This window comes from Dendropsophus ebraccatus, chromosome 11 (assembly GCF_027789765.1).
Source record: "Dendropsophus ebraccatus isolate aDenEbr1 chromosome 11, aDenEbr1.pat, whole genome shotgun sequence".
NCBI classification, from domain to species: domain Eukaryota; kingdom Metazoa; phylum Chordata; class Amphibia; order Anura; family Hylidae; genus Dendropsophus; species Dendropsophus ebraccatus.
Genome location: NC_091464.1, coordinates 51,864,286 through 51,978,638, shown reverse-complemented (window position 1 = coordinate 51,978,638; position 114,353 = coordinate 51,864,286). Strand labels below are relative to the sequence as shown.

The window sequence follows — 114,353 nt, the reverse complement described above, 5'->3', positions numbered from 1 at the left end:
TTGTACAAGCAAACAAGTCATTGTCCTGATGATCTGATTTCTGCACAACAGTAAGTAGTGTACACTTATGCTGGGAAGTTATGCTTTAGACAAGATCATTCCAGTTGGGTATTTCTCTTTACTGTATTCTGTATCAATTCGCTCTCTCGCTCTCTCGCTCTCTCGCTCGACGTTAGTACAGAAGACATGGTACAGCAGTCTGCTGAATATGCAAAGTAAAAAGTTGAAAGAAGTTAAATGGGCACTGTCATTTAAAAACAAAATTTTTGAGACTTGACATTTAGTTTTGAGGGCTGTGGAGTCTAAGCAACAGCTCTGACTTTGATTCTGACTCCTGTATTTTATCAGCATTGACTCTGGCTCCTTCAGAAATGGCCAATTGGACACCAGGGGAGTTATTTAACACAATGGTGTAAAGTAGATCTGGCTCAGCAGCACTTCTTTGCAATGTCCTTCTTGATCCTGTGGTGAGTCAATAAGGCAAAGATATAAAGGAGATTTTCCTCTGGATGTAACCAGTCTCCAGCCTCCATGTCCTGAAAAAATTAAAACTAGACTATATGGAGCAGGTGGTCTTTTCCTGCTGACAATCTTTCATGTTTCTTACTAAATATTCACCATACATAAAGAAACACTGCTAACAATGCCAGATACCTGTGATATAGAGGTCAGAAGTAGTGATATAGAGGTCAGACAAAGACCCACATTTATCAGCTCTCTGTCAGCGCTCCTGAATAATCAAGGCCCCAGAGGAACTATCCGCTCAGCCAGTCCATGCCTCACTTACTGATTGGCTGAGTGGGGCTGTGACATCACAGGACTGGGAGCCCGACTGGGGACCATGAGAGGTGACTCTGTGTTGCAGGATGATGGGGATGGCTACACACATGACATGGGGGCATGGACACACACCTGCAGCCCTCTGCAGCCATATTCATTTGAATAATAACATTTTGGAAAGTTTTTTGTTTTTTTTGTTAAAAGCTTTTTGAGTCTACATTTTCTTTTTCTGACTCTTAACGGTCCTATTACACAGCGATTTTTAACGATAAAGGTTCACAAACAAGATTGTTTATCGTTAACCTTCGTTATCGTTAAGCTTTATCGTTCTATTACACAGAAGGTTAATCGTTAGATACGATCGTAATTGCGTAATTTTTTTGAAGCTCACTACATCATAATGAATTATGATGCAGGAAGCTCCATAAGAGTTGAACAGTTCAGTCCATGATATACTGTCAGTTTACAGACCATGTATCACAGACTTGTAAATGCAGCCGATGTGTGTTCCCTGGCCTTGTGGTAGGAGATGGACTTATAGGCCGACTGTAGAAGCCTATCCTCTGCAGACAGAAGGGTTTGCCTTTGCCCTTCTCCCCTCTGATTTTAGTAAAAGGTTGGAGTTTGAGAACACAAACACCAACCAGTCAGATCTAATGACATGTCCAATGCGAACCAAGGCCAAGTTCTTATTGACTTAGAGTGCATTATACTAAAAGTATGTAGGAGCTGTAAGAGAAACAATTTGAGATCCACAACTCAAAACAGAAAAAACACTAATAGTTGCACCCACAAGTAATCAAAATTTTTTTTATTTTACATAAATTTATCCTTTGCACAAAGCTAGACAAAACAGTTAAACACCTCTGGGGTGAAATGTACAAAGAAGCAGACATAATATGCTGAACTTCCACACCGGAGCGCTACCTGTGATCTATTGTGGGATCAACTATAATAAATACTCAACAAATGTGTAATTTAGGGTATATTCACACGAACTGTCTCGCAGCGAGATTTTCGCTGCGAGACCAGCAGGTACTGGCAGTTCCCACAAACTATATACTCGCTGCAGTCTGAACGACCGCAGCGAGTATGAAATTCTGCTGCCCTTAACCCCTTCTGCTCCCGCCCAGCTCCCCCACTGTAAGCATACATTACCTGTTCTCGCTGCACGGGTCCGGCGTCCTGCTCTTCTGCCCGGCCAATCAGTGTGTTGCCCAGCCGCAGCCACTGATTGGCCGGACGGGAGAGCAGGACGCCGGGCCTGTGCAGTGAGGATAGGTAATGTATGCTTAAAGCGGGGGAGCCGGCCGGGAGCAGTAGGGGTTAAGGGCGGCAGAATTACATACTCGCTGCGGTCGTTCAGACCGCAGCAAGTATATAGTTTGTGGGAACTGCCAGGACCTGCCGGTCTTGCAGTGAGAATCTTGCTGCGAGACCGTTCGTGTGAATATACCCTTACTGCTAAAAAATTGATGCTAGCTCCTACTTCCTCCCTATAGACAATGCAAAATAACCTTAGTTATATGTATACACCAATATCACATACAATAAATCGATATATATATATCCATAAATACTGCAATAAAGTGCTGATGCCTAATGTAAACCTCCCTGTAGTCATCCAAAAACACCTAATAAACAAAAACATTGTCCTTAAAGAATAATTTCCCTCAAGACAATGCAGCGCATATAATATCAAGTATGCATAAGCCAAAAAGACAGAAATGGCTGCACATCGCACCCATGGCTGACACGAAAGCTTATTCAGCTACATTTAAAACCAACATCAGAAGTTAGTATATAATTTGTCCAAACCATATTGCCTCATGTACCACGTGCAGGTCTTCTGATACACATGAGTCCCTAACCAAAAAACATTACTCTGTTGGTCAGTGACCACAATTCCCGCAAAACGTGTGCAAGCAGAGAAGGGGGGCCACGGAATGGCCCTGCAACCCCATTGTCACAGGACCAGACCCTAAAAGGCCCTCCCTGACCCCACAGGCTGAAAAAGTGGACGCCAAGCAACACAAGTGTGAACAAGCTATTACCTCTCTTTCCATTCCTCTGCAGGTAGAATGGGACAATACTAGGAGAACCTCCCCTTATGTTCTCAGCTGCTTCCTGCTAATTTGGATCACATGGGTCTTAAAAAGCACGAGTGCTAGCCACAATGAAAGGTAAGAGAGGTAAGAGCTTGTTCACACTTGTGTTGCTTGGCGTCCACTTTTTCCGCCTGCGGGGTTCGGGGGGGCCCTTTAGGGTCTGGTCCTGTGACAATGGGGTTGCAGGGTCATTCCGTGGCCCCCCTTCTCTGCTTGCGCACGATTTGCGGGGATTGTGGTCGCTGACCGGCACAGTGATGTTTTTTGGTTAGGGACTCGTGTATCAGAAGACCTGCACGTGGTACATGAGGCAATATGGTTTGGCCAAATTATATACTAACTTCTGATGTTGGTTTTAAATGTAGCTAAATAAGCTTTCGTGTCAGCCATGGGTGCGATGTGCAGCCATTTCTGTCTTTTTGGCTTGTGCATATAGTATCAAGTAATGTTAAAGATATCACCCGGGATCCCAGTAGGCTTTTCAGGACAAAACCCAACGTGTATCGTCACTCTGGAATGGTGACTTTGTCAGGGGCCAATTTGAGATTGATGCTAGTTTGCAGTCCCATCAGATGGCAGGATTAATCGCACTGCCAGGCCACCTGAACGATGACTGTATCGTTTGTGCAGCTCTTTAAATATGTTGCCGTCGGCCGCACATGCCCATTTACACATGGAGATGTGCGGCTGGTAGCGATAAATTTTAGTGTGGCACAAATTATGTCATCAGCCTAGGATCAGGCCTTCTCCTGCTCCTCAGCTGATCGCTGTCACTTTTAAAGAGGACCAATCACCTAAAAATCACTATCCCTATTATCAAAGGAAATCTCTCCCTAAGTCTATCTATGAAGATACAGACTGCCTGTGCAGTCTGTATCTTATCCCTTTACCCAATTCTCTTGATTGCTGAACGAAGGCCGGGCGCCGCCATCTTTATGACGTCACTTTGCGTTTCACCGCTGGAACGCAAGTGACGTATTCAAGATGGCGTTGCCCGGCCTTCCAGCACCGAACAAGAGGATCAGGTAAAGTATAAGCTACAGACTGTAAAGGCAGTCTATTTATGAAGATACAGACTGCCTTTGCAGTCTGTATCTTATACTTTACCTGTTCCTCTTGTTTGCTGCAGCAAGGCCGGCGCCGCCATCTTGCTTGCGTTCCACCGCTGGAGCGCAAGCGACGTAATCGAGATGGCGGCGCCCGGCATCGGACTGCAACGGACAAGAGGATCAGGTAAAGTATAAGATACAGACTGCAAAGGCAGTCTGTATCTTCATAAATAGACAAATTGAAGATACAGACTGCTGTTGCAGTCTGTATCTTATACTATACCTGTTCCTCTTCTTTGGCCCGGCCGCCGCCATCTTGATTACGTTACTTGCGTTCCACCACTGGAACGCTAATGACGTAATCAAGATTGCGGTGGACGGCCTTGCTGCTGCTGTGGATGACGGGAGCTTCCTGTCTCGAGCCGGCTCTTTTGAAAAGAGCCGGCGCGAGACAGTGAATTGGAAAGTGAATAAAACAAAAACGCGGCCAAAAAAATAAATAAAAGTATTTACAAATGTTAATTAAATAAATAATTACATTGAATTAGGAAATAAAAATTTTTTACATTTCTTCCGTGATTGGTTCTCTTTAAACAGGCCGGTTATCAACCAAAGGAGCTTTTCTAGCAACACTCCCTGCTGCTGATCAGCCCATGCAGGGGGCCCTTAAAGGGGTAATTCAGCGCTACAAAAACATGACCACTTTCTTCCAGAGACAGCCCCACTCTTGTCTCCAGCTTGGGTGGGTTTTTGCTGCTCAGTTCTATTAAAGTGAATGGAGCTTAATTGCAAACCGCACCTGAACTGGAGACAAGAGTCGTGTTGTCTCTGGAAGAAAGTGGCCATGTTTTTGTAGCACTGGATAACCCCTTTAAAGGGGTACTCCAGTGAAAAGCTTTTTCCCAGTAATTGAAACATATTACGGAGTACCGCTTTTAAGGTTCATTGTAGTATCTGGTATTAAAATATTAGCAGGAGATCTATTTAGGTCTGTTAAGTTTGAGGTGAAATATTCCATATGGCAGCTTGCCTTTTGCCCGGAATGCATCTTGATGCCATTTCTTTCCCAGGTAAGTTATGTGGACAAACAACTATCTCGATGGAAAAGTGAGGAGAAAAATAAAATAGGAAACCAAAAAGGGCTGCGTCATTAAAGGGGTATTTCCAGGTTGCTATATGTAAGAATGTGCCTAAATACATCACATATGACAAGAAATATGGACACTAGAAATCAACTGAATACACGTTTGGTGCAATAGCACAGGATGCTACATGTAGGAACTTACAGCCTACATGGAAAGGGGGAAAAGCAGTGTTTCATATAGGAGTGTCCGCAACAGGGTCATAGGAGTTAGGTTTCTGAATATGGGATGAACAGAAAAAAAACCCTTTGAGACTGGTGTGAGCTGCAGATGAGTAAGGTAGGGGGAAAGGTTTTGTGGGGTCAGAGATCACATGAATGGAGATACCAGATGTATGGACAACCTCGGATGTAACTGCTAATAGTATGAACTGAACTCATTCGGCAATTTTTTCTGCGTTTCAAAGGTGGTGATAGGTGTGCTATCTATTTTTTGTTTTGATCGGATTTGTTGTTTTTAAGAAATTTACGTTTAAAGACCCCTAATTTCCGATAGGAAATAAGGGCCCATTGGAAATAATGGCCACACTGTAAATGCTAACAGCCAATCACAGCACATATGCAAATAGCTAAAATATAGCAGCCAATAGAAATTTTAAGGTCTTGTCAGACAATGCCTCACAACATCCACACAGCCACATGTCCACTATTGGCCAAAACAACATGTAGAAAATAGAAGGTCCTTAATGATTTTGTCTCACTGACATGAGTAAGATTGTCATGGTAACCGAGCAATGATCTTTACCAATATGAGTAGCAGCGTTCAGTCAGTAAAGTAGCAGAACTGAGCCAGCCATGTAGCAGAGCCGATACCCACACTACGTAGCAGAGCTGTGGCAGCCGTGTAGCAGGGCCGATACCCGCACTACATAGCAGAGCTGAGTCAATGATGTAGCAGAGCCAATGCCCGCATGATACAGCACAGCTGAGTCAGTGAAGTAGCAGAGGTACCAAAGTTGCTCTTAAAAGGGAGGTACTAAAGTAGCTCTTGAAGAGACGGTACCCAAGTCGCTCTTAAAGGGGTAGTCCGGCGGGGGGCGGCATTTTTTTCCTGACACCGAGGAGTAGGTGGCTGAGGGAAATGACAACCACTCATCTCCCCGATTCCAGCGGCGGGTCCTGCATCACGGCGCTCCGGTTCCCGGACGCTTCCTGGTGTCTGATGCGGGCCCGAGACGGGACGTCTCAGGTCAGCTCAGCCAGTCAGTGACTGAGGCGGGATCCGTATCGTCTCGGGCCCGGGTCAGACACCAGGAAGCGGCTGGGAACCAGGGACCGGAGCGCCACGATGCAGGACCCGCCACTGGAACCGGGGAGGTGAGTGGACGTCGTTTCCCTCAGCCACCTCCTCCCTGGTGTCAGGAAAAAAATGCCCCCCCCCCGAGTACCCCTTTAAAGGGACGGGACCCAAGCCGCTATTAAAGGGGCATTACATAAGTTGCTCTTAAAGGGACGGTACCCAAGTAGCTCTTAAAGGGGTTGTCCGGCGATAAAAAATTATTCACAGAATAACACACATTACAAAGTTATACAACTTTGTAATGTATGTTATGTCTGTGAATGGCCCCCTTCCCCGTGTCCCACCACCCCCACCAGTGTACCCGGAAGTGTGGTGCGCTATACATTACCTGTCGCATGCCGACCACGGTCTCCGATCGTCAGCAGTGACGTCTTCTTCGGGAGGCCAGCGGATCTTCCCGAGTGCCGGCCGCCCTCTGCAGCGTCATCCGAAGCTCAGCCGCGATTGGCTGAGCATAACTGTGCTCAGCCAATCGCGGCTGAGCAGCTGATGACGTGGCCGCGTCATCAGCCGCTCAGCCGCGATTGGCTGAGCACAGTTATGCTCAGCCAATCGCGGCTGAGCTTCGGATGACGCTGCAGAGGGTGGCCGGCACTCGGGAAGATCCGCCAAGCTCCCGAAGAAGACGTCACTGCTGACGATCGGAGACCGTGGACGACACGATATGCGGTGAGTATAATGCACCACACTTCCGGGTCTAGCGTGGGTGGTGGGAAACACGGGGAAGGGGGCCATTCACAGACATAACATACATTACAAAGTTGTATAACTTTGTAATGTGTGTTATTCTGTGAATAATTTTTTATTGCCGGACAACCCCTTTAAAGGGATGGTACCAAAGTCGCTCTTAAAGGGTCAATACTTAAGCTGGTCTTCAAAGGATGGTACCAATGTCTCTTAAAGGGACAGGATTTAAGCTGGTCTTAAAGGGACAGTATATGTCACTCAAAGTGTTGGCACCAAAGTCGCTCCTTAAGGGACTGTGCCAAAATTGCTCTTAAAGGGATTGTACTAACATTGCTCTTAAAGGGACTGTACCAAAGTCGCTGTTAAAGGGAGGGTATCAAGGGTTAAAGTTTCTCTTAAAGGGAAGTCACTGTTAAAGGGGCGCTCTTTTCAAGCACTTTGGGGGAGATTTATCAAAGGGTGTAAAATTTAGACTGGTGCAAACTGGCCACAGCAACCAATCATCTCTTTCTTTTCACCAGAGCTGGAAGCTGAGCTGTGATTGGTCGCTGTGACCAGTTTGCGCCAGTCTAAATTTTAAACCCTTTGATAAATCTCCCCCTATGTATTTCCCTGCAAATCTAGTTTAAATTTGCTCATCTCTACAAATGACAATTACTAACACCTATATACTACCTGGTATACTGTATGGAATTAGCTTGTTCAGTCACACTCACTAATTATTACCAGTAGTCATGAAAAGGGCTGTTGGGTATGTCTGGAAGCTAATCGCCTACCTAACTATTAAATCTAGGGGCCCTATTCCACCGGACGATTATCTTTCAGATTTATCGTTAAATCGTTCGAATCTAAACGATAATCGTTTGGTTGAAATGCAGTTAACGATTAACGACCGAACGAGAAATCGTTGATCGCTTTATAAGACCTGGACCTATTTTTATCGTTGCTCGTTCGCAAAAATCCAGAAACTGAGCAAAGATTTGCAAAAAGGTCCATAATGTGCATACAAAAGTTTCCAAAGAAAGTACAATGTGTTAGTTCTTAACAGTTTCATAAGTAGATAGATATATGTGAATCTGACAATTTGTTATCTATATGTATTTATTGTAACACTTCTTTTTAGTGATTACATAGTGTGCAGATTAACATTTTTAGAAATGTCTCAGATCTGTTTATCCACCACTAGAGTGCGCTAGAATATTATTTGTTCAGCTGTGTTTCATTCCTTCAATGTAACTACTATATACCTTTATTTAAATGTGCAAGTCAGGTTGTATATTTCCCTTATTGGTATTGCAGAAAATCTTAAAATATTTTTTTTAATTTCTTTTTTTCTTTTACATTGCTGTTTTCTAACAATTTTAACATGTATGAGACCCCAAAATGCCTGAGGTGTCTCATCTTGGTGTTTCAGTTATAGGAAACAGGAACTTTGCTGCAACTTATCAAGTAGCTGAGTCTCTGTCCTCCGAGGCAGGGGACTGATGGTAAGGCCATCAGTTATAAAGGCAAGGTCTAAAACTCTTTTGCTTTTTATTTCGCTTTTGGCTGTTTTTGTTTGTGTTTTAATATATATATATATATATATATATATATATATATATATATATATATGTATGTGAAATGAATAGAAAATAGAGTCAAGACATTGACAAGGTTAGAAATAATGATTTGTATTTGAAATAACATTGTTTTTACATCAAACTTTGCTTTCGTCAAAGAATCCATCTTTTGCAGCAATTACAGCATTGCACACCTTTGGCATTCTAGCTATTAATCTGTTGAGGTAAGCTGGAGAAATTGCACCCCACGCTTCTAGAAGCAGCTCCCACAAGTTGGATTGGTTGGATTGGCACTTCTGGGTACCATACGGTCAAGCTGCTCCCACAACAGCTCAATGGGGTTCAGATCTGGTGACTGCGCTGGCCACTCCATTACCTATGATAGAATACCAGCTTCCTGCTTCTGCTGTAAATAGTTCTTGCACAATTTGGAGGTGTGTTTAGGGTCATTGTCCTGTTGTAGGATGAAATTGGCTCCAACCAAGCGCTGTCCGCTGGGTATGGCATGGCGTTGCAAAATTGAGGAATAGCCTTCCTTATTCAGAATCCCTTTTACCCTGTACAAATCTCCCACCTTACCAGCACCAAAGCAACCCCAGACCATCACATTACCTCCACCATGCTTAACAGATGGCGTCAGGCATTCTTCCAGCATCTTCTCATTTGTTCTGCTAACAAACGTTCTTCTTTGTGATCCAAACACCTCAAACTTGGATTCATCCATCCACAACACTTTTTTCCAGTCTTCCTCTGTCTAATGTCTGTGTTCTTTTGCCCATCTTAATCTTTTTCTTTTATTGGCCAGTCTCAGATATGACTTTTTCTTTGCCACTCTGCCCTGAAGCCCAAAATCCCGCAGCCGCCTCTTCACTGTAGATGTTGACACTGGTGTTTTGCGGGTACTATTTAATGAAGATGCCAATTGGGGACCTGTGAGGCGTCTGTTTCTCAAACTAGATAAACAAAGAAAAAAAGCAGCACTTCAGGTATATAGTATAGGGGTGCCAGCGGTAAACACCCGGGTCCAGGGTGTAGGCAATATAAATTCAAAAATACCGCAGCACGCCTCAATTGCAATAGAAAAAAGTGGTTTTATTCACCCATGTAAGGAAATGCATTTCCTTACATGGGTGAATAAAACCACTTTTTTCTATTGCAATTGAGGCGTGCTGCGGTATTTTTGAATTTATTTTGTTTCTCAAACTAGAGACTCTAATGTGCTTATCTTCTTGCTTAGTTTTGCTACACGGCCTCCCACTTCTTTTTCTACTCTGGTTAGAGCCTGGTTTTGCTGTCCTCTGAAGGGAGTAGTACACACCGTTGTAGGAAATGTTCAATTTCTTAGCAATTTCTCGCATTGAATAGCCTTCATTTCTAAGAACAAGAATAGACTGTCGAGTTTCAGATGAAAGTTCTCTTTTTCTGGCCATTTTGAGCGTTTAATTGACCCCACAAATGTGATGCTCCAGAAACACAATCTGCCCAAAGGAAGGTCAGTTTTGCAGCTTCTGTAACGAGCTAGACTGTTTTCAGATGTGTGAACATGATTGCACAAGGGTTTTCTAATCATCAATTAGCCTTCTGAGCCAATGAGCAAACACATTGTACCATTAGAACACTGGAGTGATAGTTGCTGGAAATGGGCCTGTATACACCTATGTAAATATTGCACCAAAAACCAAACATTTGCAGCTAGAATAGTCATTTACCACATTAGCAATGTATAGAGTGTATTTCTTTAAAGTTAGAACTAGTTTAAAGTTATCTTCATTGAAAAGTACAGTGCTTTTCCTTAAAAAATAAGGACATTTCAATGTGACCCCAAACTTTTAAACGGTAGTGTGTGTATATAGATATATATATATATGCAAATTTTCACATTTTCCACACCTTGGCATCCTACCACACAGTCTCTGCTACTCCAGCACCCGTTTGGTCAGTTTTAGTAGTTAAAGGGGTAGTGCGGCGCTAAAAAAAATTATTCACAGAGTAACACACATTACAAAGTTATACAACTTTGTAATGTATGTTATGTCTGTGAATTGCCCCCTTTCCGTGTCCCACCACCCCCGCCCGTGTACCCGGAAGTGTTGGTGCATTATACATTACCTGATCCGTGTCGCGCATGTCCTCTATCTTGTCCCAAACGTCATCTTCGGCCGGCCGGCCGAATCGCTGCCGCCGTCCCCCCTCCGCCACGTCATAACTGTGCTCAGCCGCGATTGGCTGAGCACAGTTATGCTCAGCCAATCGCGGCTATTTAAATTTTATTTTCACTGTCCAAACAGCAGTTTCCCAAGTCAGGCTCTGCAGCCTCAATGTTACATACTTGTCATAACTCAGCACTTACTTTTGCTTGCTTATAGGTCTGCTGCAGGTTTCTCTCCAACACACAACACATCACTGCGACGTGATCGGTCTGTCACACAGAGGCTAGGAAGGCTGCGTATAAAGTAATTTAAAGCGCCTCTGTACCCACAATCTGCCCACCCCAAACTACTTGTAACTTCAGATAGCTGCTTTCAATCCAAGATTTGTCCTGGGATCCGTTCGGCAGGTGATGCAGTTATTGGCCCAAAAAAAAATTTGCAGCTCTGAGTCATACGGCTATGGCTTGGAGTATCTGTGCCCTAACCTTGCACCACCCCCTCAGTCCCTTCTCCCCACCCTCTTCATCATTAGAAATGCCACTGGAACATTTTCTCTGTCTGAACATTGCACAGGTGCCTTAACGAACCAGCCTATGTGCCGTGCTGACACAGGTGATGAATAGTAGAAAATCTGCCTGGAGCATTCCTAATTATGAGGAGGGTGGGGAGGAGGGACAGAGACGCTGTGCCAGCCTAATGCATACACAATCTAAGCCCCAGCCATTGGGCACGGGGCTGCCAGTTTAAAAGTTGTTTTTTAGGACAATAACTGCATCACCTGCCGAACGGATCCCAGGACAGATCTTGGATTAAAAGCAGCTATCTGAAGTTACAAGTGGTTTGGGGAAATCAGATTGTTGGTACAAAGTCACTTTAATGGAGAGAAAAATGGGCATGGCTACACATCCATATACTTAACACTGATCTATCTGCTTCTCAGCACTATATACTACTAATATCCGCAGTTAGTTACAATTTGATCAAAGTGTATAAGCTCAAACACCACTTCAAAGTTCCTGATTCATATGGGTCTCTAGCTTAAAAATGGCGCAGTCCCATGCAGCGACCACCACCTCAACAACTACAGCGCCAGAGGGAGGAGCGACCCAGCGGTCCCAATGCTGCCAGTCATAGCCCCCAGGACTCTGGGTTCCACCCCCCAAAATATACCACGCTGTCGCAATAATGGCCGCCACATGGAACCACACCACACAGAGCAGCAGCAGATGGGAAAAAAACTCACCCTGCGCTTTCAGCCAAAGGACTGGAGGAAGCTGGCTCTGACCCTATATATAATTATTTATAACCGCTTGAGTGAAGGAGGAGTGCAGAGCTAAGACAAATAAAAAGTTAGTATTAAGTAGTGCTTAGAAATGAACGATCAGTGTGAGCCATGTGGATGTGCGGCCATGTCTATTTTATTATTCCTGATTCCTTGGATTTTCTTTTTGTATTCTATCCATTTCCCATTTGTTTGTTTTTTGTTTTTTTTTTGCCTTGGCCAGCACTCCTCCTACACCCAGGTGTTTTTAATCTTAAAATGTCACTGTCGTTATAACTTTTAAAATTTAAATCAACAGTAGATGGGATATAAAGCAAGTTTGCAATTTACATTCATTATTTATATATATTTTTTTGTTATCTTTGAAAACACGGTACTTCCTGTTTTCTGACTTTTTTTTCTTCAAAAAACAGGAAACCGTCAGAAAACAGGGAGTCCAGTTTTTCCCAGGCCATCTAAGCGCTTACAGAGAAGGCAGCCATGTGACTGATGGACACATTGAGCCGTGACTCTGTACTGGCCGGATTTCCTGTGTTTAGTCTGTTTTTTTTCAACCAGCATAAGTCAGATAATCTGCCTTCAGAAGACTGGACCTGGATGCCGCGTTATCAGCTGCTCAGCCGCGATTGGCTGAGCACAGTTATTCTCAGTCAATCACGTCTGAGCAGCTGATGACGCGGCAGAGGGCGGCCGGCACGAGGGACGGTCGGAGCGGTTTGGCCGGCCGCCCAAAGATTACATCATTGTCACAAGATGGCGGACGGGGGTCGACACGGATCAGGTGAGTATAGAGCACTACACTTCCGGGTCTAGCGTGGGTGGGGGGAAACACTGGGAAGGGGGCCATTCACATACATAACATACATTACAAAGTTGTATAACTTTGTAATGTGTGTTATTTAGTGAATAATTGCTTACCGCCGCACTACCCCTTTAAGAATTATTTTCATATCAAGTATCATGATACTAAATTGGTATTGGCATGAAACTCAAAATTCCAGTATTGTGACACCCCTATTGCCTAGTTAACCAAAGCCAGGACCGAGCATTAAAGGAGAAGATGTACAAGGGGCAAAAAAATCATTTCGGTCTGGACGGATCATAATAAAGAAGGTATATTTATCTGTCCCAATGGCCGTACAGTGCACGGGACGCTCCTGGACCCCCTGCTGGAAAAAGAGCAGGCCACTCCATGTGAGGTCCCCCAGTCTCCAGCAGCCATTCCCTAATGATGAGACCTTGATGAGCTGGAGCATTGTCCTCCATGAAGATGACATTAGGTTGGGTTGTTCATGGAGAGACACAATGACTGGATTACTGATGGTATTTAGGTAGTATGTGCTTGTCACTAAACCATTCACAAAGTGTAGGGCAGTTCTGTATTGACTGGACACATGTGGACACTATCACCACCGCCAAGCACCACCTAACAGGCTTCTTGTTAGAGAACAGCAAGTTGTGCAATAACTACAGAAACATTGAACAGTTGGATACGTGCATTCAAAAGTTTACAGAATGTGACATTAAAGGGAACCAATCAGCATCATTGTGATGATAGGGTTTCCAGCTGCACAATACAGATCTACTGTGCAGCTCTGTGAGGCTACCAGCCATGTCTGCAGTGGCAGCTTTACATGGGGGAAAACCTCGCTGCATGTCAATCATCCTGCAGAGCGCACAGACAGGCAGAGCGCCGTGAATAGTCACGGGTGGCTCTCCACCCAGATGACTAGTTGCCGTCCCTCTTCCAGCCTCGCGTACCAGAATAAAACAACTTTTGCTCCAATGTAAAGCTACCGTGCACAGATGCGTCTGGTAGCCTTGGGGCGCTGCACAGTATAGATCTTGTGTTGTGTGTGTGTTTTAACTTCTCCATGGTATGAACATTATTAATTGTTAACTTGTGTTTATCACTTCTTTTAGCAGTACCAGGTAAAGGCTGGTCAAAAAAATGAGGTTAAAGCTAGTTGCACAATATTCCCTAGGAGGGAAAAGGTGAGGGACCCAGGACAGGTTAAAGTAACACACCAAAATTATTGATGTAGGGGCGGACGGTCAGAGGGTGTTTTTCAGCTGACCAATCCCTGTTTTGTCTATGATTTATACGTGAGCTGTCTCCATTAAGCTGCCCTCTAAGTTATCTGCAAACTATCAGTGGGAGATAAACCAGTGAGCAGTTACAGAACTTTACATAATGGTAAGTACTAACCTATAGGTTTAATGATTTTATTACTTAGCTATAAACTGTTCCTATCACATACAATATGTCTGATGTATATTGCAGAAACTATAAAGATGTACAAGTCATGATGCCTAAAAGGCATTTTTGCAGTATGCTTTTTTGTGTTTGTGCGTGTGAGTTGAGGCATTGTAACATGGAATTACTAGAAATATATATATATATATATATATATATATATATATATATATATATATATATATATAATGAATAATTGGAAATCTCTCAAACTCCACATCAAATAGCTTGTTGTCAGCAAACTGTACAGGATTGAGATTATTCCAACAGCAGATCCTATTATATTATTAAAGCAGAACACAGGCGAAAAGTAAAAATCCAGAGCAGGCTGGGGGGGGGGGAGGACCATGAGCAGTGACACTGTGCAGTGGAGGCATGGAGACAGGTAAGTATAACTTCTTTATTATGTTCCCACCACCCCCTGCCCACTGTGGAATTTTTATTGTTGACTGGAGTTCTCCTTTAATGTAGTATTAATATAGCAGAAATGTATGAGTTAGCGCTTTGGGAACACTAGAAAGGTGGAACAGCAAAACATATGAATGAATTTTTATTGGTTTGTAAAACAAAGTTGTTTTGGATGATAAGGATTGTTTACATACTCCATTGCTTCTTGATCCATTTGTTAAAGTATCATCAGTATTAAAGATGTTTTTCACACAACTGCTTAAAGCATTGTCCACGCTTTATCTATATACAGCACAAAGTCAAAATTGTATTAATAATGACATTTCAGTTACACAAGTATATTAAACATTTGTTCAATATTTCTCCATATTCCTGACATATTCCATGTTCTTTAAGTTACTTAAACTGGCACTGAACATTCTTATATTATTATTAACAAACAAGGTTCCCAGAACTGTATCTGTCTTTTGGGTATGTGCACACTGAAAAAATTTGACGGAAAATCCTTTGCAGAATCCGCTGCTCGCGCCCGCTTGCGGACTGCGGTGGGCACGTGCATCTCCGCTCGTGTCATAGACTCCATTCTATGCACAGGCGGATGCTGTCGTCCATCCAAAAAATGATCACGTTCATTCTTTGGACGGATGAAGGAATCCGCCCGTGCATAGAATGGAGTCTATGACACAGGCAGAGAGGCGCCTACCGCAGTCCGCAAGCGGCGGATTCCTCGCCAAGTTTTCACAGTCCGCAGCCTGATAAGCTGAATTTAGATAGGAACAAAGCGGTTCACTTTGTTCCAGAGGCGGACATATCACTTGTGCAGCCTGTTTAGCTGCACAGGGGCCCAGGCCAATAGAGGGGCCCGCCAGGCTCAGACTCTAAAGTGTCAGCTCAGCATGGCAGGGACAGGTCTGTGAAGAGGAGCAACAGCAGCAGCTCTGACAGTGAGGGATTATTGTTAGTGTGACTGTCAGGCTGCTGGAAGTTGTAAGATAGAGGGCGGATTGTGAAAGAGAAAGCACAGAGCCCCCCGCCCTATGATGATGATGTTTTATTGTAAGTTTATGCCTTTTTTGCCAATAACTGTGCCCCCTCCCCCCTGAAGCATAATTGTTTTTCTCTTTTCATCTCCCTCAAGCAGCCACATACAGTACATGTATCCCACCTGTGCAGCCACATACAGTACATGTATCCCACCTGTGCAGTCATATACAGGACATGTACCCCACCTGTGTCCCAACAGTGATTAAGGGCCCATTGGATCTATCCCCTATTAGTGCTACGCTGAGCTATATACTCTCATCTCCCACAAAGCATCCAGTGTACAAAGCACCCAGGACCGTCCAAGTAAAACAGCTGCAAACACTACAACCCCCAGCATCTACTGCAGCCCTCAGGATATGCTGGGATTTGAAGCACAAATGAGTAGACAATTCAAGGTGTTGTCCCCTCGGAAACTACAACTCCCAGCATTCTCTGAGAGCTTTATAAGTGTAAGGCATTCTGAGAGTTGTAGTTTTTGTTATTAGGGAGTTGTGGTCACAGATACATCAGTGTAAGATGGGCCAGTTCAGCATGTCGCTTCTGATGGGTTTATTATTTGGGTGCCCCCTATGATCAGTTCTATTGGTTGGCCACAGGCAGGGGCGGATTAACTTTCCCATAGGGCCCGGGCTGTTCGCCAAGCCTGGGCCCCCCCCCCCACCCCACTGTAACTATGGCGGCACTAGCCTGACGTTCATAGTACAGGATAGATAATGTCATGATGTCCTGATTTGTGCAAAATTGCCATAAAAAAAACTGTGATTTTTTGCAAATCATGGCGGAAGTGTAGCCAGGAGACTGTACACCACTGAAAGTATAAGTCTTTTTGCGTGGTCATGGGCCCCCCAGGAGCTCAGGGCCCCGGTCTGCCGCCCAAAACGCTCCTATTATAATCCACTACTGGCCACAGGTACCTCAGTCCCACACTGGGGCCTGCACAGACTGCAGTACAGTCCTTTAGTGGGCCCTCCCGAGAAACCAGGACACATGTACCGGATACCCGGACCTACATATGTGTGTGCCTTTATGGCAGAAAGGGGGAAAAACGAATAGGTTATGGGGGCCCAAACACATTTTTTGCACAGGGGCCCTTTGCAGTCCGTGTCCGCCCCTGCTTTGTTCCTACTGTAGATTTGCTCATCTTTAATAGTAACTAAAAGTGCTGGTGATGCACCTATCGACCAATAAGATAACTGACACAGATGCCCTGAGGGCGAGACTGCTGAAATCTGGTTACTATGTTTAACACTGACGTTTTTTTGCCTAAAGGGAAGCGGTCACATAAAAAATTCAGTATGTACTACATGCAAGTATTTCTTATGGAGCCACGGCACTGTCTTCCCATGGTCTCCTAAATAGCAGGATCGGCCTCACCTGGGCACTATCTGAGGATCCACGGTGCTCAGCAGCTCAAAGGATAAAGTCCATGTAAGATCAGCAAACAGATGAAGTAGCGTGGTACTCGTTTCACATCGTACAAAACTTTTATTTAGCCATTCAAAAGTGAGATGATACACAGAAAGGTGACGCGCTTTATCATAGCCCATACGTCATTTCCTTCACCTGGTCCTTTTACATAGACCTCTTAAAGACATATACACCCAAAAATCATGTGAAGACTAAGAACATATAAAATCTCATACATATGACAGAGAGAGAGAGAGCTACAAATATGAGAAGAACTTCAGTTAATCTATATTATCACATTAATATCTGATCGCTCGTTCAAGCCAAGTGGACCCAACACTTCTGGTTTTATAATAAATTCCATTTCTTTCCACAACAGCAATTTATGTTGATACCCCCACATTTCTTGATGGTTCAACTTTATAAAGTCCCATGAATTTCATTTGAGATACCTGAATGCATTGTCCGTAAAATGCATAGTGTGAACTGGCTCAATAGAGAGCCCTTGTCGGGAAACCACGAATCACTGTAATCATCTGCACAATGTAAAATGGGTACGCCTATGCAGCTCAGAGATTAGGGTGAAAGGTTTTATCACCTGTAGAACACCTAATGTAGTATATGCATTAATTTGTGTATGTGGTTCCTTCTACATAGGGAAAAATATAAGACCAATGTGTAGAAGATTTGTTGAACATCAGAGATTGGTCAGAACAGGCAAGGGTTGCCCTCGCCTGATTAACCATATACGGACAATGCATTCAGGTATCTCAAATGAAATTCATGGGACTTTATAAAGTTGAACCATCAAGAAATTGGGGTGGGGGGGGGGTGGATCAACAAAAATTGCTGTTGTGGAAAGAAATGGAATTTATTATAAAAACAAAAGCGTTGGGCCCACTTGGCTTAAATGAGCATGTATCATCTCATTTTTGAATGGCTAAATAAAAGTTTTGTTGAATCAGAAATGAGTGCCGCACTACTTCTTCTGTTTGCTGATAAAAATTCAGATTAATCTGTAGTCAACTATCACTGAAAACATGTAGGTTTAAAACTTCTAACAAATTTTATTGGATATACATTAAAAACGTGGTCCAAAAAATAAATCAACAAACATAGAAAAACTTAGTGAATGATGCCGCACTAAACAAAAATATAATATAGAGGTAGTGTGTCTATTTATTCATCTATTACCACACTAAACCCTAATCGCTGCATATGTATACAGTATAGTGGCATCAATCTACCACCCCGGTCTCAACGCGTTTCTCCCCTCCGGGATCATCAGGAGACCAAACCAGTAAACTCAAATGACAACAAGATATATGTTGCCACTATATCCCGTGTCCCTAAGGACAATAAGGGATAGTAATGCAAAGGCACTGTAAACTTTCACTCAATAAATAATATAAGTTATACTTGGAAAGTGTCACAATCGACCAACCAGTGCCATAATAAAACCGGGCTCAAACGAGCCACTTACGATCCCCACAGACAGATGTCCAGTCTCACATGGTAGTGCCGAGTAGGTAGGAATTTATACCTATATACCTTTGCAGTTTCTTGCATTTATTATAGGTTTAGAAATATTTTACTGCATTGATGTTCATGTCAGGGCTGAATCAGACAGCAAATTATTACTGTTTGCCCTGATGAATTTATAGTCCATAGAGCTGAAATCCTAATTTGAGCATTGAATAAAATAAATTGACTTTAGCTAATAGATAACTTCCCAAAATAGGAACAGTAATGAGGACAAATGTGTGAAGTCATTAGAGTCTGGAAGTAGTCATCCATAAGTGTCTGTCCGCAGGGTGATTATTCAGCAGATGAGAATGAAAAGTGCTTAAAGTTGTGTTCACAAAAGCAAATCTTCAAAGATGTTCAAAGTTTACTGTAATTTGTGGTGAGTAGGAGAAACTTCTACCATGCGCAGCATTACAATAATGAGGAACCGTAAAGGATCGCACATACGGCACAGCAAAGAGCTCAAGGCTCTCGGTGCACCACCGCCAAACCAAGAAAGTCACTGCATGCCACCATATATCATGAGGTGTGTTTGGATGGGATCAAGCTTTTATTTTTATAGTGAGATAATTCAGCCTAGTGTGATTCCAATATTGTGTTCTTACTGTAATAGGCCAGTGCATGCCAACAATGCCCACTTATCTGCAAACAGTACATTGTTAGGAGCTGAGTTTTTCACTGTATTAAAGGAATACTAAATTGTTCCAAAGTATACACAGACTTACACAGATTTTCTTCATTGTAAACAGTAAATTTGTTCTTTTGTCTTTCAGACAACTTACACTGACAAAGGGGAAAAGGTAATACGATTTATGAGAATACAATAAAACTAAACGGTATAAGTGGACACCCCCTCCCAGTGGCGTAGCTGTCATGGAGGCAGACCAAGCAGCTGCTATGGGGCCCATGTGGCGGGGGGCCCAGGCCTCTCTAGCAAAATATAGTTTGCTTACACAGTAGCTACAGCTCACAGCACCCACTGGCCGGGCTCTGTGCGCTGACAGTATCTGTTCTGGCTGGAGGCAGCACTGCACCTCCAGCCACAAGAGGAAACCCCCCATTTTCATACGACCTGGTGCAGTCCCTCAGTGTTCCTTTCTCCCAGACCCCTGGTGCACCAGTGACATCAGTCATGCGCTAGAGAATCTGCCAAAATTGGATGCAGAGGACTGTGCCAGGTCAAGTGCATATGGGGTGGGGGGGTACAGGATTTATGGGGCCCCATACAGTTTCTTGCTATGGTGCCCCATGAGTCCTAGCTACGTCCCTGCCCCCTCCTAATTTTATCCACATTCACTCCCAACAGGTACATGATTTTATTTAAAAAACCAAGCGCTAAAACTTACCATGAGTGAACTGGCCCTTACAGTGGTGATTGTCATTGTTATGGCTGTAGAGCAACATAAAACCAGTGACAGTCTCTTTAAAGCTTGGATGAATATGGGTTCTCCAAATGGATAATGACCCCAGCATTCTTGCCAAATTGTGGCAAAAATGCATTACAGACATCAAAGTGAAGGTGATGGGGTGGCCATTACAAAGTCCTGACCTCAATCCTGTAGAAACTTTATAAGCAGAACCGAAAAGGTGCTAACGAGGTAAGAGGCCCCCAACCTGACCTCATAACTTACACCAGTTCTGTTAAGAGGAGTAAGCCAAAATGGCAGCAACTTGTGAGAGGCTTGTGAAAAGCCCAAAATGTTTGCCCCAATTTGACCAAATACTACATCAAGGGGGACATGTATGAAAAGGCGCAAATGCCTTTTTTAGGTGCAGATAGGGCAAATCGGCGTAAAAATATTCGCAAACGGCATTTTTGCATCTGCCCCATCTGCTTCAGCAGTGGGGTGGAAAGGGGCGTTACGTGGGGTGCAGCCGTGCGCTGCATTTATCATTTTTTTTTGTGGTAAAATGATACTGAAACCTATGCCAACTCTGAGCTGGCGTAGGTTTTAAAATTTTCGCATAGACGGGCTCTGTGCACTCGGGATTTATGTAGAGGCAATGCACCTCTACATAAATTCCCTGAGCTCTGGAGCTGCGGAGACATTTGTAAGCCCGATGTAAAAAACGCCGGACTTCATAAGTCTCCCCCAATGTGTATGTAAACCACTGGGAATGTAATAAGAAATAAAAGCTAAAATAAATCAATTGTCTCTAGTATTAGCCTGACATTTCACAGTCTTGAAATATAATAGTGATCCTGACTGACATAAGGAGGGAACAAATGCTAGGATTAGATGTCGGGAATTGGGAGAGGCTAAGATGTATACAAACTTGGGACTTGGACTGAAGAGCAGTAAGGATCCAGTTATACTGAATTTTCTTCTACAAAATGACATATCAATGTTCCCTCTAAACAGTTAAACAAAGAGCATTTCACAATTGATATTACAACCAAAGTATGGAAACAGGCAGTAAAAAAATAACATATAGATTCAATAAAGTGCAGAATAGTGCCATACACTAGTAATACCCCCCAAAATATTTGTTAGTTTTCAAGTCAAAATGCAAGTGCCACAAAAAAACCTGAGCATGAATAAAGATATTTGTACTGCCCAAACAATAAGCATTTGATGCTGATCATGTTTGTGATGTGAATAGCTTGTCCTATTTATAGTCATTTATACTTCTAAAGTGAAATAACATGTTATTTATTTTTTTCATCAAGCATGAGAAAGGTCGCTTTCTAAGCTTCCATCATCTTACATTTTGGGTTGGAAATGCGAAACAGGTATGTTTAAAGGGGGTGTATAATCAGAAAAAGACCTGTTGTTTAAATCAAGTTTTTATGTAAAAGTGACTCGTAAACGCTTCCTGAACTTTAAGAGGTACTCCGGGTTGGGGTTATTTTTAGGGTATGGCTGGGAACGCCGCTCCGTTCTTCCACCCCGCAGCCGTCTCCTGGTCTGAGCTGCGGCTTGAGATGTGACTTCTCAAGGCAACTGTGTGAATAGTGAGGGCACCACTTAATAACTAGTGTTAGGGTGCCGCTGTGCTAGGAATGCAACATGTACCAAAAAAAAGAAAAAAAGCCAAGCACAAATATGCAGCATACCCACCGATGAATATATATATATACAAAAACTCTTTATTGAAGCACAAAACAAAATACATAAAAACAATTAAAAACAAAATGAATTGTTTTTATGTATTTTGTTCTGTGTTTTAATAAAGTTTTTTTGATATATTCTATTCATTAGTGGGTGTGCTGCATATTTGTGCTTGGCTTTTTTTTTCCGGTACATGTGACTTCTCAAGGCAGCTCAGCTATTCAGTGGCCAAGGCGGGACTCCGCTGCAACCGCTGAATGGCTGAGCTGCCTTGAGATGTCACGTCTCAAGCTTCAGCTCAGACCAGGAAACGGCCGCGGGACGGAAGAACGGGGTGGCGCGATCTGGGACCCGGCGCTGGAACAGGGCAGGTAAGCGACGGGCAGCCTCTATTTCCACCCCTTCCCCGGCCATACCCTAAAAACAACCGCAGCCCGGAGTACCCCTATATCTGCAATTTGTATCTTTCTATGTTCTTGCATTCATTTGCTGTAAGTCTACAAACAAAGGAGTCGAAGTAGTCCTCTCCATTATATTCTTGAGCTATGGCATCCTTATGCCAGGTTTGCAGGCTTACAGCTTGGAAATGCAAAAGAGTAGAAAGCCAAAAACTACAGATAGACCACATTTTAACCACATTTTTAAAGGTTTTTTTTTTCCTTTTTCCAAATTTTCAATTTTTCTATCTCTTAAAATAATCCTGAAATATTCTAACTTTCATCCTGATCCCTAGGCCCCAAACTAGGCTGAAACTTCCTGTTCCTGTAAAATGTATCTATCATTATTCAGGTTGTAATCAATTGGCCATGTCGGCTTGACAGGAAACTATGTTTCCTCTATGCTAAGGCCCACCCACTTGGCAAGTGCATTTGAAAAAATCTAGAGTTAGTGCCAAAATTTGCAACCTTTTGCTGTTCTGCACCAGGCACAAACTTATATAAGTTCCCCTTATTATTATTATTATTATTATTATTATTATTAGTAGTAGTAGTAGTTGGAGTAGTAGTAGTTGGAGTAGTAGTAGTCGGTCATCCAAACTGCCTCTGTTCTTTGTTTAAGATATGTCTATAATGTTTTTAAATGTTAGGATTGCTATGGCTAGCCCCTCCTGTAAAGCATATCACTAAATGCTGTTTTAAACTGCCCAGGCAAGATGACTGCCCCATAATAATCCAAAACAATGTAATGTAAAATAAGTCAGTCTCTGACTCTAAAAAGTCTACACATCCGTTATGCCACAGTTAGGTATTTTACTATTGAGTTTTGAAATGTTTATACCTAAAACACATAACTACATTACACATGATAAGTAACTAAAGTAGAATGAGTAAAATATTTATATAGCAAATAAAATGTAATACAGTAGAATTTAGTTTGCACGTGACTGCACATCTCTTTACAGGCTGCATCATTCTATTGTGATAAAATGGGATTTGAACCTTTCGCCTACAAAGGACTTGAGACCGGCAGTCGAGAAGTTGTATCCCATGTTATCAAGCAGAATAAGGTAAGTAAATAAAATAAAATAAAATACTAATAAGTATTCATTTGCATTTAAAAAAAATGTTTTGTGTTCACATTATACTTAACCCCTTCTTGCCGTAGTGATTTACATTTTTTTTTCTTTTTGCATTTGTTTTTCTGCTCCTTATATTCTACAACACATAACTTTCTATGTATGCATTGACAGCATTGTATGAGGGTTTATTTTTTGCCGGACAAGTTGTAGTTTAATGACACTTTTTATATAAAATAAAGTGTAATTAAAATATATATATATTTTATAGTTATTTTTATTTTAAGTTTACTAATCGGTAATAATGACATGTTAACTCTCATTAGTGGGTCCATATAATTGCAATAATACCATATTTATATAGGTTTTGCCTTTTTTTGTCCTAATTTTCTTAAATAGCTTTGCATTCCGAATTCTGATCCCTATAACCTTTTGTATGTGGTGAGCTGTATTCTTTTATACCATAGGCTATGTTCATACATAGTAAGAGATCAGCCGTTCCGTGACCCGGCTGGGTCACGGAACGGCCGATCTCTGAAAAGATCATCCCAGCCGGTACTGCAGTACCGGCCGGATGATGTTTCTGGCCATAGAGCTCTAATGCTGGCGCATCTGTGCACGCCCGCATCAGAATTCCCCATTGCACACTATGGCACGTGCGGCCGAAGCCGCTCGCTCCATAGTGTGCACTGACAGGGTTTTCTGCGGACGCTATTCAATGAATAGCGGCCGCAGAAAACTGACATGTGAGTTGTTTGTTTGTAGGGATCCCGGCCGGAGCATATACCATGTGTAGACGACAAGGTAACCTTTATATCGTAATAATCATGGCCGTTGTTGCACTTTGCAACAACGGCCGTAGTTTTACGAAAAAATATGTAGTGTGAACATAGCCTTATAGTATATGGATCTTTTTTTATTGCTTTTTGATCTTTGTTTTCTCGGAAGTTAGGAGACCAAAAAAAACTACAATTTTGGCACTGGGTAATATTTATCCGTTTACAGCACTCACGATACATGATAAGTAATAGAGATGAGCACATCTCTAGCATACTTGAGTCCTATAGTTCTACATTTGAATACCGGTGGCTGAAGAAGTTGGATGCAGCCCTAGGGAGTCCTGGAAAACATGGATACATGAAACCAGAGTGCCTGACGCATTTTGAGTGATTAACTCTTATTCATAGAGCCACTAAGAATAAGTTAATTATTCAAAACATCTGTCTCTCGTCATCTGATTTGTTCTGTTAAACAGCTGTGCAGCTGATAACAGAGCATCTAAATGGCCGCACAAACAATAAAGTGATCATTCATTCTGAGTAACTCTCCATTAATCTCACCATGTAAAGGCACTGCAAACTAACACCAATCCCTCTGCCGGCACTCATTTGTGGCCACCATTGGGCCCTTACTGTAGATTTACCAACCACATCTGATGGAAGAATTTACTACTCTTCCAGTAAAGTAATATCTTCTCATATTACTCCTGATCTTTCTCACCTCAGATTGTGTCCCCTTGTTCTTTTGTACCTTCTAAATCATATTCAAGCCTTTAACATATTTAAAGGTTTTAATTATGTCCCCTCTTTCTCTTCTTTCTCTTCGTTCACAATATTTTTTTTACCTCATATCATCCACAATTTTTGACTAGAGTTTAAATGACTGGCATCAGAATGATCATGGATAAAAAAGATTGAGTAGTGTTAATGATTAGAGATGAGCGAACCTGGAGCATGCTCGAGTCCATCCGAACCCGAACTTTCGGCATTTGATTAGCGGTGGCTGCTGAAGTTGGATAAAGCCCTAAGGCTATGTGGAAATCATGGATATAGTCATTGACTATATCCATGTTTTCCAGACAACCTTAGAGCTTTATCCAAGTTCAGCAGCCCCAGCTAATCAAATACCGAACGTTCGGGTTCGGATGGACTCGAACCCGAACCTGGTTCGCTCATCTCTATTAATAATGCAACATAGGGGAAATTCAAGTAGCACATAATACAAAGCATAGGTGATAGGTATCTGAATACTAGGAAACCCACCACTCAACCCCCACAAAGACCTGGGGTTCTGTGTCCTGTTTAAATGGAGGCACGCTTCGGCTACCATTCCATTTATCGCTATGGATTAGACTGTAATAGCTGGGCACTGTATTCTATAGTTATCCTTTTCTGACAGTGCCAGCACATGTGTAGTACAGTGATAAAGTTTGGCATGGCTGAACCATGCATTTTTGGGGAGTACAAGGCAATGCCACATGTGCAAGTTTGAAAATAGCTAGTATAACAGACAATATAAGGGAATGCTTAGAAACTTTTTCACTCCATAGACATAGGATACAAAAATAAACTAGCATGTTCCCTTTATGGTAGCAGAGCCCCCCCTTACCTGGAGGAACCCTTTGAAGCTGTACCGGCTGCATACATGCTATATCTACTGCTGTAAGATTCATTTGTCAATGCTCATACTTTTTGTTCATTTTATGTTTTTAATGTTCCCTTTTTCTACAGATATTTTTCATTTTTCAGTCTCCATTGAATCCAGGAAATCAAGGTAAGTCTATTTTAAAGGTTTTTTTCAGCCTCAGAAACAGTTTGGAAGTTTACTAAAAATAAAAAGAAACAATACTCACCTCTCCATATCCTATGCAGTTGCCGTTTCAACACCTTCTGGTCCCTGCGGCACACCACTACATTCTGCTTTTCCCTTACGTCCCATTGGCATCACAACATATGGGGTAAATTCGCCCCTGCGAGCCCCTGGGACGAAGGAATATTTAATGAAAAAATAACAATTAAATTTTAATCCCCTCCTCCATGAGGTATAAATAGGCTCCACCTCCCCCTAGACCTCAGTCTTTTTTTACTTCGTTGCTGTTAGCCCTAGGGGACTTTGTCCCTCCTCTGTTTTTATGCTTTGTTAACCTGTTGCATTCAGGTTTTCTCTCCAGGTAATGATTGCTGGGATGCCGCTGGAGCCGGTGTCCAGGTAGTATCCTGATATTTGCTTCTGCAGGTCTTAGCTTTTAAGTTTTTCTTACCTAGTGCGTCTTGGAACGCACTCTGCGTGTCACTGGAGCCGCTGGCTTTTCTTCCAGTCGCGTTCGACTGTGGAACGCATCAGCGCTGCGTGCGTCTCAGCACTGCGGCGTCGGCGTCATGTCACTTTAGGGGGCCGGCAGCGGCGAGCGCTCTCTGCATGCCGGATTAGCTGTGTGTTCAAGGCAGAAGGTAAGCTGTTGCTACCTCTAGGTCTGGCTGTCTTCCTCTGGAAGGATTTTCTGTGGCTCATTTGGATCTAATAGAAAACATCTGAGTGCAAAGTGCTGTGATCTCTCTTCTATATACTTAAAAGTAAGTGTTGCTGCCACCTAGTGTCTCTTTCCGGTATCACTCTAGCCAGGCTAGTGGTTTATATGTATTGTAATACATTGATTATTTGCAGATGTCTGAAATGGAGACCAGTCCTGCTGCTGGCAAAAGACCTTCTAAGGAAGCACTTCATGTGCCGAGTGTGAGACTCCACTACCTGACGGCTATGGATACCGTAGGAGGATCATTTTTTCCAGATAAGATTCATCCTTTCTTTCATAAAAATATTTATGAATGCCTAAAAATATTTATAATGCCTAAGTACGCTGTCCTTCATGCAGACCTAAACCTATGAGGAGCCTGATGTTCAGGATGTAGTTGTATGGGTCAAGGACTATGTGCAAAAGACTTTAGCGGCTAATGAGATTCGCCGCCCGTGTCCTAAGTTAAAGACCAAATGGAGCATTTCTCTCTCTACTCCCAGCCTTTGAGTATATTACTTTATGGCTGTAGGATTATGGTCATTTTCAGTTTTACTGTGATTGATGAAGTTAAGTCATCATCTTCTTCTGAAACCTCTTCTACTTCTGAAGATGAGAAAGAATTATTCAGGGAGTATTTCACAGCTGATAGAATTCACAAGCTCCGCTAAGCTGTGCAAGCTGAAATACACCCTGAGGAAATAAAAGAGGATAGGATTGGTCCTGCTCAAAAAAGCCTAGGGCTTTTTCTGTGGTTAAGACTTCAGTGTCTATGTTACAGGCGGAATGGAAGCAACCGGAAAAGGCTCCGGGTTTGAGCAAGAGGTTTAAGACCTTATATGTTCTCAAGGAAGAACAATGTAAGGACTGGATTGAGCCTCCAAAGGTGGACCCGGCCATAGCCAAACTGTCGAAATGTACTGTGCTGCCTGCGGAGGACGGATCCAATCTTAAGGATCCGATGGATAGAAGGGTGGAGGTAGCCCTCAAGAGATCATATACGGCAGCGGCAGCCCAAGGGGCAGTCTCCATTTCTTCTTTGAGGTTTCTAGAAGCCTAAGAAGATGGCTGGCCAAGGTCCAGGAAAATTTGGAAGGTAGAGCTAGCAGGGACAAGGTCCTTCGCTCCTTAAAAAAAGGTCTTTATGGCCATTGACTTCCTCTGCGATGATCATCTCAGGAAACCAGGTTAGCGTAAAAAAACTAGTACGCTCTCGACCGCTGCCGAAGGGCGCTATGGTTAAAACCCTGGGTTGGAGATGCTAACTCTAAAATTCAGCTCTGTAATATGGAGTTCCAGCCAGGTAGGCTGTTTGGCTCTGAGCTGGATAAATTAATGGAGGAATTGTCTGACAAGGAGGGGAAGTCCCTACCATTGTCCTATAAGAGCGGTGATTCCTTTCGCAGAGAAAAATCTCCTCAGCGAGGCAAAGAGAGATACCAGTACAGAGGTTGAGGAAGAAACTATTCCAGAAGAGGTTTCGGGAAGCAGCAGAATAAGGACACCAACTAGAAACCAGACTTCTGACGCAGAAGCTGTCCAGTGGGAACACGTCTGAGTTTGTTTCTCTCTGCCTGGGAAGAATTAAGAAAAGATCACTGGGTGTTAAATATTATTCAAAATGGTTATGTCCTTCATTTATCATCTCTTCCTCCTCCAAGATTTCTTCTGTCAAGAAATCTTAAGCCAGAAAGACACTTAGTCCTGGAGACAGAAATTCTTTACCTCCTTTCCATTGAGGCTCTAGAGGATGTTCCTCTATCTGAGATCGGTCAGGGAGTTTACTCCCCAGTGTTACTAGTGCTGAAGCCATCCGGAAATTGGAGGCTTATTATAGATTTGCGATATCTCAACAGGTGCATCATAAAGAAGACGTTCCACATGGAGAACATAAGATCGGTAAAATCTATCCTCCAGGAGGGAGATTTTATGGTCACCATAGATCTACCGGATGCATATCTTCATGTACTGATTCTGAAGGTTTACAGGAGAGCCTTCGCCATCCAAATCCAGGGGAAGGTAAGACACTTACAATTCAAAGTCCTTCCATCCGGAATACCTCCGCACCCTTTGTTTTCACAAAGTTAGTGTCACCATGATGGTTCGCTTCCGTCTACAGGGGATAAAGTTATCCCTTACCTGGACGATTGGTTGATTATGACTCAGACTCAGGATCTTCTGAGAGTTCAGTTGAACTATGTCCAGGACATACTTCAACAATTAGGTTGGCTTATCAACATAGAGAAATCAGACTTAATTCCTAATTCCTCCTCGTCAGGTATCCATAAGAACATAAATGCGCTTTCTAGGGCTCCTTGCCTCAGCTGCGGACGCGGTGCCATGGGCGTTATGGCACATGAGATTTCTTCAGAGAGAAGCACTAACAGTATGGAACCGAGGACTGAAGGACTTGGATGCGATGCATGTTCTATCGACTCAAACAAGACATTCTCTAATGTGGTGGAGACAAGTCAAACATGGAGTTTTATTTTCAGAACCACACTGGATAACCATCACGACAGATGCTTCAGGAACAGGTTGGGGAGCTCATCTGACAGTCATCACGACTGCAGGATCTTGGAGTCAACAGGAATCCGCTCTGCCCTCCAACGTGAGGAAGCTCAGAGCGATTTACCTAGCTCTTCTTCATTTTTCTCCTCCTATTTTACAGAGAGCAGTCAGAATCCGGATGAACGACAGGACCTGTGTGGTGTACCTAAACAGGGAGGTACCAGATCCCCTTCTCTCCTCAGGGAAGTAGAGAAGATTTTTCTGTTGGGCAGAAACCAGAATAACCAGACTCTCTGCGATTCATATCAGGGGTGTCGACAATATATTGGCGGATTGACTGAGTTGAGGCCTGACATTACCGGGGGAATGGTCTCTCTCAAGGAGAGTGTTCATTCAGTTAACCCAGAGGTGGGGGCTTCCTCAGAGAGACCTCATGGCATCAGCAAGCAATGCCAAACTGAGGAATTTCTGTTCCCTTTACAGGGCAGACAATCCCACGGTAGTGGACTCAATGACAATACCATGGACATACCAGCTGGCGTATATCTTTCCTCCCATAGCCATGATTCCTAGAGTTTCACGAAGATCAGTCTAGATCAGTCGTCAGTAATAATAATAACTCCCTTCTGGCCGAAGGGGTCATGGTTCATCCTGCCCATGAATATGAGCAGAGGGGAATTTTGGAGGTTACCTCTGCATCCGGATCTAATATTCCAGGGTCAACATCTGTGCAGGAATCTTTCCAGCCTCAGCTTGACAGCTTGGAGACTGAGAGGACCGTATTAGACTCTAGTATACCCTTTCTCACGCTCGTAGTAGCACTACAAATAAATCTTATGCACGTATTTGGAAGATTTTCAAGATTGGTGTGCGAGCAGGAGTATTGATGGACTTAAACCTTCTACTCCACAGTCATTGGAGTTTTTACAGGAAGGCTTATATAAAGGATTAAAACCTAGTTCCATCAAGGTGCAGATAGCAGCCCTCTCCGCACACCTAAACTCACGTTTCTTTCAGATCTTGGAGGTAAAGAATTTTGTTAAGGCTAGACTATGCCTAACCTGGTAAAGCAGGTAGACCCATGGGACTTATCCTTTGTGTTGAGACGCCTGTGTCTTCCTCCCTTTAAGCCTTGGGAGGAAGTAGACTTCAAGTTAACATTGAAAGTTTCTCTTTTACTAGCCATTACCTCTGCTAAGAGAGTTGGAGAACTTCAAGCCCTTGACTCCGCACCTCCATACGTGATTTTTTTCCCAAGACAAGGTTATCCTTGGGTTCCTTCCAGGATTCCTGCCTATGGTGGCTTCATTTGCCAACATCAACCAGCCAATAGTATTGCCTGTATTTTCTCCTACTGGATCATCTAAAGAAGACTTGGATCTTTCTTTATTGGACGTATCCAGAGCTATCAAGATCTATCTACATAGAGTAGGTGATTTTCGTAAAGACGAGAATTTCTTTATCCCTTTCGCAGGAAAGAACAAGGGGAGAAAGGCTTCAAAACCTTCAATATTCAGATGGATCTGTGACTCCATTGCCTTATGTTACTCCTCTGCTGATCTGGATCCACCAGAATTTACAAGGGCTCACTCTACTAGAGCTGTGGCCTCCACTTGGGCAGAGCGTGCCGCTGTGCCACTTGAGGACATATGCCAGGCAGCTACCTGGTCGTCTTTGACTACCTTTGTGAGATATTTCAGGCTGGATACTTCTTTCTTGTCAAGAACAACCTTTGCAAGATCTGTTCTTAATGCCGACGTAATAAATAACCCGCCCATTGGGGATAATGCTTGCTAATTCCCCATATGTTGTGATGCCAATGGGACGTAAGGGAAGCTAAAATTATTATGTTAATTTGTTTTCCCTAAGACCCATTGGCATCACAAGACTCCCTCCCTGTGTTTTATGTTTCTTTATAATTAGACTGAGGTCTAGGGGGAGGTGGAGCCTATTTATACCTCATGGAGGAGGGGATTAAAATTTAATTGTTATTTTTTCATTAAATATTCCTTCGTCCCAGGGGCTCGCAGGGGCGAATTTACCCCATATGTTGTGATGCCAATGGGTCTTAGGGAAAACAAATTAACATAATAATTTTAGCTTAGTTTTGTTTCACCCTGATTCAAATTTTTTTAGGGGCTGAAATATATTTAAAGGTTTTCTGGTTGCTTTAGTTTGTACAAAATTTGTATCTCAGAAAAGGAGCAGTTCACCATTATTCCTTAGAGGGAACCAGCGATCACTTTGATAAAGCCTGAACCGTGAGTCCTGAGGGCTGAGCCCTGGTGGCTTCTCCATGCCCTCCGGCCTTGATTGATATATCTCTCCCAATACCCAAACAGGAAGAGATCTATCAATCAAGACAGGTGAGCTGGGGAGAAGCTGCCAGGGACTGTAACAATGACTCATGATTTAGGCAGCATCGGAGTGATTAGAGATGAGCGAAGAAGGAGAAAATTTGTTTTGTGAGGTTTGCAAAATTTAGTTTAAATTCGCGAATTGAACTCTAATGAATTTCGATAAAACAGCCAACCTATAGTAGCTACAATACTGGGACCATACAGAAGGAAGAATTTGTTAACACATGTTATTGTAAAAGTGTAAAAAATTGGAAAATCACAGTCAAAGTCAGTCAGCCAGTCAATCATTCAATTTCTGCCATGGACAGCATGGACCTTGGTGGATCAGCAGCATAAAATATGTAAACTTTCTAATAAATGATTTAATACATTCCAATCCTCCTTTAAGTACCCTTTCACCTCCCCTTGCGTGGTTCCCTTTGTATCCCTATTTAGTTTAAGTGGCAATTTCATTTCAATTTCAATGGGTTTTTTTTTTATGTACACAAAGATTAAATTTAAAATGGACTGTATGAATAACCCTATATACAAGAATGTGCACTCAGTTGAACCGTGGATCTGCAATTATGGACAACTTTGTGGAATGTTAGGTTGGGAATAAGGCCTAAGTTTGTAAGGCGGAGGCTCAATTCACTGATCTCAGTAAATTGGTATAACACACTCGGAGTTGAATGCAACCACAAAGTTTGGAAAGTAGATGCTCAATTCACTAATGAAAACAACTTGGTATATCACATTGGGGGAGATTTATCAAAGGGTGTACAATTTAGACCGGTGTAAACTGCCCACAGCAACCAATCACAGCTCCTCTTTCATTTTATCAGAGCTGAAAGCTGAGCTGTGATTGGTTGCTGTGGGCAGTTTGCGCCAGTCTGAATTTTACACCCTTTGATAAATCTGGGCCATTGAGTTGACTGCATCTGCCTTATTCACATGTTACGTAATTGTTGTCTGTAATTGTGGCATCCCGGTTCAGTTTGGTGCACATAGATTTTCAGTATCTTATTCATAGAGTCCATTGTAATTTTGATCCGGAATCCATGTCCTAGTGTGATTGTGGGACGCTGTCTTCGGTCATGAAAGCCACTTGGTATAACACACTATACTTGGTATAACACACTGACTACGGCCAGTGATCCCAGACGATTTAGACGAACCTGAGAGTGCTTGAGGTTCACTCATCTCTCTTCGAGAACAATCTGAAAGACATGACTGCAGTGTTAATTTTACAAAAAATTGGTGTGTGTGCTGACAACCTCAAGCACAGTGAGGTATTATATCCAAAAGGAGAACTGGGAACTCCATGTTTGCTTTAAAAAAAAAAAAAAAAAAAGAAAAGTAAAAAGGTGTGTGACTATAACAGGTATCGACATGGTAAACCTTCAAAGGCAAACGCTGACAACAATAGCAAATTAAACAATACTGCTACAGTGGAAAAAAATGGTAACAAGCAAAAAAAAAAAAAGATATAATTTTAAGCTCAAAAGTGGATAAAAATATGAAAAAAGTACTACTAGAATAATATGAAAGGGCAAAGTAGCTGATCCTGGAAGTGACAACCAACATAGAGACGATTCCGAACAAAAATCACAATATAGAAATAACAAATGTGGAAAGAGTTTCCCTAAGTTACAGCTGGATGATTTAAAAAAAACTCTGAACTAGGGTACAAGAAGGAATCATCTGGATCAGAGACTTACTAGAAACTGCCCTTGAGAAAGACATTCCAATAGTGGTCACTTAAAGTTTCAGTGAACATTTGAGAAGAATCTGCTGACCTGCATGCTGGAAGAATCCATAGAATCTCCAGACCAAAGTCAATCACACAGACAAACCTAGAAGGTTTTTTTTTTCTCAATAAAAGTCACATGATTCTTTTTTGTGTGATTCCAAGATTTGTATAAAAAATGGAATTAGTAAAGAAAAGGCCACAAAAACGTGGGTAAGGCATTTTCCACTCCATAGTGACTTTCATCTGCCACAGTGTTTTTGAGTTAAAAAAAAAAAAAAGAAAAGTAAATGTTGGTGTTTTTACTGCTTTTTTTTGGTCCCAGAAACAACTAGTGTGATTCTATGCTGCATCTACATTTCTACAATTATAGACAAAGCATTAGCAAAATTACTTTCTTTTCATGTTTTAGCCCTTTCTCTTGCTGTCATGTTGACAATGGTTGCCTAGGATCCTGACCACTGCTCTCTTGAGAGTAGTGGCCAGGCGGTGATGGGTGGTCAGGAGCTGTCATGTATACTATTATTTTTTCTATTGCTCCCTCTGACATCCCATATGTCTCCAGAGCTTGGATTGTCCCCGCAGGCATGTGTAATGTCACAGCAGAGCCGAGCGCACTCGGCTCAGCACCGCTGAATTCTGTCCTTGCTCCCCCATGCAGAGCCAATGTGAAAAGAGGGAGATGGAACAACCCCTTCAAAGGGGTTGGTCACTTTAAAGTAAAATTTTTCAGCGTAGAGTGTTAGTAAGCTAAAATCAGACTCCCCTCCTCCAGGCTGTCCTGCTCTGTGGTAATTCTGTCCATAACATGGCTGAAATAAAGGAGCATGTGACCATGCCCCGTCCCCCAGTGTCCTTCATAGACATATACAGGCTCAGTGGTGAGGGCGGGGCATGGTCACATGCTCCTCCATGCCAGCCATCTTATGGAAAAAGTAATATACATCATTTTAATGTATTGCTCATTCTTTTATAATTCACTTTGACTTTGCTTCAAAAAGTCAATGAAAGACTGCATGAACTGACATATATCAAAATAGCTAAAACTAAGCAAATGTCTGAGCAAGAAGAAGACCAATGTTTTGGCACTGAACAGGTTAAAATGTGAAAAACTGGTGTTTCTTACTATGATCTATTCACTAGATACCTCCCTCCTAAGTAATCTCCCCTTTGGGTAGGCTGTAAACATGTAGTCATGGTCCAGATGACACATCTACTTTGAGAATGATCACTGACCACCACTCTAGGCATGTAAGAAGGACAGGTAGAGACGTGTTCTATGTAGAATCCTGTTCACTTCATATTGAGATGAAACGCTATATAAACAATCCCTTGTAAATCCTATTGTAATTCATACCAAAAGCTGTCAGACGGCTCACTAGATTCTTATCTTTGTTTTCCCTCAGAGATGGGCCAGCATTTAATCAAGCATGGTGATGGCGTTAAGGACGTTGCTTTTCAGGTTGAAGACTGTGAGTTTTTGTTTCAGGTAACTTTTTTTAATGGCTTTTTTTATGGCTTTATATAGTAAATAGTTGTTTTACTACTACAAGACCTTACATTGCGAGATACTAACCCACTGATGCTCTTGCTCAGCCTTTTCATAACATCCAATGATGTCCCATCCCCATTGGAAAGGGCCAGTCAGCATAGACTGTATGCTGAGCACGGTTCTTGGTGGGAGCAGCACCTTATCGGATGTTATCAAAATGCTGACAACAACGAAGAGTGGGAGGTGCGGAAACCAGCAGCAGCGGGGGGAGTGGGACAGGTAATTGTACATTACTGATGTCCCACATAGCCCTGGAAGCATGGCTATATATAAATTTTTCCCAGACAATCCTTAAACCTATAAGACAACAGTAAATTCATATCCCCTAAATTCATAAGCAGTACACAAGCTGCCACTTATCTATGTGTATATTCTGCCAAAGGATTACAAATGTAAAAGCTGTCAGCAGATGCGGGCATGTTTACAACAGTCTGTAATCCGTAGCCTATAGGACACTACCATAAATAGGGACTTGTTGTCACTTGTCTTCATGCTACTTGCCAGCCTCCACTGTCTTTGGTAACAGGGTAGTGCAATCGTAGAGCATCTTATTGATCTGCACATGCCCCAGCGCTGATCCTTCTCTTGGCCCTGCTTCATTGCTATTCTGTGGATCGGTGCTGCACACCTCTTCCCACTAGGGTAGGTGCTCTGTGATCACCCAAGATACTAGTATTGGTAGCAAGACCACAGCACACTTTGAATCATGCGAATGTGAATATTTATTGTACAGTGAATAAAAATTTTTTACTCGAACCGTTTCTTCTCTCTCCTTACTGCTTGACAGAGACCCCACGGCCTGAGGAAGGTCCTGGCTGGACCAAAACATTGCTCACATGGTCTCTTGCTCCTATGTACTTACTACAATAGTTGGAGTAAAATCTTGTATTTATTCACTGTACAATAAATATTCACATTCGCATGATTCAAAGAGTGCTGTGGTCTTACTACCAATACTGCTTCATTGCTATGTCTAAATGTACATCTGTTTTAGTGTTCATACCTGACTCTATCTATTCTCTTTTATTTGCAGTCTAAGGCTATGTTCACACGCTGTGAACACCCGGCCGTTCCGTGACCCCGGCCTGGTCACGGAACGGCCAGTCTAAGCCCGGATCATCAGCCGAGTGATCTTTCCGGCCGCAGAGCTCTGACACGGGCGCATCAGCATGCGCCTGCATCAGAGCTTCCCCTAGCCCACAGTGAAGCAAGCGTCCAGAGCCGCTTGCTTCACTGTGTGAACTGACAGGGCTTTCTGCAGCCGGAATTCACTGAATTCCGGCCGCAGAAAACTGACATGTCAGTTTTTTCTGGAACCGTATGGGATCCCGGCCGGAGCATATACGATGTGTGTACGCTCCGGCCGGGATCCCATTGCAAATAAGGCTATGTTCAACTCCTCAAAACTACGTCCGTAGTTCTGCGGCAAGAACTACGGCCATAGTTTTTCGTAGTGTGAACATAGCCTAAGTTTAATTACAGTATATGTCGGGGTGTCAAACTCAGGCCCTTCAGCAGTTGAAAAATTACAATTCTCATCATTCCCAGGCATTTTGGGAATTATAGTTTATGCAACATAGACGGAGTTCGACTCCTGTGGTCTATGCTATTGAGCCCCTAAAAGTTCCCTCAATGGTACACATCTATTTCTCTCTCCCCCCCCATTTAAAAGATGCCATTTGGGGGGAGAAGAGGTTAAACATGCACTGGATTACAATGGTGAGCAGAAAGGAAAATACAGCAGTATCACAGCAAGGGAGGGTCGACACTAGCACTAAATTGAAAATTTTGGTAATAATAAGTGCTGCACATTAAAGGGAGGATGAATGGGGGATTACATTCAGGAGGCAGCACTGTGCACATACAGCAGGGGAATAACTGGTATTTACACAAAGCACAGCTACACAAAACGTTATGGGTGGTCAGAGAAGCGAGAAAAGCCTCGCTTTACCTTTTATTTACTGTGTGAATCCTTTGGAGGAGGCAGACAGGCTAACAGAGTAAAGGTACGAAGTCAATGCACTCTCTATTATACTAGCTAAGCCCCACCCCACTTCCTGTGTTTCTTCTTGGTCCCCCTATCACTAGAGGCGGACTAAGCCTAGGCGTTGGAGTGCAGATTGTCAGTGACCTTAAAGACTTTAGAGCTTTTTTTTCTAAGGTAAGCATTCATTTTTAGTACATTTTCTTATTTACAAATATGTTAGAAATCACATAGTATATCAAATGGAGGGAAGAAACAAGAGTGACTCGTGGAACCATAAAATCACAATAAATTGATGCTAATATCCATTTCATCTAAATCTGTGGCAGCTGTAATGTGAGACACACGAACTATAGTTAGTTTTTAATGTAAGAACAAACATGACGGCGCTTTGAAAGACTGGCTTGTTTAATCTGAAAGAAAAAAGACTGTTTGCAAAAGAGTGAGCAAAGTGCTGAGATCAGTGACATCACAGGCCAAATCAAATAAGCTAATGGAATGAGGAGGAGGAAGAGGAGGAGGCGACGTGCAGAGAAGAAGAGAAATGAAATGCTTACATGGCAAAGCCCAAGGCAGGAATGCTGTTCATTCTCCTAAATCAGAAATCCATGTACATGCCACTAAGCCTATCATACTTACTCAATTGTCAGAAACTGTTGCGTCAAATCTGCCGCTTGTGAATATACCCTTAAAAGCAACAGCTCCATATAGTGCTAGATAACTAAATACATCATGCCCTACAGAACTACTTATAACCTGCTTGTATCATCATCAGCAGAACTCCATGGAAAATTATGTTACCTGTAATAGAGGGCCAGAGGGGGTACATGAAACAGGGGTTCAAAGCACCATAGAGAGATTCCCTGTACCATGCACACCCCCTGTACACCAGGGATAACTCAATGTACTGTAGATAGGAATCATTCTGTGCAATACTTTGTGGTTGTGATTGTCAGATATGCTCAGTATCACCCCATATCATCTGACGTGCATCCTGCTTAGGCCAAACTATTACACACTGTACAGTTATCTATAGGGAACTACTAATCAAGTGCAAACTATTTAAAGCACCGAGGTCTAAAGTAAATTATAGAGATAAGTATGCACATCTGACGTTTTTGACAGATCCTGCCTACAAGATAACAGGATGTATTTGGGTACAACCTAACTGTGCCTATTCTAGGAGAAAAGAAGAAGAAGAAAAATAAGGTCTAATGTGGACACGCAGGTTTATGGGTCAGTGGCTAATAAATCTAAATAGCCGTCCTTACTCAAGTTGAAAAACATAGTTAACAAGTGACAATGCTATAGATATAATGTCACCCGAACCCAGAGAAGTGCTTCAGTGTAGCCTGCAGCAACCTTCCCAAAGATATCAAATGCTGAGCTGCTCATTCAAGTGAATATTATGTATACTGTGACCATGACAAGCTGTACACGTTGTACTACTGAATAACAGCACTGATAAGGAGGCTCATATATGTCTGCCTTAAAGGGGTTATCCAGCGCTACAAAAACATGGCCACTTTTCTCCCTCTCTTGTCTCCAGATTGGGTGGGGTTTCAAACTCAGTTCCATTAGAGCTTAGTTGCAAACCACACCTGAACTGGAGACAAGAGAGGGGGAAAAGTGGCCATGTTTTTGTAGCGCTGGATAACCCCTTTAAATCAGGGGTTACAATACAGACATTAAGCTTTTCTTTTGTGAAAAATTATTTATTTTTTGTAACTTTACAAAAAAAAAATATTTGTAGTTATTATGGTTTAGGTTTAGGGTTTACACACATTGTGAAATAAAAAAATAAACTTTATTAATCTTTAATCTTTTAATGTGCCCCATTAAAGTCCATGGACAGCTGTCAGTGCAAACATTGACCCAGATTTACTAAAACTGTCCAATTCCGTTTTTTGCCATATAGTCTACTTGTTTTTGATGATGGAGCTATGTCAGGACTAGTTTTTTGTGGGATGAGTTGACATTTTATTAATATCATGTTGGAACACATACTTTTTGATTGTCTTTATACTATTTGTCAGGTGTTATCAAAAAAAATCTGCACTTTTGCCTTTGTTATGTTTCCAGTGACTGTAGTTTATGTATATTTATATAGGTCAGGTCCTTGCAAAGTTGCAAATGCCAAGCCTGTCTACTTATGTTTATTTTTAGCATAATAACACATTTTTAATACTTTTAAACATTTTCTTTTTACTTTTTTTGTTTTACTTTCTTTTTTGCTCCCTCTAGGAGACTTAAACTCCTACAAGCTTGATTGCTCTTATAATACATGGCTTGCAAACTTCATGAGTGGGCATAAGAGGCCGATGTCCTCTAGTGAGAAGTGCTCACAGCCCGGCATTGTGCAGTTCACTAGCTTACCTGGGAACACCAGAATTTGCAGGAGGACCATTGGAGTCCCATCCTTTTTATAGATGAGAGCAAATTCAACTGAGCACGTGAAAAAGGATAGTGGCACAGTGGAGAACTTCATGCTGCCTGTAGCATCATCCAGCATGACACCAACCTCTACATGAAAACTGACCACTCTCAGAACCACTGTCGAACTTTATGCTGGTGCAGTGGGCCCTGGGATCCCACTATAGCAGGACAATGCTAGCTAAGTCAGACCAGAAAGTCTGTAGGTAGTTTCTAGATGCTGAAGGCATTGATGGCATTCAGATTCCCTAGAGGTGAATCCATGTAAAAACCTCTGCAACATGATGTTACACAATTTATAATGGTTAAAGTTTTCACCTTAAATCAATTGTTCATCAAGATCTGATGAGTGATTTACGTGTTCCATTAAACTCGTGGGTTGTTAAGATTGTATTAGAAAGCCTAAGCAGCTTAATAAAGGAGTGCCGATCTTGTTGATCAGTGCTTATTTACTAAGCCTATTACAAAGCTTGGTAATCGTGCAGCCAGGGCTGCATGAATGATCACTAGATTGTTCCTGCAGCCCTTCGCTTTAATCGATCAGTCGAGGAATAAGGTCCTATTACACAGGCTTATATCACCTATATGACCATATATTCTGACGGTCATACAAAGACTTCAGAATGTCTTACTATCTGTCTAGTTCTTTAGGCTTCTTATTGACATTTTAATGCATTATGTAATTGTATCTGTTCATGTGAGATCTTGGGATTGCCAGGGGTGAAGGACTTGTGCCTGTATCACTGTGACAGACAACTATCACAATGCTATGATAAATCAGTCATAGTGTTCAGCACTGAAGGAGCCTCAGGCAACGTCTCCATGCTGGACATCACTTGGATAAAGGAGAATGGCCTAAATGTCAAGTGGCTCCTGCTCCTTGTCTGACATCCTGTGCCTCTACAATGATTTACTAGTACTTCCTCTAGGTTTGCCTTTTTAATCTCTTTTCAGCACATTCCTCTCATTTCCATCAATTCTGTTGGGGTCCTATAAGACAAAGCGATTTTTAATGATTAACGATAAACAATCGCAAGCGAGAGCTTTTGGGAACGACCTGAAATAGTTCACCATATTACACACAAAACGTTAATTTTGATTGTTACTGTGATTGTTTCCTCCTTCTGATCCCGGAAAAAGAAAGGTGTGTACATTTGGCAAACAGTTAGCGAACGATTATCGGTGATTTTATGGTCAGCGTAAAAGATGCGATCAACAACACACAAACGATTTTTCGATCGTTGCCTGCATACACACAAAATGATTATCGTTTAAATTCAAACAATATAACGATTTTTTCACATGATAATTGTCTGTGTAATAGGGCCCTTACTCTCTTGGCCCTCTAACCACTTATCAGTTACAGTACTATGTCCTTGCCACTGTTTCCACACAATATCCTAATAGTATGTCACCATTTAGGTGACCACTTTAGACAAAAGTCTTGCTGATTCAGCTGTCCATGTCTATGGGGGCTTCCCGACTCTTCCCTGACAGATGATGTTGGGAGAGAAAAGGGTAGGGTATGTTTAAAAAAAAAAAATTATAGTGAAGCAAATGAAAAACAATTTTCTTGGTGCATATGTACTAAGGACATACAGTTCCGTGTATATATATATATATATATGGCAAATCGTTCCTTTTGGAGAGATTGTTTGGTTTGGCATAAAATCCCCAGTCAACGGTTTAAGTAGGGATGGTCCGAAATTGCCGAGGTTTGGGTTTGTATGAACCCGAACGCTCGGCATCAGATTCCTGCTGTCTGCCTGCTCCGTGCAGCGGGTGGATACAGCGGGAGGACCGCCTGGAAAACTGGGATACAGCCTATGGCTATGGCTGTATCCCAGTTTTCCAGGCGGTCCTCCCGCTGTGTCCACCCTCTCCACGGAGCGGGCAGACAGCGGGAATCATTGCCGAGAGTTCGGGTTCTTACGAACCCGAACCAAACTCTGTTCGGACCATCCCTAATTTTGAGACTCCTTGAATGAGTGAGACTTGACTTGAAGGGACATCTCTCTGCTCAAGATGTGTGAGAGCTATTTTGCATATCCTTTCTTCTGTGTATATATAATCATTGTTAGACGTACGGTTGCACTAGGTGACGTTCATCAGCGTGACCACCAGATGGCAGGATAATGTAATGCATCAGCCATAATTCGGTTCAGTACGCTTCACTAGACAGCATGCAGAGAGGAGTTCTGCCATGTTTTGCAAAGTTATCAGATGAAGTAAGAGTGTAAAGTAGCTGCAAACAATGTTGTGCAGGGATGTGGATGGATGAACGCCTTGTACTATACTGGAAGATTCAGTATGTGTTGCACAGACAAGAATGATTACTAGTTGTCCCGAAAGCAAACCAACTGAACAATAGTGGTACAGGGAGGATATATAAGGGGTGTCAGCGTTAGAAAGCTAATAAGTAAATAATATTTTTATTTATATAGCGCTGACATATTTCACAGCACTTTACAAATATAAAAAAAACAAATGCCCCTTTTTGGGAATTCTGAATTAATACAGGGCACTCAGTTCTAGATCCCTATATATTAGTCTTAAAAGTTACAAAGAGTGTCTGTCGCTGGCAGGCTTAACAAGTCCATAGTGTGCACTGACAGGGTTTTTTGCAGCCGCTATTCAATGAATAGTGGCCGCAGAAAACTGACATGTCAGTTTCTCACAGTGCCGTTGTATACACTCCGGCCGGGATTCCATAGGCGGCAACGGCATGTATATTTTCGTATTAATCACGGCCGTTGTTGCAATCGTAGTGTGAACATACCCTATGACTGTCTTCATTTTTTCCGTCACTAGTCGAGACCTATAATTATTATGGCGAAAGATCTGTATCTCTGGATGCATGTATAAAATAAGAAGCCAAAGAAGATGATGTTTTTTCATCACTGCTGGAAATTACACCAAATGGACGACCTTTCATTTCAATGGCCGCCATGTAATGCTACATTTTTCATTACTGAAGGGGAAATATGCATTTTCATAGCTAGCGGCCCATTTAGTGCCCCATTGTGCTGCTGAATGTGAGTCTGTGGGCCGGCCTTTTATATAAATTACATTTGCCTTATATTAGGTAGTTAAGTCAGCTGCAGCAGTATACAGGGGCATGTACAGGGACATACACGGCCGCTGGCCAATCAGTGTTCCTCTTCCCTGGGTCAGTCTGAGCAGAACAGAGGAACAACTGACATCACTTCCTGCATTTGGCCTTAGGGACGGAGCCTCAACTGCAGTTTTCTAGTGAGACACCTAGTGGCTGGATGTATAGCATTTTATTTCATAAAGAAAACAGTAGAAAAATAAATAAGGTAAATTGCAAAGATGTAGTATATCACCTTCCTTGCTGATTCACCATTATTTATTGGAAATGACCAGTTAAGCTCCTAGTCAACAGCTTTAAAGTTTCCCTGTCATTTAAGAAAAATGTTTGACATGAACAAAGCTCTGATCAGTCAACCCAACCAATCTGTAGATATAGCCTGAGGAAGAAGCTTGTAGCTCTGCTCTTCTCTCCCCATCTGCCTGCGATCTCTGTCACACTGCATGCTCCACCATAAGTTTATTGGACTTGTCTCCCTCAGCGAGATGTAGATACGGGGGGCGCACAGCTGTGTGTTTGTCCTAGCAATATCTAGATATCAGTGGTGGTCTGAATACTCATAATCCGATTCATCAAAACTTTAAACATGTCTCTACGACATGTTAAAGGCTTTTATAATATTAGACACTTTAAAGGGGTATTCCCATCTCAAATAATATCGTTAAAGGGGTTGTCCAGCGAAAACGTTTTTCTTTCAAATCAACTGGGGTCAGTAAGTGTTAAACATTTGTAATTTACTTCTATTAAAAAATCTCAAGTCTTTCAATACTTATCAGCTGCTGTATGTCATGCAGGAAATGTTGTTTTATTTTCTGTCCGACACAGTGCTCTCTGCTGACATCTCTGGCCGAGAAAGGAACTCGGTTTTCTATGAATCCCCATAAAAAACCTCTCCTACTCTGGGCAGTTCTTGTCTCGGCCAGAGATGTCAGCAGAGAGCACTGTGTCAGCCTGAAAATAAAACAACATTTCCTGCAGGACATACAGGAGCTAATAAGTATGGGAAGGCTTGAGATTTTTTAATAGAAGTAAATTACAAATCTATATAATTTCCTGACACCAGTTAATTTGAAAGAAAAAGTTTTTTTGCTGTACAACCCCTTAAAACTTGTAGGTAGAGATGAGTAAATTTACTGTATTAACAGAGCAAAGCGTTTCATTAGCTCGGCAGTCAGCTTTTCAGCCTTTAAATGCCGCGTGGCTCCTCCCCAGATGCCTGGAAAAGCTGAATCCAGTCCTGGGAAACATCTCCCAGATTCTCAAGACTGGATCCAGCTTTCCCTGGCACCCTGAGCAGGTTGATAAGTTCTGCTAAGCTAACAAAGTATTTTGCTTCATTAATATTGTAAATTCGCTCATCTTTACTTGTAGGACTTTTGAAAATGCATTCATTTAGCAACCATGCCTCCTTCTCCTGATATGCTGCTCTTTTTCTCCCATTATTGACAGCTTGTTGTTTGAGTTACAATTCACTGCTCTGCTCTACTGTATACTTTCTATATATATATATATATATATATATATATATATATATATAAATATGTATGCTATCGTTATGTATATACCAGCCAGACCACTGTTTTTAGGACAGAGTTGTGGTCTGTAACCTAGATAGCGATCTGTCAACAAAGGGAGAAAAAGAGCAGCATATCAGAAAGCAAGTATGTAAAATCAATGTATTTGCAAAAATATTTAACTTGACAAGGCCTACAAGTATAACTAAATTAGTTAAGATGGAAGTATCCCTTTAAGTCAAATATAAACTTGAAACATACTATAAAGTAAGAATAAAGACAGTTTAGGAAAAGACGTGATTATCATCAAAAGTGGTATCGTGTATGTTATCATAGCCATTACACTATCTTTTTTCATGAGCAAGGAATGTGCCCGAAGTTTACTTTATATTCTATGATAACAAGGTATGTTGGAATTTACAGCTCTTAGCAATCCACTGGCAAAACTGCTAGGTATTCTCTTATTCAGTGATGATCATTGGATATTAATATGATACAGTTAATCTCTGCTTTAATGCTCAAATGATGCCTAGAACAACCAATGAGTAATATAGCAAAACCTCTGTAAATAGTGACATACTATTAGAGAAAATGTCTCCTCTAAATATTCTTATATACAGTACATACGTTGCTGGAAAAATGTCATATTCACATGGGGTGGTCAGACGTGGGAGGTGAGTCCTTACAATGACGTAATATTTAAAGACGGACAGTCTTACATAACCCATACATAAGGTTACAGCAATAAATGGCCTCATTCACTACTAGCTTGTTTTGTTCCATATAGGTCCAGCAGATTTATCAACAGAGTATTTGTGTTTCTAACAGATTCCAAGATTTTGGTCAATGATACCTGTGAGTCAGTGGTCCAATTTGTATATAATCCACACTGTATATAAAAAATAGTGAGACAAGCCTCTGGGTACATTCACACTGCTGTGTTTGAGCTCCATTTCAAGTCTGCCTATTTTTTTGCCTAAAATCTGAAATAATTTGAAGGATGTTGGAATATCTTTCCCTAAGGGGTTTACTGGTTTTTCTACAACACATTGAAAGTGTGGCTGAAGTCATTTTTATTTCTTTCTTTGACTGGCTACTATATGCCACAGAATGCTATACCATGCAAGCCACAATATAGTGAGTAATTTAGTTGGGATTATACTTTTTTTAGTGCCCATTTATGTTATTATCATGTGCTTTATACTGTTTAGCTCCGCTCAGAATTATTTTGAATTAATAGTGCAATTTACAACTCCATGCCTGGCCCTGAATTCCATGTGGTCTCCAAGATTAAATATGCAGAAGGCTGTAACATATGTAATTTTATTGCACTGGCCAGACTGGCCAAAGAGCCTGAAGCAGAAGGGACATTTAAAGGGGTTGTCAAGGAAAAAAAATAAATTTCTCCATGGCAGGAATTGGTGTCAAAATAATTAAAAAGCTACACTCCCTATGTGTCTCTGAGCGAGACCTCCTGAGAAGGGGTGTCATGAAGGGCCCAATGGGACCTAAGTCTCTTCTAAAATATGGAATGGAATGCTATGTCTTTTAGAAAGGTGTTTCCCTTCCCACAGAGTCAAGTGACTGGTTGGGTAAAGTCCAAAGGATGGATGCCTTGTCTTCCCTCCCTGATCCGAAGCGAGGTTAACCCCTTAATATAGGTGTGGGAGGGAGGTAAGTAGAGAGTAGAAAGGTTTGATGCGGCAGAGGGGATGCCCAAGAATAGTGCGAGAGAAAGTAGAGGGATGTAAGTTCTCCTGGGGAAAAGTTCCCAAATTGGTTATAGTTAAGTTATGGTCGGGTTTACTCACGGTCGTTCCCTGGGTATATATAATATTTGAACCAATGTTAAGTCCTTGCCTCTTATTGAATCAGTGTACTGCTGAAGACAGAAAGTCTGTCCTAAGAGACAAGGGTTTCAGTTATACGGTAGATGAGTCCATACACTGAGTAGCTGTCCCTTGTGGCTTATGGGATGCAGCCTGAAACTGCTCTCCTATGTGTAATAGCTAGCAGGGGGAAAAGAAGACAGGCTGAGGCCATGTTGACATGGCGTAAGACACCGGCCATTCCGTGACCTGGCCGATGTCAGAGAAGATCCTCCCGGCCGGTACTGCAGTACTGCTGCTGAATTCTGATGTGGCGCATTCAGGCGTGCCCGCATCCGAATTCCCCGTTGCTCACAATGGAGCGTTCCACATGCTCCATTGTGTGCACTAACAGGGGTTTCTGTGGCCGCTATTCAGTGAATAGTGGCCGCAGAAAACTGAAAAGTCAGTTTCTTGCGGCGCCTCTAGGGATCCCGGCCAGAGTGTATACTATGTGTATACACTTCGGCCGGGATTGCCTCAGGTGCAACACTATGTAAGTACCATAGTAATCACGGTCGTGATCACTATGGTACTTACGTAGTGTGAACATAGCCTTAATCTGTATTGCATATATTGTGTGAGTTAGGAGGCAGAAGTTCTATGGCATTGATCTAAAACTTGCTGCACTATGACTTACAGCAGGTGTAGTGGTAAGCCTCCCCCTCACAAAGCTCCAGGCAACATGAGAAACGTAGGCTGCATTAGGAGAACCATATCAGAGGGAAAATGGGAATCAAGAAGGCAGATAGCCCAAGCATACCACATTAAGGGCCCTATTACACCAACAGATATCTGACAGATTGTCTTACAGTTTTTACAGCCAAAGCCAGAAATGGATTTGAAAAGAGGAGAAATTACAGTCTTTCCTTTATGACCTGTTCTCTGTTTACAGTCTGTTCCTGGCTTTGGCTGCAAAAATCTTTCAGATAATCTGTTAGATATCTGTTGGTGTAATAGGGCCCTAACGAAAATAGGTCAAGAGCGGCACCTCCAACAGCCCTGACTGTGCACAGGTAAAAAGAAAAAGAAAAAAAAACTAATATGGGGTTAATTTTTCTAGTCAAATCTAGCTGTAGACTGACTTTAAGGGTACAAACACACACAGCAGATACGCAGCAGATACACAGCAGATTTAATACTGTGTTCAGTTATTTAGATCTAATCTGCTGCGTATCTACTGCGTATCGCAGCAGTAAATACGCAGCGTATATGCCGTGTGTGTTTGTACCCTAAAGGAAAACTGCATTGCCAAATGTTCTATTTTATTTATTCCCGCTGTTGCCTAAATACTTTAACCAAATGACTTTGTTTATTTACAGAAAGCCAAGGAACAAGGAGCTGTGGTTGTAAAAGAGCCTTGGATTGAAGAAGATGAAGGTGGCAAAGTAAAATATGCCATCCTGCAGACGGTAGGTTTTGACTCTCTTTAGGGCTGACTGAATTGTCCGTTTCTTTTCTGACACCAGATATTATTGAGATCTACTATTTGTTTCTCTTCTCCCTCGGGCCCTGCTTTGTCCAGTGATTAAACTCTTTCTCTTTGATCACTGACTTCTCTCTGATGAGCCAGTTTTCCCTTCTGACAGTCACTGGGAGGGGGAACTTCATTTCACTTCCTAGGCTATTTGCCTGGAGCAAATTCTTTCTAGCAGTAATGATAGAACTGGTAGCTGCTGAATACACATGCTACTATTTCACTTTTTTCTTTTGCAGTATGGAGATACTACACATACTCTGGTTGAATACCTGGGGCCATATCAAGGTGTCTTCCTCCCAGGTTTTAGAAAGCCTCTGTTCAACGACCCAATGTTATCCTCATTGTGAGTGAGACTTTTACTAACATGTATAAAGTTACTGACATAGGCTAAACAAAAGGGTTCATACAAAACTATTAAAAAGATGCACCTATATACACAAAACACGGACAATGATGGGTTTCTTGGGTTAGTTATGCACCTATTTGCTATAATTTATTTAGATGTCCATTAGAGGTCTACCAAGACAAACTCTTATATTTATTAATATTACTAATAACTTATAGAAGTCCACACAAATGTTTTGCACTCGCTGCCGCCACTATTACACGCAGCAGCAAGCGGGTAAGAGCCGGGGGCGGTCACGGGGAGGTGTGGGGGGCAGCCCTTGGCATGTAGCAGAGGTCTGTCTTTAAACATGTTGAAAGACAAACAACTACAATGATCAGCCGACAAAGTTCATGTCGGCCGATCGTTGTGTTCTATTACACAACACAATTATCGTCCGTAACGGCCGATAATCGTTCCGTGTAATAGACCTATTATGTGGCCCGATATTCCAGACAAGCGAGCATTGATCTGCTACATACTGAGCCTATTACACAGCTCAATAATCGTGCAACCAGGGCTGTATATATATCATTAGAGATGTCTGTATAGCCCTTGCCTATAGTGTAAAATAATATATTTTATACATACCTGTCCATGATCCTCAGTCTTCTCGTAGCTTCTGCCAGCAACCGCGGCCGCCATTGGAACTTCTTAGCCAGTCTCTGAAGTGACAGGCTGCTCAGCCAATCACTGGCCAAGATAGGACAGCACCACAGCCAGTGATTGGCTGAGCTGGCTGTCAGTTCAGAGATCGTCTTAGAGATTCCACCAGAAGCTGAGGGCAGAAGCGAGAAGAACACCGGGGAGTGTGGACAGGTGTGTATAAAGTTTATTATTTTCTTTGCACATTCATCAGCCGTCAGCCACGAATCACTATTACACGTGGCCGATGATTTTCAACATGATGAAAGACATAGATCAAAGGAAGATGGTTGTTTCGGCTGGTCATTGTCTTCTTTACAGGGTGATAATCTGCCGCATCAGTCTGATTAGGAAGATTATTGCTTTGTGTAATAGGGCCTTTAGATAATGAAAAGTCAATGGGATGAAATTATTGTTGCTTATATATTTTGAAGTAAACTGCCCCATTTTTATGGTTATCTATCTATTATCTATTTTTGGACACATTGATGCTTGCCGGTTTTGCTTTCTGACAGACATTGGTGGCATGACTTAGAGTAGGGTCCTAAAAAAGCCATACATGATATGTACATTCAAAGCCATATCTCTAGACACTGCCTTACAGTGTGTACCATGTTAATAAATATTACTTGTTTTTCTTTTTCACAGACCATCGGGTTGCCTTAACTTCATTGATCACCTTGTAGGAAACCAGCCTGATGATGATATGGAGCCCATTGTGAACTGGTATTCTACAAGAATAGATAAACGACATAGGTTCCTCTGCCACCCACTAAGGGCCCTATTGCATGGGGCGATTATCAGATGAACAATATCACCCTGTGTAATAGGGCTAGCATTTGCTTTATACTGCTGAAAAATCATTGGCCTCTGTTACATGGAGATATGTGCAGCTGACAGCTGATCAACTGAGAATTCCCAGAAAACCCCTTTAAGCGTAACCGATAAATTTTCTCAGCATCATTTCATCAATTCAGAGAACATATTAATAACTGTGTGAAAGCTTGTCAAGTCTTTTCAGATATGTAAACTTGGGACTAGTCTTCTAGAAGAAACTAAAGTTAACTAGTCAATCTCATCTGGACTTTTACCTTAGGTCTATTTAAGCAATGTAAAGAACCTGTCACCGCTTGCTCACCTACCCTTACACATGGGCATAGATCAATAACATCACATTATTCAAAAGCACAAAAGGAAGGTAAAGGAAAATACCAGTTGCAATGTATTCATTAACAAGCCAAAAGTCCAGGCCTTGGAAGGACAATCTGTTCCACCTAGCTCCAGTCCAAAATGATAGGTTGTTGTAATGCAAATACAAAGAACAAATTACTGGGCAGGAGTTTGCCTGTGGCAGAGGTGACCCGCGTTTAGGTATTCTCGGCAGCATTATATATACATCTAACATACAAATTGGAGAATGATTAATGAAACAAGGTGAGGAGAGGTTACAAATGTTATTTTCCTGGCAGATATCTTTCAAAACGCCTAATGGTCGCTGTCCATGCTAACCTAGGCCCACACACATATGCATACAAGTAATAGGGAAATTTTAGTATGTCTCTCTATTTCATGGTAAGATTGTTTGCCACACTGTATTTACTGTTCTCTAGTTTCGTATGTACAATATGTAGCCGTTTTACTTTTACAATGTTTGTTGCCTATCACTATGAAAATGCAGTTTAAAGGAGTTTTCTGGAGACACAATTTTTCCTCATACTAAGGGCACTGGGTGCAGCAAAATAGAAAGTAAGCCATACTCACAATGCAACATCTCCTACCATTGTTGTCCCAGCAGCTTCCAGTCCCCTGTGTTCTCAGCTTCTTCCTGATTTCAAAGACTTTCCAAGTCTGCAGCCAATTACTTGCCACAACGGTCACCAACCTCACACATTGATTGGTTGAGCAGGCAGTTCCTGCAGTAAAAAGCCAGGAACACTGTGGACCTGGAGCCGCTGGGATGGCAGTGGAGAGAGATCAAGGCAGGCAAGGATGCTTTATGCTTTGTAAAAAAATATGTCATTCCTGTACAAACCCTTTAATCTAGTCCAGTAGGCGGTCGGTCCCACTTATGACTGACAGCCTTCCTTGGATGGGCAATCATTCAGAAATAGCTGGTAGGACCATGCACGGGACTCCTCAGCCGTGAATAAGCAGTGAACTAAATAAATAAATGACATGCCTCTATACATGCAGTATGTTCAGTGGGGGAAAAGTTATGGATATGGCAGTCACCTCTGCCTCCATTGCGGTTACTGCAATTATTGATGTGCACCCCCATCTAAACATTACAATTCCAATCCTTGAAATATTAGAAGAATTAGAAAAGATGCTACAGTAGTAAGTGGCATACATTTTTTTTATTTTAGCTGAAAGTAATTTAAAAGAAACTTAAACATACTAGACACATATGGTGACATTTATAGAGACTGGCGTACTCGAGGTATAGATTTTTGGCTAGTTTAGGCATTGGCCTTCAGTCTACACATATGCATTCAATTATTTGTCTGACAAATATACTTGCTAGACCTTGCTATTTTAGACTTCTAATGGAGCTGCCGGGATTGAGTTCACTTTAAGACAGGGAATGAAATGCTCTACTGTGCACTTCTCCTGGCTCATTCTCCTAATCGGTGGATATTTCAGCAGTGAGACCCCCAACAATTAAAAATTTTGGCATGTCCCTGCATTTAAATCCAATAAAATATGCAGTGGGGCCTCTGTAGAAAACACACAAGATCAGAAAATAATACAACTTTCAAGTTTTCAATAAATGTAAATGTCATTTTAGTTATAGTAATGAGTTAAATAACAAAGCTTTCATTATGTCTATGATCCTTTAGGTATCAAAAGTGCCTGCTCTTCCACAGATTCTGGTCGGTAGACGATAAACAGATTCATACAGAGTACAGTGCCCTACGCTCAGTCGTGGTGACCAATTATGAAGAGACTATAAAGATGCCAATAAATGAGCCCGCTCCTGGGAAGAAAAAGTCACAAATACAGGTACGTCTGAGCACATATGAAATGCAGCCGGGCTCCCCTATCACAGTAAATACACACTAAATGGCTCGGCCATTTCACAGGGGCTCCAGGTTCTAAGTCATCAGGCTGGTCCTGAGGAAGGGGAGACATAAAGTTGGGGGAAGTAATAATAAATGTGAAAAACCTAAGATGGGAGGAGAGATTAAGCCTGGGAGAGAAAGCAATACCTGAGAATGGGAGCTAAATGATGAGTCTTTTTCGAGAGTACATATTAGAGACAAGAAAACTGTCATCTAAATTCCATAGATGTAGATGATTACTGGGACACATGGATAAGTTAATATTTTTGACTAGGAAATGATAATTAGGGGGTAAGGGAACAGGTGATCGTGGGGAAAGTACAGAAGGGAGACAACTGGGGGAGGGGGGTGATAATCTTAAAGTGAATGTACCATCTGTACATTTGCTTTAAGTTTTGCACATGGATAGAATGGCGCCAGTGCGGGGAAGCCAATGGCACAAGCCTTTTTTTGAACTGTGGCTTGGTTCCCGAATACGGTGCTGTTCTACTACGGTCGGGGTTGAAGCACTGGAGGCGGGCCCGCCTGCCCCCAGTGGGAGGAAACCTCTGCCCCTCTATTCGAGGCTCCATTAATTCTAATGGAGCCGCGTCATAGAGAGGTAGGGGTTTCCTCTCGACCACGCTGGCGCCGTTCTATCCATGTACAAAATTTTAAGCAAAAGCACTGATGGTACATTTGTTTTAGGTGATAGGTATGCTTTTAAAAAAATTCACCTCGCCTTTTCACATTTTTTTGTATTAAAAATGTAAAAAATAAAAGAATAAACATATTTGGGTGTTAGTGCAAGTGGTTAAAGTATAACCATGGTGAATGGCGTAAATAAATAATACTGACTTTTAGGCTATGTTCACACACAGTATTTCAATCCAAACAAAGGAGTGGGTTGAAAACACAGAAACTGTGCATATCTTTGCATTATAATTTTTTATGTTGGTTCCACTGTTTTAGCTACCAATACTGACAGAAATACTGACCCAAATACTGTGTGTGAACATATAGCCTTGGTCACATCATAGTTCATGTAAAATGTAATAAAAAGTGTACAAAAACTTCCATTTACCCCAAACTGGTACTGATAAAAATGACAGATCACAGTGCAAAAAAAAGTACTATCATTCTGCTCAATAGATATAAAAAAAACAAAAACTAAATTGTATTCTTGAAATTTTTAGAACATAACAACTTGTACATGATAAAATAGTAGGTATTAGATAATTTTCCCTTTCTTTCAGGAATACGTAGACTACTATGGTAGTGCTGGTGTGCAGCACATTGCTCTGAACACTTCCGACATCATCAAAGCAGTGAGTAATTCAGACAGATAGGTACAAAGGAGAAGGCAGCAGAGGGAGAGGCGAGTCCTGTGCTTTGATCTTCTTGCTGTTTGGCTAAGAGGGTGGTGTGTTTATATATGCGAGTCTGAGCATGAATACCTGCATAACTTTTGAAACATGAATGTTATGTGTATATTGTCTCGTTTTGCTATGGAGAATTTAATATTAATGAATGTGCGTGTAATGGCATATGTAGAATTTGTGAAAATGAATTTATAATATCCATAATTCATTGGTACATAAAGGTAAATAAAAATTCTGCATGTGTTATTGCACCCCCTAGCATGCTACTATTGTGTATATCAGGTATGGGGAACCTTTGACCCTCCAGCTGTTGCAAAACTACAATCCCCATCATGTCTGGACAGCCAAAGCTGAATGGGGCACAGTGCAATGGCATGGCCAGTATTGCATTATTTATCTACGGGGCTTATAAACACTTCCTACTAACGTCCTGCGTATCCACATCTCAGAACTGTACCGAAACAGGAGGGTGGGTGTATTTCCCAATCATCACAAGTGGGCAAAACCACGCCTGCACACAACCAATAGCTATACAAGAATAGAGCTCCAGAGAGCAGAAGACAGCTCAACCTTAGGGTGTTGACAAAATTCTGTTGACAGTTATAACTACATCTATTCTTAAAGGTGAAGAATCTGAAGGCTCGTGGAATGGAGTTTCTTTCTACACCAGACACTTATTACGATGAACTGAGAAAGAAATTAAAAAGTGCCAAGATCACTGTGAAGGAAAATTTAAGTGTGCTGCAGGTATATGTTTGTAAATAAGCATGACAATGTGTTGCAAGTTTAGGAACAGAACCATACATGGTGGTCCAGATTCACTATTGTAGTCTTATGGGACATAGGGTTTGCTTGAGCCTGTCTTCCATTCATTTTTAGTGGAATGGAATGTGGATTGTACATGGGATATGGTTACTTTGAGCTTTTGTTTCATAACAGACTGACACACACACTGACATAACACACACACAAAATATACAATGTATATGGCTTTAACCCCTTAACCCCTTAACGACATCGGGCGTAAATTTACGCCCTGATGCCGGTAAGGGAGTTCAGAGCGGGGCCGCGCGGCGGCCCCGCTCTGAACCGCGCCGGTCCCGGGTGCCGCGTGTAGCCCGGGACCGTAGGTATTAGCGGGCACGGTCCGATCGCCGTGCCCGCTAATACAGTAATCGGATGCAGCTGTCAAAGTTGACAGCTGCATCCGATTACCGGACGCAGCTTCATCCCTGGTGTCTAGTGGGGAGATCGCTCCTCCGGGATGTTATCCCGGAGGAGCGATCTCCGCAAATGAAGCCGGCCGGGGACCGCTCCAAGATGGCGCCGTCCCCGGCTCGGCACTCGTTTACTTCCGGCTGCAGCAGCCGGAAGTAAACGAGTGCCTATCTCATGGATCTCTGCAGCATATCTATGCTGCAGAGATCTCAATGAGAGATCAAAGCACTTATACTAGAAGTCCCCTAGGGGGGCTTCTAGTATATGTGTAAAAGTAAAAAAAAAAGTATTGTTAATAGTAAAAAGCCCCCTCCCCTAATAAAAGTCTGAATCACCCCCCTTTTCCCAGGTTATAAATAAAAGTAAATAAATAAATACATAAACAAACATGTTTGCTATCGCCGCGTGCGTAATCGCCCGAACTATTAATTAATCACATTCCTGATCTCGTACGGTAAACGGCGTCAGCGCAAAAAAATCCCAAAGTGCAAAATTGCGCATTTTTGGTCGCATCAAATCCAGAAAAATTGTAATAAAAAGCGATCAAAAAGTCGTATATGCGCAATCAAGGTACCGATAGAAAGAACACATCATGGCGCAAAAAATGACACCTCGCACAGCCCAATAGACCAAAGGATAAAAGCGCTATAAGCCTGGGAATGGAGCGGTTTTAAGTGACGTATATTTGTTGACAATGGTTTAAATTTTTTACAGGCCATCCGATACAATATAAGTTATACATGTTACATATCGTTTTAATCGTAACGACTTGAGGAACATGTATAACAAGTCAGTTTTACCCCAGGGCGAATGGCGTAAAAACACATTTCCCCCAAATAAACAAAATGCGTTTTTTTTTTCAATTTCACCACACTTTGAATTTTTTTCTGGTTTCGCAGTGTACTTTATGGAAAAATTCAGCCTGTAATTGCAAAGTACAATTAGTGACGCAAAAAATAAGGGCTCATGTGGGTTTCTAGGTGGAAAAATGCAAGTGCTATGGCCTTTTATGCACAAGGAGGAAAAACCGAAAACGCAAAAATCGAAATTTGCTCTGTCCTTAAAGGGTTAAGGACCGGGGCAATTTTGATTTTTGCGTTTTCGTTTTTTCCTCCTTGTGCATAAAAGGCCATAGCACTTGCATTTTTTCACCTAGAAACCCACATGAGCCCTTACTTTGACAGCTGCATCCGATTACTGTATTAGTGAGCACGGCGATCGGACCGTGCCCGCTAATACCTGCGGTCCCGGGCTACAAGCGGCACCTGGGACCACGGCGGTTCAGAGCGCGGCCGCCGCGCGGCCCCGCTCTGAACGTCCTTACCGACCGCAGGGCGTAAATATACGCCTGCGGTCGTTAAAGGAGAATGAAAACGGAACAAAAAAAAAGAGTGCATACAGTGCAAGTACATAGCAAAGAATCTATACTTACTAGAGATGAGCGAACCGGGTTCCGGTTCGAGTCGATCCAAACCCGAACGTTCGGTATTTGATTAGCTGGGGCTTCTGAACTTGGATAAAGCTCTAAGGTTGTCTGGAAAACATGGATACAGCCAATGACTATACCCATGATTTCTACATAGCCTTAGGGCTTTATCCAAGTTCAGCAGCCACCGCTAATCAAATGCCGAAAGTTCGGGTTTGGATCGACTCAAGCATGCTCGAGGTTCGCTCATCTCTAATACTTACACGTCCCAGTGCCCCCACAGCATCAGCTCACTAACAGGGAAGTGCCCACTCAGCTCAGTCACTTACTGGCTGAGCGGGCTTTCAGCTGGGTCGTGAAATCGCAGGACCAGAACTAGAGTAGCCTAGGGAGGTCTGTGACCGGTAATGCAGCGATGCGGGGATATAAGACAGGTAAGTATAGATTGTTTAATATGTCCCCACATACCCCGTCCTGCACTTGATCTTTTGTTTTTACCAGAATAGACATTTTCTAAATATCTGATGCTAAAATATTACAGGTTTTGGCTATGTTCACACAACATATTTTAAGCTCTGTTTAAAATGACGTCCGTTATGAGCCTAAAATAACGGATGTCATTTAGCTATCTGGCTTTCCCTTAGTGCAATGACTGGTGTTTGCACATTATTTTAGTTTGGAATTACTAATTGACCTTTGGCTGTGGCTTAATTGAAGAGTCTATTGAATTTAATAGTAAAAATGGAGAACGAGCGGTGGCAAAAGAAAAACTGTGTGTGAACAATTAACAAAAATCGTCCGCTGTTTGCAAAAGACGTCCGAAAATAATATTCATGTTCATTATTTTGACGTCCGTGGCAAAAACATCCATTATTCAATACACTGTGTGCATTGGACATCTGTCTTCCCATTGACGTCAATGCATTGCCATTGCAGTCAGTTAAATCTCGGTAAAAACTAACGTTTTTTTAAATATGAAACCGGCGCCTTTTCTCTATTTTTGATTTTGTGTGAACATAGCCTTTCAGTCTAATTCTCTTCAGTGAGGTCCTGCATCTGATAAATTGCTGTCCAATAGCACTGGGGGCTGGATGCATTATTCAGTCTATATTTCAGTGTAAAAAATGGGAAAATATTAGACATTTAGCCATTTTGCTTAAATGTTTTCAGATTTTTTATTATTTTTTTTAACAGCAAACGTTATTATGCAATTTGTAAATCCACAGTGTTTTGAAAAAATTGAGTAAAACAGGGTTGAGCCTTTACTTTTTGAAGACAACACCCATTTGGCTACTTTATTCTTTGACATATATCTGACAGGCTAGGAGACTAGGATACACACCTGTTTTGTTTATCTTAGTAATCAGAACATTTACAAAACATCCACCACAAAAAAAAAGAGATGGTCCTTGATGCAAAGTGTAAACTTCTGACACATCCAAAAAACTTGAACTGATTTCCATTGTAAAAAAAAAAAACAATCTGCCAGGATCCATGACATAGCATGTAAGGGCCAAATATAAAACACGTGCCAAAAGAAAGCTTAACTAACTAAAGTCGTTCTACTTATTTCAGGAACTCAAGATTTTGGTTGATTACGATGACAATGGATATCTTCTTCAAATCTTCACCAAGCCAATGCAGGACAGACCAACCCTCTTCCTAGAAGTGATACAGAGATATAACCATTATGTAAGTCATTTATATTAGAATATATTCACTATGCAGAAGGATGCAATTCTACACCAATATCACATCTGTGTTTACTGCCTAACCCGCACAAAGTAGATGAAAGCTAAAGGGTAATTGACTACTATGGTTTTAGTGTATAATTGTACCTTTTGAAGAATCTTTGTAATCATTGTAGCAGGGGCTATTTACTAACATTGCTTGAAGGTAGAAATATGACCAAAAAGAACCAGAGAAACCAATTATGGAATAGCTTCAAACCTTAGATTATGTATATAGTTCTGACAGATGATTTGTAGCCTTTAATTGGGTTAGGATGTTTAAAAGATTTATTGCATATATGAACAAACTTTCACATGGACCTGTCATGATCATGCTGGCTTGTCTAAGCAATTTGGCATAGGAAAGAACGATATGTGATATATAAAATAATATGCAGTATAATGGCATGTTGTGCAACTAGTACTGTCTCTGTAACTCCAACTTGTGGCCTAAGTTAGGGTTACAAGGTTCAGCCATTTCTGATCAGCCCTTCCATTGTTTTTTAAAGGGGTTGTCCTGCGAATACCTTTTTTCTTTCAGATCAACTGGTGTCGGGTTATATATATTTATTTGTAATTTACTTCTATTAAAAAAAATCTCAGTTCTTCCCATACTTATTAGCTGCTGTATGTCATGCCGGAAATGTTGTTTTATTTTCAGTCTGACACAGTGCTCTCTGCTGACATCTCTGGCCGAGACAGGAACTCTGTCTCGGTTTTATATGAATCCCCATATAAAACCTCTCTTGCTCTGGACAGTTCCTGTCTCGGCCAGAGATGTCAGCAGAGAGCGCTGTGTCACACTGAAAATAAAACAACACTTCCTGCAGGACATATAGTAGCTAATAAGTATGGGAAGAATTGAGATTTTTTAATAGAAGTAAATTACAAATCTATACAACTTTCTGACACCAGTTGATTAGAAAGAAAAAGATTCTTTCTTTTTTTTTAATCATCTTATTTTTTATTTTATTGATGATCTATCTTGGAGTAGGGCCATAAGTCCTGAAAAAACCCTTTTAACATGCTCCACAGCCTCTTGGGTTTGGGGACTGGTGAAGGTTCAGGGTCAAAGACTCACCAATGTTTTTCTATGACAAGTATATTTGACACATCAGATGGCCACAGGAGGCAATAAAGTTATAATAAGATGAACATCATACACACAGAGGCCAAGCACAGCATGTAAAATATAAATGTAAAAAAATACATCATTTGAATTTATGAACCAAAATGTAGCAATTGTTCTATGTACTTTGCAGGGCTTCGGAGCCGGTAACTTCAAATCTTTGTTTGAAGCAATAGAAGCCGATCAAGATGCCAGGGGGAATCTCACCATCTACACGGAGAATGGAGAACCTCAGGTGTTTTATTGAAAACAACACAAACTGGAATAGATGTCAGTTGTAACAGCCTTAAATTACTTTGTTCATTTTATTACGTCTGAAAAAACAACAAAAAAAAAACAAACTGTATTCTGATTATTTGTTATATTTCCCTATGATAATACTGAGCTCAAAAAGGGAAGGGAAGGGAAACTATGTACTCTGAAAGTTTAAGGATTAAAGTTTATTCAGCTTTAACACAGATATTCTGTTAGATCTCTTTAATCCTGTACAAACCTCAGGAGACTAGCGACAGAAAAGCTAAACATTGTTCTGTTCAGCTGATTTAGAGATATCCTCTTGAATAATGAGGACTCTGAGCACTGCACACTAGTCCTCTCCATTATATACGTGTGCTCAGTAGTCCTCATTATTCATGAGCACCAGCTTCCTCTGCCCTTTGGCTGCTGATTGGCAGTTGTCTATCTATATTGTGAAACACGAACTGGAGAGAATAAAACGGCTGCACATCCCATCTATGGCTGATACTAATGCCGCTAGGCCTATATTAAAAATCAACACCAGAGTGTCTGTATATGAATTGATCAAGCCATATTGCCCCGTGTACCACCGCGCAGGTCCTCTGGTCCACACGGGTCCCTACGCTAACTCCACACCGTGTCGGTCAGCGACCGCCAACCCCGCAAAGCGTGCACATTCAGGGAAGGGAGGCCATGGAACGGCCCTGCAACCCTAATGTCACAGGACCAGACCCAAAAAGCCCCACCAAAACCCGGCCAGCACCACCGGCGGGGAAGGCTGCCCCCAAACGACACAAGTATGGATATGGTATTACACTTACCATTGCTGCTCTCACAGAATGGGCAAGACATAAGGTCCAGACATGTGAGCACAGGCATATCCTGCTAATTTTGGTTATGTGGGTCTTATGAAGGAGTGCTAGCTGTTCAGAGAGGGAGAACTGTGAAACACGAACTGGAGAGAGTGGAACGGCTGCACATCCCATCTATGGCTGATACTAATGCCGCTAGGCCTATATTAAAAATCAACACCAGAGTGTCTGTATATGAACTGATCAAGCCATATTGCCCCATGTACCACCGCGCAGGTCCTCTGGTCCACATGGGTCCCTACGCTAACTCCACACCGTGTCGGTCAGCGACCGCCAACTCTCTGAACAGCTAGCACTCCTTCATAAGACCCACATGACTAAAATTAGCAGGATATGCCTGTGCTCACATGTCTGGACCTTATGTCTTCCCCATTCTGTGAGAGCAGCAATGTTAAGTGTAATACCATATCCATACTTGTGTCGTTTGGGGGCAGCCTTCCCCGCCGGTGGTGCTGGCCAGGTTCTGGTGGGGCTTTTTGGGTCTGGTCCTGTGACATTGGGGTTGTGGGGCCGTTCCATGGCCTCCCTTCCCTGCATGTGCACGCTTTGCGGGGTTGGCGGTCGTTGACCGACACAGTGTGGAGTTAGCGTAGGGACCCGTGTGAACAGAGGACCTGCACGGTGGTACACGGGGCAATATGGCTTGATCAATTCATATACAGACACTCTGGTGTTGATTTTTAATATAGGCCTAGCTGCATTAGTATCAGCCATAGATGGGATGTGCAGCCGTTTTATTCTCTCCAGTTCGTCTATCTATATTGTGTATTTATATTTTGTATGGGCAGGCAGCTGTCAATCAGCAATTTGGACGGCAAAGGGAGTGCTTTGGTATAAAGCCCATTCTCCTGCATATGAGTAGAATGGCTGAACAGACTCATTTTAGTACTCCACCGTTCTGTTTAGCATTTCTGTCACTAGTTAATACTGCTTATACTGCCTTCATTTAAGGCAGCATAAACCTAGTTACAGATTCCTTTTCAAAGAGACTTTGTCAGTAAGTTTATGTTGCCCGATTGAATGGTAGCATAAACTTGTGACAGAGAACCTCAACCGAATGATGTATAATTTTGTTCTGTGCAGCTGATTCGGAGATGTCCTCCTCAGTAACATTGACAGTAAGTATTCTTCTCCATTATGTCCATGAGCTCAATAGTCCTGGATGTACCAACACAACAATGATCCAAAAAACAGGGCCAAATCGACCTGTCATTGGCTACTGCAGAACAAAGTGAAGGTTCTGGAGTGGCCATCTCAGTCTCCTGATCCCAATATCATTGAGGCACTCTGTGGAGATCTGAAGCATGCAGTTCATGTAAGACAGCTCAAGAATTTACAGGAACTGGAGGCTTTTTGCCCCAAAAAATAGGCATATTTACCAACTAAGAAAATAAAGAGCCTCATCCACGACTACCACAAAAGACTTCAAGCTGTCACTGATGTTAGAGGGGGCAATACATTGTATTAAGAACTATGTAAACTTGTAAACTTCTGATCAGGGTCATTTGGATGTTTTTGGTTGACATTATGATTTAAAAAGAGAAAGCACAGTAGTTTGACAATACATGGCTTCCCCTAACCACTAACCATGAGTGGAAAAAAAAGTTTTTTTGTTATCATTCATATTCTCTAAAAAAAAAACAAAAAAAAAAACAGGTAAGCAAAAATTCTGCTGAGGTATGTAAATAATTTGAACTGTAACTGCTAGTCAACTGTCAATCAACAGCTGGATGGTGAAGTGGGTGATGCAGCATTCTTCTGCATATCAGGAGAACGGTTGACAGAATTATGTAAGTAATACACTGCTCTGTTCAGCATTTCTGTCACTAGTTTATGCTACCCTCATTTAAGGCTGCATAAACTTACATTTTTACACTTTTTTTTACACGATTTCTCGTCCAAGGGTGGCCTCAAACAAGCGCCAGAAATCAAGTGGGCGGGCTGCACGAATGATCCATGTATCATAATTTTTGCAGCCATGAAAAGTGACAGCACAGATATACATATGTCTATGCTGTCGGTTTTCAGATCACACAGCAGTACACTCTTACCTAGTGTGCTGCTGCGATCCAACATCCTCTTCTCCGGTTCTCTGGTTGAGCCACTGGGTGTTCAGGCCCCGCCTCCTCCAGTTGTCAATCATTCTGGAGCAGGCTATGTCCTTAAAGCAACTCTGTACCCACAATCTGACCCCGCCAACCCCTTTTACCTTTGGATAGCTGCTTTTAATCCAAGATCTGTTCTGGGGTCCGTTTGGCAGGTGATGCAGTTATTGTCCTAAAAAACAACTTTTAATCTTGCAGCCCCGTGCCCTACGGGCATGGCTTAAAATATTTCTAACCTTGCACCACCCCTCTGTCCCTCCTCCCCACCCTCTTCATCATTAGGAATGCCACTGGAACATTCTCTCCATGCTGAACATTGCACAGGTGCTTAACGATCCAGCCCATGTGCCGGGCTAAACAGGTGAGGAATAGGAGACAATCTGCCTGGAGTTTTCCTAATGATGAGGAGGGCGGGGAGGCGGGACGGAGAGGTTGTGCCAGCCTAATGCATACACAATCTAGGCCACACCCGTAGAGAACAGGGCTGCCAGTTTAAAAGTTGTTTTTTTAGGATAATAACTGCATCACCTGCCGAACGGACCCCAGGACAGATCTTGGATTCAAAGCAGCTATCCGAAGGTACAAGCGGTTTGGGTTGGTCAGATTGTGGGTACAAAGTCGCTTTAAGATACATCGGCTGAATGGGAGAGCTGCTAAGTATGCTTTGCTGTGTGATCTGGAAACTGAAAGCACAGATAGATGCATATTCCTGCTGTCAGTTACCCTTTATTGTTATCAGCCTCACATCCCCTGTTTACACAGGGAAATGTGCATCTGATAACAATACATTTTGAAGCATGTTCTAAAGACATGATCAGCTGAGGATCAGGTGTTTTTCTGGTCCTCAGCTGACTCTTGTCACTTTTTTACGGGCCGATTATCGGCCAAAGGGGCGATTCTTGCAATACTCCTGGCTAATAATTGGCCCGTGTAAAAGGCCCTTTGGTGACAGATTCCCTTCAAATTTCATGTTTCTTATCTTCCATCTGCCACAATGCAATAAGCCAGGTCATGTTCTGTACACATACTTAAAGGTATGCTCCAGCTTTATTAAAAAAAAAAAAAAACAATTGTAAAACAAGAAGTATTTTTAAATACTCCTTATTATCATTAAATATAAAGATTTTTTAATTACTTCCAGTGGAGACAAATCTGTTCCTGGTCATGTGATGGACACATCTCCAAAATAATTGTTTTTACATCAGTACCCTAACCACGCCTCTCTGACACTTTAGAGCAGCAAAAAATATAATTTTTGTAGGAGACCTCAGCCATAGACAACTACAGAAAAGGTATGGATAGTCTCACTGCTTACATAGCTATTTAGCTATGAAACCAATTTGGGATGTCTTTTTTAGCTGGAATGTATGTATGGCAGATGCCACTAAAGTATAGGTCAGATGTACACACTGGAAACTCCCCCTGCGTATCAGTCCCACTTATGATATCATGACCAAGACAGAATGAATGTTCCCTTTTATACTGCAGTAAGCAAAGATCTTGAAAACCTTGAATTGACACGGAGAGTATGTTGAAAAACTGTGTAACTGTGTATTATACAAAAATAACATATTATTTCCTGAAAACAGAATACCCCTTTAATTAACAGAGATATCAAGTCCCAGAATATCCCCATGTAACCCTAGCCCAAAACAAGTACAATTATGAATAGTGCTTTAGATATGTACAAACAAATATATATACATATATATATATATATATATATATATATATATATATATATATATATAGCGCCACACACACAATGTAACCCAAGAAGAGGAGAAGATTAAAACAAAGTATATGAAAAGTTATTCAATATTACATGTATATCAACTAAACCATGTTAGCATGTGAGTAAGTTACCTGTCCGGCAGAACATAATTGGTATAAAAATTCCTAAAATTTGAAGCAGTTCTCCAGAGTTAGAAAAACACAGCTGCTTTCTTCCATAAACATCACTACACCTGTCCTCTATAGCTGTTAGTTATTTATTCGGCCAACCCACTGGACTGGGAGGGCAGAATCTCCTATACTAAAGTTATACTGAATATTGTCACGTAAAGATATATATATAAATCTTCTTAGATCCTACTCACTTTAAAGTGTCACTGTCGATATCACTTTGAAAATCTAAATCAACAGTAGATGTGACATAAAACAAGTTTGAAATTTACATTTTTTTGTTTTGTTATCATGCTGTAAAACAAAGTTATACTTACCAGAAATCCAGGTCCAGTCTCCTGAATGCAGATTTTTAGTCTTGTGCTGATAGAAAAAAACAGACTAAACACAGGAAGTCCCGGCCAGTACAGAGAGTCACGGCTCAATGTGTTCATCAATCACATGACCACCTTCTATGTGAGCGCACAGATGGCCTGGGAAACATGGGACCTCGTGTGTTTAGACTTTTTTTTTTTTTTAATTAGAACACAGTAAGTGCCGTGTTTTCTATCGTAACTAAAAAAAAAAACTTGCTTTATATCACATCTACTGTTTATTTTGATTTTGCAAGTTATAACGACAGTGGCACTCACCGATTGTTTTAAAGTGAATGTACCACGCTAATGAAATTTCCTTTTCATATCCCCTGGTTGCCAACAGAGCGGAGATCCCAATGATGTGGCCATCTGTGCCGATTTCTTCATATGCAAATAGGGCCGCTCTATGCTCTGGAGGCGTCACCCAGTGTACCGATATCCCCTCCCCTCTGTGACATTCCCCCATTTAGAATCAAATCTGGCCATGTCACTGAGGGGAGGGGATAACGGTACACTGGGGGTGCGGGGCCTGCCTCCAGTGCATAGAGCGGCCCTATTTGTGTATGAAGAAACCGGCGCAGATGGCAGAAACGGGGTGGGATTTGAAAAATGGACTGCATTATTGGGCTCTCCCCAGTGGCTCCCACCAGGTGACATAAAATTTCAATAACATAAGTTGTACATTCACTTTAATATATGACAACATGAAAGGTCAGGGCCCATTCCAGAACATTTAAATCATTAAAGGAGAAGTCCGGCAAAAATCTTTATTAAAGTGTTGTATTGCCCCCCCCCAAAAGTTACATACATCCCCAACATACACTTATTACAGGAAATGCTTATAAAGTGTTTTTTCCCTGCACTTACTACTGCATCAAGGCTTCACTTCCTGGATAAAATGGTGATGTCACAACCCGACTCCCAAAGCTGTGCGGGCTGTGGCTGCTGGAGAGGATGGTGGAAGAGGGATGTTCAGTGTCCCTCCAGTGCCCTGTGTCCCTCAGTGTCCCCCTGCCATCATCCTCTCCAGCAGCCACAGCCCGCACAGCTCTGGGAGTCGGGCCGTGACATCACCATGTTATCCAGTGGGTGAAGCCTTGATGCAGTCGTAAGTGCAGGGAAAAAAGTACTTTATGTACATTTCCTGTAATAAGTGTATATTGGTGATTTGTATAATTTTTAGAGGCAATACAATACCTTAATAAAACATTTTGGCTGGACTTCTCCTTTAACAACAACAAGGTATATATTTTCTAACATCCCAATCTCAGGAACACTAGAGAAGTCTAAATGCAATTGCATACAGCTTGTTTGCTTTCTATACAGAATAAAATAAAATCTTTACTATACTATGTCCCTTGTTGTGTTTTCTTTCCATTTGATTTGCAAAAAACACAGATGCATAACTACACACGCACTACCGTTCAAAAGTTTGGGGTCACCCAAACAATTTTGTGTTTTCCATGAAAAGTCACACTTATTCACCACCATACGTTGTGAAATGAATAGAAAATAGAGTCAAGACATTGACAAGGTGAGAAATAATGATTTGTATTTGAAATAACATTGTTTTTACATCAAAATTTGCTTTTGTCAAAGAATCCACCTTTTGCAGCAATTACAGCATTGCACACCTTTGGCATTCTAGCTATTGAATCTGTTGAGGTAAGCTGGAGAAATTGCACCCCACGCTTCTAGAAGCAGCTCCCACAAGTTGGATTGGTTGGATGGGCACTTCTGGTGTACCATATGGTCAAGCTGCTCCCACAACAGCTCAATGGGGTTCAGATCTGGTGACTGCGCTGGCCACTCCATTACCGATAGAATACCAGCTGCCTGCTTCTGCTGTAAAAAGTTTTTGCACAATTTGGAGGTGTGTTTAGGGTCATTGTCCTGTTGTAGGATGAAATTGGCTCCAACCAAGCGCTGTCCACTGGGTATGGCATGGCATTGCAAAATTGAGTGATAGCCTTCCTTATTCAGAATCCCTTTTACCCTGTACACATCTCCCACCTTACCAGCACCAAAGCAACCCCAGACCATCCCATTACCTCCACCATGCTTAACAGATGGCGTCAGGCATTCTTCCAGCATCTTTTCATTTGTTCTGCGTCTCACAAACGTTTTTCTTTGTGATCCAAACACCTCAAACTTGGATTCATCCGTCCACAACACTTTTTTCCAGTCTTCCTCTGTCCAATATCTGTGTTCTTTTGCCCATCTTAATCTTTTTCTTTTATTGGCCAGTCTCAAATATGGCTTTTTCTTTGCCACTCTGCCCTGAAGGACAAAATCCTGCAGCCGCCTCTTCACTGTAGATGTTGACACTGGTGTTTTGCGGGTACTATTTAATGAAGATGCCAGTTGGGGACCTGTGAGGCGTCTGTTTCTCAAACTAGAGACTCTAATGTGCTTATCTTCTTGCTTCGTTTTGCAACGCGGCCTCCCACTTTTTTTTCTACTCTGGTTAGAGCCTGTTTTTGCTGTCCTCTGAAGGGAGTAGTACACACTGTTGTAGGAAATCTTAAATTTCTTAGCAATTTCTCGCATGGAATAGCCTTCATTTCTAAGAACAAGAATAGACTGTCACGTTTCAGATCAAAGTTTTCTTTTTCTGGCCATTTTGAGCGTTTAATTGACCCCACAAATGTGATGCTCCAGAAACACAATCTGCTCAAAGGAAGGAAGGAAACAGTGGCCATACCCAGGGTCATTTATGGTGGTATTCCAGCACTGCCTACCACCGGCTGAGTTAGCTTTCCTGCAAAGGTGTAGACACAGGATGACTGTTTTCTTCTCTTTTTTGTTTATTGTACATTTTTATTTTTATGTATATTTACATGCCAGTGCATGATGCGTTATAGTAGAGCTATTTATACTCTATTTGCCACCATATAGCTCCTCTGTACAGCCCAATATTCAACCCTAAAGGCAGTCTCTATACGGATAAATATCTCTGTAATACAGGATGCAAATGAAAAAGCAATGTATAAAAGCGTGAGAGTAAAGGGGTTCAATATGAGTCCATAGGTTTCTAATGGCCCAGTTAGGATTCACAACTTCACTGTGTTTACTAGATCTAAATGTTTAGTTACACTGTAGTAACCTATAGTTTAGCAGGGTGATCTCTTCAAAGGAAACCTTTCACCTCCTTTCTTCCCCCTAAACAGCTAAGACTATGGGATCGATGGTAAGAACTGACTTGTTTTCCCATTGTGTACATGGAAGTGTGAGTGGTTTGCGGGGAGAGGAGGAGACAATAAGTTCTGTTTCCCAGCTGGACGCATTCCATGTGGCTTGCCTGGGTTTGGTTTGACATAGTATATGACAGACCTGGCAGCCTATATTCTGTGCAGTAAAATAATATATAGGTAATATAAAACCACATTGTCATTGCCCCCTTATTACTGGGCAGACCCCACTAGTGTGCAAGCTTTATTTCTTGCTATAGAGCTGAAGGCACTCACAATAGTTAACATCTTCTCCTACTGTAGCGTATACATTACAAGCCATTAGTGTGCGGTGTTCTGCTGTCTACACAGAACCAGATTATAGAAGCTATACGTTATGGCAGAAGCATGTTTGGAAGCTGAAGACAGTCAACCACAAAGGATAATTGAGAAGTGCTATTTTATTCTGCAACTTATAACACAGAAATAATAGCAGCTGTCTGTAATCGGCATTGTAAATAGCAGGGTGTGGGTTGTGGTCTGGAAAATATGTGTATTGTGTCCTCCCTGCTTTAGACAACAGGAAAAAGTCAGTGAAAGCCGGTGCCAAGGTTTTAAATGCTTTCAAAGGATACTACTATGGAGTAAGTTTCACATACGGTATTATATTACAGTGGAAGCCTCCGAGTGAAGACACAGTGCACGCTAATGCTAGGTTCACACCGCACTTGTTTTTACTGGTGAAAGGGATAAAAATGTATACGCTAACTGGAGAACCTTCAAAATATTTGTTACTGATTCTTATGTGAATATATGGTTGATAGACGCCTGCAATTAATGTGCCCCAGTAAATCCATGACAACACTGGGTTCTGGGCTCTTCAGCCTTATCATAGGGTATAGTACGGATGTGACTACTCTTTGGGATACCGTAATGTGCCCATACACCCTATTCTAAAGTTGGCTAAACCACCACCAACGGCAGTCTTCCGATACTTCCCCGACAGATGCCACCTGACCGTGGCATCCAACTGTTGGCTGGAACCGCTTATTACAGCAGGTCCATAGGTTATATGTGGTATTGCAGGTCAACTGCACTCACTACAATAAGGCTGAGCAGCAATTCCAGATTCAACAAAAGACCAGGTGTGGTGCTGTTTCTGGAACAAAGAAGGCCCTGTATTCAGGGACAAGGAAGTTTAAATCAGTAAACTCCTTTAAGGTTATGTTCACATGGAGCAAAAGTAGCGGAATCCTGCCTGCCTCAGTATCACACATTGTCTCTATGGGAGGGCTCGTGAGCCTCTGCTTCTGTCGCTCTCCGCTCAAAGATTTGATATGTCAATTCTTTAATTGGAGAGCGGCAGGAGCGGAGGTGCGCAAATCCTCCCATAGAGACACTGTGTGACAGTGAGGCAGGTGGGACTGCGCGGCGAAAAGATCAGACACAGAATTCCACTTCTTTTGTTCCGTGTGAACATACCCTAAAGGGGTTATCCAGTGTTAAGATTTTTTTCTGCTGGATAACATAATAAACATGTTATACTTACCTCTCCACGCTCCCCCAATGTCCTGTTGCGGCGGCTCCGGAGTCCCCCCACTAAATAATTGATTGGTTGAGGGGGCTGTCACTCGTGAGACAACTTTGTCTAGGAAGTGGCATGAGGTGCAGTCAGTAGGGGACACCTGAGAAGCCACAAAACACCAGGGGAGCGAGGAGAGGTAAGCATAAACTGTTTATTATGTTCTCCAGCAGGGCAGCATTATATAAAAAAAGTCTCCTAATGCCAGATAACTCCTTAAATTGTCAGTCAGGGCTCATCTTTAAAGTGACTGACAGTCAAGCTGGATTAGGGTCGGGAGGGGAACTGAGGATACATTACAGCTTGCAGCACTTCAGCTTGGGAAAGCCTCTTTGATATTTTACATTGAAGAATAAAAGCATGTCTCTACATTATGAAAGCAATGAAAGTCTTTAGATGGCACTTCTGTGTCTATGGGAGGAAAAAAATTTCAGCAATATTGTGAAAATTCAATCTCGGCACTGAGAAAGGCTAACACCGAAACGTCCTGTTGTGTTTGTGATAGATATACGTTTTTTTTTCTACAATAAACTATGAAGCATTTATGGTGAGTGCCAAGATTGAATTTTCTACATTATGAAAGGACAGACAAATATATTAAAGGTACCATGTGTCTCCTTGCTCTAACAGCTATCTATGCCAGCAGTCTTAAATGTAAAGGGAGGCTCACAGATTCCTTTTAAACTTGTAGGACTCTTCAAGATATATATACATTTACAAATGCATTCATTTATCAATAAATCAATCTATTAACCTGTGTGAAAGTAACACAAATTGTGTAAGGGCCCCATTACACCAACAGATATCTGACCAATTTATCTGACAGATTTTTGAAGCCAAAACCAGGAACAGACTATAAACAGTTAACAGGTCATAAAGGAAAGATGGGGATCCACCCTATTTTTAAGACACACACACACACACACACCAGATTTTTGCAGCCAAAACAAGGAATCCATTTGAAAAGAAGAGAAATCTCAGTCTTTCCTTCATGACCTGTGTTCTGTTTATAGTCTGTTACTGGCTTTGGCTGCAAAAATCTGTCATATAATCAGTGTGTGTGTGAAGGGACCCTTAAGCTTCCCCACCACCTACAGCAGCCAAAAGCAGCCTGGAAGGGTCAGGGGTCCATCCTGATATAGGTGAGGGTCCTTTACGGCATGAAGCATCCAGCATCATTGGCGTCAATTCACAAAGGACAAAAATCAGGCTGGTTAACAGCAAAAAAGATCCACAGCCCAATATATCCCATCCATGTCAATGTCTGCCACATTTTATTCACGTTTGTTGCAAATTTTACCCATTGACATCAATGGGGAAGTCAAAGTCCACAATACAATCTGCGAGCGGAGTATGTCTGTAAACACTGCTATAGCAAAATCTGTAATTCCACATATTGAAAGCATTTATTTTTCTTTTCTAAATAAAGTATCATAGTAATCATAGTATGTATACGCCTGCCATATATCTGCCAGCAGCTGGGACTGTCACACTTCATCTGCTTATAAGCTCTACATTTTCTGGGCACCAGACCTGTTAGGGAGCCGTTTCCCATAACAACCAATCACAATCCAGCTTTCATTCTGCTAAGGCAGAACTGAAAATGAAAGAAGAGCTCTTATTGGTCGCTCACAGGTTACAACTGCTCCACGTTACACGTTCTAACTGAGGACACCTACTGGACAGTTCAAGACAACGAGCTCTGATTGGCTGGGGCCTGCAGTTCCCTCCATTACTGATGACTCTACTGCGGCAGCGGGCAGTCAGATCAAGGTTGGGCAGTGAAACTCGACGTCTGATTGGTTGTAGTGTTGAATTTGTAAGTACACAGTAACAGGAGGTAACAGTAATAACAGATTGATTGAGCGCAGAGAATGGAGGGAAGGCAGAGACTAGCCAAATCCCGACCCTGGTGAAGCTCCATGGCATCAATCTTCTTGGTTACTATACCAATATTAGTCATAAGACAAGGGGGAGGGAATAGATCATATTAAGTAGCATTATGTGACGTCATATAAACCACTCCTAGTTCAGGTTAGAGATCTTGTGGCTCTCCTGATCTCAGATCTACAGTTTAATGTACAGATCCCCTATATTTTAGATGTGCGAGCATCTGTCCACGCTTGAGACCATATTGCGTTTATGTCAGGTGTGGCGTCTTTTTTACCCTGTGAGGTTGTGGATAACATATCTGGACATGCAACCATATAATTTACGCATAATTTCATATAAATCATGTCAGATTGTATAGGTCACGTGAAATTGCTAGGATAATAGAATTGACATGTGAGCTCATTTCTATCCATTACGTATGTTCCCTGCCCCTAATACATAATAAAAATAATTAATTAACATATGTGATTGTAAGGATGTGCACAATTTGATCAAGCTCCCATTGTATTTCACAGTAGGCACCATCCTGCATGTTGCTCCCATCCAATGGAACCAGATATGTCCTTAATGGGGACTCCGATTAATTCCAATAAGTTCCCCGCCAAACTGTGGCGAATTGTGAATAGTCCCTTCTACCAGTCCATCTACTGGGACTCCGATGGATACGCTTTCATCATTGAGCAGCTGCAATTTGAGTATGAGCTGCTTAGCCCTCCGAGAACAAGCAATAATGCTGCTAAATTGTTTAAGACCAAGAACTTCCAGAGTTTTATCCGCCAGCTTAATCTCTATGGCTTTAAGAAAATATTTCCGGTATTTGGCAGTAAGGTTCATTATTTCTGCAATGAGAATTTTCAAAAAGACCGTCCTGATCTTCTGATCCATTTGAAGAGGCTAACCAGCATTAACAAAGCCAAGATGGCGGCCGCCATCGAGGAGAATTCTCGCCCACCAAGCCGCTTCCAGCTATTTCTTACCAGTGTCGACACAGATGGCAGTAAAGAGGATGATACGAATAAGGGTAAGAAGGTGCTGTACTTGGCCAAGGTGTAAGATCTCAGAACTGCAATAAAACTTGTTTCTTTGTTAATTTTTGACCTCCCTTTTCTAGCATCCAACAATAACCATCATCCATCCTAGTTGTCATTTAGGCAAGACCCAAGAAAACGTGGGCTACACCGAACAAACTACTCCTTTATATACACATATTAATGTAAAATATTTCCCCAATTATTAGTGTTGTATAGAGCCCATAACAGTCCCCTAACCTACATGAATAGTATCTACAGTGTCTATTTGATGAAGAATGGTGAGATAGGGCTTAATTTTATTTTCTATTCCTTTTAAATGTAATCCGTCATTGAAATAAAACACATATCTTTATATTCTAGGTCCAGCATGTCAGACTCTTTCCCACAGGCCAAATCTGTCCCACGGTGCCAGGAATTCTGGCCCACCGAGGAAATCAGTTTCTTCAGGACATCGCAGCGGATTAAAATATGGACGTTCTGGACGGCCACCCAGACGGCCTATATTATAATCTTCTAGGCAGCGGGCAATTATTCGGGGGAATTAACTTTGTGGGGCGCTACCATGGAACTATTGTGGGAATTAACCGCTCTTACTTTATGTGCAGTTTTCTGCGCCATCCACAAGTTTAGATGCTGCACATTCGAGATATATATATATATATATATATATATATATATATATATATATATATATATATATAAAACTTGTCTGTGTCTTCTTTCTGCTCTAAAATCATTGCTGAACAGTGACAGCTGCTTTCCAGCAGGGAGATGGGGCCCAACTGATGTGAAGCCCTGCCTGGGTGACTGTGTCCACAGATGAAATGAAGCAAGAGCAAGGGGATGACAGTATCACATTAACTTTAACGTTATCACGTTAACAGTATCATGTGGGGACACTATTGTGGCAATTAACTGATTTTGGGGGCATTATTGGGTAGAATTAACTTTTTGTGGGGAAACCATTGGGGGTATTAACTATAGTGGGAATTTGTAGGATAGTGCGGTGCCCAAGGTAAACTATATATGGCATGTGTGTGCAAGTTCTGTGAATAGCCTGTTGCACTTGGTACTAGGCCTCCCTATGGGATGGCAATACATGTGTCATGGGTGGTAGGTGTAGCAGTGACGTGGTCGCTTCCCACCCTAAACTTTCTACCCTATACTTGCCCTGTACCATTCTATCCTATACTTGTCATGTCATAACAATTACTTATTAAATTCATCATAGTACACAGTGGCAGGAGACGCACCCTGCTTTGTGCAAAGAACGCTGATCTGACAATGCCAGGAATGCACCTATTATGGTGTTGCTGCTTCTTTTCTTTTTGTGATTTACTGTATCATTGCTTATTTCCTATTTTGGCATTACATGTGGATGGTGAGTACGCCATTTACTTTATTAATTGCATATCCCTATTACTAATATGAAAGCTACCCTACCCCATATCTGTATCTAGTGTTAAGATTATTGACACAATTGGTTTTGCCTGGTGCTGTTATAAGAGTATTACCCATGGTGTTTTATGATAAACGTGTTTTAATGCAGATTATTAATATTTTATTTTTAATCCGGTATTTAACATGATGTGATGATATGTATTTCTACCGGCTGGTATCTATGAGTGCAGTGCTAGTGCCCAGATATGTGCCATGATAACTTATATAGTGAAATGACTCAACAGTGAAAGTGGTGAACTTCCCATGCTTTGCCCAGTTCTTGCAGATGTCACAGACCCAGTAGCTCACACCACACTGCATAGTATCCAGGGATGTATTACTAGATATTCAAGGTGGCAGAAACGAGGCTGCAGACAGAAGTAATATAAAGAAATGTGCTTCATAACCATAGATAGAAAGTGGTCTAAGTATGGCTCCCCCACCACAGATATACGGTACATATGGTCAAGCAAAAATTTGCTACAATACCGGTTGAGAAAGCATTGCATGTAATGTCTGTAGACAGGGCTAAGATCTCAAAATATTATTTGAAGGGAAAAATACGGCTGTATTTTTATCATTACAGCGGTAAATAATGATCATGATCTTTGTTTACGTACGTATTTTCACCTGAAAGAACATTATGTAAAAAAAAAAAAATTGTATTTTAATGCAACCAATTTCAGTGCAGAATGTAAAATTGTAATTTTTTCCCCCTAATCTTTAGGTCTAATGACTGTTCAACAGAGCCACAGTACAGGCAGGCGTGAAAACATTTCTTCGTATCCTTGTGTCAACCCTTCATCCCATACTGATTTTCCTGGAAATGAGCTCGATGCTCCGATGCTCCCAAGCCCACGGTCAAACTCCTTTGGCCTTCACCAAAGCCAGCTAACCTCTTATTCATCATTTTCGCAAAATGAGATGTTTTATCCTGTCCTGCGACGTTTTCCATCAGACATCACTTACACAATGCAATCTACTGCCACCACTGTACACGTGCAACAGAGCCAATCTGACATGCCAGGATCAATACAGAGCTATAGTGGCTATATACCATATACTACAGAGTACCCCCAGGTGTACTATCCATCAGGTAAGCTTTGTCTCATTGTTACACAGGCTGCTGTAATGGAACTTTATATGTATAGACATCCTGTTCTACTGAATTTCCGATGTATACTGCAAAATTTGCTTTGTTTAGGTAAGTGCCATACACATGCATGGCAGACTCTCTGCCTTTCAGTTTTCCTCTGGTTCAAATTAGCTATGACAGACACAAGATCATTCTTATCAGATGGGTCCTAGCAGGCAGACTCCCCCAAACAGACATTGTTACCTGTTAAGCTCGTTTTGTGTTGGTTCACTTTTCACACAATGGCTAGCTATGTAGATAAGGGCTTACATAGTATACTTTATGTATGTATAGTTTGTCACCTGTTTCTGCTCAGTTTTGATGTATTTCCATCTGCGTCACGAATTCCACTCACAACGGAAGCCATTACCCAGTCCTGGATTCATCATACCACAGATACAACACCTAACATGCCCCATTGAAGGCTTTGCTATACTCTTATCAGATGTGATGTAAACTGCCTGTAAATGCTCCAAGCTGGGTCAATGGCGGCAGTGTGAACATAGATTTAAAGTTATACCCAGTCCTAGTCCAAGGCCTAGTTTTCTTATACGTATCAGCTGCTGTGTGCCCTGCAGAAGTTGTATATTCTTTCCAGTCTGACACAGTGCTCTCTGCTGCCACCTCCGTCAGTGACATGAGCTGTCCACAGAAGGAGAGGTTTTCTATGGGGATTTGCTACTGCTCTGGACAGTTCCAGTCAAGGACAAAGGTGGCAGCAGAGAGCCCTGTGCTAGACTGGAAAGAATATACCACTCCATGCAGAACATACAGCTGATTCTTTAGTGGGCTGCGCTGGGCAGCTGCGACCGGTCACTTGCTAGATGGTACTGTGTCACTCCACTACTGTGGCGGTTGGTCGGTGGAGTGTAGCTCAGCCAGGTGGAAGGTTGTCATGACGCCAGCGCTAACTCAGCACACAGGTATGGAGGCAAACCTGCTTTTAATGTGTGGCTGGTTATATCTTTCCCCAATGGTCGGTGACCTTCTGGGTTGCGATGGGTCCCTTGGGTGCTTATCACGGTGGTCTGGAGTAGAGATATGACCCACCCGGACTGTCGATACCGCCACCCACAGAAAGGGGAGATGACCCAAAGACAGTGTGGCTTGTGTGTAGGTGCTAGTAGAATAATCACTGACTCCCAATAAAATAAATAAACTCTTTCTTTACTGATAAATCATTCAGAATACAGATGAATGATACGTGACTGATACAGACTTGACTTAACAAGATCTGTACTGAGAGCTGTTGAGGTAAAGAGTAGAGTAGCCGTGCTGACTTGGTTGCATGCTGAGAATAGTAAGAGAGTTCAGAGGAGTGAAGAGGAGTAGGTCATGAGAGTCCCAACGCAATGTAGTACTGTGTTCTGCCAGAGCTTTAGAAGAAGAACAATACTTAAGAAGAATACTTGAAAACAGAAGAATACTTGTGCCCGTCTTTCGGCCTTTGTCGCTATACCACCTTTTGCCTTGCAGTGTTAGGGTACCTGTCCTGTCAGGGTGACACAAGCCCCAGTCCTATTTACCTGAGTTGAGCTAAGTGTCCGAAATTTTCTGGTGTCACCTGCGCTGCGAGATAGAGTACGTAGGCTCTTGGCTGCTTTGCTCTATCCTGATCAGTTCCTCTGTTTTAAGATACTGTCCTGCACTTTTAGAGATGTTCACGTCGTGGGGTGGGGTGATCCCTGACTTGTCCTCTATTTAGTGTTTAGCACTGTATCTTGAGGATAAGTGTTGCTTTGAGAAAGAAAGTCTCTGTGTTCTCCATGAGTGTCTGTTCACTACAGTTGGGCTGTCCTGGAAGGGAACCTGGCAGAGCCAGGCTCCTGGCTAAGCTCAGCAGGGATGTCTGATCTGTGTGTCTTGCTCCTTAGAAACAGAAAGGAACTGACTAAGTGTGGGTCTATCCTTTCTTTCCAAATGTGACAACTTCCTACAGGGTGTATGTAACAGCTCCTTTGAGTGGTGGAGAAGAGAGTGTGAGAAAAAAGGAGGATAGAGATAGGTAGAAAAGAACAGCAACTCTCATTGGTGTACAGAACCATAAACACAACAATAACCCTTAGCTTACCACTAGGGATGGTCCGAACCTGGTTTGGACGGGGTTCGTACGAACCCGAACCCTCCGCAATGATTACCGCTGTCTGCCCGCTCCGTGCAGCGGGCGGATCCAGCGGGAGGAACGCCTGGAAAACTGGGATTCAGCCATAGCCATAGGCTGTATCCCAGTTTTCCAGGCGGTCCTCCCGCTGTATCCGCCCGCTGCACGGAGCGGGCAGACAGCGCGAATCCGATACCGAGCGTTCGGGTTCAGCCGAACCCGAACCTCAGCGGGTTCGGACCATCCCTACTTACCACAGCTGTGACACATATATACACAAATATACATACTACTGTCATCTTGTGGCAAAACTTATATATATGGCTTCATTACCACTTCACTTTTGAGATACCAGGCTTTTGCGAGGGATGTTCAAAGTAGAAACACCCGTGGTGGGACACCACAATACAGTAAGTACTGGAAGACTGGAGATTTTTAAAAAGAAGTAATTTTCAAATAAATTTAACTTACTGAAATCAGTAAATTTGAAAGAAAAAAAATCACTGGAGTACCCCATTAAGGGGTGTTCCAAAATAGAAGACTTATGCCCTATTCCCATGGGATGCAACCACTGGGACCCCACCCCCAAACAATCTTAAGAATTTAGTAAATTATGTGGCCATACACCTTAGATAGAAATGCTTGAACAGTGTAAACAAATTCCAAATCAACTGGTGTCAGAAAGTTGGACAAATGTGTACATTACTTCTATTAAAAAAAACTCTACCTTTTTAATACTTATCAGTTGCTGTATGCCCTGCAGGAAGTGGTTTAAAGCAACTCTGTACCCACAATCTGACTCCCCCAAACAACTTGTACCGTCGGATAGCTGCTTTTAATCCAAGATCTGTCCTGGGTCCATTCGGCAGGTGTTGCATTTATTGCCCTAAAAAACAACTTTTAAACTTGCAGCCCTGTGTCAAATTGGTGTAGCCTATAGTGTCTATGCCCTAGGCTTGCACAACCCCTCCATCCCTCCTCCCTGCCCTCTTCACCATTAGGAATGCCCCCAGGCAGGATTTCTCCTAATCACCAGTTGTCTGAACACTGCACATGTGCTGTATCGTTAAGGCACCTGTGCACTTTTCAGACAAGTGATGAATAGGAGAAATTCTGCCTGGGGCATCACTAATGATAAAGAGAGCGGGGAGGAGGGACAGAGAGGTTGTGCAAGCCTAGGGCATAGATACTCTAGGCCACGCCAATTTGACACAGGGCTGCAAGTTTAAAAGTTGTTTTTTAGGACAATTACTGCATTACCTGCCAAACAGACCCCAGGACAGATCTTGGATTAAAAACAGCTGTTCAAAGGTACAAAACTGTTTTAGGGGGGGGGGGGGGGGGTGCAGATTGTGGGTACAGAGTCACTTTAATCTTTCCATTCTGACACAGTACTCTCTGCTGCCACCTCTGTCCATCTTAGAAACTGTCCAGCACAAAGCATTTTTTCTATGGGGAATTGCTCTGGATAGTGCCTGTCACGAATAGAGTTGGCAGCAGAAAGCACCATATCAGGCTGGAAAGAAAACATCCCTTTCTGCAGAACATACAGCAGCTGATAACTACTTGAAGGATTGAGATTTTTTAATAGAAGTAATTTACAGATTTGTACAACTTTCTGACACCAGTTTATTTCCAAACTTTTTTTTGTAAGCCGGAGTACCCCTTTAGTGAAGAGTCATCTGATGAATGAACATGTCTCAGATGCAGCCATACACCATTTTTGTCTCTATTGCCCATTATAGTTTACATATTCAGAAACAGCAGACAGCAAACTATTTCTGGGGATGTTTGGGGAACATTCTGAGAACTTTCTTACAGTGGAGATTCTATTGTTGCTATGGGAAACTGCCCCACTGCTGCTTTCCACAGGTTTTATTAAATCTTTCATTTATCAGGCAGTCTTATAGTAAAAATGTTCTGTATTACCCAGAACAACCAATCACAGCTCAGCTTCATTTTACCAGGGCTCATAAATATTTGGAAGCTGAGCTGGGATTGGTTGCTGTGCCCACCAGAGACAATCTCACCATTGGGGTCCATTTACACAGAAAGATTATCTGACAGATTATCTGCCAAAGATTTGAAGCCAAAGCCAGGAACAGACTATAAACAGAGATCAGGTCATAAAGGAAAGCTTTATCCACTCTTGGCTTTGGCTTCAAATCTTTGGCAGATAATCTGTCAGATAATCTTTTGGTGTAAATAGACCCTAGTGCTGCGTTTACACTGAACGATTATCGTGCGAATTTGCGAATTATCGTGCGAATTAGCAAATCCGAATGATAATCATACGTGTAAGCGCAGCAAACGATCAAGCGACGAGCGAGAAATTGTTTATTTTGATCTTTGAACATGTTCTTAAATCGTTGATCGTAAAAAATTCGCAGATCGTTCCGTGTAAACAGTCGTTCACCGATTTTACCAATGTGCCAGATAGGCTTAAGCGATCGCAAAACGATCGCAAAACAAATTTACGATATATTGTTCCGTCTAAACGCTGATCGTTATAAAAAAAAATCGTTACTTTGAAATCGTTAATCGTACGATCAGGCGAATTATCGCTTCGTGTAAACGTAGCATCAGACTTCTTAATAAATCTCATATGTAGTTAATTGATATTAATTCCACTTACATTTATTGCTCACTTCCCTTCTAGCTGTTCCTCCCTGCTACATAACGCCAGCTCATCTGCCTCATTTCAGTGGCGGCCCCGGCCCCGCAGTCTCCTCATACCAAAACTACAGCTATTTTCAGGTCAGTACAATTAAAATGTAACCTGACTCAAAAGACGTCATTCCTCTATGGCCTACTCTCTTACTCCTGCCAATGTTTGGCATCTTGATGAAGCTTTCATGATGCCGTACATACACTGCCCTCAATGACTTTGTAGCTGTGCCTTTCTGTTATGTCCCAAGCCCTCTGGTGTTGTTATCATTTCATGGACATGTGGGTATGAAAAGGAATTCTGATGTGGACTAGAATAGATCTCAGCTCTTTCTAGATCCATTGTTCAAAATCTTGAAGGTATGATCATTTTTATTAGGGCCCATAGCAATCAGCTGTAATCTGTGGCTTGACCTGACTGCAAGTTTTCAGTTCTGCTGCAGGTTAAATTAAGCATTACACAATCCCTCTAGGAAATTAAGTGTCTGTTTACCCCATAAGGGTACCAGTATGTCCACGATCCCCTATGCTTCTCTGGGTTCTCTGCTCAATGACGGCCAGCTCCAGCCCACCACTGCCTGTGGCAGAACATCATAGTGATTGGCTGAGTGGGCTGTCACTGAGCAGGGAATCAGGAGAAGCATACAGGACAACACCGGGGATCCTAGACAGGTAAGCACGGGCTGTTAATTGTTTTTAAAATCTAAGGAGCAAAAATGTTAACTTTACACAACTTTAGCACTACTATAGCAACTATAGCAGAATTAAAATCCATAGTTCCATAGTTTCCAGAGAAACTCTCAGCATCAAATCCTCTGTGATCCAGTACATGTGAATGGACTCTAAAGGGATATTGCCCTCACATTAAAGGTGGCCATGCACCTTCAGTAACTGACAGCCGAACGGGTATTACAGTGAACTGTCATTTCTGTACTCTACTAGTACAGCCGGTCTCTAACAGGAGCTCTGATGTTGCCAGTATCTCTCAAATACAGTAACTGCCTGTGAACCTTTTGAAAAAAAAAAAGCGATATTTTAAAAATTACTTTTAGTTCTAGTTGTAGTATCTCTAATCTGAAAATAGTATTTCCCAACTTCAATCCTCAGGTACCAGCAACAGGTCATGTTTTGATGATTTCTTTAGCATTTCACAGGTGATATAATTAAAGTCAGTGCATCAGATATCACAGGTATTCTCTGTATGGGATATTCCTGATCCTGACCTGTTGGCAGGGGCATAACTAGAAATGGCTGGGCCCCATAACAAATTTTTTATTCCTCCCCCCCCCCCTCCCAACTGACCACTAAGCCGTCAAGTGTAGAGATGATCAAACAGGGCCATTTGACTCCCGCTGCCTTCCCGTTCCGTGTGGAAGGTGGAGACAGCCCGAGTACCGCTTGGAAAACAGGCATACAGCATAGGTAATAGGCCCTCGGTACTAGGTACTCGGGCTGTCTCCACCTTCCCCACAGAACGGAAAGGCAGGGGGAGTCAAATGCCGATGGTTTGGGTTCATACATACCTGAACCTCGGCCCTGTTCGATCCTCTCTAAGCAAGTGTAGTCATAACCTCTTAACTGCAAGTGCTCATCTGGAGTGTGTAAAGTTAAAGGGACATTTGCAGAACCTAGGTGATCCGCTCTGCCACTGGGTGCTGCCAATTATGACAGTTTAGGGGGCTCAATATATTACAGGAGTGGGTCACTGGGCCCCCATATATAGCAGCCTGATAGCAGCACTATGGCTGCTCCAGTGGTAGTTACGTCCCTGCTTGTTGGTGGTCCTTGAGAACCAGAGTTGGGGAACACTGGTTTAGAACATAATGGGCCAAATGCATAGTTTTCATTACAAACTGCCCGTAAAGTAACTCAGATGATGTCAGGAAAAATTTGATGAATGTAGAGTTCAGTTCAGTTTAGTATCAGTTCTCAGATGTGCTACAATCTCCTCAGTGGGATACTGTGAAGCTGGATACAGTACAAAGCCTTTAGGAGCCAGCATTACCATCTTTACAAAATGAGAATGCTACAGGAGAAATAATGAGGTCTATTGTAATCCCACTAACCATTTGGAATCCTTGTACAATTCTGCAAATTTGGATGAAGGGGGAGGGGATGGATTTGGATTTTAGGCCAATTACCATGCATTAAAACTTTGTTCTGTGGGTCAATACAACTATAATAATACACAATTATTATAGAATTACAGAAAATCAAAACCTTTATTAAGGCTATTTTCTCATAATGTAAAATTAAGGGCAAATAATGGCGGCTGTTGCATAACAACTTATTTGTACATTGTGGGAGCATAGCCTTAAAAATGCTTTGCGTCACCATATTCTGGACATATCTGGTTGTGTCGATAATAATTACATTAAAGTTTTTATTTTATATGGGATAAGGGCGTGTTTTGTATTTTTACAGAGGTTTTTTTATCTGTATTTTATTTTTTTTATTTGGTCCCTTTGTGAAAGTTTAATCATTTGAACAGTTCACTGCAATGCACTGGTATTGCAGTGAACTGTCTACTAGTATAGCCTGTTTCTGACAGAAGCTCTGACATTGCCAGTACCTGTCAAATACAGTAACTGCATGTGAGCCATTTGCAGTGTTCCCATGGGTGCTCCAGTCCCCATGGGTCACAAACAGGAAATTTGGCAGATTATCACTGTGTAATAAAGACAACGATCATCTGATGACAACAATCATCGGCTGATTGTGTCTTTACTTCCTGACCTAAAATCACGCATTGCTATGTGTAATAGTCCTAATAGTCTGTAAGCTGCTAAATATAACTTCTGTCCATTACAAAGCTGCTTCGAGGAAATCTGCAATCTAACTGCTTGGTGCAGGTCAAATATCTGGTTGGCCATGGCAAACGCTTTTATTAATGTTTTATTACAGCACAGTGCATGTCTAATTTTATTATTTGTCCCAATATGCAGGAACCTCCAATGCATCCTTCATATCCAATGGACTTCTTTCATACAAATTGTCCAAGTAACTCAGATGACATCAGAAAAAAGGGGATGAATGTAGAGCCTGTGTTCCTGTTCTCAGATGTGCTACAATCTCCTCAGAGGGAAACTGTGAAGCTGAATCCAGTAGAAAGCCTTCAGAAGCCAGCATTATCATCTTTACAAAATGAGAATGCTACAATGGAAATGAGCCCGGGAAATGATGAGGTCTATTGTAATCCCACTAACCATTTTCAATCTTTACTTCCTGTCAATTCTGATATTATAATAATAATAGTAATAATGATATTTTTTTGTATAGCACCAACAGATTCCACAGTGCAGTTTTCACACACAATACAAGGGTTACATTTACACATATAAGGATTAAATAATTAAAATAAATTAAGATACAAAAAGAGTTATAGACCTGCTCGCAAGAGATTACAGACTAGGAGGACTGGGGGTGACACAAGATGCAGTTAGCACTTCATCTGCAGATGGTCCAGCCATTGTGCATAGAATTAGAAAGTGCCCATGGGTGTGGGGAGAGCCAGTCACCTGCCAACCTCTAAGTACAGGTAAAGATATCACCACTAAACTCTTCTTAGGGCTTTATTACATGGAGCAATAATCTACCTGATCAAGCCAATTCAGCAGATTATGGCTGTGTTCACACTACGTATATTTCAGTCAGTATTGTGGTCCTCATATTGCAACCAAAACCAGGAGTGGATTGAAAACACTGAAAGGCTCTGTTCACACAATGTTGAAATTGAGTGGATGGCCGCCATTTAACGGCAAATATTTGCTGTTATCTTAAAACAACGGCTGTTATATTGAAATAATGGCAGTTATTTACTGTTATATGGCGGCCATCCACTCAATTTCACCATTGTGTGAACAGATCCTTTCTGTGTTTTTAATCCACTCCTGGTTTTGATTGCAATATGAGGACCACAATACTGACTGAAATATACGTAGTGTGAACCCAGCCTGAAGCTCCATGCAATAAGTACAACTAGGCATGAGTGAACCAGATTTTTTTTAGCTTTGTACAAAGCAAAACTGATCTGGGCTTGGATCCCTCAGGCTGGCTACTCCGTGCAGAGGGAGGCTACTGCCCGGGGACTACCTGGAAAATACCTGGAAAACATGGATATAGCAATGATTGTTTCCATGTTTTCCAGGCATTTTTAGGTGGTCCCTGGGTGGTATCCTCCCTCTGCACCCTGAGGGATACGAGTCCAGATCAGTTTTGCTTTGTACGAAGCAAAACGAATCTGTCTCTAAAGACAATGATCAGCCGAAGAAACAATTATCAGCTGATCGTTGTATTTTAAACCTGCTTAAAAATCACTGGACAGTGTAAAAACAATGAAGTTTATTCTTATATTTTCTCCCCTGTTCTCCTTCAGCTTTTGATCATGTTCGCTGCCTACCGCTGGTCCTGTCTCTCCAGCGACAGGCCACTCAGCCAATCAGTGTCCACAGCACTATCCCGTCTCTTCCAAAGATTGGCTAAGAAGCCTGTCACTGAAGAGACTGGGCCAGAAACGCCAGCGGTGAGCAGGAAACACAGGCAAAGGCTGCAGGACAAGTGTAATCTTTATTATTTTTCAAGTCAAAAGCAAGGGCTGCACGTACATTACTAACAATATATATAAATATACAGCCTTTGCTGCATGATAATCTAGCTAGGTATGGGCTTGGCAAGCAAGTGATGATCTAGCCAATCAGCACTCACTTAGGGCCCTATTCCATGGGACGATTATCGTTCGCATAATAGTTAACGATAAACGATACAAATGACCGATATTGCAAAAGACCTAAAATCGTTCGCCCATTTCCATGGAGCGATAATCGTTACTTATGATTGTTCTTGCGGTCGTCTTGTCATCGCTATTGCGTTCGTCACTACTGCGAACGACCGAACGATGTCTTATTCAATGCGAACGATTTGTGAACGAGCAACAATAAAAAAAAGGTCCAGGTCCATTTCTCGTTCGGTCGTTAATCGTTAACTGCTATTCAACTGAACGATAATCGTTTCGATTTGAACCACTTAATGATAATCTGAACGATAATCGTCCTGTGGAATAGGGCTCTTACAATGTGGGGGTCAGGCTGTGTTAGACATCCTTTAGCCAACCAGCCTTTCCACTGCCAAAGTCCATTGACTTCAGCTGATGTCTGGCCTCTAATTAGTGATCATGTGATTAGTGATATTTGGGATTTAAAAACCTAAAGTAAAAACTACTTAAAAACATGGGGAAAAACAAGGAGAAATTAATGCAATACACATATTTATTGCAGTCATAGTTTACCTGTCTACTGTAGATGGTAAGCTAAATGCACATGACCTTTTTGCTTCTGTAGGTTGACGTGACTACATATTCAGATGAAGATAATATCTTATGTGCTGATGAAGGGGACCGACTTGCTTCTAATGTCACTTCTTCAAGTCAAATGGCAGACTGTGAATACAAGGACAATTCAAGCGGGATGCAGAATCTGGAACAATCAGCAGGTGAATGTTAGTCATTAGCATATAGTGTTGTTTAATAAAGTGCTATAATGTAGTAGTGTCATAGCCTTCCTGTAAAAAAGTACAAAACAAACTAGCAGAAGTGTTGGGATTAATCACTTGGGGTTCTGTATACAGGTTAAATCATTTACAATATACGGTGTATCCGATGCGATCAGTAATTTTTGACATGTCTAATGATATGTAAAAAGTTACTCCAAGTGACAGTACATTTTCAGGTGCCATACAACTTTAATAGTTGTTAACTGTTTCTACAGTTCCCCCATATTCAGCCAAGCGTCCATGTCTGCTGAAAGGGGAGAGGAGACGTCACTGCCAGACAGATCTGGCTACGGCATTTCTCCTAGAAATTCAAAATGCTCAATCCTTTTCTTCCCAATATCATTTGCTGGGGAAAAGGCCTCCCTAAAAATTAAATGATCAACCAATCTGTCAAAACTGACATGTTGGATGACTTCCACTGGAACTTTCAGGGCATGTAGCGTTTCATGACTTCATAAATTGGATCCTCTATAGTAATATTGGTATCTGATAAGTTTTAGGAATCAGGCACATTATAAAAGTCTTTCAATGCCTATTAGGTGTGTAGCTCCCAAATTGTCATAAAAATTACTGCAAAAGCTTGCTGCTAACATATGTCAACCAATAGCAATGTGTGTGTCACGGCCGCGGCGGCGTCCCATGCTCCGGGCCGCCGCCGCGACCTCCCCCCATCTCATGCAGCTGCCGGGGTCCCGGTGCAGGGACCCGGCGCTGCTACATGTTCGGCCCCGGGGGACGCCTTACCTGGTCCCGCTCCTGCCTCCGTCTGTGCCGGCCGGCGCGCGCGTCCCCGCCTCCTAGGGCGCGCGCGCGCCGGCTGTCTCAGATTTAAAGGGCCAGTCCGCACCTAATTGGCCAGTTGCACCAATCACTCCCTATTTATTCCAGCCCTGCCCCACTACAGGTGTTGGAGCCTCTACATGCTTCCCATAGCGTTTGGCCCAGCTCCCTGTTGTTCCTGTGTCCTGTCCGTTACCTGGTCCCTAGTCCCTGTTCCTGAGTCCTGTCCGTTACCTGGTCCCTAGTCCCTGTTCCTGGTTCCTGTTCCCCTGTCACTCCACCTGTTCCTGTGTCCAGCCTGTCACGTGCTCTCTCATCTGCAGACTATTGCCTGTGCCATCTCCTGCCACGCCTCGCCTGCCGACACCAGCAACCAAGCCAGGGGTAGCGACCTGGGGGTCGCCTGCCGCAGCAAGTCCATCCCGCCTTGCGGCGGGCTCTGGTGAAAACCAGCGGCCCCTTAGACTCCGCTCCCTGGTGAGGTTTGTGCCATCGCTGGTGCCGGTCCAGTGGATCCACTACTCCGGGCGTTACAGTAGGCTCCAACCATGGATCCCGGCGAGGTGCCTGATATCCGCGAGGTAGCCCGAGTGGTCGCCCTACAGGCTCAACAGATTCAACAACAGTCACGGCTGATTCAACAACTGACTGCAGCCGTTCAACAGCATACCACAGCTCAGCAGTCATCACCTCCGGCAGCCTCTTCAAAACTACGACTGGCTCTCCCAAGTAAATATGGAGGTGACCCCAAGTTGTGCAGAGGGTTCCTGACCCAATGCACTATGTACATCGAACTTTTAAGCAGTCAGTTTGCCACCGAGCGCTCTAAAGTGGCTTTCATTATCAGCCTATTGGAGGGAAGAGCTCTGGCCTGGGCCACGCCACTATGGGACCGTAATGATCCGGTTGCTGCCAATTTTCGAATCTTCCTGGACGAGTTCCGCTCTGTCTTTGAGGAACCTGCCCGTGCGTCTTCGGCTGAGACTGCTCTCCTCAATTTATCCCAAGGGACTTCCTCCGTTGGTGATTACGCCATCCAGTTCCGCACCCTGGCTGCGGAACTAGACTGGAATGAGGCCGCTCTGATTGCCACCTTTAAAAAGGGCCTGTCCAGCCAAGTGAAGGATGTGCTCGCTGCCCGGGATCTGCCTACCTCCTTGAACGATCTTATTCTACTGGCTACCAGAGTCTACACCAGGTTTTCCGAGAGAGAGGAGGAGGTCCGGCAAGGACGGCGTCTGAGTCTGCCCCGTCGCCATCCTCGGCTGGCACCGGTGTTCCAGAATCCTGTTGCTCCTATGTCCCAGTCGCTTCCAGAGGTTCCTATGCAGGTGGAACGTGTTCGCCTGACGACTGATGAGAGGAACCGTCGACTGGACCAGAATCTCTGCCTCTATTGCGGTGGCGCGGATCACTATCGACAGAGATGTCCCCAACGCCCTCAGCGTCCGGGAAACGCCCGCACCTAGGTCCGGTGGGAGAGGCCTCCCTAGGTGTGAATGCTACCTCTCCAAGGTTGACTATGCCCGTCTCCATCCAGACACCCTCTGGGCAAGTTTTCCAGACTACTGCCCTCATCGACTCTGGCTCTGCTGGCAGTTTCATCTCTGCTTCGTTGGTCCAAAGATGGCGGCTACCCGTGATCCAGCTAGCCCAACCCCGGTCTATCTCTTCGGTTACGGGGGAGGTTCTTACCGAAGCGGTGTACAGCCAGACGGCACCCCTAGTCCTCCAGGTGGGAGCCTTACATCAGGAGAAGATCTCCTTCTATGTCTTGCGCCATTCCTCTTCCAACCTCCTGCTGGGTCTTCCTTGGCTGCAATTCCATACCCCTAGGCTGGACTGGAGAACTGGGGAGGTTCTCAGCTGGGGCCAGGACTGTCATAACCGGTGTCTGAGATCCCCTCAATCCAAGTGCTCTACAAGGTCACCTGCTAATGTCAAGCCTCTATCCGGGCTACCAGAGGACTATCAAGACTTTGTCGATGTTTTCTCGGCCAAGGAGGCGGACTCACTACCACCTCATCGAGCCTATGATTGCCCTATAGACCTTCTTCCAGGGGCTTCTCCTCCACGTGGTCGAGTATACCCTCTCTCTGTGCCCGAGACTGAAGCCATGTCCTCCTACATCCAGGAGAACTTACAAAAGGGCTTCATCCGTAAATCCACGTCTCCAGCTGGCGCTGGATTTTTCTTTGTTCAGAAGAAGGACGGTTCCCTCCGCCCATGTATAGACTATCGGGGCCTGAATAAGGTGACCGTTAAGAACCGCTATCCTCTTCCGCTGATTCCTGAACTATTCGACCGTCTTCGTGGTGCTAAGATCTTCTCCAAGCTGGATCTCAGGGGAGCGTATAACTTGGTCCGTATTCGTAAAGGAGACGAATGGAAGACCGCTTTCAACACCAGAGATGGGCACTACGAATATCTGGTCATGCCATTCGGCCTATGCAATGCCCCAGCGGTCTTCCAGGAATTCGTGAACGATATCTTCCGAGACCTCCTCTATGTCTGCGTCATTGTCTATTTGGACGATATTTTGGTCTTCTCCCCGGACCAGCAGACTCATGTGGCACAAGTGCGTCAAGTCCTACGAAGACTACGGGCTAACCATCTATACGCCAAGCTAGAGAAGTGTGTTTTTCATCAGCGCAGTCTTCCATTTCTTGGCTATATCGTTTCCGACCAGGGTCTACAAATGGATCCAGCCAAGCTCGCAGCTGTCCTTCAATGGCCACGCCCTGTGGGACTTAGAGCCATCCAACGTTTCCTTGGCTTCGCCAACTATTATCGGCAATTCATCCCTCACTTCTCTACCCTGGTCGCACCCATAGTGGCTCTCACTAAAAAGAAGGCGGACCCCAGACGTTGGCCTCCAGAGGCCGAACAAGCCTTCAATAGCCTCAAGTCTGCCTTTGCCTCTGCTCCTGCTCTGGTCCGCCCGGATGTCTCCAGGCCGTTTTCTCTCGAGGTCGATGCTTCTTCTGTGGGCGCAGGAGCCGTTCTCTCGCAAAGGGACACATCAGGCAAGACCAGAACCTGTGGGTTCTTCTCTAAGACTTTCTCCCCTGCCGAGAGGAACTATACCATTGGGGACCGTGAACTCCTGGCCATTAAGTTGGCACTGGAGGAGTGGCGTCATCTATTAGAGGGGGCTAAACACCCGGTTAACATCTACACGGACCACAAGAACCTCCTCTACCTCCAATCGGCTCAACGCCTCAACCCCAGGCAGGCTCGGTGGTCCCTCTTCTTCTCTCGGTTCAACTATACCATCCACTTCCGTCCAGCCGAGAGGAACCTAAAGGCCGATGCATTATCCCGAGCATCCGATGTCATGGGGCAAGAGGAATCTCCTCGTCACATAATACCTCCCGACCGCCTAGTACCAGTTGCCACTTCTGCTCTGCAGAGACTGCCTCCCGGGAAGACTTATGTGCGCCCCGCACTCCGTAAACGCATCTTGAAGTGGGGGCATTCCTCTTTGGTAGCCGGGCATCCAGGAGCCCAAAAGACCGGGCAATTGATCTCCCGTCACTACTGGTGGCCCAATCTCCTCCAGGATGTCAAGGATTTTGTGGCTTCCTGTGCAGTCTGTGCCAGGAATAAATCTCCCCGTCTAAGACCTGCCGGCCTACTATTGCCCTTGCCAGTCCCGGATCATCCCTGGCACCACATTGGGATGGATTTCATCACTGACCTACCTCCATCTGCGGGCAATACAGTTATTTGGGTGGTGACGGACCGCTTTTCTAAAATGGCTCACTTCGTGGCCCTTCCTGGTCTGCCCTCTGCTCCTCGTCTGGCTCAGTTGTTCTTCCGACACATCTTTCGCCTGCATGGACTTCCTCTTCACATTGTGTCCGACCGAGGCTCCCAATTTGTCTCTAAATTTTGGCATGCCCTATGCTCGCAACTCCAAGTGAAGCTGGACTTCTCATCGGCCTATCATCCTCAAACTAACGGGCAAGTGGAGAGAGTCAATCAGATTCTGGGCAACTACCTACGCCATTTTGTTTCAAGCCGCCAAGACAACTGGTCCGATCTACTCCCCTGGGCAGAATTCTCATATAACCATTTGGACTCGACTTCCACAGGCAAGTCCCCTTTCTATGTGGTCTACGGGCATCATCCTCGTCCTCCTCTGCCTCTCTCTCCATCCTCTGAAGTCCCAGCCGTGGAGGAGTTGTTATCTGACCTGCAATCGATCTGGGAACAAACTCGACAGTCCTTACTCAAAGCCTCTGAACGCATGAAGGACCAGGCTGATAAGAAGAGGAGACCTGCCACGAATTTTCTCCCAGGTGACAAAGTCTGGCTCTCGGCCAAATATGTCCGACTCAAGATCCCCAGCTACAAGTTGGGTCCTCGATTTCTCGGTCCTTTCTCGGTGCTAAGACGCATCAACCCTGTCACCTACAAACTCCGCCTACCCCCCACTATGCGGATTCCGAACTCCTTCCATGTTTCCCTCTTAAAACCAGTGGTCCTGAACCGGTTCTCCGATAGATCTTCGTTCTCTACTCCTCAAGCCGTCTCTGACGACGTCTACGCTGTTAAGGACATTCTGGCCATGAAGACTGTCAGAGGGAGAAGGTTCTTCCTGGTGGACTGGAAAGGATTTGGTCCTGAGGAGAGGTCCTGGGAACCCGAGGCTAACATCCTGGACCAAGATCTCATCAAAAGGTTCCTGCAGGTTAGAAAGAGGGGGAGGCCAAAGGGGGGGGGTACTGTCACGGCCGCGGCGGCGTCCCATGCTCCGGGCCGCCGCCGCGACCTCTCCCCATCTCATGCAGCTGCCGGGGTCCCGGTGCAGGGACCCGGCGCTGCTACATGTTCGGCCCCGGGGGACGCCTTACCTGGTCCCGCTCCTGCCTCCGTCTGTGCCGGCCGGCGCGCGCGTCCCCGCCTCCTAGGGCGCGCGCGCGCCGGCTGTCTCAGATTTAAAGGGCCAGTCCGCACCTAATTGGCCAGTTGCACCAATCACTCCCTATTTATTCCAGCCCTGCCCCACTACAGGTGTTGGAGCCTCTACATGCTTCCCATAGCGTTTGGCCCAGCTCCCTGTTGTTCCTGTGTCCTGTCCGTTACCTGGTCCCTAGTCCCTGTTCCTGAGTCCTGTCCGTTACCTGGTCCCTAGTCCCTGTTCCTGGTTCCTGTTCCCCTGTCACTCCACCTGTTCCTGTGTCCAGCCTGTCACGTGCTCTCTCATCTGCAGACTATTGCCTGTGCCATCTCCTGCCACGCCTCGCCTGCCGACACCAGCAACCAAGCCAGGGGTAGCGACCTGGGGGTCGCCTGCCGCAGCAAGTCCATCCCGCCTTGCGGCGGGCTCTGGTGAAAACCAGCGGCCCCTTAGACTCCGCTCCCTGGTGAGGTTTGTGCCATCGCTGGTGCCGGTCCAGTGGATCCACTACTCCGGGCGTTACAGTGTGCAAGGGTAATGCCATCACCATCAAAACCAAATGCCAAACAACCCACCCGTTGGCATATTCCTGGACAACCAACATGTTGCAAAAACACTCGGACACTATGCTTAAAGGGGTTATCCAGCGCTACAAAAACATGGCCACTTTTCCCCCTACTGTTGTATCCAGTTCAGTTGCAGTTTGCAATTTAGCTCCATTTACTTCAATGGAACTGAGTTTCAAAACCCCACCCAAACTAGAGACCACAGTAGGGGGAAAGTGGCCATGTTTTTGTAGCGCTGGATAACCCCTTTAAGAGCAGGAGGGAGGGAGGGTTATAACTTATGACCCCAGGAGCAAGCTGGTAGGGGGAGGTGAGGGGACACTAGGGTGGCTGTGCCTATCTTGCCTCCCCGCTATTAGGCACAGGGACCGTAGTGTATGTGTGTTTTTGCAACTTTTTAGTACAGGAATACGCCAATGGGTTATTTGGCATTTGGTTTTGTTGGTGATGGTATTACCCTTTGCACACATCACTATTGGTTGACATATTTTAGCAACAAACTAATAAAAGTTACATTTTGAAAGTTTTGGCAATGTTGATCAATTTAGATAATGTTACATTGCAAGTAAAATAATATATCACATAGGGAAACATCCTAAAGCATTGTTCACCATTTTCTATCATCCTGGATGTGTCCATTCCTAAGATCAGAGGGCATAAGAAGACAGGAACAGATTCAGGCTATGTTCACACAACGTCAAAAATGGAGAAAAACATCCGATTTAGCTATTTAAAAAAATCTCAGTTTTTGCAGCAATTTAACTGACTTCAATGCAATTGCATTGAAGTCAATGGGAAGACGGACGACCTATGCACACAATGCATTGAAAAACTGACGTTTTTGCCGCCGTTCTTTCTCCGTTTTTACTATTAAATTCAATGGATTTTTTAATTAAACCACAACCAAAGGGCAATTAGTAACCCCAAACTAAAATAATGTGCAAACACCCTTCATTGCAAACACCCTTCAAGGGGATGCCAGGCTTCGAAAAACGTCCGTTATTTCAGACTCAAAATAACGGACGTAATTTTAAACGGAGCTGAAAAAAAACGTTGTGTGAACATAGCTTCAGGCTTCGTTCAGTTGCATATGCTTTTTGGTTGGGCTGAGTAGTTCATACACTGATTGAGTGGTTTATACCTCTGTAAAATACATTTTTTATTAAGCTTAATTTATTCTGTACCTTTTCAGCAGATGTGTATCTGACATGTAACCGTTTCCTTTCAGATTTTAATCTCCTGGCTGAGGTAGCCTGCGAGCAATTGGCAAAGAAGAATTAATAGAATAAAATATAAGGACTGTTTAGCAGTCATATGCCGTGAGCCGTTTTCGTGGTGCCTGTTAGAAATGCGTTCTAATTCATATTAATTTAGTTAGAAGAAATGTTTTTATTCTTAAAAAAAAATAATATGTTGTAGAAAATATACCTGTAAGCGATGTTATGTTCCCTCTAGGTATCAATAAAATATATTTATTGCAGTGGTATTTATAACATATTTAAAAATGTGTTAACATGTGCAAGTCTGCAACATTTACACAGTATGGCACAGTCATATATGAATAGCTGTTAAATATATAATGGGGCAGATTTACAAGGTTATACTATACATTATTTATTATTTTAATTATACTGATATTGATGTATACATAAATATTGTACAATATTAATAAAATAATAATTTATGGCAAGTACTTTACAAAGCAAAGAGAAATTGTGTCTGGCACTTCTATCATACACAGGGAGCTTTATCTGACAGATTTTTGAAGCTAAAGCCAGGAATGGATTTAAAAAAGAAGAGAAATTATCATTCATTATTTTGACGTCCGTGGCAAAAACGTCCATTTTTCAATGCATTGTGTGCATTGGACGTCCGCCTTCCCATTGACTCCAATGCATTGCCATTGCAGTCAGTTAAATCGCGGCAAAAACAGAGGTTTTTTTAAATAGCGAAATCGGATGTTTTTTCTCCTTTTTTGATGTTGTGCGAACCTAGCCTAAGAGTGGTTAAATTATATCTCCAGATATAATTATATTTATTTAGAAGACTTATTATAGTTCAAAGTGTTGCAAAAAAGATATATATATATATATATTCATTAGCTGATCCTGTCTCAAATAAGCAGCAAGAAGTGCCTGTGATCTGTGCAGTGGGCTGTCCATACCTGTGCAGTGGGTATGCCAGTTACACATAGGAGGCCCTTTAGGATATAACCCGAACTCTCGGAAATGATTCCCGCTGTCTGGCCGCTCCTTGGAGAGGGTGGATACAACGGGAGGACCACCTGGAAAACTGGGATATAGCCACAGCCATAGGCTGCATCCCAGTTTTCCAGGCGGTCCTCCCGCTGTATCCACCCGCCACACGGAACGGCCAGACAGCGGGAATCTGATGCAGAGTGTTCGGGTTCATACGAACCCGAACCTCAGCAGTTTCGGACCATCCCTAGTCTTGATTGTTCCCCAATGGCAAATGTCAGGGGAAAGAAGGATTGGGCTGTTGGATTTTAACATGCTTGATCCTTTTGTTCTATTTGGAGATAAGCAGCCATAGGTGTTTGACAGCAGCTTCTTATTATGAACACATACATACTCAGCCAGCAGCTGTCTACTGCGTATGGCAAGCCATAGATACAGATAGTAAAACAGGCGATAGACATCTAAGATCAATGAGAATAGAGGTAAAAAAGGAACTATTAGGAATAAAAGAGAAAGGAAGTTAAAGTGACTCTGTACCCACAATCTGACCCCCCCAAACCGCTTGTACCTTCAGATAGCTGCTTTTAATCCAAGATCTGTCCTGGGGTCCGTTCGGCAGGTGATGCAGTTATTTTCCTAAAAAAATACTTTTGAACTTGCAGCTCCGTGCCCTACGGGGGCGTGGCCTAGATTGTATATGCATTAGGCTGACACACCCTCTCATTAGGCCTCCTCCCCTCCCTCCTCATCATTAGAAATGCACCAGGCAGGTTATGTCCTATTCCTCACGTGTGTAAGGACGGCACATGGGCTGGATCGATAAGGCAACTGTGCAGTGTTCAGACAGGAGAACATGTATTGGTGGCATTCCTAATGATGAAGAGGGTGGGGAGGAGGGACGGAGGGGTGGTGCAAAGTTAGGGCACAGATATTCTAAGCCGCGCCCGTTGGGCATGGGGCTGCAAGTTTAAAAGTAGTTTTTTAGGACAATAACTGCATCACCTGCCAAATGGACCCCAGGACAGATCTTGGATTAAAAGCAGCTATCCGAAGGTACAAGTGGTTTGGGGGGGGGGGGGGGCAGATTGTGGGTACAGAGTCAGAAGAGATCTGGTTAAATCCCTCATGCTCTTGGCTGACATATCGATATGATCTCAAGTGAATTACACCTTACTCTCCAAGGAGGTTTGAGAAGAGCACATGGCTGCCACTATTCCTTTCAATATGTTTTTGCTTAAAATGCTTAGGAAAAAATGTAACACAAATGAAATTACGATGACTTACAAGTAAAAAATGATTGTAAATAGGTCAAATACATGTCATGACCATTTTGCTGAAACCCCAAAGGTATTTAACAATTAAGGTCTGGGTTTTCATTTCCTTTTTGTGCAAAATAAATTACACATAAATGTACTTTACATTTGACTGTTGTCTAATACATTAGCAACACCAGGTGTGAGTCAATATAACATCAGTGTCTCCAAGTCTCCTAATTACATTTGTGTGTTGTTACTAGGAAGTCTCATCCATAAACTAAGTGGGAGTCATTGTTATCCCAAAATATAGATGAAATGACTTGGAATCATAAGTAAGACAGATCACATTCAGCATGCCTGGGCTGGTGGATATGTAAACATTTCCGAAAAGCTTTTTCATGTACTAATATGCTGTGTTGATTCATCGTCCCCCCTTATCAGAGGAACATCTGCACTAGTTGTGCAGGAGTATAATGGCATGGCCACAGATGGAGGATGTTACCTTTACAGCGGTCTAACATATGTCTTTATATAGAAGGCAAAAAGCAGGAGGCAAAAGCTTTTACAGTCGTAAATACAAGAACGAAAAGAATCCACTTAGAAGGCATTTCTCTAAACCAATTGTTCTACAGATGAAATTGCCTCTAAAACTTTTCTCCATATAAAAGGCTATGCCATATTTACTTTTGCTTTTTTTCATCTGACAGTTCTTATCCCTGTCTTGGCACACGTCCACCTAGTTTGTGTCAAAGCAACATTTTGCTTCTTCCTGTCTTATGGGCAGTCCGTGGTGCTGCTCAGAATAACTACTGGTGGGCATTGTGGTTATTGCATTGTGGTTATTACATGTACAGAGCGGTGACAGGTATACAAAGTCATTGACAGCTAAGGGCCATCAGAATGTGTGACAGGCACACTGCAGTGTGTAACTACGTATTTGGGAGTATTAAAATACAGTAATATATTTTAAAAGTGAAGTTTATTATTAATACATTTATTTATTCAATTATATTTTACCATTTTGTATAATGTGGTCTGAAACACTCTCAAATATGATTTCACTCAAGCTGTTATATGGGATTGGATAAGGCAGGCCAGATGGACCCATCCTGCAAGAACAAAGGATTGGGTTGTTAACATGCCCCTATGCCTACCATCAATGTATAATCAGCATTCAGCTCTCTTTGGCGACTCCATAGAGAGTAAATGGAGCTGAATGTTTTAGGGGCTCCTTTCTCGAGATCGGGGGAGGCCCAAGCAGTCAGACCCCGGCAATATTTTAGTAATGCCCTATCTTGGGCATACTCTGGAGAGGTCATCAATAGAGATGATCAAACAGCGCTGATGTTCAGGTTCGTACGAACTCGAACGATAGGGATTTGACTCCCGCTGCCTTCCCGTTCCATGGGGAAGGTGGAGACAGCCAGAGTCCCGTCTGGAAAACAGGAATACAACCTATGGTCCAGGCTGTATTCCTGTTTTTCAGGCGGGACTTGGGCTGTCTCCACCTTCCCCATGGAACGGGAAGGCAGTGGGAGTCAAATCCCTATCGTTCGAGTTTGTTTTAAATGCAGGGCACAGGGGATGCCATGCTCTGGGATCTTGGGAAATGTTAAGTTGTAGATGTGATTTAAAAAATTATGGCTGAGAATTTAAGAAAATTAAGCAACCTGGAAAACAGGTATTAGGATTAGATCTGTAATGTGCTGCCTGTATTGATAATTACTGTGTTAAAAACTGAGGCTTCTGTATGTCTAGAAGGAGTGTAATGTACATCTTAAATTTTGCTTTTTAGTGACTTTTGTAGAACTATTTCAGAAGAAAAATTGGGTTGGAGTGGACTTAATAGGAGGCAGCCTTCATGTACAGTACAGTGTTAGATAAAATGAGGGATTACAGCTACAGCTACAGCTGATTACAGAGCATTACTCTGATTTCAGTCAGCTACAGAATCAGTCGGGCCCACTGGGGTACCAAAATCTGGTAGGTTCCGCATCTGACTATGACTTCATCAGCTCACACATTTTTAGGCACTGTGATTGAGCTTTCGGTTCTGAGGATGTGGACACCTTGGAGAGGTTCCTGCCCTGGTACTCAGAGGGTGCCAGCCTGAGAGTGTTTGAAAAGAGAAGGCTGATCCTTAACTAAGTGGGTGCAACAGCAAAAGCATCTATCCAGGCAACTATTTTATAATCCAAGATGGCCTGATAGCAGCACTGATTGGAGAAGAGCTACTGACTAGACTCTCCTGAAGTTGCAATCGCACAAATTTTTAAAAGGACACAACAGCAGTATGGAAGAGACACTGATTCCAGGTCAGGTTCCTGTTAGGGTATGTTCACACAGGCAAAAAAAAAAGCCTCAAAATATGCCCCAATAACTCCCTAAAATAAATGTGTGCAAAAAAGCAGCTCAGAAAAACAGAAGGGATGTTACTTTTAGGAGCATTTCCATTTGGAAGTTTACATTCATATCATTGGGAGCTTTATAAAAATAAAAATAAAAAATAAAAAAACACCAAAAACATTTTTCCCTTGTGAACATACCCTAAATGTTTATTGGCACATGGGTACTCAGTAGACATATACCAAATAGGGCCCTATAGTAACTTGTATGTTTAGAACACCCACATTCGGTGTGATAAATATGCATTATTCGATATTGACTTTGTATTCATGCGTGCAAAATACATCCAAGTCGGCATTTTTTTTGGTCCTAATAGTTTTTCAGAAGAATCGTTTTTTGTTTTCTAAACAGGGTTGCAGAATTTGGGGCATTGTAGGGCAATTATTATTATTATTATTATTATTATTATTATTATTATTATTATATTTAGTCATTGTCAATTGGACCATTATTACCAGTGGATATAGGGATATACTCAGAAGACTTACACCATGTCTCATTAGGTTTGCCCATATACCTTGTAAATAGGTATATTGAAAGTCACAGGTCATCATAAATAACTGCTCGGACATCAAACAAACACAGTGAAAAGAATGGCTGTCACTGAATGGCAACTAAATTTATCATCAAACTGCAAATATAAATAGACAGCACAGTACCATGAACAGGTAACCATAAAATAGGTTTACATGCTCTTGTAAATGACATGTAAGTGATCCGAATATTTCACAGCTTTAAACATGGAAAATCATTTTTAGCTTTGTGCCACCTACAGGTTTTGTTGCTTCTGATTGCCCTGAGGAAACTGCGGAGAAACAGACACTACTGTAGCCACTGTATACCAGATGTCATGACAGCAGTGTCAACAGGAGAAGGAATCATACTATACAGGAACAAAATGAAGCCAGCAGTTGGAGAAAGTGTGCAGCCTGGAGGTCAAAATCATATGTGAATTGTTTCCTAGCTGGGATGATTGCTTGCTATTTATTTTTCTCAGATCTTGCAGTCGACTGCAATTTAGCTCAACTTCTTTAGGCCAAGGCTATAATGTGTGACTATAAATTAGCCAAAGTTCCTTTAGAGATTGAGGTAGTCTAAGACACACCCCTTTCTTATAATCATTAGCTCCGCCCCCTCAGCTTGGCTGCTGTGTATTACAAAAGCCACACACAAACATCACGCACTCACCAAGAAGTCTGAGAATGATTAAACAAATCTTACAGAATGATCATAAAAGACAGATTATTAAGCTACCCCATACACTAAGGTAATTGAGCTTTAGTAATAGGAGCTTGGAGAGTCACGTATAACAACCAGTAAACAATCAGCACAAATAAAAATGCAAGTACTTTTCTTGCACCGCTATACTGCATAGATATTCCAGTATCATAACATTTTTATAAGGGAACAGTAAACATATATTTTTTAAAAAGATTCCTACACTTGCAATCCTGATGAAGGTTTGGGAAACCACAAAAGACCTTCTGCCAATTTCTGGTTTTACTAACTTCCCTCCACTATGGGGAAACCCCAAGATTCCACAAATGTTCTGTTTGGAGGGATTCTCTGCATGGAGTGTGGCAGAATGACTCTGTGCCTAAATCTGAATATTTTCAGACACTGTTCAGTCTACTCTATAGAATTTTTTTCCAGTTTATTCATGGTTCCCACTCCTTACAGACTCAGACTAGAAGCCTTAGGGTGGTATTCCACGGGCCGACCAGGGCCCAATCAACGATGTAAACTGGGCCTATTTTACGGCCCGACAATCGTTTAGCGAGGGCTGCAGGGACGTTATCGATGTCCTTGCAGTCCTTGTTTCATACTTTACCTCACCAGGATGCATGTCTTCTTCTTCTCCCCGGGTCCTGCGCAGCAGCAGCTTCAGAGCGGCCTGTCTGAACTGACAGACCGCTCAGCCAATCACTGGCCGCGGCGGTCCCGGACAGTGATTGACTGAGTGGTCTGTCAGCTCAGACAGGCCGCTCCGAAGCTGATGCTGCCGCGCGGGACCGGGAGAAGGAGAAGACATGCATCCTGGTGAGGTAAAGTATGATATTTTCAAATCATCGGTCACCCGCTGCGCACCGCTATTCCATGTAGCGATGCGCGGGCGGTGACTGATGATTTTAAGTTTGAACCTAAATGAACGATCAGCCGATGACAATAATTAACAGCTCATCGTTCTCTCTATTCCACGAAGAGAGCAGATTTGTCCGATTGTCGTAAGTGCTTTTTTTCCCTGCACTTACTACCTCATCAAGGCTTCACTTCCTGGAAAACATGGTGATGTCACTTCCTGGATAACATGGTGATGTCACTTCCTGGATAACATGGTGATGTCACCACCCGACTCCCAGAGCTGTGAGGGCTGTGGCTGCTGGAGAGGATGATGGCAGAGGGATGCTCAGTGTCTCTCCATTGCCCTGTGTCCCTCAGTGTCCCCCTGCCATCATCCTCTCCAGCAACCACAGCCCGTACAGCTCTGGGAGTCGGGTCGTGACATCACCATTTTATACAGGAAGTGACATCACCATGTTATCCAGGAAGTGAAGCCTTGATGCAGTAGTAAGTGCAGGGAAAAAGGGGCAATACAATACTTTAATAAAAATTTTGCCTGACTTCTCCTTTAACTTGATAACTGTGTCTAAGGGTGCCTTTATAGTTGACAGTTTATCTGACAGATTTTTGAAGCCAAAAGGCTGGGATCACACTGTGTTTTTGCAATCCGTTTAATGTATATGTTTTATGGAAAAACTGATGCAAAATCTAAACTGATGTTTTTTTAAGTAGTGTTGACTACATTTTTCTGTCCGTTAAAAGTAACCAATTGAAAACGGATGCATTGAACAGATTGCAAAAATGCAGTATGAACCCAGCCTAACCAGGAATGGATCTGAAAAGAGGATACATCTCAGTCTTTCCTTTATGACCTGTTCTCTGTTTATAGTCTGTTTCTGGTTTTGGCTTCAAAAATCTGTCCGTGTAAAGGCGCCCTTACTCTTTCCTACAGGATATTAGTCCACACGGAGTGGTGAGAGGAGTTATTTCATATGCTTATACACAGTTAACATTGCGATAGCACAATCTCCATGTACATAGTAAATGGGAATGGTATTTATGTCCTATAAATGGGGCACAATTGGATCTGGTTATTAAAGGAGTAGTGCGACGCTAAACAATTATTCACTAAATAACACATATTACAAAGTTATACAACTTTGTAATGTATGTTATGTTAGTGAATGGCCCCCTTCCCTGTGTTTCTCCCCACCCACGCTAGACCCGGAAGTGTAGTGCTCTATACTCACCTGATCCGTGTCGACCACCGTCCGCCATCTTTTGACAATGATGTAATCTTTGGGCGGCCGGCCGAACCGCTCCGACCGTCCCTCGTGCTGGCTCCCCCTCTGCAGCGTCATCAGCTGCTCAGCTGCGATTGGCTGAGAATAACTGTGCTCAGCCAATCGTGGCTGAGCAGCTGATGATGCAGCAGAGGGGGTCGGCACTAAGGACGGTCGGAGCGGTTCGCCGGCCGCCCAAAGATTACATCATTGTCAAAAGATGGAGGACGGGGGTCGACACGGATCAGGTGAGTATAGAGCACTACACTTCCGGGTCTAGCGTGGGTGGGGGGAAACACGGGGAAGGGGGCCATTCACTAACATAACATACATTACAAAGTTGTATAACTTTGTAATGTGTGTCATTTAGTGAATAATTGTTTAGCCCCACACTACCCCTTTAAGCTGACTACTTTGCTGCCTCTTAGTGAGGCTTTGTTATACCTGAACTACTAAACACCTTTTCCAAGTCTCGCTCCTGGTTATGTTTCTGAACAACTTCTGGAATTACTCCTACAACTCCTCATGGTTATTCTCCTAAACACCTCTAGGTATCACTCTTACAACACCTCCTGGCATTATTCCTACAACACCTCCTGGTTATACTCCTGAACACCTGCTAATATTACTCTTACAACACCTCCTGGCATTATTCCTACAACACCTCCTGGTTATACTCCTGAACACCTGCTAATATTACTCTTACAACACCTCCTGGCATTACTCCTACACATCTCCTAGCATTATTCCTACAATACCTCCTGGTATTACTCCTGCAACAACCCCTGGCATTACCCTTACTACACCTTCTAACATTACTCCAGCAACACCGCCTGGAATTACTCCTACAACACCTGGTTATACTCATGAACATCTCCTAGTATTACAGACGGTACTTTGGAGTACCCTGATACTCGAGCAAAGAGTGAGCTCGAATGAGCTTGTTTGCTCATCTCTATGAGGCACAGAGCGGAACCCTATGGCATTGGTAAGTTACAAAATACTGGCAAAGCTGACTGCTGGCATGGCACAGAGGGGTCACTGAACCACTTCCTGTAACCCAGTTTATCTACAGTTGCCACTAAAGGCATTATTGCACGGACAGATTATCGGCTTAGCAGGAAGTTAGTGCCCACTTGACAGGACAGGGATCGCTTCTGTAAAATATATAGAGGATTAATAGGGCCTTTAAGAGAGCTTCCTGCACACATATGTATACATTAGTTAGGTACTATCTGTATAATTCTAAATGCTGTTACTATATCTAGTGGTGGCTACATGCATACAGAACTTATCATATACATAGGAAAGACTGTGTAAAGAGAGCCAGGGGAGGTTGAGGATCTATGTCACATCATATGTCTATAGTCATATCATTTATATAACTGGTGGTAGTAACTTTAATTGTAAATCATAAAAAAATTGCCTTTTCTGACATTTGCTATGGGCCCCTATGATTTCTGTGTAAGCTCTTGCTACCAACCATATAACAATTTGGTTTTCTTGGTTGGTTCCAAATCTGCAGCACTCTCTAAACATTTAAATTTAACATTAGCATAGTAACGATCTAAGGTGCAGCTCACCTGTATCTGATTTGGCTGAGGTTAACTGGAATACACCATCCAATGTACACAGTAACTAAAAAATTCTTAAACATACCAGTCCTCAAAGCAAAATCTGATAATATGTGTCAATTTATTGTAATAAAATGTAATAAAAATGTGTATAAATATATAATAATAATAATAATAAAAATAAAAATAAAAAAATCTTAAACCTGAAATGTCTTTCTGTCTAGTCCAGGATAAAATACTCATAAACACATTAAAAGCATAAACCATACAAATACATAAGCCCCGGGGCCCTTATAGTACAATACATCAACACAGAGGGTTAGGGAGTGCGGTACAAAAGCATATGGAAACAAATAAAAGAAAAAATGGAAGAAAAAAGAAAACAAAACAAAACATAAAGGTGTAAAAGTGTATAAAACAACTAAATACTCATATAAATAGCCATATAGTCATTGTACTGCAATGCTTCAAATATATAATCAGCACAAAAAGTGGTAGAACTGGTCTTTTGGTTCAGACCAAGAGGGGGATTCCCATCATCCTCTCACTGACTTGCAGTAGAATCACACAGTGAAAGCAGGCAGATGGGGGTAGTAGTCCTGGCTCACTGGACTGATCCCACTTTGTTGTTAAAATTCAAAGTCAGTTCGTTTGTAGATTACGATCCAAAGTAAATGAACTCCTTGTGTGGAGTGTATAGTTATTAGACCAGTATAATAGATATCACTGATCCCTGGTGTTCTGTCTGAGATGTACTGCAAGCACTGGATCTGAGATGTACTGCAAGCACTGGATCTCTCTGGCTCTATCACTGTTTGTTGTCATAGGGGAGGATTTATACACATTCACATAGTTTGGTGCATGTGCACCGCTCACCCATACAGGATCTGCGTCTTCTCCGGGGTCACCGGAAACCCGGTCTGCCCACGGTGAATACGGTGACGTCACCAGTCTTGTTCCTGGTCTGTGTCAAAGCGTGGCTCTGCAGCCAGTAGTGCAGTAGACAAAGTCACTGTTGAGCCAGCTCCTCCCAGACTTAGAGAGATGGGGAATAGATCCAGGGGTATGTTCAGGTGACTGTTGAGGGGTGTAGGCCAATGTTAGGAGGCCACCGTGGGCAGACCGGGACGCCGGTGACCCCGGAGAAGACGCAGATCCTGTATGGGTGAGCGGTGCACATGCACCAAACTATGTGAATGTGTATAAATCCTCCCCTATGACAACAAACAGTGATAGAGCCAGAGAGATCCAGTGCTTGCAGTACATCTCAGATCCAGTGCTTGCAGTACATCTCAGACAGAACACCAGGGATCAGTGATATCTATTATACTGGTCTAATAACTATACACTCCACACAAGGAGTTCATTTACTTTGGATCGTAATCTACAAACAAACTGACTTTTGAATTTTAACAACAAAGTGGGATCAGTCCAGTGAGCCAGGACTACTACCCCCATCTGCCTGCTTTCACTGTGTGATTCTACTGCAAGTCAGTGAGAGGATGATGGGAATCCCCCTCTTGGTCTGATCCAAAAGACCAGTTCTACCACTTTTTGTGCTGATTATATATTTGAAGCATTGCAGTACAATGACTATATGGCTATTTATATGAGTATTTAGTTGTTTTATACACTTTTACACCTTTATGTTTTGTTTTGTTTTCTTTTTTCTTCCATTTTTTCTTTTATTTGTTTTCATATGCTTTTGTACCGCACTCCCTAACCCTCTGTGTTGATGTATTGTACTATAAGGGCCCCGGGGCTTATGTATTTGTATGGTTTATGCTTTTAATGTGTTTATGAGTATTTTATCCTGGACTAGACAGAAAGACATTTCAGGTTTAAGATTTTTTTTTATTATTATATATTTATATAAATTTTTATTACATTTTATTACAATAAATTGACACATATTATCAGATTTTGCTTTGAGGACTGGTATGTTTAAGAATAAATTTAACATTAACTTGAGGAATGCTGGCTCAGTGGTTCGAATTGTTACTTTGCAGCTTTGGGGACCTTGGATGGAATCTGCAAAAGGCGACATACTCCAAAAATATACTAATAAGTTCTTTTATACTGAATATAGTTGTTAGCTATTCCTACTGACTCCCCTATTAACATGCAAGCTGCCAGATGGGTCTGGCAGCAACTTATCTCTTGTGGGGACAAAAATGCATTATGTAATTGTAATCCAACATGTCTAATTAATTTTTCTGCTTTCAGCGGAAGATTCCCATGCACAATAAATTGGGCACAAATGTGGGCCATATTACTGAATGGAGACACAAAGATGACACACTGTTGTGTGGGCACAATAATGGAAGTACTATTAGTGTGTTGGGCTTTATTGCCATTTGGAATCTTAGGGGTGAAGAAAAGGTGTGGAAGGTGCTGGAAATGTGAAAAGCTTAAGATGTTTGTCTAGAAGATTCTGCAAAGATAACTCATGACCAGATCTCTCCATGATAAATCACACCAGACAGAGAATAAAAAGAGAATAATTCTGAAAAGACGTAATCTGTGAGTCACTGGATGTAACTGCACTGTAATCAGTTACAGTGTATTTGCTATGTATTTGCTCTATGGGGGAATATTTGTCTGTGTATAGTGTGTTTTATTCAGTAGCATGTGGTAGTATAGTGGGATTTTTCAGTCAATATGCAGTGGTAGTATGTGGTGATGGTGTGGCAGTATGTACATTTAAAGAGAAACTAACAGCAGAAGACCAAGGATGCTGAGAATAAAGGTAATTTTCTTCCCTTCATCCTCTACGCCATCCTTCATTTTACTAATATGTTAATTAGGTGGTCCAGTGTACTGGGGGTTGTACACTACCCTGCCCACCCTCTGCCTCCTCATGAATAATGGAACAGCGCTCTGTCCAATGTTCCCTCTAACTAGCTTTCTTTTCTGCTCCGACGTGCATCTGACGGTGCGTGTGTCTTAACACACACACATTAGAAACCCACTACCACCCAAGTATCTAGGGCTTGTTTTCCTGATGACTGGGCGGTCTCTCCTCTCCTGCAGGCTGCTCCATACGGCCCTCTACCTGCGGGAAGGGACCACTCTAGCTTGTGACACACCTGAGATTTCCGGGATGAGCGGCAGTTGGCGCCAGTGAGCGGGGCTTCCCTTTAAGCTGAGTGGCCATTCACCATGCAGCCTATAGGGAGCACTGGCTCTGTCACTAGGGCAGCTCATCACTGCAGAAGCCAATCTGTAGTCCCTCACCCAATGCAGCAAATCGCCTAATTTACATATTAACAACCAAAGAAATTAAGGGCAATGGGCTGAAGATGAAGCTAATAAAACTATCTTTATTCTGAGAATCCCCTGCTCTATGGGAACATAACAGAAGGAAAGGATCTTCTAACTTACTGTGAGTTGCCCTTTAATTTATTACTGTTTTTTTGAGGGGGTAGCAGTGGCACAGCCTTATCTCCAGGGGCGTAGCTAACGTCTCCTGGGCCCTGGTGCAAGAGGTCAACTTGGGCCCCCCCTATATATACACACTCCAAGACAGATATTACCAATAACACCAGCATATAGGAAGTAAAAATATTATCACCATATATATTACCGCCATACTGTTACTGTATACTGAGACCAATATTGCCAATAATACAAGTATACAAGGGGCAAATATTAACGCCACACCACAACCATCACCACCATATTGTTACTGACCAAAACCAGTATACTGAGACCAATAAAACACAGTACCAGATAACAAGTAACAAATATTACCACCACATACTGACTAACACCACTGCTGCTACTGAATAAAATCCACTGTACACAGATCACTATCACCTCATACACTCATATAGAGGTGGAAGCAGCTCCACACAGGTTGTATACACCATATACATTACAGCGCAGATATATCAGGTGACTCACAGGGGACGTCTTCTCTGATCGGAGTTCTTTCCTTTTCATCTTCTTCTCCATCTGCCCTGGGCCGTTATGAGAATTTCTCCGAGCCACAAATCCACAGAATCTGCCAGACAGACATATTAGTCTTCTCACACTGACACCATCCTCATCTCTATACACACTGCACATCTGTACTGTCCCCTTTACACCCTCTTTTAGTAGGTATAGTATATATAGATGGCCCCCACTGCATGTTGCACCCCCCTTCCCTTATAGATGGCCCCCTCTCCCCCTCCCCTTATAGATGACCCCCTCCCCTTATAGATGACCCCCTCTACCCCATTATAGATGCCCCCCTCCCCTTATAGATGGCCCCCACTCCCCCCCCTTGAAGATGGCCCCTTCTTCTCCCCCCCTTATAGATACCCCCTCCCCTTATAGATGGCCACCTCTCCCCCCCTTGAAGATGGCCCCTCTTCTCCCCCCCTTATAGATGCCCCCCTCTCCCCCCATTATAGATGCCCCCCTCTCCCCCCCCTTGAAGATGGCCCCTCTTCTCCCCCCTTATAGATGCCCCCCTCTCCCCCCATTATAGATGCCCCCCTCTCCCCCATTATAGATGCCCCCTCTTCTCTTCCCCCCTTATAGATGCCCCCTCTCCCCCATTATAGATGCCCCCCTTCTCTTTCCCCCATTATAGATGCCCCCCTGTTCTCTTTCCCCCCTTATAGATGCCCCCCTCTCCCTCATTATAGATGCCCCCCCTCTCCCCCCATTATAGATGCCCCCCTGTTCTCTTTCCCCCTTATAGATGTCCCCCTCTCCCCCATTATAGATGCCCCCCTCTCCCCCCATTATAGATGCCCCCCTGTTCTCTTTCCCCCATTATAGATGCCCCCCCTTCTCTTCCCCCCATTATAGATGCCCCCCCTTCTCTTCCCCCCATTATAGATGCCCCCCCTCTCCCCCCATTATAGATGCCCCCCTGTTCTCTTTCCCCCTTTATAGATGCCCCCCTCTCCCCCATTATAGATGCCCCCCTCCCCCCATTATAGATGCCCCCCTGTTCTCTTTCCCCCATTATAGATACCCCCCTTCTCTTCCCCCCATTATAGATGCCCCCCTTCTCTTCCCCCCATTATAGATGCCCCCCTCTCCCCCCATTATAGATGCCCCCCTGTTCTCTTTCCCCCCTTATAGATGCCCCCTCTCCCCCCATTATAGATGACACCTGTTCTCTTTCCCCCCTTATAGATGCCCCCCTCTCCCCCCATTATAGATGCCCCCCTGTTCTCTTTCCCCCATTATAGATGCCCCCCCTTCTCTTCCCCCCATTATAGATGCCCCCCCTTCTCTTCCCCCCATTATAGATGCCCCCCCTCTCCCCCCATTATAGATGCCCCCCTGTTCTCTTCCCCCCCTTATAGATGCCCCCCTCTCCCCCATTATAGATGCCCTTTCTCCCCCATTATAGATGCCCCCCTGTTCTCTTTCCCCCATTATAGATGCCCCCCTTCTCTTCCCCCCATTATAGATGCCCCCCTTCTCTTCCCCCCATTATAGATGTTCCCCTCTCCCCCCATTATAGATGCCCCCCTGTTCTCTTTCCCCCCTTATAGATGCCCCCCTCTCCCCCCATTATAGATGTCCCCCTGTTCTCTTTCCCCCCTTATAGATGCCCCCCCTCTCCCCCCCATTATAGATGCCCCCCTGTTCTCTTTCCCCCATTATAGATGCCCCCCTCTCCCCCATTATAGATGCCCCCCCTTCTCTTCCCCCCCTTTCCTCTATGCTAAGCAGTATTAAAAAAAAAAACACACACAAACTCACCTGACAACCCGCTCCCCCGGCGATCCTATTCTTCTTCAGTGAGCTCCCTGTACGCCGGGGCTGGGACTTCTGACACAGGAAGCGTCTCTGACGTGCGCTTCCTGTGCCGGAAGTCAGGGCCCCAAGCAGCTCACTGATGTGCCGCGCTGCCGGGGATAGGACGGGACACCCCCGGCAGCCGCGCATCAACCGGGGGCCCGGACGAGCACGCTCTTGTGACCGCAAGCAAATCAATGCTTGCGGTCACAAGAGTAATTTAAGGGGTGAGCAGTGCAGTGGCTCACCCACTCGCGGGCCCCCCCTCGTAGCGGGCCGGGTCGCAGTGGCGACCGCTGCGACCCTGGTAGCTACGCCACTGCTTATCTCTATATATCGGGGAGGAGGTGTCCAAAAGTTGTCTTGGGACACGTGGAACTCTATATCGAGTATCTTAGTGTACTACACAATTCAGTAAATTAAAGGGCGCTATTCTGTAAGTTAAATTATCCAGCCACTTTCACCCATCTCTTGTCTCCGGTTCAGGTGTGGTTTGCAATTACTGAGTTTCAAACCCCACCCAATCTAGAGACAAGAGAGGGGAACAAGTGGCCATGTTTTGCAGTGCTGGATAACCCCTTTAAAGGGGTTGTTGAGGATTAGAAAATGCACAGGCCCTATCTTGCAAAAACAGCACCCCCCCCCCCCATCCTCAGTTTGTGTGGTATTACAATTTAGCTTCATTCACTTCAATTCAACTGAGCAAAACCTGCACCCAAACAGAGGACAGAAGAGGAGCTGTTTCTGGAAGAAGGCCATGTTTTTCTAAGCCTGGACAACCCCTTTAATTAAAAATACGCCAAAGAATATTTTGGCATAACCTGGGTGCATGGTGCTCTATTTATATATTTAGAGGGAGATTTATCAAACATGGTGTAAAGTGAAACTGGCTCAGTTGCCCCTAGTAACCAATCAGATTCCACCTTTCATTCTTCACAGACTCTTTGGAGCCAGTTTCACTTTACACCATGTTGGATAAATCTCCCCCTTAGTGTGTGAGCTTTGCAGGTAAAAAAAATAGTTCACAAACTGTATGTAAACTAAGCATTATTTACGTTTCTATGGAAATAACCCTTATGTGGTTGAGATGGGAAAATTACTGCTGAGTAGTTAGAAATAACACTATCTCTCACAATCTCTGTATAATGCAGTGGTGTTGGTGCTATATAGACAACTAACAGACAAGTATAAATCACTAATAAATCACCTTTGTGTCAGTTTTGTTGCACTCTGCAAGTAATACAGAAGTTAAATCCTTGATAGAAGCAGGTGGTGGAAATGTATTCCCATCTGGAGAAGTTATGCCCTATGCACAGTATCCACATTATGGGGTATAACTAAGAGATTGGGGTGGGGGGGGGGGGGGGGGGGATCTGACCACCAGGGTCACTCCCAATCTTCAGTACAAGAATCCCAAAATCCTGGGGATATTGTAAATAGGGCCTAACTTGTCCAGATAGGAATACCCCTTTATTTTCATGCTCCCTAAAATAAGGTCCAATGCACTAAGCGGTGTGGATACGAGCAATGTCATCCTGGAAGATTGCATCCACATCTGGAAGCAATGTCTGAACCACGGGATGGGTTAGTTATAATGACCAGGTATTTCTGGTATGTTTCTTCAAGGATAACTATTGGACCCAAAGAGCCGTACGATATTGCACTAAAACCTGTACAGAAACCATGCTTGGTACTGGCTTTAAGGCAGTCAGCATTGTGGGCTCCACATGATGATGTCCAGACAGACACGCAACCAGAAGTAGGAAAACCAGTGAAACTAGACTCATCACACTGTATCAAATGTTTACATGTCTCTGTAGCTGTGTGTTGTGGTCTTTGCACCATTGAAAGCTCTGACATTTTGTGGTGTCAACAAAGGTTTGGGTATCTAAATCAACAGTAGATGTGAACTTACCAGAAATCCAGGTCCAGTCTCCTGAAGGCAGATTTTCTGACTTGTGCTGGTTGAGAAAAACAGACTAAACACAGCAATTGCAGCCAGTACAGAGGGTCACGGCTCAATGTGTCCATCATGACTGCCTTCTCTCTGTGAGCGCTCAGATAGCCTGGGAAACACTGGACTTCCTGTTTTCTGACTCTTCGAGAAAAAAAGAGTCAGAAAACAGGAAATGCCGTGTTCTCCATGATAACAAAAAAAAAAAATAAAGAATGAAAATTGCAAACTTGCTTTATATCACATCTACTTTTGGTTAAGATTTTGAAAGTTATAACCACAGGTACACTGTAAATTTGCCTTTAAGTCTACAACAATTTAAGGGGCTGTAGTTTTGTGGGTTTTTTGGCTAGAGTTTGACAAAGTGCTCTTCTGTCCCTCGTGTCTAGCTTTGACTTTTTACCACAGCCACTTCTGTGGAAACAGTAGACCTCGCCACACCCATAAACTTGGCTACAGACGCTCCCTACTAGATGCACACCAGCAATAATTTCTCTTTGACATATCACGCCCCTAAACAGCTTTTGAGAACAGCGCAAGTAATGAAGCTTATCAACAATGATATAAACTAAGGGTACATTTATCAAACATGCACCATGGCATACGCCACAGAAAAGATGCTAATTTTTTTCTTATCTGTGTTGCACGCCAGGCATTAGCCCCACTTATCTTTATAATGGTTTACATAATTTTCCAGTTGCACACCATGGCAGAAATGTACACCTGCTCCTTGCACCCCCCCCCCCCTCCCCCATTCGCTCTCCTAATCAAAGCAATACTAGATTTTAATTAACAGTCCTCTTTTACATCAAGTATCAAAGTATAATAGAAGTATGACCGGCCAGTCATTGCCGAACCTGAGCTCCTCGATCAACTCCTCTCTGTCACAGAATCCTCCACCCACCTTGCCGCAAGCACCGCCAGCTCCACGGATCAAATCTTTTTATATTCTATGGGTAATTTTTACTATCATCCTACTTATATATGTTTAAAGATGTTTAGTATTAACATATATTTAAACTAATTTTAAATTTATGACCTGCAAGACTATCTTCACTACTTCGCATTCATCAGGATCCTCCTTCTAGGAGGTACAACCCCTCTGGGTCTCCTCCCCCGAACTGAGCATCGAAATTCATACTCTCCGATGCCTCAGACTGCATCTATTATGCCACCTTTAGCCATCTTGCTGAATCCCACCCATAGGGACTGAGTCCCCCAGTAAGGGGAAACCCAGCCTGTGTAGGCTCCAGCTACTTTCATTGCAGGCTTATCTGCTCTTTATAATCTCTCAAGTTTATTCTAATCCTTTAGCTTCCACCAAATATATTCTAATAGCTTTATAGACCTTTATTAAAACTCTATAATTGTCTGTCTTTAGCCCCGTCCACACCACGTGGGGGGGTAGGAACCGCCTGATCCAGAGCATGAGTACGCCAGTCTTGAAAATTTCCCCCTAAGTGACTGACCAGGGCATTACTGGAGATAGCAGATGTGTGAGGAAGAGCTCAACCTGACTATGTAAAAATGGGGTTGTTATGTCTAAAGAATATATTGCTGAATTGGCACCACACATTGGTTTACATACCATGATGACTTCCTTCTACCATGCAGGCATTAAATCTGTTTAATACTCATTTCATTTTATGTTCTATAATTATATTAATTATCACATCCTTGAAAGCAGTAACAGTGGATGCAAAATTTTAATTAAAAAATACATTAAAAGCATAGTCATAAATTTGTGTCATCATAAAAGCATTTTACAGTAGGGATTGTGAATCATACAGCTCCACAATTAAACAAAGAACCTTGTCACCCAAGCCTTAAATAGGACAGACGTTGTTTAAGACGTATATATCTTGTTTAACATAAGGTCATATTAAAAAGTGTGTAAGCTAAAAAAACTAATTCTAACTATAACTGTAGAAATCCCACATATCCCATATTGCCATTCTTATACTTAGAGTGATCTTATGGATTTTTAATGTGTGATTATAAATTACCTTAGATATTTAATTTTTACACTGAACTCAAATTAACACCTTCAAAATAGGACAAAAATGACATCACTGCTGTGGTCACATGGTGGTTGGAATGTCATTGTTACAGCAATGTCAACAGAAACAACCAATGGACTGTGTGACTTTTGGTGGTGGTCTCGGTTTTCGATCTGGCATTCAGGATTCCATGAGGTTATCCCACCCTGTGGACTGGCACAGTGAAAGTAGGGCTGTACAGTGATATTGTGGATATAATATCCTCGGGCACACCCTATTAAAGTGTCACTGTCACCATAAAAAAAATAAGTCAAAAGTTTTGATTGGTCTGGGTCTGAGTTATCAGACCTATACCAATCGTGAGAACAAGCTGCATGGTGGTCCGTTTCCCCTAAGCCCTCTAGTCCCTCCACCTTGTCAGTGTAATCAGTCGGGGTCAACAGACACAGAGCTGGGAGAGTACCACGCGGTCTTCTCCTGGCTCATTTTCACGATCAGTATGGGTTTGAACACTCAGACCCGGACCGATAAGAACTTTTGACAAGTCTTTTTATGATGACAGTGACACGTTCAGTGTCTGGTCAGATAGCATATTGAGTTCCTTTCATGTTAAAGGTACTGATAGGAATCCGCGGTAACTAAAATTTACCTTAGTCTCTTACTCAACAAACACTATAATCCAATAATGGAAGCACTCAGTATCGCAGTAAGCTAAAAAATTGCTGGAGCAAAGAGATTGCCCACAAGGAAGTCAGGTAGGAGATAATGATCCCAGAAAATCTAGGCTCCATTCTAGCCTTTGCAAAGCATCAGTGCTAAATGTTCTCCTCTAAAGGGTGCATGCCCATTGGTTGGCTCCCAGTAAATTTCCAATAAATAAGGAGTACTTACTGATCTATAATGCCAACTGTGGGGTGCAGATCCTTTGGATAAGCTGTAGCTTGGCAGCCCCAATGTCTCTAGGCCTGGTCTGAAACTCTGAAGGGTCCTAGGATGGGACAGTCTTTTCTTTTTCTCCCTCAGGATGTGGATGAGGATAGTTGACCTGGATATAATCCTGGCTCTAAAAGAGCAGATGACCCCCTATGTGAATCAAGACCTAACTCTAAAAGAAGGGAGATTAGACGCTGCGCTCTGTTCCTCACTCTAAACTAGACTCCCTTGATTTTCCCTCTTCTGGGACAGATAGGCTGGGATAGAGTTTGTCCTTCCTATAGACTACAATGTTTCCATGTAACGAGTATGGGTCTATGTGAAGTGAATGGGGCTTTTTTTACCCACAGAAAATGTAAAAACAGTAAAGGAGTGTAAAACATTATAAAACAGTAAACCAACACAAACACTTAGAAGACAATAATGTCCGACCAGACAAATTAGAAAAAATCCATGCAGTGTAGATTACACATTCCCATCAAAGGTAATAGGAGGCTGTTTTTCAGCAAAATTTCTGTGTGTATAGGGCCTTAGGATTCTGTGTTCTTCCGGTGCACTATGGTCCAATATACACATCAGACAAAGCATGTTGTGAAGGGAGCTAGAAAGCTGATCACTAGAGTTGGGTTTGTGATATTCTTTCTCCCACCAGAAAAATACAGTCTCTTTCTTAATGCTACTATATAATCAGTCAGGCTAAGAAAATCTCTAGGGGCTTCCAGCTTCCTTGTGTGAGGTCCCTAACAAATAAATCCCTATATCTCATCATCCTGGATCCCATTGAGTGGGATAAGGGGAGGGGGAGGGGGTACAATGCTGAAGTTAAACACAGCCACATCTAAAAAGAATCTGTTAACCAATGAAAGTATTTCAAGCAGATGCAAAAAAAACAAAAAAAAAACACTAAAACAAGATGTATTTGTTTATTATCAGAATATACGGTGGCATTAAACAACCTAAAGTTACATAAAAGGTGCAGATGGCTCAGAGTTTGGGGACATACAGAAGTCAGCGACACATTTGACTGTAAATACCTTTGATCTTTACAAACCAGCCATCGCTGCTGGACAGATGCCCTTGGGCACAAGCTACTGAGCAAATAGAAATTTGTGTATTTTCATTATGGTTTTCGTTCGTCTTTTACATGGCTTCGATTTTTAGGTGAAAAGTTGCTAAACCAATAATGTGTAATAATAAGGGGACACATGCACACATGGGTCACATGTAAATCACCTGCAACAAATTTGGAAGCAGCCCCAGCATGAACATTGATCATTTCCCTTTAGATAAAAAGTTTCTATGGAGCGGCATTGTTTTTTTGTTTTTTTTTTATTATGTAGTGTAAATTACGACTGTCACATTGCCAGAGGGGAGTGCAGCACAACAAACAGGTTCTGTAAATTGTCGGCGGTAACAATCCTTTGAAGATTTATTTGTTATCTTTTCCTGTCTTTTATTATCTGCTCAGTAAATAACTCTCCCACCTGACATGTCTTGAGATGTCTACTGTTTTTTAATTCCCGATGTTATTAATTTGAGAAGAATCTTGGTCTGTGGGACGATACATAGATTACTAGAGAATGTCATAGATAGCAATTCCCCGGTATATTGTTATAATGTTCATTGCCGATTATATTTAGAATAAAAACAAGAACAAGGCTTCCAGTGGAATTTTAAATGGCTCATTGCTTCCCTAACAGCCGCCATCATGTGTAATGACTATAGCTTGTGTCCAATTTACAGAACAAAGACTGTCGTAAATGGTGGACTATAGCTTTATGACAAAAACTCAGGTCAACTGCAAGGAACTGGGAATAACCCTGTACAACTATCAGATTGCTACTGCTCTTAAGACGCCCCTATTACACAGGCTGATGGTGAGCAGCAAGTGAGTGCCGACCAGTCAGAGGAGCACTTGCTTGCTCTTCGTTCCCTACTCGCTGCCGGTGCTATCACACAAAACGACAGTGAGCGGGTCAGAGTGGGGGTGGGGGGCATGGGAAGCTGCAGAAGGGGTTTCCAGACGATCTAAAGATCATCTGGGGCACCCATAGGAGATAGCAGCAGTCTGTTGCCACTGCTCCTATTACATGGGACGACGGCCAGCAGACCGTCATTATCGTTCAAAGATCTTTCAATGTGTTGAAAGACAAGGATCAGCCAACATTGTGCATGTCAGCTGATCGTGGCCTTTTAACAGGAGCTATTAAACCATCACTTGGTGTAATAGGGCCTTTAGGACACTATGCAAGGCACACCCTTCCTGTCCATCACATGAATAGGCCAAATCCCAGGTTCCCGTTTCTCTGCCTGCTGCCTGCAGATTGGGCTACATATTCCCTTTATAGGAAATTGACTAGTTTAGAGGATCCTTTTAGTGCAATACTACATTTTATTGACTGAGTGAAAAAAGGTCCAATATAAAATCCTTGCCATGAGCACAAGTCACCTTGTCCCTGATCTCCACTGCTTAACCCCTAACCCAGGTTCTGGATGGTTCACAACTCAGCTGAGATCCTCATTTCTTAGCATTTCCTTCAAGTCCTTGGCTGATTAGCATTTAGGTCAGGTCAGGTAGATTCTCA

At 42.8% G+C, this 114,353-nt stretch overlaps 2 protein-coding genes across 2 annotated transcripts; both read left to right on the top strand.

Annotated features, from left to right (window-relative positions):
* Positions 1-14,167: 14,167 nt before the first annotated feature.
* Positions 14,168-58,520, top strand: LOC138768042 (4-hydroxyphenylpyruvate dioxygenase). The gene is made up of 14 exons (XM_069946050.1): positions 14,168-14,256; positions 19,476-19,502; positions 21,374-21,436; positions 23,158-23,262; positions 25,782-25,824; positions 34,570-34,652; positions 46,949-47,038; positions 47,343-47,449; positions 48,785-48,862; positions 50,977-51,139; positions 52,434-52,505; positions 53,184-53,306; positions 56,779-56,895; positions 58,196-58,520. The coding sequence occupies exons 1-14, from the start codon at positions 14,254-14,256 to the stop codon at positions 58,307-58,309; spliced, it is 1,188 nt and encodes a 395-aa protein (XP_069802151.1). The 5' UTR covers positions 14,168-14,253; the 3' UTR covers positions 58,310-58,520.
* Positions 58,521-69,910: 11,390 nt separating this feature from the next.
* Positions 69,911-81,570, top strand: HSF5 (heat shock transcription factor 5; the record flags this gene model as incomplete). Its single annotated transcript, XM_069944895.1, has 5 exons — positions 69,911-70,108; positions 70,698-71,203; positions 73,381-73,749; positions 78,549-78,646; positions 81,502-81,570. Coding segments are annotated over exons 2-5 (1,011 nt in total), but the record flags the coding sequence as incomplete, so codon positions are not given.
* Positions 81,571-114,353: the final 32,783 nt, after the last annotated feature.

Coding starts and splice junctions, on each gene's coding strand:
- LOC138768042 (XM_069946050.1), top strand. Junction 51,140..52,433: donor AGAAAAAGTCACAAATACAG/GTACGTCTGAGC, acceptor CCTTTCTTTCAG/GAATACGTAGACTACTATGG. Junction 53,307..56,778: donor AAAATTTAAGTGTGCTGCAG/GTATATGTTTGT, acceptor TACTTATTTCAG/GAACTCAAGATTTTGGTTGA.